Here is a 144179-nt window from a genome sequence, read left to right as displayed (position 1 = left end):
AAGGATTTGGGCCTCTAAAACAAAATGGTGCTAGTAAGGGCATCTGCTCGTGTGGCCATACATGTGGCACTTTCAGCTCTGTAAATACAGAAGGCTCCCAGCCGGTAGGGGTTACGCCCTACAACTGATCAAATAAATTTGATCAAACGGGTTTATGGGGAGACATACTATCGGTATGAACTAATCAGCACACATTATTCATAGTTTTCACCATGAATACATTTGATTATAGTGGTTCGGATGAGGTGGGTTTTCCTCGCTACCACTTGGGTCGTTCTCTTCTCACTAGTAGTCCTAATGACCACACGGGAAGACAGGCCCTCTAAAGATTAAACAAAAAGAGCCTATTGCTCAAGACACAAAAGACAATGATTCAATTTTAGTGCACCAATGGAAGTGTTTGCTAGTCTATGAAAACAAGGCACACAATAAAAATCCAAAAACCCTTGCCAAGGCCCTGCAACAAAAGGTTGTTAGTAGTTTGGGTTGTTTGAAATAATCACCCCTTCCTGCAAACACACAAGTTAGGTAAATTTTTAAAACCCAAAAGACTTTGTGAAATAGGGGCCTTCAACCAAATGATTTAGCTTCCGAGGCAAGCTGCACCACTTTTGTTGGCTAGATCTGAAAATGTTAGCTCAAAATAAACCAGATCCAAAACCCTAAATGCAAAATCTGAAAACTGAATCAATAAAATTTCAAAATTTTGAAACAGGCAATACACAGACGCGATTTCCCCCGACGCAGACGCGACTCTGCGACACAAACAAGGTTATGTGAGGCACAAACGCGAGTAAAAACCACAGACGCTCTTTCCAAACATAGACGCGGGTAAAAATGACACAGACGCGCCTCCCTGGAACTTGCAAAATGAAATATTGCCAAAAACACAGACGCGGATCCAGTTGTCTCAGACGCGCCTGAAAATAAAAAATGCGATCCGAAAGTGCGCAGACGCGAAAATACCAAAAATGCTACCGAAAATGTCTGATCTGCAACTTCAAAAACACAAGATCTGCAACAAGGAGGTTAAATGCAAAGGGACAAGAGTCCCACCGGCCGTGCCAAAATGTGTATGGTGAAAATGGATAACAATAACAACAATATTGAAAGGCTAAATAAATCCAACCACAAAACCCTAGCCTAACAATCAACAAAGATCCACCATAACATATGAAGATTACCTAAGACAATGCAAATCACATGAAATCACAAAGATTATACCATCACATGTCCAATAGGGTTTTGATCTCCATTCTTCCTATCTCCATTGATCTTGCTTGATATATTTGCTCTCAGATTTTATGTGCACAAGAGCTCAACAAAGAACGGAATGTGGTTGCAAGTAGGATCATAAGTGTAGTCGAGTCCTCCAAATTGTCGATTAGGGTTTGATAATGAAGAAGGCATCTCCTTAAATAGAAGACACAATAAGAAATGGAGGGATAAGATTGAGAGGTGTAAAAAGGAGGTCAGCTATGATTAGAGGGTAGGTAAAAGAAATAATAAAATAATGAGAGGGGTAGGTAGTGTATGAATTAAGAGATGAATGACATGTGTCATAGGTAGAAAAGGCTAATGAATTAATTAAATAAATAAAGATTCATTTAATTAATAGAAGAAATGAGATCAATTAAATAAATAAGATATTTATTTAATTTAGGAAAATGATAATTTAAATAAATAAATGTATTTATTTAAATGAGAAATAAGGCTAGAAGAGGATAAATGAATTAATTAAATAAATAAGGATTTATTTAATTAATAGAAGAATTAAGCTAAAGTAATTAAATAAATAATATTTATTTAATTAGACATGACAATTTTAGGTGTCTACAATTCCTAATATTCATTTGTGATTTTTTTTAATAGTAAGTGTAAGTATATTTTATTCTAAGGTTGTACTATTTTAACACCCTCCCTAATTTCAAATCTTCCAAGGGTGATGGACTCGTAGTCACCTATCTCTATTAGACCATCATACTAAAAAAATATGAACTCCGAGATGTTAAAAATTATATGAAATGTCCCCTATTAAAATCTCATCATTTAAACCAATTAGGATTAGGATTATAATTATACGATAGAGCTTTGGGTTAGGGTTAGTATTGAGGTTCAAATAAGATTAGGGTCAAGGTTAGGTTAAGGTTCAATTATGATAAGGGTTAGGGTTAGGATTTAATTAGTGTTAGGGTTAAAGTTAAATTAGGATTAGTGCTCACTTAGTGTTAGCATTTAATTTGGGTTATGATTAGGATTACAACTCTAGGATAACACTTGGCATTGGTTAGCACAATGATTCAAATAAGGTCAAGGTCAAGGTCAAGGTTAGGGTTAGGGTTCAATATGATTAGGATTAGGGTTTAATAGGGGTTAATTTTCACTTAGATTTATAGTAATTTTGAATTAGGATTATGGTTAGGGTCATACTTCTATGATAATCTTGGGGTTATGGTTAGTGTTGGGTTCAAATAGGGTTAGGGTCAAAGTTAGGGTTAGGGTTCAAGTAGAGTTAGGATTGTAGCATCCTGAATTGTACTCCCTTACAATTTACTCCACATTTTGGGCCCTCACCTTAGTGTTTGTCGCTCAATGCTTAATTAAGACCTGATTATGCTTACATCATGCAAATATGGTCTTGATTTTACTTCGTATACCACATGGCCCCATTGTCCCGACCCTAAAATGGGGTGGGACCAGGGCATGGTGCCTTCGTACTCCTTGGGACCTAGGCACCACACCTTGGTCCTCCCTATTTGGGCCCCCCTTTGAACCCTTTTGGGTATTTTCAAACTTGGGCAAGAAACCTAGCCCCATGTTGGCCTATGTCAAAAAATTATCATGTTTTTTGACAAGCAAGTATATAAGGAGGTTTTTCCCTCTCATTTGGATATAAATAGAGGGAGAAAAGGATAAAAAGGTGAAATTATAATCATCAATCATTCAAGTATTCAAGCATTGAAGTATTCTTCATCAAGCATCTCTAAAGGTCTTCAAGGTTGCATTCTTCATTCATCAATTGTGGAGCAACATTACATCATTCAAATGCAAGCATGTGTGTGTGATTAGGGTTTTGTCATGTTCATACCATTTCATACAACATATGTGATTACATTCAAGAAGAAAAGCATCATTATCAATCATTGCATATTTGAGGTATATCCTTCCATAATTTATTTTAATATTTGCAAAATTTCAATCAAGGTTAATTCCTAAATCGAGGTTTAACTTAAGAAAACCCCTATTCCCAACCTATTTCTCTTTCTTTCTGTGTGCAAGAAACAAGTAGGGAGTTGTGATCTTCAAAATCAAAATTATTTACAAAGATGAAATCAATCCCCTTTTGGTGTGTGAAAAGTTCAGAGAACCAGGGCGAATTTCGCTACGATCTTGACATTTTAGGAGCTCCATCAGGGATCAGATCTAAATCTTCTTATATTTCTCAGATCCAGGTGCATGCCTCAATCCAATGACTATAGCTTGTTGTTTCTGTCTTTTTACCTTCATTTTCACCACTTTAGCCTAATTTCAGCAATTCAACTCACAAAAGAGGGCAAACAAATTCACCCCTTGAATCCAATCAATATTTTCAGTCTTTATCTTTGTTGGTTTGTGACTAAATCTATTGGATTCAACCCTCTTTTGAATGTAATAGATCTCTAAGTAAAAATTAGAGGTTTTCATCCCTCTTGTGGTGGAAACCCTAATATTTTCACCATTACATTTTGGTGAACCCGATCCAATCTTACACATTTAATTCTAATCTATGTTCTCGGATCTAAGTATTTATGCAATTTAAAGTTCAAATTCACATTTACAAGTTTAATTTCCAATTGAATTTAAAAAAAATTAGACGTTAATTTCACAAAACCTTAATTTTTTAATTCTAAAATTAAGCTTGTGAATTGTCTAAATTGGATTAATTATTTCACATCTGATTTTGAGACATTTCATAATTCAGTTTCAAATTCATAGATCTCATTTTAATCAAATTATATAAATTTAGAGGTTTAATTCATAAAAACACTAATTTATTTTGGTTAATTTGGTTTACGGGTTGTATAATTTTTCACATCAATTTTCAGATCTGATTTTAAAACATTCATTATGTCACTTAATAGATCTGATTTATTTACTATTTCACATATGATTACCTTTCTTTTCACTTGTATTTATCAAAATCATATGTTCCATAATGGCTTCTTTCATTTCACATTACTTCTTTTCATTCATAGCACTTTGACATATTGTGTTTTTTAGAGTTTCAAAATTCCTTCATTTCAATCAATTTGATCTCAAAGCTTTCATTTATACTTCATGTTGCTTTATGGTGATGTTTTTAGGAAAGTGCATTTCATATATAGATCACCTCAAAGCTTTTGTAGATCACAATTCTAGAGATGCTAATGGAAAACCTAATACTCAAGTATCTCTCCTAGGTTATCTAATGTGAATGAAGAAAGAGATAATACTAATATCAATGATCTCTCTAATGGAGAGCACGCATTGAAGAGAAACATGGCACTATCTTCTTCTCATACATATACCCTAGCACAAGAGGGACAAAAACAAAATATTGATGTTTCCATGTCTCTAGATCCTCCTTATTCTCCAAGAGCCTATCTTAATCATCAAAACATTTGTAGAGAAGATGATGTTATGCATTTCGTTAATTATCTCTCTCCCCACATAACATTAAGCAAAAATGAGGCTTTAGATGATAAGGATCTTCCTTCCCAATCTACCAAAGAGGATATGCATGATGAAAGAAAGGAAAATTCCCCTCAACAATATATTCCTTCTTCATCTACTAATCCTTTCATTCATTCTAAACATCCTTACACTACAAACTTTAAATAAATTTATTATAATATTCATTTGCCTTATCAATTAAAGGATTCCTATAGGAGTGGATTTAACATAATATCAAAACAAGGTTTTAGAGGATGAGGACTTGGAAATTTTGAACAAGGAATTAAAGTCCCTATAAACCCTCCTACACAAATTATCACGAAAGGCCTAGGAAATGACAATAAATCTCCTATGGATGATCTCCTTAGGATTAAAGACTTCAAAGATCATCTTGCAAGACAACAAGCCATTTGTACTTCTTCAAAAACTCCTTTTTTTTCATTTCATCAAACTCATGATCATCATGCTAATGATTGTCCTAATTTTCAAAATGCAATGAAAGGACTTATTCATAGAGGTAAAGTTAAAATCATGGATGACAAACATTCTTTTTCTAACAATCCTAATCTTACATCACAAAATAATAAGCCTACACCTATTGATGATCATGAACAATTAGCAACTAGAATCTTTTGGAAATTGAAGTATGACAAGAATGTTGTTTTTCCTTTTGTGAAGTTTCCCACTAAGCACAAAGAAGGTAGTGGATATTGTCTTTTTCATCATGGTGGTTCTCATTATCTTGGAAAGTGTAAAGCATTAAATTAATTTGTTCAAGAATAATATGATATTGCTCGTATATGTCTTTCAACTAATCTTGATCTCTTTCTTGGTGAAAAGGTAGTGCCTTAGCACTCCTTTCACCCTCATGTTGCCCCTCACCCTATTACACAAGTAGTTAACTTAATTGGGGGATTTTTTTCAATAGAGGTGGTTTTTTTTCAATTTCAAACATCTTGGGGTAGCAACATGATTCTCTTTTCCCTCTATCTTATCTCTTATATTTAAATTTTCACTATTTCCTTTAAGGAGTTCATTCTTCATAACTTGATGTCCTTTCTTGCATAGAGTTATCCATCATGTGAATGCATGTGTGTTCCTTAGTTAGGACTTATTATTTGTTTGAAATGGCACATCTCTTATGAATAATCTCTCCCTAGGGAATGTGTGATCCTTCATTCTAATTTTTCCTTGTCCTCTTGCTTGGGGGGAAAGGATGGCATTTTCCTTCTCTCTGTTTCTATCTCAAAGTATCACTATTACCTTTAGGGATTGCATTTTTCATGTGTTGATATCCTTTCTTGCATGGAATGGTATGTCTCTTATGACTAATCCCTCCTTAGAGGAATCTGTGATATTTCTTTCCCTTTATCTTTTTGAAGATTACCTCTTCTTTAGAGTTCCATTTTACATATACTAATGTCTTTTCTTGCATTGGATATTTATCCATGTGAGTACATTGTGTATTTTCTTATGTTTAAATCTCTCCTTGGAAGTTGTGTAATTATTCCCATTGTCCTTACACTTGGGGGGCAATGATTTCTCTTTCTCTCTCTTTTATCCTTTCTAGGGATCTACTTTTCCTTTTATGAGAGGTGTTTTCTTATGATTGGATGTCATTCCTTGTAAGAAGTTTTTGTTTTCTCAAGGATTCTCTCATATCCAAGAGGTGTAATTCTTTAGCTACAACCTCTTCTTCACTTGGCTATATATATCTATTATAAACTTACCCCTCACATTGGGTCAAAAGTGTGTCATCCTTCATCAAGAATCTCTTTCACCTACCAATAGGGGGAAGGTATGAATTATTGTTCCCCTTCCTTTCTTTTGGTAGAAGGTGTTATATTTGTTCAAGAATATCCTCTTGGAGGTAGATGTCCTTTGAGCAAATATCTCTTCTCCTCCAAGGATCTCCTTTACACTTGTTGCAATATATCTCTTTTTCAATTATCTTATCCTTGCTTATAAGAGTATTCCCTCTTTAGCTTGGATTTATGACATTGTTGCCTAAAGGATATCTCCTTGGTGTTGCAGAAAGGTATCCTTATTTCTAGTTTCCTTAAGACATCAACATAGGGCTATGTTGACATCTTAAAGCAGGGGAACCCATATTGCTCCCTATGTACCATATTGTACCATATCTTTGCATGTCTTAAACGTGGTGTTCATCCTCAAAACCAGAGTAAACAAACTCTTAGAGCGAGATGCTTCACACCTGAAACTAGATGCAACATTGATATATCTTAAGAGGGGTTATACATCACCAAAACTAGAATAAATAAACTCTTACACAAGATGTCCATGAAACCAGGCATGTATCTGTTCCATTCGGGGTTACACATTCTTGGAACTAGAGGAAACTATTAGAGTGAGATGTTCTCGAAGCCACACATTCACCACTTGGCATTTATATTTAAATTACATGTCTAAAACAAGTTGATGTGCAGTCAAACCAAAGGAAACAAAACTCTTATATGAGGTGCTATAAACTTGAAAGTAGACATCACTTTCACACACACACGAGGATGATTGGAACTAGATGAAAATAGATAGACTATTCCTATTCTCCTCCCCAACATGGATCACCTAGAAAAACACATATAGGGGTAAGGTATCCATGTCCTTTCTCATCATTCTTCTCATGGATCACCTAGAAAAACACATCTAGCATGTATTCATGTTCTCTCTTTCCTTCTTCTCATGAGCTCATAGATTTTCTATTGATGGTTCATGGATAATGCGTGCTTTTATCTTTTATGTGATCGCTCATGTTCTTAAGATGGCATTTTTCAAGAATGATATTAGTGGTTGAGACATTTTTTATATCGAGGTCTCTTCGGCTCGTTGACTTGAGGTCTTGTTTTTGGTCTTTATCTTTTGTTGTGTCTTTTTGTGTCTTTTGCCTTTATTTTTTCTTTGTTTAACTTTTTGTTTTGTGTGCTCTTGCATACATTTGAGTTAAGATCCTAAGATTGGGGGCTTCGTTCCTCAAAATTAGTGATGTCTTATGCTCCTTGTGATTTTTCTCCTCATTGCTTCTCTTCTTCGTCTCTCTTTCATCTACTTTACTGTGAGTATTTGCGTAAGCTCATACTCCCACTAAAGTGGGGGCTAAATGTAGTGTTCTAAATTGTACTTCCTTACAATTTAGTCCACATTTTGGGCCCTCACCGTAGTATCTGTTTCCCAATGCTTAATTAAGACCTTATTATGCTTATATCATGCAAATATGGCCTTGCTTTTACTTTATATACCACATGTCCCCTTTGTCCCAGCCCTAAAATGAGGTGGGACTAGGGCGTGGTGCCTTGGTCCTCCCTATTTGGGCCCCCCTTTAAACATTTTTGGGAATTTTCAAATTTGGGCGAGAAACCTAGCTCCGTGTCGGCCTATGTTGTAAAATTAACATGCTTTTTGATGGGCAAGTATATAAGGAGGATTTTTCCTCTCATTTGGATACACATAGAGGGAGATGAGGATAAAAAGGCAAAATTATAATCAAGCATTGAAGTATTCTTCATCAAGCATCTTTAGAGGTCTTCAAGGCTACATTCTCCATTCATCAATTTTGGAGCAACATTACATCATTCGTATTCAAGCATCTGTGTGTGATTAGGGTTTTGTCATGTTCATGCCATTTCATACAACATATGTGATTACATTCAAGAAGAAAAGCATCATTATCAGTCATTGCAGATCTAAGGTATATCCTTTAATTAATTATTTCAGTATTTGCAATATTTCAATCAAGGTTAATTCCTAAACTGGGGTTTGACATAGGCAAACCCCTATTCCCACCGTATTTCCCTTTCTTTTTGTGTGCAAGAAACAGGTAGGGAGCTACCATTTTTAGAATCGACATTATTTACATAGACCAATCGATCCCCTTTTGGTGTGCAAAAAGTTCGAAGGACTAGGGCAAATTTCACCAATGTTCCAACATTTTAGGACTTCCTTCAGGGATTAAATCTGAATCTTCTTATATTTCTCAAATCTAGGTGCATGCCTCAATCCAACGACTATAGCTTGTTATTTATGTGTTTTTACAGGTTCATTTTCAGCACTTTACCCTAATTTCAACTATTCAACTCACAAAAGAGGGCAAACAAATTCACCCCTTGAATCCAATCAGTATTTAAAGTCCTTATCTTTGTTGGTTTGTGACTAAATCTATTGGATTCAACTCTCTTTTGAATGTAATAGGTCCTTAAGTAAAAATTAGTGATTTTCATCCCACTAGTGGTGAAAACCCTAATATTTTCACCATTAAAGGGATTAAAGTTAAATTATGGTTAGGGTTCAAGTATAGTTAGGATTATGGTTAAATTAAGGTTAGGGTTAGGGTTAGGATTTAATTATAGTAAGGATTAGTGGTGGTTAGGATTAGGATTCACTTATGATTAGGATTTAAGTGGGGTTCAACAATAGAGTTAGAATTTAATTAGTCATATAGTTCAGTTAGGATAGGGTTAGAGTTTAATTAGGACTAGGTTTAGAATTTAATTAAGGTTAGGATTAGGGCTTGGGTTAAATTAGTGCTAGGGTTTAATAAGGGTTAGAGATAAAGTTTAATTAGATTTTGTGTACACTTAGTGTTATGATTCAATTAGCTAGGGTTGGGGTTAGGCTTCTAGGATAAAGATTGGGGTTATCTTTAGCATTGGGGTTCAAATAGGATTAGGATTCCATTGGGGATAGGATTAGGGTTAGGGCTAGTAAGGCTTTAGATTTAGGATTAGAGTTCAATTAGGGTTAAGGCTTAGTCATAGTTTAACAAAAATTAGAGTAAGGTTAGGGTTCAATTAAGATTAGGGTTATGATTAGGGGTAGAGTCCAATTAAGGTTAGGATTATAATTCAATTATCTTTAGGGTTCAATTAAGGTGAGTATTATGGTTAAATTAGGGTTAGGATTCAATTAGGGTTAGGGTTCAATTATGGTAAAAGTTTGTGTTAGTGTTAGTGTTCTAGGATTAGGGTGATGAACTTATAAGGCACCAAGAGGGGGGCAGAATCAGTGCAAGCAAAAACAAAATAAATTTGATCACCAATTCACAATAAAAAAAATTCCACATAACACAAGAGATTATACGTGGAAAACCCAAAAGGGAAAAACCATGGTGGGAGTTGGTACCCACAAGATTCACTATCTATAGAATAGAAATCTTGACCGGTTAAGGTCTTACAACTATGCCTTATTAGGAGCAGACCCAGTTAAGAGTCACCAAGTTAAGGGATTTGAGTGATAAGCCCTGTTAGGAGAAATGACCTGTTAGGATCAACCTCGCAAGAGGATTTGAGACTCTGATTCAGAGCTACCCTATTAGGGGATTTATAAATTAAGGCCAGTTAGGACTTACCCCGTTAGGGGATTTTGCTGCTACAAACTGTTAGGAAAACAACAATGATAATATCTTCAAGTAACACCTTATGTGTATGATAAGATCCACTTCTGATCCTTAAAATATCAACAACACTCATTACAGAACTTCCCTAAACACCGCACGATCACATTCATAATATTCACTCATTAATTCTCTCTTTACACACATACCAACTTTATACCTCATCACACTTTTTATAAACATTTTACATTAAGTTGGCTACAACCTTGGAACAATTTCCTATGTTCAATGAATCTAGACAAACTTACATTGCACGCTTTAAATATGTCAACCACCGACTAACAAATTAAAACTTGTGTCGTGTTACAGATTTAAGTGTCTATATCACTACCGGTTAAGTGTGCTACCAGTTTGTTTGTTCTGTAAATCAAATCTCGCTCATCCAGTTGAATTTGCCAATGCATTTATGAACATAGCTCCAAATACTTGTCACCATCATCATTGTAAAACTGCATCATCCAACTCTTCATGAATCGCCTGTACTGGTTGTCGGAATGCAACTTTGTCTCAGTTTACCGATTGAGATCCTAATTACTGGTTCTCTGTAAAACTGCCTTTTGTACCGGTTGGCTTATAAGACTTAGATGACTACAAAAACATTGTTGCCATCAATGAAAACACAAAACTTAGTCATCAAACATGAATCTCAATCTCTTCATCATATTTACTAACTAATCATATACTGGTTGCATATAAACAACAAACTTTACCAATTTAGTCAAATGCCAACAATATCCCCCTTTGGCATTGATGGCAACACTTAGGAAAAATTTTGTCAACTAAGTGTGAAAAACAAAAATTGACTACATGACATATACTCCCCCTTAGCAATTGCATGTTATAACAAAAATAAATACAATCTCATACAAAATTTTGACTCAACTCTTACTCCCCCTTTGACAACAATGCCAAATGAAATAAAAATACATGTGATATCAAAATTTGCATCAGAGCATATATATAGATATAAGAGTCATAAAGTCTTTACACAGGAATTTTGGAAAAAACATCACTAAAATGAGACTTCAAATTTTTTAAGTCGTTATGCCATGTCTCTAAAATTATGTCTATGATCTCCACATGAATCTTGATTTGTCCAGCTAGTTCCTCCATAGCATCAACAGTTCTCATTTCTGGTGTAGCAAGAATGGCTTCACATTCTTTGTATGCTCTTTGTAATACTTCGACCTTCAGTAAAAGTTGTGTTTGAAGTTCCTGCAGGGATCTGACTCTCCTTACATGTTCCTTCTCATATACTTTCAGCTTGTGCTGAAGTTCTACAAATGATCTTCCAAAATGAATAGAAGAGTCATTAAGGGGCTTAAATGACTCACTTACAACCTCAAGTTCATGCTCAGCTTCTTCTCTTTTCTTCTTCAAATCAGCACAAAATAAGGAAAAAGTTGAAACAGTAGAGAGCATTTTACCTCCGGTTTCCACTGCTTCCTTCAAATAATCCTTATTAATAGTAAGAGCCACTTTACCTTTATCAGTTTCAGACATCAAGTGCTCTACCCTCTTCTTCTTTTAGTTTTTCTCCATATTGACATCAGTTGCATCCTCTACTGACTTCATCTGCTCTCCAGCGTCAGAAACAAGTTGTCCAAGCTTGTCAATAGGTGTGGCAAAATTTCTTGTATCAGTCTCTGGTAGGAGACTAGACAAAATATCTACAGCATTCCTTATGGTCTCTGCCTCCTTTTGTTGTTCTTTCATCCTCTTCTTTTTAGCTCGGGATTGCATGGTAGTTGCAATCTCCATCAACTCAGTAGAACTCAGCTTATCCATGCCAAGGGGTCCTTGGATGCTTAATGCATCATCATCATCTTCTTCATCAACACCTTTCTTTTTGGAATCAAGTGACAAAGGTGTCACTATAGGTTCAGTCTTTTCTGCCTTATTCTCCTTTGTCCCCTCTTTGTTCTCAGTTTTCTCTTCTTCCTTTTCCTTTTCAGTTTCTTCATTCTTCTCTTCTTTCTTATCTTCATTAATGTCCATCACTGGTGGCAGTTGAGTATGTATAGTCTGATTATCTACTGGTAGTTCCTTATCCTTCTTTTCTTCTTCATCTTTCTTACCTTCCTGTTCCTGATTCTGCTCATGTTGTTCATACATCTGAACATCTACATTATATATGTATCTATATTATCAGCAGTATTATCAACATTATCACCAGTATCATCATCAAGAATAAACAATGGGTTTGTTTGGATGTTCACCGATTGGTCATCTAACACAATGTCATCGGACTTAAAATCAGTAGGTTTAATACCTTCTAGAAAATCTTCACCCTTAAGCTTTACAGGTTCAGCATCCTTATCATATTCCTCTTCGGTAGGAATTAGACCCAAAGACTTCTTTAACAAAATTTCACTCCCTTTCTGGACTGACTGAGTCTCGTCGATTAACATCCTTGTCAGTCTTTTCTTAGATCTGAAGGAAGATTTTGCATTCAACAAAATAGCATCTAATTCTTCCTTTGTGGCTTCTAGTTTAAGACTTTTGAGTGTATACTCAAAAAATTCTTTGTCCTGTTTCATTGCAGCCTACCACCTTGCATCAATTTTGTTGTATAATGAATTTTAAATTTTCCCTTGTAGCTCAATAAGGGCTTTACTATATTTATTCATCATATACACTACTTCATCTTCTATTAACCTTTGTTCATTCTCACCAAGATTATTATACAGTTTATTCAGTCCCTTAAGAACACCATATTCCATAATGTTTTTTAACAATTTATCAAAAGCAATAGGTTTATTTACTAGTTTCTCCATGGATTTGACAGTGGAGGTTCCAACAACCTTAGATTTCTTGCGACTAGTCCTTAGGACTTTCTTCTCTTTCTCAGACTCAGTGTCTTCATCATATGCATCTGCCAGTGCTAGTTTTTGAGCTTGTTGTTTCTTTCTTTTACAAGTTTTAACAGGTTCAGTTGGAGGATCAACAAACTTTCCTCTTTTCTGAAACTAAATCTTTGAAGATTTTACTGTCGGTTTCTCTTTCTTTATAGCTGTTGGTTTTTCTTTTTATGCAACTTTCCCTTTTCCAGCTCTAGTTTGCATACCGGTGGACGTGTCGGTTGGAGTACTAGATGTTCCAGCTTGTTGAGCAACATGCTTTGCTCTACCTTTATAAATGGTTTCCTTTGTGAATCCACTTTGCTCAGCAAAGGCTTCAACTTCCTTTCTCACTTTCTTAGCTATCATCGGTCGGTTAAGTTCTAAGTGTACTTATAGGGATTTCTCCTTGTAAGTACCAAACCTCTCTATTGTGGTATCAACCGGTTGTCCAAGTAGATGGTCAACATATACAATTAATAGATCTTTATCAGCTTCATACCCCATGGGCATAACCCAAGTAGTATGGGATTCTACAGCTTTCATCGTACAAGTATCTGTGTCCACCGTAAAACAAATTGTTTTCTCATATCGGTTAACTACCTTTGTCGGTATCCTTTCTCTTGCATGCATTTTCTTTTGAAAATCCTTGAAGTATCCCCATGCAATCCTATCAAAATCATTACCTAGTATCCTAATGCTATTCTTCATTTGCATTAAAGCAGGTGTTCCTCCAATCCATTGAATATCTCCAATACTAGGAAAAGAATTTTGAAAATAAAAGAATAGACCAAGAATGAGTTGACCAAATTTGAACCTCAATCTTTTTTCCTTCTTAATGGCCTCCAAGTTCAACATCAATTGACTTCTCAATGCTTCAGATAGATCATAATCAACATCTTCTATGATCATCCGGTAAGTAATATGAATAGCAGCTATCGATACACTGCTCATTCTGCTTGAGTAGTATACCATGTAACCAATCACCATTGAAGCATATTTCATTGTCGGATCATTGATATTGTTCACTATCATAGCTTTCTCATCCCATTTGGATCCTGTTAGCTTTTCTACATCATTCTTTGGAACGGATCTCAGTAAAGGTACCTCACCGGTTGCACAAAGTCCGATGACTATGTGAATAGCTTCCTTAGAGATTTTATGTGGTCAGTCAAGCCACATAAATTGATCATGTATCTTGCTAAGCATATATCTAACGTGTTCATCCACAAAATCATCAATGAAATTGAGTGCATGATGAAACCCTTTGTCAGTAACCTTCTTTTATTGTTTCTTCACGATACCATTTTCATCACACAGTGCTCTATATTGATCAAAAATAGCAACCATACCCAAATCTTCCACTTTGCAATGGTAAAATGATATAACATCTTCAATATGTAATACACCATAGGGTACTCTGGATAGGGCTCCGACGGGATCAATTTCTTCGGATTTAAATGGATGTCTTTTAAATTCAGGTCGTGGCCTATCAGTAACATCGACTAGATGTGGTGTATCCATTTTCAACAAATCACTCTTCACAAATAGATAGCAAGATCTCTGTAAAATACCTTTTCCTGCTTCTACACTAGGGTTTCAAACACCGACGAATTTCTTCAAACCAATTGTCGCCGATCACACCAAAATACTTCAACCTCTTTCAAACAAGTTAGATGTTGCAAACACAAATTATGTTGTTCTCTATTCACTCTCCAAGTGCTCATAAAAATGCAATGTGACAAATAAAATTTTAAAAGTTCCTTTTATTTGCCCATTATCTACTGCATTAAATGCCTTTACCGGTAAAACCCTAAAATGTCTTAAAACATAATACCAGTTCACATAACACATCAAACCTACCTGTTTGATCACAAAATCACTTCTTAACATCACAAAACATCAAAGTATGCAGATTTCACATACCTCATGGTCCTTCAGGGGGTTCGGAAATAGATCTAACATTAAATTCCCCCTAAGCTATATAAACAACTTAGTTTGTTGGTGAAGGGTTATCCACACTAGGTGAAGAAATAGGATCTCCAGATGATTTTACTTTAGTTACCTCATCATCCTTCTTTTTCTAGATTCTATTCATTTCTGCTCTATTCTCCTCCACATCAACTTTCATCTTCCCTATTCGGTCACCTGATTGATTCACCGGTTTGTTCACTTTAGCTTTGAAGAAATTTGCCATATGTCTCAGTTTATGATAATGATAACAAGCTATACCAAAAGCTCTCCAAGGTCTAGCATTACCTCTGTCAGTCCTTCTTTTGTAGTTCATGGCCACATGACCAAAGTTATTACAGATTGTGCATAACACATTCATTCTCTTCTCCATCTCATAGGTACTAGACCAATTAGCATAGGGTCTTTGCCAATTAGGACTTCTTCGGTCATTTAAATTCCTTCTCCAATCACCAACAGACCTCTGATTCATGTGAGGAGTTGGAGTATTTTCTCCATACCTGCATTCAATAGATCTATGCCCATACATGTTGCATGTGTAACAATAACCTTCAAATATTCTAAAAATATCTTTGATTAGTATTAGGTTTGTAACCAGTATTAACATCAGATCTGCTTCTACAAACATTAGCAGTATGTCCTGGCTTATGGAAATTGAAACAAACAGGTTTAAAGGATTTCTTACTGGTGGTTTTCAGGGTCTTAGGAGCAAGTTTACCTTCATGCATGTTGACCTTGGTACCAGAAGGTTCTCCTTTCTCAAATGTATTGTATCCTAATCCAGATGTATCACCATTCATCCTCTGAGATTAGATCTGTTCATCTGGCATGGTAAAATTCATGTTGAATTTTGCAAGTTTCTCATTAGCTTCTACAAGCTCCTTGGTAAGATCTTCATTCTACTTCATAATAGTCCCTCTAAGAGACATTGCCATATCAAGATCTACTTTGATTTCTTCTTTTTCTTCCTTCTCCTCATGCCAGTGTGCATATAGAGTGTCATTTTCCTGATTTGTCTTAAAGATCTCATGATCTTTCTCTTTGATCTTGTCTTCAACTGCCCTCCTTGCTTCAAGTTCTTGACTCATCCGGATTGTAAGGGCTTCAAGTTCTCTCCTCAAGTTATTTTTCTCACCATTTAGTTTCTCCACTTCCTCAACCAATGCATCTATGTTTTCTTCATCAAAAGAGTTGTTGTCAGAGACTTCCAACAGTTGTTCAGTAAGCTCTTTCCTTTTAGCAAGTGAAGTTTTATACTTGCCTCTCAAAGTTTCTAGGGCATCCTCAGTTTCCACAAGTTTAAGAGACATCTCTCTATAACTCATGTCCCCCATGTCTGCCTTGGGAATCCTTCTCAAGTGGTTAGACCTCAAAGAAGGTTGGCTCTAGTACTAATTGATGAACTTATAAGGTACTGAGAGGGGGGGTGAATCAGTGCAAGCAAAAACAATTTATAAATCTGATCACCAACTTTAACAACTTAAAACTCATCAAGCATATGAGAAATATCACCACATAAGAAAATTCCCAAAAAAAAAAATTCCACATAGCATAAGAGATTATACATGGAAAACCCAAAAGGGAAAAACCACTGCGGGAGTTGGTACCCACAAGATTCACTATCTGCGGAATAGAAATCTTGACCGGTTAAGGTCTTACAACTATGCCCTGTTAGGAGCAGACCCGGTTAAGAGTCACCTGGTTAAGGGATTTGAATGATAAGCCTTGTTAGGAGCAATGACCTATTAGGATCAACCTCACAAGAGGATTTGAGACTCTGATTCAAAGCTACCCTATTAGGGGATTTACAGATTAAGGCCTATTAGGACCTACCCAGTTAGGGGATTTTGTTGCTGCAAATTGTTAGTAAAACAATAGTGATAAGATCTTCAAGTAACACCTTCTATGTCTGATAAGATCCACTTTTGATCCTTAAAATATCAACAACACTTCATTACAGAACTTCCCTAAACACCGCACGATCACATTCACAATATTCGCTCATGAATTCTCTCTTTACACATATACCGACTTTATACCTCATCACACTTTTTATAAACATTTTACATTAGGTCAACTACAACCTTGGAATAATTTCCTAGGTTCAATGAACTTACATCGCACGCTTTATATATGTCGGTCAGTGACATAACAAATTAAAACTTGTGCCATGTTACTAATTTAAGCGACTATATCACTACCGGTTGAGTGTGCTACCAATTTGTCTGTTCTATAAATCAAATCTCGCTCATCCAGTTGAATCTGCTAATGCGGTTGTGAACATAGCTCCAAATACCTATCACCATCATCGTTGTAAAACTGCATCATCCAACTCTTCATGAATCGCCTCTACTAGTTGTCGAAATGCAACTTTGTCTCAGTTTACCAGTTGAGATCCTAATTACCGGTTCTCTGTAAAATTGTCTTTTGTATCAATTAACCCTTACCGGTTGGCTTCTAAGACTTAGATGACTACAAAAACATTGTTGCCATCAATGACAACACAAAACTTAGTCATCAAAAATGAATCTCAATCTTTTCATCACATTTACTAACTAATCATATATCGGTTGCATAACAACAACAATCTTTACCGGTTCAGTCAAATACCAACGTAGGGTCCAATTGGGGTTAGGATTTAATTAGGGTTTAGAGTAAGAGTTAGAATTAAATTAGGGTTAGGGTTCAATCAAGATTCAATTTTCATTAGGGTTAATGTTAGGATTCAACTAGGGTTAGTTTTAAATTAGGTTTCAAGTTAAAATTCCATTTATTAGTATTTAATTATGGTTAGGGTTTAATAAGTGTTAGGATTAGAGTTCAATCAACATTAGTGCTCACTATTATTAGCATCTAATTTATGTTATGGTTAGGGTTTTAGGACAAAGTACAAGGTAGCCATTAGCATTGGGGTTAACATAGGGTTAGGGTTCAATAAGGGTTATTGTTTGATTAGAGTAAGTTTTAGGATTACAGTTAGGGTTATGATTTAATTAGGGTTAAAACTAACAGTTACAGTTCAATTAAGGCTAGGGTTAATCAAGGTTTAATAATAGCTAAGGTAAGGGTTAGGGTTTAATTAAGGTTAAGATTAGGTTTAGCGGTAAATTAAGGATTAAGGTTAGGATTATGGTTCAGGTAAGGATTAAGGTTAGGGTTAGGGTTCAATTAGGTTTAGGATTTAAGTATGGTTTAAAATAATAATTAAAATTTAATTAGGGTTAGCCTGGTTCAATCAAGGTTCAATTAGGATTAAACTTAGGGTTCAATTAGGGTTAGTGTTTAATAAGGTTTAGGGTTAAAACTCAATTTGGATTAGAATTCAAATATGGATAGGGTTCAATTAGGACATGATGGTTAGGGTTCATTTATGGTTAGGTATATGGTTCAATTAAGGTTATTTTTAAGGTTAGGGTTAGGGTACAACTAGGGTTAGGATAAAGGTTCAATTAGGTGTAAGGTTAAAGTTATAATTATGACACAATTAGGGTTAGGATTTAATTAGGGTTAGGTTTTAATTATGGTTAGTTTTCACTTAGGGTTATGATTAGGGTTCAATTAGTGATAGTGTTACAATTAGAGTTCTATGGTAAAGCTTTGGTTTAAGGTTAGTGTTGGGGTTCAAATAAGGTTAGGGTTATAATTCATTTATGATAAGGGTTAGTTTTATGGTTATGAATATGGTTCAATCAAGATTAGAGTTTAATAAAAATTAGGGTTAGGTTTAATGTGTAATCAAGGCTACAGTTAAAAATTAGGTTTAGGTTAGGGTTACAATTATGGTTCAATTATGGTTCAAAGTTAGGCGTAGAGTTCAATTAGGGTTAGTGTTTACTTAGTGTTAGGATTTAATTTTGGTTAGGGGTACGGATAGGGTTCTAGGATAAATATTAGAGTAAGGGTTAGCATTGGCATTCAAATAAGGTTAGTTTCAAGGTTAGGGTTAGGGTTCAATTAGGGTTCAGGTTTAATTAAGGATTAGTGTTAACTTTAGGGTTCAATTAGGGTTCAGGTTTAATTAAGGATTAGTGTTAACTTTAGGGTTCAATAAGGTTTACAATTTAATCAAGATTCATAGTTAGAATTAGTGTTCACATAGTCTTGGGGTTTAATTTTCGATAGGGTTTTAGGATAAAGCTTGGGGTTAGGGTTATCATTGGGTTTCAAATAGAGTTAGGTTCAAGATTAGGGTAAGGGTTTAATTAGGGTTATAGTTTTATTAGGATAACGATTAGTATAAGAATTATGATTCGATTCTATCTAAACCTGGTACTAAATCTAGTCCTAACCATAACCCTAGCCTTATCCCCAACCCTAAATCAAGTTCTAAACCTAATTCTATCTCTAACCCTAACCCTAAAACTAAACCTAAGCCTTAACCCTAACAATAACCCTAAACCTAACCCTAATGATAACCCTAAACGTAAACCTAATTATATCTTGAACTATGACCCTAACCTTAATCCTAACCCAAACCATATCCATAACAATAACACTAACCCTAATTCTATCTCTAACCCTAACTCTAAAATTAATCATAAACATAACCCTAACCTTATCCCTAACCCTAACTCTAATTGCAATCCTAATCATGACCCTAACACTAAAGCTACCTCTAATCCTAACCTTAATCTTAACCCTAACCCTAACCCAAACCCAAACCCAAACCCAAACTCTAACTTGAACACTAACGCTAATTCATATCTCTTATCCTAATCCTAATGTAATCCTAATCCCAACCCTACCCCAACCCAAATCCTAATCCTAACCCTAACACAAACCCTAAACCTAACCCTAATTCTAACATAACCCTAACCCTAATCCTTACACAAACTCTGACTTTAAGCCTAATTATATATCTAACCCTAACCCTAACCATATCCCCAACCCTAACTCTAATTCTAACCCTACCCCTAACCCAAACCAACATTTTATCTTTAACTTTAACCCTAACACTAATGCTAACCCTAACCTTAACCCTAAACCTGACCACGCTTTTACCTCTAACTTTAACCCTAATCCTAAACTTAACCCTAAACCTTATCCTAACCTTAACCTTAACCTTAGCCTTGACCCTAAATCTATCCCCAACCCTTACTATAATTCTAAATTTAATTGTAACCCTAACCCTAATTCTAACTCTAACCCTCATCTTAACCCTAAACCTAACCGTACCCTAACCTTAATTCTATCTCTAACCCTTATTCTAATCCCAAATCTCACCCTAATTCTAATGCTAACCTTAACTCTACCCTTAACTCTAATTCTATCTCTAACCCTAACCTTAACCCTAATACTAACCCTAACCCTAATGCTATATTTATCACTAACTGTAACTCTAATTGTAACCCTGACCCTAACCTTAACCTCAACCCCATACCAAACCCTCACTCTGATTATAACCCTAACTAAAATTCTCTCTAACCATAACCATAACCTTAATCCTAAACCTAACCAAAACCCTAACCTTAACTCTTATCTTAACCCTAACTCTAACCCTACCCATAACTCTATTTATTTGTAACCCTAATCCTAACTCTAATTGTACTTGTCACCATAATTATAACCCTAACCCTATCCCCAAACCTCTCTCTAATTATAATTATAACTATAATTTTATCTCTAATCATAACTATAACCATAATCCTAAACTTAATCATAACCACAATCTTAACCCTATTCCTGACCCTAAACCTAAGCCTAACACTAACCCTGATCCTAAACCTAATCATAGCCCTAAAACTAATTCTATACATAACCCTAATCTTAATTTTATGTCTAAGTATGATACTATCCCTAATCCTAAACCTTAGCCTAACATTGCCCCTAATCTTAATTCTATCTCTAACCCTAATCTTAATTCTAACCCTACCCCTATCTCTAATCCTAACCTTAACAATAATCCTAACCCTAATCCTAATTCTATCTCTAACCCCAACCCTAATCATTAAAGGTGTCACCAAGTGCAAGGTGCAATCAAAGTTAGATTAGAGCACCTTGAAAATTGTACCAACAGTAAAATCCAATCAAACACAAAAAAGAACTTAGATTAAGATTAGCTTCCCAAGATCTATTTGAAATAAAAACCTTCCCTAACTTTCTCGAACCTCCCAAACACAATAGTGCAACTCAAAAATTACACAATGTGTGGAAAAATAACTCATCCAAAACCTGAAAAACTAAGATTTTTCAAAACTTAAAAACACAATAAACTATCTTAGACACCAAAGAAAAAAATGAGGAACTAAGACCTAATCTAAAAATTATCACATAAATTCCATTCAACAAATAATCTAATTATGTTGTTAACAGTTGATTGTTTCAGCTATGTAGTGAACAGCTTATATTTCATTTAATGCAGTATCATAATTGAAGTGTTTATCTTTTTCATTATACTATATTTCATTTGACTTCTTCAATACAAAAATAATAATAATAAAGAAAAAAAAATTATGTTTTAAAAATGATACAACATGCAAATATACATGAGAGCTCAAAGCAAGAATGCATAATCAAAAGCTCACAATACACAAAAACTCACTATACATAATACATATGTAAGATGATTGAGCACTTATAAGTTAAGATAGAAGGAAAACACAACTAATAGGAATAACTTCGACTTCCAAAAATAGGTGAAGAGTTACTCACATGGAAAATGCAATCTACCTTTATAATGAGCTACATGGAAAATGCAATCTACCTTTATAATGAACCATATGGAAAATGCAATCTACCTTTATAATGAACCACTTTAGACAACCTAAATATGAAAAGTCTCATAAACAACTGATATACATAAAAGTTTATAACTTTGTCAGCCAAGCATAAAATGCCTCAACCAAAGTTAGAAACTCATTATCAACTCATTATCTCCAATTAAGATAAATAATAATATGACAAAAGTATAGTCAATCTTGTGTATGTCTATCTTGTGTCTATCTTGCACTACTGTTAATTTCTATCTTGTGTCCATATTCTAGTTGCTTATGTTGCTGGTCAGTCTATTCTTGCAATTTTTTAACTGCAAACTCTTATGAAATGTGCATTCTTTTTCAACAAAAATAAATAAATATCTAATAGCCTTGCACATAGAACACAAAGGCTTCATTATATGAAACAATTTTTACCCCATTCTCAATTGATACTCCGGCAACTAAATTAGATTTGTATACTCGCATGAACATATATACAAACTTACTTGTTCCGCAGTTTTTTCAAATAACTCCATCATTGAAAGAATATGGCAGTGCAAGACGAAAACCATAGGGAAGTATATTTCTGCAAGAGCTATTTTGGTCATAGTATAGTTAATATGAATTAAGCTCATAATTCTAAAACGGCCATGGACAGCTAAATATTTTAGCAATCAAAACTATTATGGATGAAACTTATTTGCTTATATCTCGCATCCAATATTTATATTTTACTCTGTACATAGTAAAAGAAATGAAGAGAACTAAAACAATAATGTGAAAACTGGAGATTGAAATATACATGATAAACGCATAGATAATAAAATAGCAATTAGATGATCATTAATTATAATATATTAGAAAAAAAAATTAAGTACAAAATTTGCAGAACACTAGATTCTGCTTACTATGGAATGATAAAAAATAAAAAAATAGAAGCCATTTGTCACTACTACAGAATCTGCCAACTTGCAGAATAAATCATAGATACTGTGAAATAACAGCAGCACCCAGCACTCTCCTCTTTGGAGCTACCAAAAGATGCTCAAAGATTTCATTTTTCGTTCATGTGAGAATGAATCATTGAGTTCTAGATAGATATGCGAGAAATTAATTTTCTTTGTTTTCAAAAAAAAATTTAAGTCAATAGTATGATTCTTAATATTCATTTGTGATTTTTTAAAATAGTAAGTATATTTTTATTTTAAGATTGTATACTAATTTAAGACCCTCCCTAATTTCAACTCTTACAAGGGATGGACTCGTAGTCACCTATCTCTATTAGACCATATATTAAAAAAATGTGAACTATAAGATATTAAAAATTGAGTGATATGTCTTTTATTAAAACTTCATCATTTAAATCAATTAGGGTTAGGGTTATAATTATACGATAGAGCTTTGGGTTAGGGTTAGTATTGAAGTTCAAATAAGATTAGGGTCAAGGTTAGGTTAAGGTTCAATTATGATAAGGGTTAGGGTTAGGATTTAATTAGTGTTAGGGTTAAAGTTCAATTAGAATTAGTGCTCACTTAGTGTTAGCATTTAATTTGGGTTATAATTAGGATTACGGCTCTAGGATAAAGCTTGGGATTGGTTAGCACAATGATTCAAATAAAATCAAGTCAAGGTCAAGGTTAGGGTTAAGGTTCAATATGATTAGGATTAGGATTAGGGTTTAATTAGGGTTAATTTTCACTTAGGTTTATAGTAATGTTTAATTAGGATTATGGTTAGGGTTAGACTTCTATGATAATCTTGGTTCACATAGGGTTAGGGTCAAAGTTAGGGTTAGGGTTAGGATTTAATTATAGTAAGGATTAGTGGTAGGTTAGGGTTACAGTTCACTTATGGTTAGGATTTAACAACAATAGAGTCAGAATTTAATTAGTCATATAGTTCAATTAAGATAGGGTTAGTGTTTAATTAAGATTAGGTTTAGAATTTAATTAGGGTTACGATTAGGGCTAGGGTTCAATTAGTGCTAGGGTTTAATAAGGGTTAGGGTTAAAGTTAATTAGATTTTGTGTTCACTTACTGTTATGATTCAATTAGCAATTAGCATTGGGGTTCAAATAGGGTTAGGGTTCAATAAGGGTTATTGTTTGATTAGGGTAAGTTTTAGGATTAGAGTTAGGGTTCAATTAGGGTTATGATTTAATTAGGGTTCAAAGTAACAGTTAGAGTTCAATTAAGGTTAGGGTTAATCAAGGTTTAATAATAGTTAAGGTAAGGGTTTAATTAAGGTTAGGATTAGGTTTACCATCAAGGTAAGGATTAAGGTTAGGATTAGGGTTCAGGTAAGGATTAAGGTTAGGATTGGAGTTCAATTAGGTTTAGGATTTAATTAGGGTTCAAAGTAAGGGTTAGAATTCAATTAGGGTTAGGGTTCAATCAAGGTTCAATTAGGATTAGGGTTTGGGTTCAATTAGGGTTAGTGTTTAATAAGGTTTAGGGTTAAAACTCAATTAGGATAAGAACTCAATTAAGGTAGGGTTCAATTAGGATGATGGTTAGGATTCATTTAGGGTTAGGTATAGGGTTCAATTAAGGTTACTTTTAAGGTTAGGGTTAGGGTACAACTAGGGTTAGGATAAGGGTTCAATTAGGTGCAAGGTTAAAGTTATAATTATAACACAATTAGGGTTAGGGTTTAATTAGGGTTAGGGTTTAATTAGGGTTAGGGTTCACTTAGGGTTATGATTAGGGTTCAATTAGTGATAGTTTTACGGTTAGAGTTCTATGATAAAGCTTTAGTTTAAGGTTAGTGTTAGGGTTCAAATAAGGTTAGGGTTATAGTTCATTTATGATAAGGGTTAGTTTTATGGTTGACTATGGTTCAATCAGGGTTAGGGTTCAATAAAAATTAGGGTTAGCTTTAGTGTTTATTCAAGGCTAATCCTAAAATTAGGTTTAGGTTAGGGTTACAATTATGGTTCAATTAAGGTTATGATTACAGTTAAAAGTTGGGGGTAGAGTTCAATTAGGGTTATTGTTTACTTAGTGTTAGGGTTTAGTTTGGATTAGGGGTAAGGATAGGGTTCTAGAATAAATATTAGGGTTAGGGTTAGCATTGGCATTCAAATAAGTTTAGTGCCAAGGTTAGGGTTAGGGTTCAATTAGGGTTGAGGTTTAATTAAGGGTTTGTGTTAACTTTAGGGTTCAATAAAGGTTAGAATTTAATTAGGGTTCATACTTAGAATTAGTGTTCACATAGTCTTGGTGTTCAATTTTAGTTAGGATTCTAGGATAAAGCTTGGGGTTAGGGTTAGCACTAGGGTTCAAATAGGGTTAGGGTCAAGATTAGGGTAAGGTTTTAATTAGGGTTAGGATTACGATTACATTTTTATTAGGATAATGGTTAGTATAAGAATTATGGTTCAATTCTATCTAAACTTGATACTAAATCTAGTCCTAGCCTTAACCCTAAGCTTATCCCCAACCCAAAATTTAGTTCTAACCTAAATTCGTTCTCTAAGCCTAAACCTTAACCCTAAACCTAACCCTAATGATAACCCTAAATGTAAACCTAATTATGTCCAATTATAACCCAAACCTTAATCCTAACCCAAACCATATGCATAACCATAACACTAACCCTAATTCTATCTCTAACCCTAACCCTAAAATTAATCCTATAACCATAACCCTAACCTTATCCCCAACCCTAACTCTAATTGCATTCCTAATCCTTACCCTAACACTAAAGCTACCTCTAACCCTAACCTTAATGTTAACCCTAACCCTAACCCAAACTCTAACATTAACACTAAATGCTAATTCATATATGTTATCCTAATCCTAATGTAATCCTAACCCCAACCCAAATCTTAATCGTAATCCAACACAAACCTTGAACCTAACCCTAATTCTAACCTTAACGCTAACTATTACCCTAACTCTAATCCATACACAAACTCTAATTTTAAGCCTAATTACATATCTAACCCTAACCCTAACCATATCCCCAACCCTAACTCTGATTCTAACCCTACCCCTAACCCAAACCACAATTTTATCTCTAACTTTATCCCTAACACTAATACTAACCCTAACCTTAACCCTAACCCTAACCATGATTTTACCTCTAACTTTAACCCTAATCCTAACATTAACCCTAAACCTTATCCTAACCCTAACTCTATCCCCAACCCTAACTATAATTCTAAATTTAATTGTAACCCTAACCCTAATTCTAACTCTAGCCCTAATCTTAACCCTAAATCTACCCCTACCCTAACCCTAATTCTATCTCTAACTCTTATTCTAATCCTCACTCTCACCCTAATCCTAATACTAACCTTAATCCTACCCTTAACTCTAATTCTATCTCTTACCCTAACCTTAACCCTAATCCTAACCCTAATGTTATATTTATCACTAACCCTAACTCTAATTGTAACCCTGGCCCTAACCTTAACCTTAACCCCATACCCAACCCTCACTCTCATTCTAACCCTAGCTAATTCTCTCTAAGCATTACCCTAACCCTAATCCTAAACCTAACCATAACCCTAACCTTAACTCTTATCTTAACCCTAGCCTTAATTGTAATTGTCACCCTAATTATAGTGCTAACCCTATCCCCAAAACACCTCTCTAATTATAATTATAACTATATTTTTATCTATAATCGTAACTATAACCATAATCCTAAACTTAACCATAACCCTAACCTTAACCCTAGTCCTAACCCTAAACCTAGTCCTAACCCTAAACCTAAGACTAACACTAACCCTAATTCTAAACCTAATCATAACCCTAAACCTAATTCTATCCCTAACCCTAATCTTAATTTTACATCTAAGTATGATATGAACCCTAATCCTAAACCTTACCCTAACATTGCCCCTAGCCCTATTTCTATCTCTAACCCTAGTCTTAATCCTAACCGTACCCCTATCTCTAATCCTATCCTTAACAATAATCCTAACCCTAATCCTAATTCTATCTCTAACCCTAATCTTAATCCTAACCATACCCCTATCTCTAATCCTAACCTTAACAATAATCCTAACCCTAATCCTAATTCTATTTATAACCCTAACCCTAATCATTAAAGGTGTCACCAAGTGCAAGGTGCAATCAAAGTTAGAATAGAGCACCTTGAAAACTGTATCAACTGTAAAATTCAATCAAACACAAAAAAGAACTTAGATGAAGATTAGCTTCCCAAGATCTATTTAAAACAAAAGCCTTCCCTAACTTTCTCAAACCTCCCAAACACAATAGTGCAACTCAAAAATTACACGATGTGTCGAAACATAACTCATCCAAAACCTAAAAACTAAGATTTTTCAAATATTAAAAACATAATAAGTTGTCTTAGACACCAAAGAAGAAAATGAGGAACTGTAAAGACCTAATGTAAAAATAATCACACAACTTCCATTCAACAAATAATTATGACCAAAAAGTGAAAAAACAAATGTTTTAAAAATTATAGAACATGCAAATATACATGAGAGCTCAAAAGCAAGAATGCACAATTAAAAGCTCACAATACAAAAACAAAAAAAAAAAACTCACAATAGATGATACACATGTAAGATGACTGAGCACTTATAAGTTAAGAGAGAAGAAAAACACAACTAATAGGAATAACTTCAACTTCCAGAAGTAGGCGAAGAGTTCCATGGAAAATGCAATCTATCTTTACAATGAACCACTTTTGACAATCTACACATAAAAAGTCTCATAAATAGCTGATATACATAAAAATTTATAGCTTTGTCGGCCAAGCATAAAATGCCTCAACCAAAAACTAGTAACATCAACTACAAATGCTATTAAATTGCCAATAAACATAAATATTTTTATTTTTATTGGCCAAGCACCGTACAAAATGTCTTTCCTAAAAACTAGTAAGGATAAATAGTTATAGCCCAATTAGCCAAGCACAAATTGAAATGCCTCTATCAAAATCTAGTAACACTACCTAAAGTCATTTATTAAATCGCTAGCTAAGTACTGCACAAAATTCCTCTACCCAAAAACATAGATTCAGTTACTTCCTGAGAACAATAAATATTTGTCTATCGATCATTCAATAACATTTTTAAAAAAATCGTTAGAAACTTATTATCTCCAATTAAGATAAATAATAATATGACAAAAGTATAGTCAATCTTGTGTATGTCTATCTTGTGTCTATCTTGCACTGCTGTTAATTTCATTTTTTTTTAAATCGTTAGAAACTTATTATCTCCAATTAAGATAAATAATAATATGACAAAAGTATAGTCAATCTTGTGTATGTCTATCTTGTGTCTATCTTGCACTGCTGTTAATTTCTATCTTGTGTCCATATTCTAGTTGCTTATGTTGCTGGTCAGTCTATTCTTGCAATTTTTTAACTGCAAACTCTTATGAAATGTGCATTCTTTTTCAATAAAAATAAATAAGTATCTAATAGCGCTGCACATAGAGCACTAAGGCTTCATTATATGAATCAATTTTTCCCCCATTCTCAATTGAGACTCCGGCAACTAAATTAGATTTGTATACTCGCATGAACATATATACAAACTTACTTGTTCCGTAGTTTTTTCAGATAACTCCATCATTGAAAGAATATGGCAGTGCAAGACGAAAACCATAGGGAAGTATATTTCTGCATGAGCTATTTTGGTCATAGTATAGTTAAATATGAATTAAGTCCATAATTCAGAAACAGCCATCGACAGCTAAATATTTTAGCAATCAAAACTAATATGGTTGAAACTTATTTGCTTATATCTCGCGTCCAATATTTATATTTTATTCTGTACATATTAAAAGAAATTTAAGAGAACTAAAACAATAATGTGAAAACTGGAGATTGAAATATAAATGATAAACGCATAGAAAATTAACAATTAGATGATACGTTTATAATATATTAGAAAAAAAATTAAGTACAAAATTTGCAGAACACTAGATTCTGCTTATTATGGAATGATAAAAAATTAAAAAATAGATGCCATGAGTCACTACTACAGAATCTGCCAACTTGCAGAATAAAGCATAGATACTGTGAAATTAACCATATCCATAAATTACTTTGCACCTTGAGATGTCATCTAGTTCATTATCCGTATAGCCTTGGAAATGCCAGGCTATACAAAATTGAAACCATGATTATTGATGATATAAAGTTGAACCACCCTCTTACTCCAGACTCTAAGATTCTCCAGTCCAGACTTATTGGGTATAAACATCTTTCAAAGAAGAACTCTGCCTAGTTTCTGGCTACATATGATATGGTCTATTTGCCATACAGAGGTGATTTTTGTTCCTGGCAAGTATCTTTACATTTGAGGCCTTGTCTGCACCACATAGAGTTCACCGTTCTTAATTACACCTTCCACATCTTGGGGAGATTTATAGAGTTGTTCAATTTCAAATCCAGCTAGTGCAATCTTTGAGAGTACGGATTGTCTGAAGTTGTGATCAGTTATTAATAAGTCTGAAGAATAGTCAATCGCTCTTTTCTCCTCTTCATCCATAGGCACACTGCCATAGCAAAGAGCACTTCAACATCAAAATATAATACCAGTTATTTCAAATTTTGTGTATACAATCTCCAGTTTGACATTTATTACTTGCCAAAAAGGACCTGGTAAAAGAGTACCATTGTCTTCATATCCAAAAATAAAAATTTCTAGGAAAGAGGGATCAGTATCTACATTTCAGAACACATAACCCCATATGGCATTCATACTGATTGTTTTTCCAACCATTAACCAAAAATATATGATCTACGAGTATGATGCATTAAAAACTGTATGTATTCTTCCCTGCAATCTCAGAAATATGTTATTATGATAGTCTAAACGTGATTTAAGTATTCTTCTCTGCAATGCTAGATTTTACAATTTTGATCAGATTATGTAATACAGACCACTCATATACTCCAACTAATACCAGAATGTATAGCCTGAAAAATACATTCTATGAGCAAAATCAGAATAAATAATGTTGAAACACGAGAAGAGAATGCCATATAATTATACACTAGGAATGAATAATGTATACATCCATACCTGTCATAAAGACCAGCACCAGCATAACCTTCCAGATCTTCACCATTTGAATCAGATCTGAAGATTATTGACCGTTTGATGAAGAGACCTATTGGTTTGCTAGGGTATCCCAATATCTGAAAAGGAATTCAAAGAGAAAAAGGGTATATGTAAATAGAACTTAAACAAAACTGAAGATTAAGGACTATCTGTACTCGTATGTTCAGAGTTTCACCTTTGGAGAACTCAAGTCTGACTTTTTTGTAACAAAACTCATAGCTCTACCAGGGTATGCACCAACAAGTGTTTCTCCCAGACCTTTTACAACCTGAAAGATAATATCCATTGTAAGAAGAATGAAAATCTTGAAACTCGTATAAAACAATTTAGACAGGACTCTTTCAAATGAGAGAATGTACCTCAGCATAAATCTCTGACGAATCTTCTGTCGATGGGTTCACCGTATGAATGACAAATGCATAGTCTGCGTTGACTACTTCTTGAACCAAAACAGCCATGCACAAGTCATTATGATCTATTTTTGCCTTTCGAGTACTAAAATAGGCTCTTTCATTCCACTTTGAAGCCCAGACCTGAAGTAACAAAACAGAGAATATACCATTCAAAAACAAGGCTAGCACAATTCCTCTTGCCTATGTTTAAAGGATGTCATTGGCAGATTATATGTTTTCAATTTAAAAAGGATAATGTGGATTAAGGAGATAAATATTTAAGTTGGTACTTATAAACAATAAACATACTTTCCAAGCAATGACCATTCATCCAAACCTAGAATTTTTTATACGAATGGCCACTGAGATCACCAGCCTTTTGATCGACTGCGTCATAATGTTATCAGTTAAAGGAAACGGGATAGTGCACAAGAAATGACTAGGCATAATACTAAGAATATTGCTTGTGAATTCAAACGACAGATCATAATTTCCATTATTAAACATGGTATCTTAGAGGATACCATGTGGAATGTCAACCAACCTTCCAAAATAAGCTAGCAGATGTCAAATACAATTTAGTCATTAGGCTACCAGATCTTTGCATAATTATAAATATACTAACATAAGTTTCTGAATATTTTACAGAAGACAATGATTTTCAACAGTATGGATTATCATATCAGTCAGATAAGAACACTTAATGGATAGCAACAAAGATTCAAACTCCGACAAAGAAAGGTATAACATTTTCCTGTAATATTTTTTTTAAAAAGGAAGATCAGCTTATGTCACTTCCTTTTCTCTCCCTGTGAAGTGTAATAGGTTTCTCCGTACTCCTCTCCCTGTTTCAATTCACAATTGCCATCACGAAGCCATTAATCACTTCTCTTCTTCAAACTGCTATATGCCATTACGTGTTCATAATGACTTGTGCATGGCAGTAATAGTAAGGGTGAAATTAACTGTTACAAGTTCAACGTAATGATTTGTATCCGCTGATTCAAAAGGTATATGCTGTAAATAAGCAGAGATAATTGAATATCTTCTTTTCCTTTGTCTGTTTTCATCATGCTCTGTTTTTCACTACAAACCAGTTACTGTGATTTTTTACCATTTGTATTATACAAAGCCACTCATCATATTGGTCAACTATTGATCAGAGAGTAAGAGTTCAAGAAAAGATCCTAGAGAATAATCAGGTTCAAAGCTGCTAAAGAAACTGTATCAATTTGGTATTTGAGCATCTAGAGGACTCACCCATTGGGAAGCAGCTCAAAGAGGAGTTACTGTAAATTGGAGCAGGAGAGATGGGAGGAATTGTAAAGAGTGTAGAACTCTTAGTGAAGATTTGATGAGAAGATTGTGAACCATAACGATCAGATTGCAACATAAAGAATCTAAGAATGAACCAGACAAGCAAGGGCACCAGTACTAGCAGTACATATGTAAGAGCAGTCAATTAAAGTAGAGTCCAAGTAAGGATCAAGGGGAAAAGCAGATATATCACCTCATGCAAGGGTGTTCAACCCCAAATCATTTATAGATTAGATTTAAGAGTTATATAAATACTTTGTGATGGAGGAGGGTGTTGAAGAATTTGAGCCCGGTAGGGTGATAGTTGCAATTTTGCAATTGCCTAAATTGAAGTTTCATGGACTTCTATGGTTGGATACTTTCAAACCAAAATAAGGCAAGATAAAGAGAAAATCAGGTTTTGGTCTAAGATATTGAAATATCAAAAAACCAGGTATCTGCCATCTGGTTATCAACAAAATTTATAGCATTCCAGAATCTGAAACCAAAGGAGCACTTGATACAAGCCTACCGGAGTGTTCTAGGAGGTTGCAAATTATAACTTGTACACAAGAAAAGGAGCAATCAGCATCAAATATGTCAATGGCTTCCACTACTAGACCCAAGATGAATTCAAAATGGTCAAGTTGCACTCAATAAATGAGGCCTTTCAATGTGCCTTAAAGGTGGGGGAAAGATTAAATGGAAAAGGTAAAATGGTGAGCACAAAGAGAGTGGTTCTTTGAATCAAGGAAAGGGAAGTTCGTCTAAACCTACAAAAGGAAAGTAGCTAGAGGAAGGCCAAGATATGAGTCCTAACTTTAGAGTAAAGTGGGGAACAACCAATCATTTGATTCCATAAGACTTTGAGATGCTTTATAAGGTTAGTATCCCTGTGACCATCCTACTCTTCACATGACGATTGTTAAGCAATGCTTCTTTAAGTATCCCAACACCTTCATAGTTTGTAGTGTTGCGATCCCTGCTAATACATACACACAGATTTTGAGGCTCAAATCATCAATTAGAACATTTATCAAATTATTTTTCAATGGGACCTCCTTCTGAGGTGCCCAACATGCCAAATGTAGAAGGTGCCTCAACATCTAATATATAAAGTTTACATTTCATGCATTTATGACCTGGTGCATATTTTTCATCACAATTGTAGAACCACCTTTTTGCTCTACAAGCTGCCATCTCCTTATGAGTTAGGTGCTTGATTGGTGGTGATCAGGTGCTTTGATTTGGTGTTTGTTGGAATAGTTGTGGAGTTCTGACTTGTAGTGGTTTATATGCGCAGCTTAGTGTGGTGTCATGTCCTCTACTAATTTAGCCAATCCAATAGCTTCCATCAAAGGTGATGGATTTCAACATTTTGACTTCAAAACAAATGTCTAAGACGTTGAAATATCAGGATCAAAGCAGATGTATCACATTATGCAAAGGGTGTTCAACCCCAAATCATTTATAGATTAAATTCAAGAGTTATATAAATAATTTGTGATGGAGGATGTTGAAGAATTTGAACCTAGTAAGGTGGTAGTTGCAATTTCGCAATTGCCTAAATTGAAGTTTCATGGACTTCTATGGTTGGATACTTAAAAACCCAAACGAGGCAAGATAAAGAGAAAATTAGGTTTTGGTCTATAAGATGTTGAAATATCAATAAGCAAGGTCTCTTCCATCTGGTTATCAACAAAATTTATAGCAAGCCTACTAGAGTGTTCTAGGAGGTTGCAAATTAAAACAACCACACAAGGAAAGAAGCAAGCAGCATCAAATATGTGAACGGATTCCACTAGTAGAGCCAAGATGAATTCACAATGATCAAGTTGCACTCAGTAAATGAGGCTTTTCAATGTGCCTTCAAGGTGGGGAAAAGATTAAATGGAAAAGGTAAAATGGTGAGCACAAAGAGAGTGGTTCTTTGAAACAAGGAACGGGAAGTTATCTAAACCTACAAAAGGAAAGGAGCTAGAGGAAGGCCAAGACATGAGTCCTAACTTTTTTAGAATAAAGTGGGGAACAACCAATCATTTGGTTACCATAAGACTTTAAAATGCTTTATAAGGTTAGTATCCCTATGACTATCCTATTCTTCACAGCCTCAACATTGCAAATAGATTAATGGTTAAGTGATGAGGATGGTTAAGCAATGCTTCTTTCAGTATCCCAACACCTTCATAATTTGGAGTATTGTGATCCCTGCTAATGCATGCACAGAAATTTTGAGCCTCAAATCATAAATTAGAGCACTCTATTAAATTATTTTTCAATGGACTTTCTTCTGAGGTGCCCCACTTGTCATCAACATCAAATTTAGAGGAGTCTAGTTGAGGTGTACATTGTGTCCCTCCATGACGTGATCTACTGAAAGAGTGTCATCTTGTGTTAGACCTTTGTCCCATAGATGATTCTCCACTCTATGGAATTGTTGGCTCATGGTATTATATTTGGCATTAAGTCTAGTTTGCCCAACTTGGACAATTGTTAGAGAATAGCTAAGTTACCGGTTCGGGTTCGGGCACCGGTTCGGGTTCGAAGAACCCAGTACGCCGGTACGGCAAAATTTTGAAAAGGGGTTTTCGTTTGGGTTCGTTAGTACAAAAACATGTAAATTATATATATATGCAGCCTATAAGCATGAATTAAGATTAGCATGTCACATAGCATCATATAAACAACAAAACCAACATAAACTTGTAATCATAGCATCATGATCATACCATAACAGCATCATATACATCAAGTTTAATATCAAAATGATAAAATATTCAAGTATCATTGTTTCAACTTTCAAGAATTTAAAGTTTGATCATCAAATGGATTCTCTAATGGGGGTTTGGGGCAACGCCCCCAACAGGGCCAAGGGGCAGCGCCCCTTGTGGGGGTCTGGGGGCAGCGCCCCCAGCGGGGTCAAGGGGCAGAGCCCCTTGCGGGGTCGAGGAGTAGCGCCCCTCGCAAGGTCCTGGGGCAGCGCCCAGGGCGCGCTCCCTGTCGCGGTACAAGGCGGGGTCGAGGGGCAACACCCCCGCCACCAACATCAAATTACAACCTTCAAACCCACACGGAACTCCATGGCGTGCATCAATTTTCTGCTTTTTTAAGACGTCAGGAACAAGGCCAAAGAAGTCAAAATTCTGTTCAAGGTGCATTCTCCCGTACGGGAATTGTGTTTTCTGACTTGTTCTTTCGTACAGACTTGTGCTTCTCTCTTGGTTGTACGATGCATAGGTGTGTGGAGTAATTTTAATTTTTTATGTGGTGGAATTCAAAAAAAAACAAAAATTTGCAAAAAAAAATCCATTTTTGGGCTGTTAGACCCCTGGGTTCAACTTGGGTCCTCTTGGGTTCGCCCTGGTTCAAACCAGGCCTGTGAACCACGAACCTTGTCCGAACCACAAGCGAACCGGACCGGACCTGAACCCCGAACCAGGACCATACCGGACCAATACCAGGGGTCTAGGGGGCTAAACCCGGTAACTCAGGAGAATAGAAAACTATATTGACTATTTTGTTGACTTCCTCATCCAACTTTTCCAAGCAAAGGTTTATAGAGTCATCTGGATTTTTTATTTCTATGGGCGCCACCCATACTGATCCCTTAAGGGGTCTATCAAAGGGATTAGTAGGTAGATAAACCAAAATGATCACAATGACAAAAGAATCAAATTGGGTCAGGTGGCAAATAGGTAGGAAAATCAGCTGAAACTTAGTACAATATAGACCTAACAGGATCTACTTTATGATAAGATTCATAACAACCAAGTTTTTCACAATTTGTGAGATATTTGTTGTTAAGTTTTAGACTTTAGATTGTATAGGAGTAGAACGCCTATGGCTCAACTGTCATAGTACTTCAATTTTGAATATTGTGATTCACTAACCCACTGTCTCATTATACTAATATACTCATTACTGCACCAATGTGCTCAAACCTATGTGAAGTTGTTCAAATCAGCAACTATTGACCACATATACCTAGATCTATTCACAGCTAGAGTTTATGCAAAGAATTTCTAGGCTAGAGCATCTCTAGTCTATAGACTCTTTGATATAGTTATCTTGTTTGTTAGTGGTGAACTAACCCAATATTTCAAATCTCTAACTACAAAGCTTTCCATCATATCTTGTTTGTATAGAGAATGTAGTCATCAGTGACCATTTTCAATGGATTGAGTTGGAAGAATAGACAAACAACAAACAATAATATCTAAATGTGCATCGGACTTCGAAAATGTTTCAACAAGCTGATCACTGAACCTAGACGATGCTTTAGGCACTTTTGAATCATTCACATTAGAATATATCTTGTTCCATTCTCCCAGATGCAAGGGATATGCCTTCTCCCAACTCACCGAACTATTAGTCCATAGTATTATCAATTCCATGGTTTGAGAAAGAGCCATTGCGAAAGGCTGTAAAGATGTAATGAAAGATGCAAAGTGCTTCAGCAATAGAATGTGAAGTACCAAACTAGACAATAACAACAAGGGATTTATCAAAGTGAACACTACTGGAACAAATGCTAGAGGGCCATACAATAGAAAAGGAGTAGAAATGATGAGACCATACGTCTATAGTAGATTGAAAAGATAGGCTGAAGGTTAAAGGGTTGTATGGAAAAGTGGAGAAGAGTCTACCACAAAGAAGTTTCTAAAGAATCCATACACCATAAGCTGCTACCAATGGTTGTATGGTCCAAGATTAAATTTTTGTAGCTATCATACGATGAAGCGAATATGTTTTGTGTGTTATACAATTATTCCAACCAAGGCTGAGTGTATGGTGGAAGAGGAAGGTCATTTAGTGCAGTCCACATCAACCGGTCGTACAAAGGGGAGAAATATGGAAAATATTATTATCATGCACTCAAACTTGTCTTTTCCTTGATTGTTGAATGATCAACTTATGAAGTCTAGTGAGTAAATTACATCATCACAATAATTTTTATATGCTTCTCCCTTGAATGTCATATAGTGGTCTTTTTCAACCTATCATATGGTGAGAAAAATGGTTAACTTTATTAAAATTTTAATTTTTCTCTTATCACTCATTTTAAAGAGGTTTTTATTTCTATTGTTTTCTTTTGTTTTTCTTTTGTGGGGCCCACCTATTATTTTCTTCTTAAATCAAGTTACTTTTCTTTCTGACCTATAGTACAATATCTTTCCCTTTTTCATCATTTGCCTATGAAGTTTGCTCCAATTGTCTTTGTACTTTGATGTCATGCCAAATATACAACACTAGGGTCCTTTGTAAGATTCATCAACACAAGTACTCATAGGCTCTGGATCGAATATTTTTTTAATATTATAACTCTAAAATGTATCTTCATTAATATCAGGAACTTTAGTTGAATCTAGAGAAGCTAATAAAACATCAAAGTCAAACATATTTAAAGCTTCCAACCTTCAAGAATAAATTGTTAACTACGAACCATGTACTTTGTTGACACACAAGAATTGTTCAACTTTTCAGAATTACTCTCCTAGGTTTCCTCAACATTACATGGTTGCTTTGTATCATCGCATAATCCTTGTTTATCTTCACCAATCTCTATAGTTTCAATAAAATTGCACTTCAACAAAAATACTTCATAATCCTCAATTTACCAATGGAAAAAGCCTTGACAGGAATTTGTTTCAATTTTTCAACACAATTGAATCATATGCTTTTCTTCTATAATGAGATGACAAAAAAGTTCACTAAAATGCTTCAATCCTGATATTTACCTTTTTCTCCATGAGGATTCCAAGAACTTGAATTCCTTGTTGATCCACTCTACCAAATGGAAAGATGTTAACCAATAGTTGATTTACCCAAACTTCACCAAGCACCAAGCACCTTTTCAAATTATAGGGACCAATTGCCACTTGGCAAATATCACAAAATAGCTTTTTAGGACATTTAGATTTGGCATGGCCTATTTTATAATCAGTACATCAAAGTTCCTTACCTTCTTGTGTCCTTTATTTCTTTCATCATTCTTTGCACAACTCTTTGAAGAGCTTGTAGCAATCCAATTCATTGTAACTTGAATCGAAATCCTCCTTTCTTTTCTTCAAATGGCTAGATGTCTTACTTTCACTCTTGATGTACATGGTCCTATTGTATGCCTCACATGATGAGCGAGGAACTATCTTCATTTTCTTCCAAAGTGAAGGCATCAACCCTAAATAACCATCATTTCTTTAGCCCATTAGTTTGTTCCCTTTCCAATCAGCTAATTAACACTTTCAGCCTTGTGTTAAAGGTTCAAATGTTCTTATGCTTTGTCATGTCCCCTTCTCAAGTGTAAGTCTAATGAAGACCCCTAGCCTATCATTTCATTTTCACATAGGCTTTTTGTAATGTTCCCTTCTTTATTTTTGAAATATATGGATTCTTTTTGTATTTTTTGAATGTTTACAAATTGAAATAACAAGAAATACAAAAAGCTACAGTAACAATAACGATTTAGCCCTCCTCGATCGAACTATTCAAATTTATTAATCTGAATTGCTACCAAAAGCTAGAAACAAACTGGAAATTGAATAATTAATGCAATATTCATATAATAGTATTTAATTGGACTGCACAATATTAAGATCTTTATTCTTATTCAACAATTCTAAGAGTACAATGGCATGCCTCCACAATTAACCAAAGATCAACTTGTAGGCTATGATGACAGTTGTTATAGGGTGTGGCTCACAAAATGAATTAGGGTTAATACACTTAAAATCTCTACAGAAACTGGGGTAGCAAATTTGTATGAGATCCTAGATTTAGTGATGCCTTCTACTATCTTTTACAGTCATAAATAAGTGTTGTGCACCACTAGCAGCAACTGGTGCACTTTGATTTCTCCTCCAAAATGTGCTCAAGTCTGCAGCGACCCTCCTCCAAAGCTAAGCAGTGAATTCTAAGATGGCAACTAGAGTGTAATATCCCTTATATTTTGAGTATTTACATTCTTTTTGAAGAGGATCTAAACTATATATTTATTTGTTCATGTATATTACTATTAACCAATATTCACAATAATTATTAAATAAATATTGATTTGCATTTATAATCACAATCAATAACTATTATTAACTGATATTTCCAATAATTATTAATAGCCACAATAAATATTAACTTACATTAATAATTTCAATAATAATTACTGTTAAGTAATATTTACAATAACTATTAAATGTACCGATCACTATTGCTAACCGGTGCTTGTCTTGATCACCAATTTAATTAGTGCAAAGGTTGTGATCCATGAAGACTCTATCTAAACATCTCTTGGGGAAAAGCATACCCGCTGAGACCCTTTAAATGCAGTCGGTCTCCCCCCAACCAAGGTAAGGTAGGAAGACACATTAACATAGTAATACTATTAATGTAATATAACTTGAAGGTGTCAAAATAACATAATGATGTTAGTAAAATCTGAAGCTAATGCGTTTAATAAAATCTGATACAGTATTGCTAATATAGAATGATATTGTCAATGTAATACTATACTTATAATGTAATGTAATATAATGTAGGTAACATAAAATAATACTGTTAATATAATACAATATAATGGTATTAGTAACACTGTTAATATCAACCGGATAAATGGGTTCAGCAATAACCAACTACTGTCATAATGAAAATATGCGTTGACTCTTCATTACTTATAAGGTATAATAAATATATATACAATGGTGAAGGAGGGTGTGAGAGCATTGCAAGAGGGGTACAGCGTATGAGCATTCTTCTAGATGTGCCACCTCAAAGTGGGACACAGTGAACACATAGAGGCCAAAAGAGTACAATGGGTACGGTCTTTGGGTATAGGAGATATGGTTTCTGGTGCACTCTCTGCAATCTTTTCCCTCTCCTCCACCACTACTCATTAATGCAAGAGGATCAATCATAAAGGAACTAGGATGATGACAAGATGAGGGGGAACGGTTATAGGACACCTCACTAGGTACACCACCTCACTAGGTACACCTCATATGGATGGCATGGGCCACATGAGGCCAAGAGGGATGGTATATCCGCTCTTGGGCCTAGGGTAGAGGATCTCTAGGGCACCCTATCAAGTCACCTTATTCTAGCTTCCCTATGATTGAATTTTCCCAATAAATTAGAGATATCTTATGATTAAGTTTCTGTTCCTATCCCTAGTAGGAAAGTTACTTGGACTTGTAATTTTAGGGCAAAAACTAGGGCATTTACAAAATGGGACATTACATAGAGCTAGTGCGGCTAAAAGATCAATTCCAAGGTCTCGCCTCTAACCATTGTACTCACTAGCATAAACAAGTCCACAAAACCTTCTTCTGCATTTTGCTAATTTCCTACTACTACAGCTTCATTCTGTAAAAATGTAGGCATTAGAGGCCTAGATGATGCTCCACTAGCTGCCCTGGAATTGTTATGGCTGGTATGTTCATGTTACTAGCTTCCCATTATTCATTGTGCTACCTTCATTCGGATTCCCTTCTATCACCCATGTTTCTTGGAGCTCCGTCACCAAATAAATCTGCAATAGGAACTTCTTCCTCAATCTTAGCTTGCTCTAGAGGATCATTTGTCCTTCTTCTAAAATAGTATCTGTGTGAACCCTCTAGCTGCATAAGAAATTTCTATTTGCAAAAAGATCCCACTGGCTGGCAAGGTACACTACCATGATACCCATGTACTAACCCTTAACCAAATAGTTTTTATCAAACTTGAAATTTTCACACTTTTAACACAGGCATTTTGTCAAACAATCGGCGTGTGTGCATATTTTAATAGGGCTTTGGTAAAACATTAAAATTTCTTAGATTTCTTGAATAATTTATACATCAAATATCATTTTAAATACATATATGAAATGGTGATATAAGATGTTATGCCCAGAATTACAATATTAAATTGATAGCACAAACTGAATAATAGTTGACCTCAGATTAAGAGTTGCTGATAGACCAATCAGCAATGACATTACTTCCTTATACCTCCTATGGCTTGTACGACACCCCTTAAGGCTTGTACAGTTCCCTTAACACTGGTACATCAGCTTGGAAAATTGTACATCACCTTTTTAAATTTGTACAACAGCTATATCAAGGCTATGACTTTCCTTTTGAGACTGTGGCAGACTTAAGGAAGCCTCTAGGAGGCTGGGCTAGAAATTATTAAGGCTTAAATGCTAAGTTGCCAATTCTGGTTTGAGCTTGGGTTCGGATTCAAGGGTTTGATTCACAAGTTCGGGCAAAAAAATTTTGGGCGGTTGGGTTCATCCATACATAAACATATAAAAATCAGAAATATATACTATTTGCAGCAGTAATTAAGTTTGAAATACACCACCATATTAATAGTCAAATATTAGTCAAACTCAATTGTCATTATATATATTAAACTTTAAAGCTAAAAAATAATAATGTCAAGCGTAAACAATCAGCCATCATTGATCAAATATCATATGGGTCATCAAAAATATCATCACCATCCATATTAGATGTCTATCTTCCTCTAGGTCATTTGACTTTGGTTTACTTGACATGACAATCATTTGTGATTATAAGCTCTATAGACTGTAGTCTCAATAGACTATGAATGACATTTCATAGATAACAACTTGATGACCATCATATCCATGGCTCTTCTTAGAACACTATGATACATAGGATACTCTTCATAGAACACTATGATCTCTCTTTTAATACCAATATCATTTGAAGTTTACTATGACTCTCACGATGGCTTATCTGTACACTGTCTTGTTTGGTGCTGTATCACAAGGTCTTTACGCATATTAAGACTGCTTCTCTTTGAGTTTATAGGAGCTTGAAGTGTGTCAAGAATTAGGATAAGGCTTAAGGTATCCTTAAAGTAATGAACTGGCCCTAAGATTTTAACATGGTTCTAACCCTTGCTCGCTATTATAAACAGATCACTGCCCCCTACACACTTGATAGAATGCTAAATTTGATACTTTTGCAGACACAATTCACTGTCTTTGACAATGATAAACATGTTTCACACATAGTTATAAATTTGATAACATTAGAGATTGAGAATTGAATATGCAAGGGTTTAAGATTTATATTAGACGTTCCATTTTGTTTCTAGCATAGAAACCTGGTGATTATTCCTTGATGCCATGGTTTTGACAATATTTTTACCACTGCAGTAGATGGATATCCTTACAATAAAAAGTCAAAAAAAAGTGAAAAAAAAAGATTAAAAAACATCCAAATTCGCTGGCAAAACACATCTGGAGGTGCAATTTGGCTCGGGTTCGCCTAGGTTGGTCTGGGCCGTTCCCACAGGCTGTGGGCAGGACCTTGGCCGAACCCACAGAGGACCAGACCAGGACCAGAACCCAATTCAAATCGGACCAGGACTCAGGGGGTGCAAGGGAAGGACCCGGTAACATAGCTTAAATGCCTTCTTGTATACATGAGCCCTTTTTCTATGTGCTTTAGGAAGTATACAGTACCCTTTTTGGAATTGCAAAAATTGTACAACTGGATGTATCTCAGTCTAAATTGAAACTATTTGATTTTTTATTCATCTTTTTCTCTGCACACACAGCACCATAATTTTTGTTCTTTTCCCTGCACACATAACATTGAGATTTTTTATCTCTCCCACTTGCACACACAAATTTGTAATTTGCATGCAAATCTTCTACAAATTTGTTGCATGCACATCTTTGTGATTTTGTATAGATAATCGATATGCTCCAAACTTTTATTCTACAAACATTCAGCCCAAACATGAACTCCATCTAAATCCACCTTTGCAATCGGCTAGGGAAGATTTTTCACTTCCAAACCCAATCTTCACCTTAGACTTTTTGTCCTGGGGTAGTAGACATCTACTCAAGTCCAAAACTGGGGTTTCAATTAAATATCAAATGTCAAGAATGAATCAAATGAGTCTCCTCAACCTCCTTTTATAACCTTATGTGGAACTTTCCAAAGATTATAATTTAAAATCACTTTTTAAAATAACAATCCTTTTTGCTTCATATAAGTGACTTGTACTCCAATTAAATAATTAACATAAGCTGTCTTTGAGTTTTGCTTTTAAGACAAATTAACCTTTAATTATTTAATTATTTTCTGTATATCCAACCAAAGTTACGAAAAAATATTAGAATGGATTGAAAATGAAGTCCGATCATGCTAGAATATTCTTAAACACTCAATAAATTGAACCTTATAAAATTTGGTGCTTTCCAAAAATAGAAAACCTCTCCAAGAAGCGTGGAGAGCTCCCTGAGTATTGAAACCACATCCAGAAAGTACCATGAAACTCGCTTTGATTTCCAAAATTCACTGCCACTGTTGGAATTCTAATCCAAAAAAACTAGCACTCCCCGAGAAAGTTGGAGTCTCCAAAGAAACTAGAAAGGACATAAAAAGGGACATTACGATGGGTATGGCAATATAGATTTGGTTTGGTGTATGACTACGGAGAGGTTGAATATCTGCAATCGTATCAGGATTTTAAATTAAGTAACTGTTAATAATATGGTTAATTATGGTAGCTTTACTCCTCAGATGTAAAGTCTTAGAAATAGATTTAGTTTTACAAGTAACCCTGGGATTAGGTATTGTTTCTGTTTTCTGCAGAACAGTGCTGGTTACATATGTCATTGGTGTTATTGCCTTACAGGGAGTCTTTAGACCATGTGGATGTACATGATTAGAAGATTTCACATGGAGAAACTGATTTTGAAACCCTTCAGACCAGGGAGCGAAACTAGTTTGATAATACTGTAAATTTGGTTCCTTTATTTAGTTTTGTGTCCCTTATTATTATAAAAAGAATGAGATGTTATGAATTAATACTCACATGTGGATGTGGGTGTGTACTCCACATTATTATTTTGTTAATTAGTGTGTGTATAGAAATGATATATGGAGAGAATAATACAATATATTTAAGTGATAATCACATTAGAATAGATTTGTAGAAATGAGTAGGTTGCAAGTTAGTGAGTGGTTATAGATGTCCTATATATATGAAGCTCATATTATTGCCATTAGTGTTGAAAATGATTGGTTGACTAATGTGTTTGAGCCTTTGGCTCCATTTCAAGATGGCGAAATTCCCACATTAGGTATCAAAACAGGTTCCTTGCGAGACCTGACTGTTTTTCCTCTATTCAGCTGTCCTTGTTTCGAAGCTGTTCGCACATATGCAGTGCAGACCACATGCAACAGCCATTGTTTACCTGTTCATTATTCTTGCATTTTGTCAATATTTGTGCAATGCAGACCAGTTGCAAATCTGTGACATTTATCATCCATTTCCACTTCTCTTCTCTTTCCATCTCGTTCACTCTATTGCTGTTTTCACTCCATTTTGTTCACATTTTTCATACCCAAAATTTAAAAAATTAAAAATATACATTCAGATTTTCATTTCAGTTGCAGAAATATTAGGTGTTGCAGAAAATGTTTAGAGGAGTACAGGGTTTGAGTTTCTGTTGGTTTGCGCTCAATCATTCTCTAGGATATTCACAAAGGATTGCAGAGTTTGTTTTGTTGCATTGTTTAAAACATTGGCATCTATTAATTGCAGACTTTTATTGTCCTGTATGCATTGGGTTTGTTTTCCAGTCATCTAATATGTATTGGCATTGATAGACTCCAAAACCTTTGGTGAGAGGTCTAGAAGGATGAAATTTGTTGAGCCTAGAAGATAATTTTGCCACCAATTTCTATATATCTAACCAACAAAGAGCAAGTTGGATTCTTATTCATTGAAGTTCGTACTGACTATGTGAAAATTCAAATTGAAGGTATAGCTATATACAGCATGAAGTAATTGCATTTGATACAACATGAAGTTCATGCTAACTATGTCCTGTACAGCAATTACATTTCTATGGCATTCAAGCAATTGAAATAATTGAAAAGTGTAACATGATGGTTGAATGTGTATGAATTATTTCAAGTTTATGCGTTTTTTATAATATTCAAAGTTTGTGAAGGCCACAGGCTTTAGAATTTCAAAGAATCTCCAATATTCAACATAGATATCGGGTAAGGCGCTGGGAGAAATTATGAATTAATAGGTGAGCAGAAAAGGTATGTGATTACCAGTATGTTGAGTATGCAGTAAACCAATCACAATTATTTTGAAATTTGGTGTCTATTCACTGCCAATTGGACACAACATAATCCCTTTTTTCTGCATTTTTCTATATGCTCAAAATGTCTTCAGCCAATCTAATTATGTAAGGTGTTAGCACTCCAGCTGTCCTTGGAGGTAGTTAATTGAAGGCTTCGAAGCCAATCAGTGGAAACTGACATACATGAAGATTTATCAATGACTGAGGGGGGGACAAATATGAAACAGATGAACCTCAGCAGCAATCCAAAACATGGAGAAAACGAACAACCAAGGCCAACCATAGATGCAGCTCCAGAATAAAGTTCCTCACCCCATGTAGGTGTTAGCATGTACTCCATATTAATATTTTTTAATTAGCATGTGTATGTAAATAATGTGGAGAGAATAATACCAAATTACAAATAGTCTAAGTGATTATTCCGTGAGTAGTAATCACATTAGAATAGGTTTGTAGAGATTAGTGGGTGGGTTGTAATATTATTTTTGAACAAAAAATTAATGAATTTGATAGATTCTCACCTTTTTAATTGCCATCCAAGCTTGTTGCCACCTCCTTTCACCTTCATCACCAGGCCATGGCATATCTGCAGTCTTCATTTTGTTTTTCAGCTCATCAACCTGCAAATGTAGAAACAATGTTCTGTTTTTGTAAAGAAGATAATGTACTTGTCCAAATCCCTAATAAAAGAGAATGGAAGCTTAAGAAATGAATAATTCAATCATGTGTCAAGATCATTATGCAAATAACTACAAAACCGTATTGCTGCAATGCTGACATAACACTTATACAAAAGTCTATCTCTATCTGTTCTATGATATCAAAATTGAAGCAACAAATAACTATAGAAAAATATTGTTGCAATGCTGAAACATTACTTGGCCTTGCTCTATGTTCTGTAACATAATCGACATACATCACGACTGTTCAAGGCTCTTGATGAAACCTTATTTGGTCAAGTGTACCATATTGATATTATAAATAGAATTTACAATTTATCTTTTGAGTACAGAAACATTCTAGAAATCATGTCCAGAAATAGGAAAACACTTTAAAACAAACCCACTTATTGTTTTCTAAAGGTGTAACACATACTAGTTGATGAGGTGCTTTCAACTGCAGAACAGTTTCTCGAATGTCATGGAGTTTCTGAAAGTCCCCTTGAGCTACAATTAAGTTGAGAGCTGCTATCTTCTCAGCAACATCCTGCACAGTAATTTCGTAATCCAATAATTTATATAAAAATAGTGGATCAATTACCTCAACTTCTCAAAAAATCGAATAAAAACCTCTCTTAGTAGTATTACTATTTAAGCACACTTTATGCTACACAATATAGAATTTAGGATACCATATAATACACACATACAGACACACATACACATATATTAGTATATCTGTGCATAATATATATTATGTAAATTTCACTTCAAAAAAAAAATTCAAGCTAGCTTTTCAAGTCTCTTCACAAATTGAAAATAGAAGACTTGTCCACAACAAATAGAAACTAACCAAGAATTTATCAGTGAGCTGGTAGAGAAATGCTAGAAATGAAGAGTGGAGTACCTTGTTCATTTCCTCTGATAGAACCTTCTCAAAAACACCAAAAGGAAGTGCAATCGACTCAGGAACTCGTATCCATGATGTTCCGAAAGTGCTCTTCAAATACGCAATATTACGTGATTTAGCCCCCACCTGAAGAAAGAAACACAAAAGTGTGACAATGTGAAATAGGACATTTACACAAGGATAGGATAAAGCAATTGTAGAATATTTGGAATCAGCCTCAAAAAACACCATCAGTAATTAGACAATATTTTTGCTCAGCCTATTCACTGAAAACTGTTCATCCAAGTTATTTTATCACAACTGAATTAGACCAATATAAACTTTTGCATTTGCTAAGAGAAAAATCAGTTTTTATTTCCACTTCAAAGAAATACATACAAGTTCATTGGAAAATTCATCAGCTGAGATTGCGTATGTTCCATTAAAATGTTTTTTTTTTAGTGATATTCCTGGAAACACCTCATCCACGGGTGAATTTCCAGAAGCCACCGACACACTATCATCCTCGATTTCACTGCAGACAAAGCAAATGCAGAGATGACCTCAAAGTCTCAAACCTAAAAACAAAAAAGACAAAAGCTAACATAGATACTCTTGATCACAAGAATTACCAACCAACCATGCCATGGCCTTAAAATGAAAACATATAAGTGATAAGCGTACGTGTAAACTAAGTCAGATGAAGTAGGCTGTATGGACAATGCCTTTCCTTCCTTTGATCGAAGGTCATCAAGAATATTTGGTTCAAAGCATGTTGCGAAGCACACCTGAATGAAATTGAAATTGTAAGATGATGAATACATTTCTACTTAAAAAGAAACTTCAGATGAACATCCATTTCCAAATCTATTATCATGAAAACAGAAAACCTTCTGACCATTTTTTTACAGGGGCTATAATTGTACCCAAAAGGATAATGGTTGTGAAAGATCTATAAACCACCTTGCTATTTCTTGCTCGCACAGAAACATGTGATAAAACATCTGGCATGTCAGGAGTCAAAAGAGCAACTACACCATCTGGAATTTCTTCCTCTCCCTTCACTCTTCTTGCCACTAAGATTGTTTTTTGTTCATAAACCTTATTTTGAACAGTAGCCAATTCATCAACAGTGACAACAAATCCACGCACCTCAACTGGACTGATCACCTGCCAACTGTCCAGACATTTGAAAGTATGTTAAGAATAATTATCTTATTGTGTGCTTTCAATTGCTAGTTTTTAAGCTAGAAAAATATGCAATATACTGATGACCCAGTTAATAACAAACACTGTGCTATTAGGATTTCTTTCTAAAGTAATGTGGTTATTCAGTTTGATAACAATGAAAATATAGCACTCAGTAGTTCTTAAAATATTGTAACTAGATGACACTACCTGCCAAGATGTGCAATATTTCGAAGAATAGGATCAAGACGGTTAAGAAGCAAGGAAAGAGAGGCAGCTGAGCCAGCCCGTATCATTTCCTCAGTGAAGATGTTTATCTGCAAGCACAAGGTAGCTACTTTTTAAACTGAACTTATATGTAATACAAGTACTGTACAATCAAAGCCCGTTTCAAAGAATGTGAAAGACATCACATGTGAAATTGTGTCCTCGCCATGATGTTCAAGAATGAGTCCAAAATGAGCAACAACTAAGCATCTTTAGAACAAAAATTACAACAGAATTTTAGCAGGTATAAATTACATACCGCCCACTGCTCTACTCCAAGCAAGCCTCCGAGATACTCAGCACTTGGTTGCAAGATCTTCTGGTAGTGTTCAGCTTTCTCTGTAAGTGCAAGTCTTGTCCGATCAAGCACAGCCTTTGCATAAAGTGCCCACTGATCTGCTTTAGACTTGCACAAATGGAGTGTATGGTACCAGTCCTTGAAAAATTGTATTTAAATTCTATTAGCTATTGAACAAATAGCTCAGTTTTTCAGATATATCTGAACATGGATTGTTTGCATATAGTATAAAACATTGTGAGATATTTTTGAATATGCATGATAGGCACTATTTATGGAACTAGAGTCAGAATTGCAGGTGATCTATAAAGTTTCATAACTTTACAAGAATATAGACTGATGCATTAAATAGTGACTACTAATCAAAGCAAAGCAAACATGTCTGTAAGGTTTTTAAGGTAATATTTAATGCACTAATTTCTAAATTTAGAAATGGTTTCCTTCTTAAATGATGCATGTACAAGTGCACGTGTGGGCATGCTATTTATGTGCATAACTACATATACACAGATAAATGTACAAATATTTAGACAAAATTAAAGCATCATTGACCGGTGGTTGAAATTCAATCTTCCAAAAAATGCCAAATGTTTATCAGGCAAGAAAGTTAATAAAACAGACCTTTATGCAGTAGATGAGCTCTTCATTGTTATCTGATGATAAACATAAGTTTTCAAGAACAATGGAAATAATATATATTATATCCTGCATCAAGAAGATGAAAATAGTTCATCAGAAATCATAATATATTTGGAATATTGTAATTTGAAAAAGCAAGTTAGCCTCTATTACATATGGACCACAGAAGATACACTAAATATTTCATTCAAAATAAAGATATAAACAGAAACAAGTCATTATCTTAAAAATCATATGTTTGCCATCCTCAATAATAAAAGATACAGATAAGGACAGATACCGATGGTTGGGCATTATTCAGCTCCTCAAATCCCCTTTCAACAGCAGTTCTAACAGTTGAGTCGAGAGCAAGATCTAAAAATATAATATCCTTAAGTCGATCGTGTTTTTTAAGAAGGCTAGGCCGGAGCTCAAACCGTGCTTCCAATAATCCCTAGTACATGCAAGGAAGAGATCACTTTTTTTGAAGATACTTGAATGAACAAACCTTTACCAAGATGGCATATTAAGAATGTGAATTTAAAACACCAAACTATGCAAAGTAGGCAACTCACCTCCAGAAGTGGGCCAACCTTCTTATCTTCCACATGCTCTAGAACATATCTTAGAAGTCCCTATTTGTATATTTCAGTGTTAGAAAATACATCCAAAATTATAAGATTAAGGAACACAGTCTATCAAGTAAACATTGGTCATCACAGACAATGAATTTTAGTATCGGATAGGATTTTTTCATTTTGGCATGTGAAATCAGGATATATTTTAATTAAGGCAATGAAATAAGGATTTAGTTCACCACAACCCTAAGAATTAATTGCACAATATATAAAACCGAATATGTGCCATGAACAAGATTTTCATCATTACTGGAAGTTCTGGTGATAATCCACTAATGGGGCGTATCTGAACTCCACCCATAAAACCTTTACCCTGTAGAACAGTATAAGACCAATTACATATTCAATTATTACAAACTCAGAGAAATTATGGATTACAAGAATAAATTCTAAATGTTCATGTCCATTCTGCAGGCAAAATAAGCTACCTCTGCAGAATAACCCATACAAGTTGCAATGGCAGATTCAAGGTCTGCACCCGAGTGAACTGCCTGCAAAATTTTATATAAAACAATATCATATATGCATGCTTCCACAAAAGCTTCAAGAAATATAAGAGCAGAAATCCCTGAAATTTTCACAAAACTATGCTAAGTGGCTTTTCTGACAGCAGAGTCGGTATTCAGCAAGACCATAAAAAGACTATTTTATCTGAGAAGGCTCAAAAAATTAAAATTCAACAGAGGCTTTTGTTTTCTAACCAAATCTGTTACAGAATTTAGGCCTTGCATTTTGGACCAAGGCTCGTAGAATTGACCTCACAAAAGAAATAAACAGTGCTTCTGCCATTCAACACTATATTTTTCTTCAAAAACTTATATAGATTAAGCATCATAAACTATCTCAATTTACAGTTGAAGATTTCAAATTGAGCTGGAGAGTGAATAAATAACAAAAGACTCTCGTCTATTGACCAAACTGAAATATACAAGGTGAAACCTGAGAAGGCAACTTCAAAAGCATTATGATAAGAAAAATCAGCTCACAAATGAGAAATGTTCAAAAATCATTCAACCTTCCCAATAGAATCTAACACATTTAAGTGTATGACATTGATATTAAAATGATAAAACCCAAAGCATAAGATCTTTTAATGTCATTAATAAACTTCTGGAAATCAAAAATTTGATCAGACGCTGTAAACACATAGTAGTAGACCATGTTGAGAAAACATAGAAGCGGTAGCCTATTTGATACTATGACAGAGGCTGACCACAAAACAGGTCATCTTTCAAATAGATAATATATTTAAAAACTTCTGTCAAACCTTCAATGTTCTCATGTATGCCGTTAAATCACGAATAAGACCTTCCTTCTGATCTCTCCTGAAATGTGGCTCTGAACAAATCTGGCGATCATAACTTGCAAGGCGCTCCTTTGTCACACCATTAGAGTTCAATGTATTCCAATAAAATTTAATATCAAAGTCATTCTTGATATAATCGAGAAGGGCCTGCAAATGGCCAGCATCCAAGTTATCTCAACACAATCCCCTCCTTGCAAATGTATAAGTCCAAAACATAAGTTTCCTTATGCCAACCCACCTGGCAGATGACTACATCATCTGGACTTGTGTTATTGTGTAACTTCTGGTGCCACTCTTCCATCATTCCCCCCTTGCAGTCATTGTTTCGCTGCAAAGTCCAGAAAAACTAGACTCAGTAAATTTTGATTTGTAGGTGACATATTTCTACATATGTACCTTCAAAGAGCAAACTTACCTGTATCACCAAGATTTCATCTCGGATACGTTGTCCAACATCACCTTGACCCCCACGACCAACAGTTGACATAATAAGGCGCACAATTTCCCGATTGTGAGGCTGATCTTCAAAAACTTGTTCCAGTAAATCTGTCAGACGGTCTTGAGCACTACTAATTTCACTGCAACAAAAAGTATAAAGAGTTATCCTAAATGTAATTGAATGGATAAGTTTATTGATAGCATTCAAAAAACAAACCGGTTATCTCCCACAACCTCCTTACTGCTGATTATCCAGATGAGGTCAGATGTTTTTTATTAAACTATAAAATACCCAACTTTCCTAGAACATACCACTTACAACTAAATCCAGAAGCATATTGTAAGAAAGAGACAATAATTTTGTAGATGGGAATGCAAACATGTGCTTTTGAGGTAGGTATTCAATTTTTTTTGTTTGTTTTTCAAACCTTTGCCCTTTCGAGTGGAACATACTCTTGGCATTAGTCACCTTCTTTTGAATTCTAGGCATACAAATAAGATCTTTGTTTTTGGATCTTCATTTATTGAAAATTCCTCGTGTAACATACTAGAAAATGATATGACTCTTGATGGCAGTGTTTCCTACTCAAGTATATTGAAAGTAAAGTAGAAAGGGGGACTATAATATAACCATAAACTAAATGACTTTTCATCAAAGGTCAGTCTAATGTATCTATGACATATCACACCATACACTTTATACCCATCACATAAAAATTGGTACTTTTATAAGGAGAAACGCAGCCAAAGGTTCCAAACATTAAAGGAAGAAGCTTGTGGATCAACCAGTAAACAGTGGTTTTCATTAAGGAAATTAAAAACACTCGCATCCCCAATTTCATTCCTAGTAGCTCCACTATCCCTCAACAGGAGTGAATTTCAGCACCTCCTTTAGCTAGTTCCACTCTCATGGTCTGCTGCCCTATATTTAGAATTACCCACAACCACTACAGCAAAAGTGCAAAAGACCTATCAAGAGACCACTCAACTTCTAAAAGGGAATTTGATGAGTCTAAGGCATGCATTTGGGGTTAACATCCTTTCAGTCCTCTTGATTCTTCCACAGCCTCCAAAGAAACAGATTTTATAAATATTCCAGAATTTCTTATAAATAATGCAGAAAATACATCTGGTCCAAGAAATTTATCTTTGTTAAGGAGAAGACTATTTCTTTTAATTCTTCGTCCTCAATTTTCCCCATGAACTTTTCTTTATCCATATTCGTAACAGTCTTACAGAGATCTTTTAAAAGTAGTTGTTGAGATCAAACTGTTCCTATTAGAGGCTTCTCCTCACTCCGAAGATAACTTTAACATTCCATGTCATGATTAGTAATTTCAAAAGTTTTGGTTACAAGTATACATTTCCAACCTAAATGTATTACAGAGATCTTATATGTTTCCTAATAAGGATCTATTAATGAAATAAGGCAGTGTTGGCATCTCCTACAACATCCATGCCTCTCTGGACCTCTTATCACGAATAATGCAACTCTTTATTGCATTACTGTCAGTTCATTAGTTAACTGTTTCTCTTCATCAACTGTTATATAAATAAACTCTTGTTCTCTGACTTGTTTTTGAAGTTGAACTAAACTTGTTTTTGCTTTGGACTACTTTATGTTCCATTCCTTCATTTCAAGTTTTAAGAGTTCAAGTTTTTCTGCAAATTCATACATGGCATATTCTATGATATTTGGGGTTTCAGACAACATTGGACTACCCTGATGGAGAAATTACTATGAGTGAGCTACATATGATAGAACCTAAAAGGTAATTTACAATCCATCTATACTTCTGATCATAGTTTAAAAGTCAATGACTTGGCAAAACTTGGCAGAGCCAAATTTGACTCCTACTCAGCAACTTGGCAAATTTTCTGAAAATAAGAAAAACACATATATTTGCAACATAATCTTAAAAAACATGCATAATAAATCATAAAACTGATTGTACAGAACTCATAAGATAGCTGATAAGTACTAACTTGCTAAGTAGCTTTACATTTATTCATAATTTTGTAGATCAAAAAAAGGTTCAATACACAATTACACCATTTATCATTTCACTTCTGCAAAAGCCTTACACAGGTTCGCAATCCCGAAAATTTGCAGTCCACATCCTCTCAATCAAACCTATTGAAATAGTTTAATTTATAAATATAAAATTAAAGAGTAGTGTACAAAATAATCTAATTAAAAAATACAAAATTAATATGAAGTTTTTATAATTAAATAAAAATTAATTTAAGAATAAAATGCATGAAGTGGATTATTTCTCATTCATAATTTCATCATGCTTTATAATACCATATTTCAAATTCATAAGTTCACAGTTATTACTTATACGGACTTTTATGTATGTTGCTTCTCCCATTTTGCAGTTTCCTTTGGTTTCTTTAATGACCAAAAAGTTGAATCCAGAATTGCTTGTATGCCCTCCATCTTGTCAGTCTCTTCTATAAGTGCTGCAAAGGGATTTATCGGCACCATTCAATTTGTCATTGCTTTTTTTACCTTTGCTTCCCCTTCATAGGGTTTATTATATCTGTCGTCTTCACAGCTCTTGCTATCTTGTTGCTACAGCTTAGGGGTACGTTGTGATGTTTCTGATGATAAGGTTGAGAGTACTTGCTGTCCCCTTCATGATACTGAACCTACTTTTGGATTCATTGTTTGCAACTCTCTTGTGACAAACAGATCCTGGACATGTGGCCATGCTCATAGCAGATTCAATACCAAACTGGAATATTTCATAATCCAAGGGTGGAACTCACTCTATTACTCCCATTTCTAGAATTAGTCTTTCTAGTTTCTGATAAGGGCCTATATAAGTTCAGATTGACACAGATCCTCATATGGTATGGGACACTAGGATTTCTTGAATTTAGAAGCCATAATGTACTCTCTAATAGTACCTCTAGTCTTTGAAAGAGGACTACCACTACTTTTTACTGGGAATAATCGCAATCTAATAAATACAGGGGCGGAAGTGGGCACTTACTATGTTAAAATCCAGAGACCAGTGTTTCATAAATACAATGAACCATGCCATCCTTGGAACACCTCATATGTTGGAAGATAAGGTTTACATTTTGTAATAAAGTCAACATAGTGACTGAATGTTAGTGTTGAAATGTTTAGTTAGTTTTATGTTAGTTGTTGGGAGTTTGTTTCTCATAAGATAGTTTAGGCAAAGCTGTACAGGAATACAATGCTTTATAAACATTTGCACAAAACATTGTAAGATCTCCAAACGAACATCAATATAATATCTATTTTGGTGTTAGCAATATGGTTTAGTTTTTACACAATTTATCACTGCAAATTTCAACATGGTATCAAAGTAATAAATGAGATTTTATTCCTGTGGTGAGGAAATGTGACTTTGGTAATAATGAATGCCAAACTTTGAAGTCACGTCTGAAGCAAGGTGCAGGCTACAACGCAAACCTGTAAGAAGAGGCGGCAGTCAGAAAAGGAAACATTATTTCTTGACAGAAATTATAAGTAGTGCCAACATACAAAAGATATATCAATATTCCAGAATGCTGGCAGACAAAGGTTTGAATTTGAACATTGCGGAGGAGATTGTACACAAGCCATGGAAATATTCGAACGCCACTCAACACAACTCCATTGGTGATTTGCTGTTGTAGAAGATAGAGCCTGGAAGGGAGCTTTTTACACTTATTTACAGTTTTTGTTGAGAGACCTGTTGTGACATTTTCACACATCGCCCCATTGCAAATGGGGACCCCCTCTTTTCGCTAAATAAACCAAGTCTTTTGCAGTCTGTGTCGTCTCCCGACCCTAAGGAATGAGTTGTAAGGTCTTGTTGGTCTGGATTTTGATCTCTGAAAGTAATGAAATGACTAAGTAGGGAATGGATTCTTAAGGAATATACAGCCTAGACTAGATACAGTCTTAATATTGTCATCAAGTCGAGAATTACAGTTTTGATGTATTGAGAAATGATTGTGCTTATTGCTTTGCCCTTCGAACTTTGCATTTTGCTAACTGTGAACTTGATTGATACTTGTACTTCACAACATTTCCTTGTCGTTTTCAGGTACATTGCAGGGAACAAGACTTTGGATGCTGAGAAGAGGACATCGTTGAGTGGATAATATCATCATCCAAGGAAGAGATTGCAGTGATAGAACAAAAAATTCACGTAGAGGAATGGAATGATGGATATTTGGCTAAGTGTCAAGATAACCCTGAGAACTAATATGTAGAAATGAAAGAGAAACAGCCAAAATTTGATGTAGAAATGAAAGACAAACAGCCAAAATTTGATGTAGAAATTTAAGACAAAAAGCCAAAATTTGGCTAAGTCTGAAAACATTCCTCCCTAGGGGTGAAAATGCGCTCCAGATCAAGGAATTCAGTGTTTGGATGAATGAAGATGATTTATGCCAAGTCTGGAAGCAAGCATTGTCTATTTTTAAGGTTTCTATCCTGCAGACTTAGAAAAGAAGTCAGTAACCTTGAGCATAGTGAAATTTTGGCTAAGTGTTGAAAAGAGAAACCTTCAAAGGACCTACAAGTGAAATTTGGGTTTTTTCTGAGAACTTACTATTTTTAGTAAGTTTCATTGTGGCCCCGATTGGCCTAACTGAGTTTGAACAAACTTACTATTTTTTGTAAGTTTCACTGTGTCTTGATTTGCCTTGATTTTGTGTTTGGAAGAACTTACTATTTTTAGTAAGTCTATTTTTGGAAGGTCTATCCTTGGCAACAAGCAAAGCACTGACTACAGAAAGACCCTGAGCATCCAGTTCTAAATCCAGAAATGTAGAAGAGCAGGTAGGTGATCAAATTCTAACTAAGTCTGGAGATCCTCCTTGAAAGGATTGAACATGAAGATATCTATTCTATTCCCAAGAAGAGGAGGAATTATCCTCCATTCCAAAATTCCTTCTCCAGGCTCCAAATGCACCCAGACAGCCTCCTTGAGCACTAATCTCATGAAGTGGAGGAAATTTCCAAAATTCCAAAAGTTCTTCTCTCCCAGTCAAATGCACCCAGACTCCCTCCTTGGGCGCAAATCCCAAGGCAAGGAGGATTATTCCTTGTGTGAGGAATTCCTCCTCCAAGCCCAAAATGTGCCCATGCATGCATATGGACTTGGAAACTTTGAAAATGGCTAAGTATGGAAGAAATTCCTCCTTCACCTCTGGAATGCACTCAATCTATAAAGGGAGGAAATGATAAAATTGGTTAAGTGTTTGAAGAATTCCTCCATCTCCAATATGCACCCAGCATCATGATGGTAAAAATAGATGAAATTTCACTAAGTTAGGAAAATTCCTTTCCTACGCTCCAAATGTGCCCATCTCCAGGAAGGAAAGAAGTGATAAAATTTTGCTAAATGTTGGCAAAATCCTCCTCCAGGATTGATATGTGCTCAAGGATTTCTCAAAAATGGAAACTCAAAAATTTTACTAAAGCAAGAAAATCCTTCAGGATATCTCATATGCACCCAAGCATTCTCAAAGCATGGAAACTCAGAAATGTGGCTAAGTGTTGGAGAAATTCCTTCTCCAAGCTTCAAGTGCGCCTAGCTTCATGCAGTCATGGAATCAACGAAATTTGGCTGAGTATGAAAAATTTCCTCCTATCCTTCTAGGATGCACTCAAGTACTCAAGACATGGAAAATTGGCTAAGGCTTGAAAATTCCTTCCACCTGTCTCATATGCGCCCAAGGTGGAGAAATGACATGAGGCATGGAATTTAATACTTAAGGTAATGTCTTTGATATGGCATTTGGCAAGTCAAAGGACAAAAAGGGCACATCAAAGATTCATCTCTCTAGTTCTAAGGCATCATTCCAAGGAAGTTCAAAAAGCATAAAGGAATTCCAATTCCAAAGAATGCCAGTTCAAAGACCTCAAGATTCAAGCAAGTACAAATGAGGAGAATTTACAACTATCTCGAATTTCCTTCGGAAATCCAGGATCCCAATCAAGAAAGAACAAGGAGAAAGAATTCCAGTTCCAAAAGTCGAGGAGGGCATTCAAACTCCCAACATCCAATTCAGGCATTCAAGGTTCAAGGCTTCAAAGATCAAAGTTCAACTGCAAATGTAGAAGGAAGGATTTCCTCCGAAAATCCAAAATCAAAAGTCAGAAGGAAAAGACTCAAGGAATGACAATCGTCGACAAGGAAAGATATTCCATGAAGGTGAATTCCCAAACCCAAGTACGTGGAAAGGAGAAAATGATCAAAGAAGGATAATTTCAGAAGAATTGATCAAAGTTAGAACCTTGGTCCAGATGATGCAATTTGGGAATATAATCCATCACAATTAGTCAAAATGGAATATTCCTCGTGATGAGTCACGGCGTCCACATGGCGCCCAGCATGTTGAGGTGGCGCCCCGTCACCTTCTCCGGCTAATCAAATGTCTCCAAACCGTCATGACCCGATTCATTGTATTTGCCGCCAAAGATAGGGATAATGGTCGTCCTATTTTGGGCTAAAATCTATTAAATGCTTGATGGAGTGATGGCTCATTTAATGCATGATGGATGCCTTACTTGGATGATGGGCTATTTAATACAAAGTGGGTATGATGCCTAATTACCATGCCCACTACTTGGCGCCACCTAGGATATTTTGGGCTAAACTCTAATTAGGGTTTTGCATTGTGTAATCTTGGCCCTTGATTTCAAATCAATCTTGGTCGTTCATTTGTGGGAGGATATCTATAAAAGGCCCTGCCTTCTCATTTGTAATTCATTAGATAGTTAACTCATAAGTTCAAGTAGAGAGCTCTTGCTCCTTAGAGTAGAAATAGAGTAGGAGAAGGAGAAGACATTGTTGTAAGACTTGGAGAAATAAAATTTGATTTCATTGAAGATATTGTGGATTCATGTTTATTTCAACTCGTTACATGGTGTTCTTCCAATTTCTCAATTGTTAGATAAAGTGCTTTGATTTCAATGGAGAATGTAATGGTGTTTGATGAATTTACATGGTTCATACTTTTTGCATCTTGTTGATTATAAGTTGTAGTCTAAAGTTAGCTTGAGCCACTAAATTTGTGCTAATTTCAATTGTGGATTGCGTCATTTTGGGTATTCAAATGCACTTTCTCGATGTGAAAATCCTTCAACATCCTTGGAAGATTGCACCAGTTCTTGTGGAGTTGTAGTTGATCTTGGCGAAGCAGAACTTAGTTAAGGTGGAATTCGTTATATCATTGTCCTTAGGAGTAGAATAGATTCTCTAACCCTTTCCCCTTTTTACTTTCAATATATTTCCGGTTTGTTCAAATAGATAGGCATCACAAAATTGCAATAACTGAAGTTCCAGCCACAACATTGAGAAGTGAAAGAACGATCCGAATGTAGTCCCTTTGTGTTACCAACATATTACATCAAGCCAAACGAGCTCATATCCAACATAAAGTCGCATGTTCGTAGTAGGAACCTTGGAGTCATCTGTATGATCTTTCGCAATCTTAGCATACACAAGTCTTTGCTCAAGAGAGGATAGAGTGTCCTTTGGAAACTTTATTCTGTGTTGGTGTGGTCACAAAACACCCATCAACAAGACCTAGGTGAACAAAAGTTCATAAAGGACAATCTCAATACATTGACGCAGTGTGAGAAGCCTTGTGTTTTTGCTTCATGATAATTAGATAATGGTGAGTGCAGCATCTCAAAGACATTGAAGAAGAGTGCATTGCATCCTCCTTTACTGCAGTCCACAGTCCAAAACCTTAACGTGCTGTGTTTGTTCTTCAACTTGCTGTTGCTGATTTGTGCTATACATTCGCTTAAATTCTTGCATGTTTGGTACATTTGTGGTGATTTAGATCAGTTTATCATATTGTGCAAGCTCTATACTCTATGGCATTTATTCTGAAACAAGATAATCATGGTAAGATCTGATTAGTGATTAATGTTAAAATCCACTAAAATTCTAATTACTTATTTTGTTTTGGGCATTAAACAATGTGACAGATAAGTGAGTCAACATGGTGTAGAGAACAATTAGTTGAATTGATGATATCAGTTATAACGTCACTTATTCCAGATTGGAACTGTTGTATGATAAGTTAGAGAAGTGTGTCTTAAGGTGCATTTATTTTTTACGTGAAAAGTTTATAAGAGCAGAGATATTTAATTTTAAGTTAAAATTATTGTAAGGGTGTATTATCGGTAGAATACTAGAAAATATTGCTCAAATTTTCACTCTTGCATATGGCCAAACTTTACATGATTACTTTACATAATGTTTGTATTCTTGATGCCATCTATATTACATGAGAATCACACAGAAAACACTAAGAGAGGGGGGTGAATCAGTGTTTTAAACTTTTCTAAACTTCAGCACACTCAAGAAACCTATTAACATACGGTGATGAAAATGCAAACAAATATAAGACAAGAACTCAGATTTTTCTCGTGGAAAACCCTTTCGGGTTAAAAACCACGGCAAAAAATTTCTTCAATATCTAAGAATGGCCACCAACCCAGATTACAACGAACACAGCTACCAAGAGAGCACCAACTCTCCACTCAGCACCAACGAAGATCAGTAAAGGCTCCAACCCCTAGATAAACATCACCAACTTGTTAGGGTTTCAAGCAGATCTGAAGCAAATATGAACTAACAATTATATGCAGATTTAAATACAAAAGATAAAGAAATAAAACAGGACACAGATAACACAGAGATTTAACGTGATTTACCCAGGATGGGTTACGTCCACCATACACAGCCGTCCAATCTTTCTTATTATCCAACAAAAACAGTACATCAACCTTACAATGCCTTAAGCATCCCAGCCACTTATAACATGCGTTTTTAGGGCAACAAACAAAGTCGGCCTTTTTAGGGTTTTATTACAATGTCGGTTTTCATCAACGAAAAACGGCAAAAAAAAAAGTTTCTCAGGGGCTACCGCCCCCGAACCCCTGCCCGACCCCAGCGAGGATACATGCTGAGTGTACAGTACTTTGCTGATCAGTCGCCACATTTCAACAATCTCCCACTTGGAAACTGATACTACACGACACCACTGGATAAAACACTAGGACTTGACTGGTATAAATTCCACAATTATCAATCAAGAAGACCAACGGAAACTGATGAAGAAATCAGCTTCTCCTATGGAACTGCCTTTGTGAACATATCGGCAGGATTCTCACTTGTGTGAATCTTCTCAAGCCGTAACTGACCCTCCTCCAAAACAGTCCGGATGAAGTGGTACCTGAGCTGAATGTGCTTTGTCCTTGAATGAAAAGCAAAGTTCTTTGCAAGATGAATGGCACTCTGGCTATCAGTATACAATGGGCTATCCTCTTGTGTCTGACCCAATTCCTTCAGAAAACATTGCAACCAAATCATCTCCTTGCTGGCTTCTGTAGCAGCAACATACTCAGCTTCAGTGGTTGAAAGTGCAACAACCTTTTGCAGCCTAGAAATCCAACTGACTGCAGTTCCCCCTATAGTAAAAACATACCCTGTAGTACTCCTCCGTGAATCAATATCACCCGCCAGATCAGAGTCAACAAATCCACTCAGAGCAGCATTAGATCCTTTGAAACATAATGTCTTCGTAGTAGTTCCTTTCAAATACCGAAGAATCTATTTCACAGCATTCCAATGTTCCATACCCAGATTACTCATAAACCTGCTCACAACTCCCACTGCATGTGCAATATCTGGCCTTGTGCATACCATTGCATACATCAGACTGCCAACAGCTGATGAATACGGGATGTTAGACATTTTATTAACCTCTTCCTGTGCCTTTGGGCACATCTCCTTAGTCAATTTGAAATGACTAGCCAAAGGTGTACTAACTGCTTTTGCATCCTGCATGTTAAATCTTTTCAACACCTTCTTTATATACTCACTTTGGGACAAATTCAAGGTTCTATTTTTCCTGTCCCGTGTAATCTTCATACCGAGAATTTGCTTAGCTACACCCAAATCCTTCATAGCAAATGACGTAGCTAATTTCTGTTTAAGATCATTTATATGTTGCATGTTAGACCCAGCAACAAGCATGTCATCAACATAAAGCAACAGGATAATATAACTGCCATTATCAAATCTCTTAAAATATACACAATGATCAGAATGACATCTATGATAACCGTGTTCAGCCATGAAACTATCAAATTTTAAATACCATTGTCGGGGTGTTTGCTTTAGGCCATACAGACTTTTCTTCAACCTACACACCAAGTTCTCCTTACCTTTGACCTCATATCCCTGTGGTTGCAACATGTAAATTTCCTCCTCCAAATCTCCATGGAGAAAAGTTGTTTTGACATCTAATTGTTCAAGATGTAAATCATCTGCAGCTACAAGACTAAGTACAGTTCTAATTGAAGTCATTTTTACAACTGGAGAAAATATTTCATCATAATCTATACCCTTTTTCTGTGCAAAACCTTTTACCACAAGTCTGGCCTTATATCTTTTCTGATCTCCTTCCTCCTCCTTCAGCCGATAAACCCATTTGTCAGGCAAGGCTCTTTTTTCTGTAGGTAAAGGGACTAAGTCCCAAGTCTTATTTTTCATCAAGGAGTCCATCTCCTCTTTCATGCCTAGCTCCCACTGTTGTTTGGCATCTACCTGCATTGCTTCTTCATATTCTTCTGGTTCACCAGAATCCGTTAATAAAATAGAATACAAAGAAGGAGAAAATCTTTCAGGGGGTCTACTTGTCCTCGTAGAACGTCTAACACTTGCAGGAGTTTGTGGGACAATCTGTTGTTGCTGAGCATCAGGTACCTGTGGCATTTCATTTTCAGGAATCTCATCCAACACCACATATTCTTGTTTGTCCTATTCATGCTTCTTTTCCTGCATCTGTTCTTTATACATAACCTTCTCATTGAATATAACATTTCTACTTCTAATTATTTTCTTATTTTCAAAATCCCATAACCGATAGCCATATTCATCTATCCCATATCCAATGAAGGTAAATTTCTGAGATTTAGCATCAAGCTTGGTTCTATTTTCTTTATCAACATGGACAAAAGCTTCGCAACCAAAAGTTTTTAGAAAAGAATAATTTACCTTTTTACCAGTCCATGCCTCCTCTGGAATACCACCATCCAAAGGGGTTGAAAGTCCTCTATTTATCAAATAGACAGCAGTATGTACAGCATCTGCCCAAAAATGTAAGGGCAATCCAGCATGCAATCTCATGCTCCTCGCACGTTCCATGATAGTCCTATTCATTCTCTCTAACACACCATTTTCCTGTGGAGTTCCTAGAACTGTCTTCTGCTTTCAAATCCCATTTAAAAAACAGTAATCTTCAAATGTTTTGCTGCAATACCCACCTCCATTATCCGATCTGAGACACTTCAACTTTTTTCCTGTCTCATTCTCAACCAAAGCTTTCCATTTCTTAAAAGTTTCAAAAACATCTGATTTTTGTTTTAGGAAATATACCCATGTTTTTATGGTTGAGTCATCAATAAAAATAACATAATAACAAGAGCCACCAAGAGATGATACCTGAGCCGGTCCCCATACATCTGAATGTACAAGCTCTAACTTCTCACTCTTCTTCTCTTTCCCAACCTTGAGAAATCTGACTCTTTTCTGTTTACCATAAACACAGTTTTCACAGAACTCTAAATCAATCTTCTTTAGTCCTGGCAATAGATTTTTGGAGTGAAGGATTTTCATCCCTTTCTCACTCATGTGCCCAAGCCTATGGTGCCACATTATTGAATCTGTTCTTACAACATTTATTGTTGTTGTCCCTGCAGTAACTTTATCTGTAGCAGCTAAGGTAGAGTAAGTGTTACCAGTACACAAATATAATGTGCCTACCTTCGCACCTTTAGCTACTACTAATGATCCTTTAGTGACCTTCCACATACTGTCTGAGAAGGTAACTATCCAACCTTCACTACCTAGTTGCCCTGCAAAAATTAAATTTTTTCTTAAATTAAGAACATGTCTTACCTCCTGCAGAAACCAGTCATTACCATTCTGCAACTTGATCTTTATCTTTCCTTTTCCAACAATTTGACAGGGCTCATCATCACCCAAATATACCTGTCCAAAATCACCTTGAACATAATCTAGAAAATATTTTCTATGGGGTGTAGCATGAAATGAAGCCTCTGAATCTATTACCCAAGAATCATTAACATTATCCAAACATAAGATTAAAGCATCTTGTAAAGTATTACTTGCAATATTAGCTTCCTTACTATCATTTTCATTTTTGTCTCCTTCTTTGTTTTTCCGAGACCAACAGTCTTTCTTTAGATGACCAGGCTTTCCGCAGTACCAGCAATCTTTCTTTCCTCTAGATTGAGAGCGTCCTTTCTTTGACTTCCCTCGTGACTTCTCATTCCCAGGGCCTTTTCCTCTTTCCTTTGATCTTCCTCTATTCTCCACATTCAAAACACTACCCGATGATGTTGAAGTCTCACCTGTGCTTTTCCTTCGCATTTCCTCGCTTAGGATAACACCAACAATATCATCAAATACCAAAGTATTTTTACCAGAGACAGAGTTACTTACAGCCATAACCAAGCTATTCCATCTTTCTGGCAAAGAACATAAAATCAAGAGAGCCCTAACCTCTTCTGCAAAGGTAATTTTTACCGAAGACAATTGACTGGTAATGGTATTAAATTTATTTAAGTGCTCCGCTACAGATCCTCCCTCACTCATTTTCAAATTAAACAAACGCTTCATAAGAAATACCTTATTCGAAGCCGAGGGTTTCTCATACAACTTAGCCAATGTTGCCATCAAATCTACAGTCGTTTTTGCTTCTGTTATATTGAATGCTACAGACGACGCAAGGCACAATCAAATGGATCCCAGTGCCTTTCTATCTAAAATGTCCCACTCTTCATCTGATATTGTGGTTAGTTTCTTTGCCTTTCCTTCCAATGGCCGCCACAAATCCTTTTGATACAAGTAATCCTCCATCTGCATTTTCCATAACTGATAATTCTGGCCGTTAAACTTTTCGACCTTGAATTTGGAATCCTCCATTGCTCCCACTCAAATATGAAAGTCCTGCCAATTTACAAAAAACCTCACTCTGATACCAATTGTTAGGGTTTCAAGCAAATCTGAAGCAAATATGAACTAACAATTATATGCAGATTTAAATACAAAAGATAAAGAAATAAAACAGGACACAGATAACACAGAGATTTAACGTGGTTCACCCAGAATGGGTTACGTCCACCATACACAACCGTCCAATCTTTCTTATTATCCAGCAAAAACAGTACATCAACCTTACAATGCCTTAAGCATCCCAGCCGCTTATAACATGCGTTTTTAGGGCAACAAACAAAGTCGACCTTTTTAGGGTTTTATTACAATGTCGGTTTTCATCAACGAAAAACGGCAAAAAAAAAAATTTCTCGGGGGCTGCCACCCCCGAACCCCCACTTTTCTCGGGGGCTGCCGCCCCCGAACCCCTACCCGACCTCAGCGAGGATACATGCTGAGTGTACAGTACTTTGCTGATCAGTCGCCACATTTCAACACAACTCCCTTCTAAACACAAAAGGGAATTCAAAAATACAAAACCAAAACTCTCAAACTCCTCCAAAATGCTGCAAAGAATTAAGATATGGAGATCATCAGCTTCACAAACTTGTTACTATTGCACAGAGCTTTATCACAACATTTCAGCATGAACACTATAATCATAGACTTCAAAAAAAAAGCATAGTCAAGCACAATAGCTCCCTTCTTTTCCGAATATGCTTCACAGATTTCACAATAGCCACCACAAATATTTAGACCCAATCACCACCCTTATGTGCACAGTCTCTTGAGAAGCTCTTACACCAAAACAAGAGAAGAAACGCAAATTATCTCCATTCACCAAACCGTGCTAACCATAAAAATTTCAGAACATGTTTCCAGAAATTCAAAACCTATTATTCCCAGCAAAGTCATAGGTCCAAGAAAACTCCCGTCTTTTAAATCGGCAGCAATACCAAAAGAGAATTTTATTTTTTTTAAACATTAATGGCAGCTACACTTTACAACTTGTATCATGCATGGCATATCCCACATCTGAAGACTTATCTCCCATTTTATGAATACGGCTCGACATACATCTATTAAAAAATATATCATAAACTCCACACATTTCTTCCATTGTCTACAGTTCGAAAAATTTTATCAGGTATATAATTGCCGCAAAATAGAGCCACTAAAACTCAGGTATACCTGCTCAGCTCAGAAGGATTTTTTACGCCCAGAATGAATTGAACTACACTCACAAGCAAATACGGCTTCTCCATTAACCGGCAACCAAAAAAAAAACTGACGTGGAAATAAATTCCACCATCGCCACAATCTCCAAAACGTAGGATAAGACGTGCTCAAAAAAAAACACATCACATTGCCAAAAGGTTCCAGTTAGAATTTGAAAAAAAAAACATAAAAGCTTCCAACACCATTCAACCATTTAGTCGTCGACCTACTAGAAGAAATTTATTGGACTTTAAAATGATCATTGTCCACCTCTCCATTCTCAGTCGTTACAAAAAAAAATTCAACCTCTCCATAGAAACATATAAGCAAATATAAATCGTCCAAAATTAAAAACGATTCTTCAGACAGCGATAAAGTTTCAAGGGAAATATTGTAGTAATGAGTGAGCTGACCATACACACAAATTTCAGATCGTGTTCCCACTACGGCATCTCATAAAGATCAACTACAAATATCAACCACGATATTGAAGAGAATTCAAAATAAACAGATGCCATCCAAAAGAAAATCGAAATACCCAACATAAGTTCGATATCATACACTTAGGATATGCGTTGTGATTAAAAGATTCCTTTTGACAAGTCAAGGCAGATGTGGCAAGTTTGCTGACTCGGCATGAGATTTTTTGATTCAGCTACTGACAAAAAGGGCAAGCAAGCACACACCCTACTCAAACAAACACACAAGCAAGTCAAGCTAGCAGACAACTAGCTCACCCAGGCAAGGAACCACCTCAAGTAGCTTAAGTTGACACCCAGGCACCTCAAGTTGGTCAAACTCCTACAAAGACATCAATGACAAAAAAATGTCCAACAATCTCTCCCTCTTTATCATTGATGGCAACACCATCTTCATTTGGAACCAAAGGAATAAGACTTCTCCATATCTCCCCCTGAAGTCCCAGTCCCCCTTTGACATCAATGACTGATCAAAACTATCACCAACCAAAACTTGATACAAATTCACAACAAATCTGCAAACACTAAACAGGGGCATAAAATAAGACAATGAATACTCCCCCTAAGTAATACAATCCTTCAATGATGGAGTGAAATCACTCCTAGTTGTTGTCTTAACCTTTCAAACGATTCTCTGGGCAAGGGCTTGGTAAAAACATCTACAAACTGATCCTTAGTAGAAATATATTCAATCTTTACCTGTTGATCACCGACTTGTTCACGCAAGAAATGATACTTGATCGGAATGTGCTTAGTTCTAGAGTGCAAGACAGGATTTTTAGATATATTAATAGCAGAAATAGGATGACTAAAATCTACCTTGAAGTCTTTCAGAATTTGCTTCATCCAAAGAACCTATGTGCAGCAGGACACTGCTGCTATATATTCTGCTTCAGCAGTTGAAAGTGAAATTGAAGCTTGCTTTTTACTATGCCATGAAACCAAACACTTTCCAAGGAAGAAGGCACCTCCACTTATGCTCTTCCTATCATCAACAGAGCCACCCCAATCTGCCTCTATGTATGTTGTACGTAACAAATCATTTCCACTTGGATACCTGTTGTGACCTTTTCACACATCGCCCCGTTGCTAACGGGGACCCCCTCATTTCCGGATTTCTGCGTTGTTAGGTTAGGGTTTTGGCTGCTTAGTGGGCAATTTTGCGTTTCCCGTGCCAGAGTCTCGGAGTTTTGATCATGCCTAGTGTCGTCTAGGGTTTTTTGAAAGTTATAAGATCAAGTTGCAAACGTTGATATTTTAATGATCCCAAGTTTTGTCCGAGTGTTGACCATTTGAGTGTTAACGTGTATTTAAACACACGCATCAGTGATTTAAAAGTGCCAAGGTATTCACAGACCTTTTGGAGTTGTTTTCTCGCTCCTAAGGTATTATTTAAATTGATTTCGCACTTTATTCCAATATTTTCCTAGCATTTTGCTCATATTTTTGGAAAATTTGCCTAAGTCCAATTTAATTTAATGTTTCGAAGCGATTTTGAGTGGTTAAAATGATAAAATCCTAAGGGAAATCCATATTCCAAGGGTTAGAGGGTCAAATTCCATGCTAGAGGTGCTTTTCCCCTCACATTCTAAACTACCCAACCCATTCCCCCACTCAAAATCCACACTACACATGGGTTTCCCCTGAAATCCATACTGGCTACTATTTTCCCCCACTGTTTATCCATACCAGGGTCGATTTTCTCCTGGAAGTGCTAAAATTTGGCTAAGTGTCAAGATTTATCCAAACTGCCATCGATTTTCCACCAGGAGTGCGGACTGGAGTGCGGACTATAATGCAGACAACGTTGAGGATGATTCCATGCCTGGGTCGATTTTCCACCAGGATGTTTTGTGACAACTAAGTGAGGATTTTTATCCGGATTTTTATCCAGACAGAGATCAATTTTCCACTGAGAGAATTTTGAAAAGTTTTGAGTCCGGATTTTCATCCAGACAAAGGTCGATTTTCCACCAGGGAGTATTTTTTGCAAGTAAGTGAGTTTGGAGTGTGGATTTTTCAATCTAAACTGCATCGATTTTCCCCTGGGGAGTTTGGTGTGCATTTTTTATGAAGTTATGCATGGATTTTTATCCAAGCTAAGGTCAATTTTCCCTTATGGGGCAATTTTTGACACTTTAATGATTTTTAAAGGGATTTTTCAATCCCAACCCAAGTCAATTTTCCCTTGGAGGCTTAATTTGGACTTAAATGGCAATATTTTAATAGATAAGCCCCATTTTAATTGCTTTTAGATAATGATTAACGATTATTTAAAATTTTAAAAGCAAAATTAAATAACTTGCAATAAACATTTAATATTTTAACCTTCTAGAAGCAAGTTAGGTTTTCACCAAGCAAGTATTTAAGCAAGTGTTTTATCCCACATTGCTTGTGTGGTGAAAATGAGAGGTGAAGGCAAGTATAAGAGAGGAGCCTTAGCATTATTTTATTATTAAATCTATCAGGTGTCTCCATGAAAGACGATTTTTCTCCAAGTTGGGCGAATTTTAGCAAGTGATTGAAGTGAAGTGTTCGATTGAGGATTCTTTCCTCCTCTATTTTTTCCAGCTTGCTGATCTATTCCCCTTTGCTGCCATTAAAGACCAATTCCAGATTTTTGATTTTTGCTAAGTTTGGCGATTTTTCCAAATTTGGCGATTTTGTGTTTGGAGACTTGGGCGATATTTTCTTCCATTTTTTGCTTGTTGTTCCAGACCTCCGTTGTTGCAAATCCGGGCTGCCATTGATGACATTTTCAGAATTTTAGTATGGCGCCATAGTTGGGAAAATTTTGATTTTGCTTGGAGAGGTGTTTTGTGCCACATTTTGGTGGATTTTTATTCATGCTTGGTGGCTGCCATCATTTCCAGCCTGCTGATTCGCTTAAGATCTAAGGTTTGCTTCAGATTTGACCTCCATTAATGGCTGCCATTAATTTTCAGACTTAAGTTTTTATTGCCCAGCCAATTCCAACTTAGGCGATTTGCATTTGGAGGTATTTTGTGAAGTTTTTTGTGCATTTTCAGAACCATTTTATCGCTGTTGCAAGTCTGAAAACTCCATTGTTAGGCTGTTGTCTTCAGAAATTTTCATTTCCAGCCACCTAACCATTTTGGCGATTTTGCTTGGAACTGATTCCTTATAGCCATTTTCCATCATTTTCAGGGATTTTTAACTACTTTGCAAGGTGCTGGTAAGTCCGAAGTAATCAATTTTCAGACTTGTCCTCAAAAATTACATTTTTACCAGCCACACTTACATTCCTGAATATAATTGTTTTCATCATTAAAACTGATTTTTATCGAGTTTATGCACATTTTGAAGATTACAACATGTTTTAAAAGTCTGATTTTCAGGTTGTCTTCAGAATTGTTGACCTCCATTGTTGACTACGGAAGGTGTCTTCAACATTCATTGTGTGAAAACACAACCTTTCACACCTTTCCTTAGTCATCATTAATCCGGTATACTCCTTTGCATTTCAGCTTATATATTTTCTAAGCATAAGGAGGTATCCATGAATTTTATGAAAGGTTTCCATGCCCTAGTGTTGTCACACTTTGAATCTAATTGTCAAAATTTACCAAGTGTATGGATTATTTTCCTGACTCCGTGCTCTAAATTAGCTAAATCTTTAGAAACTCAGAAATTTTATTAAGAGCATTATTTATTTTCCTAAGTCTAACTTCGAGCTTCGTACAGGTGCGATGTCAAAGTCTGGATATAAGGAAAGGAAAGAACTATTCAAGATGCTAGAGACTGGATTTTATCCAGAGCTCAAGATTTCATCGAGATGGAAGGAGATCATTGATACAAACATGCATTTCTTAGACTTCGACCACATGCAGCATCGGATGTTCGGAGTCGGAGATCAAGTTCCTTCCCCAACATATGTGAATATTATGAAGAGTGGCATTTTCCATGCCGCTGGATTTCCACAGTCCATACAGTGCAGTGAGTTGATCCTAGAGTGTGCACAATGTTATGATCCGCTCACAAGAATGATCAAGACTCCTAAGGGCGTTGTCATCGCCTACCTTGCTGAGAATGCTATTGCAGAGGTGTTCGGAATTCCACGCAGAACAGACATGAAGGATGTGACCAAGGATGAATATGCAGATAGATACATGAAGAAGATGGGTGTATGCAAGAATTTAATTAACAAAGAGTGGATGATTGAGCCTAGGTCTCATCATTCCAAGGCTACCAAGACACTCATGTGCATAGATTTCAAGGAGGAGTATAGTGATTTGATATTCCTACTCAACAATGTGATGGGAATGCCGTAGGGAGCAATATTCGATGGATGGATGTTCTACTTCATCCAGGATTGTCTTAAAGGAGCACTAGTAAATTGGTCGAAGATTATAAGTGAGAACCTGGATTTTCAGCTGAGGAATGTAGAGCAGTCCAAGTCATTCGCCATGACTTCCTACCTGGTGTACCTGCATGCACGATTTGTTTCATACAGAGGATTAATATGCAAAGGTGAAATTGGGAATGGGCAAGGACAATTCAGGAGTCATGAATGCTACCCCCAACTAAGCATGTATAGAATTGAAGACTATAAAAGAGTGAATGATGCATTCACTATGTACATCACACGGATGTTGCAAGGCGGAATCCACAAAAGATTGTCCAAGGAGGCAACAGAGTTAATAGACAAATATGGATCGTGGTATACACAGTTTCCCACTTTCACATACCTCGAGATTCATGGGTTTCAATATGAACCCTACAGACTTCCTAGGTATCCAACCGACAGAATGATATTGTTGGAAGTGGTGAGGCAGCTTCTAGAGTTCGATGTTATTCAGAGAGAGAAGCACAGGACAGGCACGACATTCCCTATTTCAGTTGGGAAGACATCAGAGGTTTGCTAGTCCGCCATAGCCGCTAGCACTGCGAGTGAGGAGCTTGCATTCTATCGATTTGCTACATATAAGAAAAGAGAAAGATTCGATTCAGACAAGAAGGTTGGAAGGATCAGGGGAGAAAAGTTCATTCACAAAGTTGACATAGAAGATTATTGGGCTAACCCGACGAACGAGCAAGCAGTGAAGAGAAGAATGTGGTCCAGAATGCCAGTGGATTTTATGAGGAAGTGTAGACTTTTCCTCATTCTTGATCAGGTATTAGATGATAGAGATCATACACATCCACAGTATGAGAATGAAATGAAGAAGGCAATCCTATTGCCAAATTGGTCAGAGTCAAAAGAGGTCGACCTGAATATATTGATGAGAGAGGTCTTGAATTTCTCCCATGCATGGGTGGATATACAGATGAACAAATTAGTTGAAATGGGTGTTCCCTTCACTTATGAAAGGATGAAGCCAGAAGAGTCTACTTCCGAGGATGATCAAAGGACTATCAGTGATGTCAGGATCCATGCAGATGAAGAGAGTCAAGCTCCCAAGAGAAGGAAGAACACGCCAGGAGAAGTCAAGACTAGAGGGAAGAAGATTGAGGAGGTGAAGAAGAAACAGAAGACTATCATTCCTCCACTTATCATTCCTTCACCCCCTCCCAGTGTCTCATCAATCGAAGTGATTGAAGTAACAGAACAGAACAAGGAGGCTCAGCAGTGTTCCAACACAGTAATACTACCAGAGAATATCCAGGAGTTTCATGCCACAGCAACATCGGCACCTCCAAACGATAATAATGATCAGCCGGAATCCCCTACTGTCCTTTTGGAAGTTAGTTTGGGAAATGAGGTATATGATTGGACCAAGAATAGTCTTGATGATAATGATGATGTTATCTCGGCATTGAGAGGACTTGATCGAGAAATATGTCTCGATGATGGTATGGAGATGGCCGCTATTCCTGAATGGCTGATGAGAAGTATGGAGAAAAGTAAACAAATGATAGAGGTACAGCCTATTGACGACATTGATGACTACCTAGCTAAGAGTGCTAAGGAGAAGGAGCCCAAGAGAGCAAAGATTTTGTCGCATATAGCTAGAGATGAGACAGGAATGCAGATTGCGCAGATTGTTGTTCCTATTGCAGGCGTGATAGAGGACATGGCTACCCCTATGGATTTCCAGATCACTTCAGTTGCCCTTGGTCGTACATCCAGAAAGCAGGAATTCCAGGAGATTGGTGAAAACCTTCAGGCAATCGATACAAGGTTAGGCAGAGAGGTTGCGGAGTAAGAAAGGTACAGAGAAGAGAATATTAGACTCAGAGAGTATATTGCAGGGACAAGGCGTGGAAATCCCACCCTTATTTCCCCTATTGCAATTGACCATGGAATGCATTCACACTGTGAGGCAGCGAGAGGTACACTCTCAGAGGTGGAAAAGTGGATTGAGAGCACAAGAAAGCAGGCGGATGATTTCCTTACTCAGTTTGTCCATGCATATGATAGGACAACAGGGCTCGTATTCAAAATCCAGTATTTGGAGGGAGTTTGGGAAGAATTCCGGCCTATCCAAGACAAGACTATTCTACGCCTCCAGGCTTTGAAGAAGATTCCTAATTCCACCTTGGTCAGCGAGCACATTGTGCATAGTGGAGACAGATATGATTTCCATGGCTGGTATTGTTCACTAGCCATGAAGAAATCAACTTATGAGAATGCCCAGTCGAGTTGTATGGAGATGGAAGGATTAATTCAAGACATTCAGATGAAAATCCTTGCCTCGATTGAGGAATTATTGGGCGTTGATGTTAGTGATGCTAGTGGTTTACACTTAGCCGAATTAAGAGACAAGATGAAATTCATGTATTTTTGTCAGTTGGACTCTTTGAAGAAGAGTCAGATAGATGACTCGGTCTCTTTGTTGATTCATGTTCATAGTTCGCAAAAGCTCATGCCAGAATGGGAGAACACTTTGAATGCTTGCTCGGATTCACTGAACGTGATTGATTTACAACAGGATACCTTGCCTAGCATTTCCATGGAAGAGTTAGATTCAGTATTGGCTAGATTCTTGGAGTATGCTAGGAGAGAGAGAGAGATGCAGGGAGGAATCTTCTAGAAGATTCCCTATATGATGACCTAGAAGATTCCCTATATGATGACTAGGTATCTTTTCATTAGGCCATATGTTGGTGGCACCATTTTTTATGTAACCCTAATTAGGGCAATTCTAGGGTTTTGTTGGCATGATCTTGGTCGTTGATCTTAGATCAATCTCGGTCGTTGTATTTGCATTCATGGTTCTCAATTCCTCCAAGTTAGATTAGATTTTAGATTAGAATTTATTTTCATGTATGTTAGATTGAGTGGAAGATTTGTTGAATTCATTTGTATGGAATCCTTAATCCATACCACTAGCCTCTTGTCGTTGGTAAGTGCGCCTTGTGTGGTCAACTAGAATTTTAAGTAAGCTTAACTTCAACTATTACTCGTCCCTTGACAAGCATCAACTTGTATGGTGTCAACGTTTGATGGTGATAGCCTAAAAATCTTTAAGTATACCTTAGACGATTGCACTAAGCTTGTGTCAATACCTGATTGTGAGACCTTGCCTGGTTTGATTCCATTAAATCCATTCATCATTTCCTACACTCCTAGGCTTAGAATAGATTTCCTGAACCCTATTCCTTTTGTCCATTTTTTAGTTAGAAGTAAATCCAGAGCCATATTGATAAATCTTAAGTTGTCAGCACACCTATTCCGCATCATTCATGATAATCCAAACATTTGCGTAAGTCCCCAAATGAACACAACAATTCACATTGACCATTGAGTTACCCACTCGTCAAGACCTGACATGTAGAAACCTTGGAATCATTTTAGTTAATCCCATTCTTAGCATCTGAGTGATTTTGTTCAAGAGAGGGTAAATTATCTTGGTAATTTATTTTGTAATGTTATGTGCCTAAAACACACATCAACAATACCAAAGGCCATACTACATTGTACCTTTGAGGTATTTAAAAATTCTTTTGACTGCATGAACATGTGTTTCTTTAGGGGCAGCCTGAAATCTTGCAACATATCCTACAGCCTGCATAATATCAGGTCTAATAGTTGTAACATACAACAAACTACCAATCATAGACCTGTAAAGAGTTTGGTTAGCATCTGAGGATTCATCATCCTTACTGAGTTTACAACCAGTCACCATAGAAGTGCTAACAGGAGTACAATCTTCCATTTTGAATTTCTTCAACATTTCTCTTATATATTCAGTCTGAGAAATAAAGATACCTTCCTTTGATTGATGAATTTGCAGCCCAAGGAAGAATGACATCTCTCCCAACATTGACATTTCAAACTCCTTCATATTATTAGCAAAAACTTCACACATCTGCACACAATCAGTTCCAAATATTAAATCATCAACATATACAACCACAATCAGCATATGTTCACCTTCCTCTTTGATATACAGGTTGTTGTCCGCAATGACTCTTTTGAATCCCTGTTGAAGCAAATAACTATTCAATCTGTCATACCAAGCACGAGGTGCTTGTTTGAGGCCATAAAGTGTCTTTTTCAACTTGCATACATAATCATGATTCTCTTAAAAAATAAAACCATCAGGCAGTTCTACATAAACTTCTTCATTTAAATCAGCATTCAAAAAGGCAGATTTAACATCCATTTGAAAAACTTTAAAACCTTTAAAAAAGGCAAAAGCTAAGAACATTCTAATAGCCTCTAATCTAGCCACTGGTGCAAAGGTTTCATTGAAATCTATACCTTCAACCTGAGCATAACCCTTACATACCAACCTTGCCTTATTTCTCACCACTTGGCCATCCTCATTCAATTTGTTCCTAAAGACCCACCTTGTGCCAATCACGTTCTTGTCCTTAGGCCTTGGGGCAAGTTCCCACGTCTCACTCTTATTGATTTGATTTAACTCTTCTTTCATAGTTGAAATCCAAGATTTATCTTCTGCTGCCTCTTCAAAAGTCTTTGGTTCAATCATGGATAGCAATGAAACATCCTCATCCTCATAGTAATTTACTTTTCTTCTTGATGCTCTAGGTCTATCCTTTTGCATAATTTGATTAATAGGATGATTGTTCTCAACAAATCTTGATGTGAACTTGAGAGAAGTTATGATTGTAGTTGTATTTCTGTCATGTGAAGTTGTCGGACCAGCTGATGCATCTCCTGTACTAGACTGAATTTCTATTGTTCCATCCTGAAAATGTATATCAGCACCTTCATTTTGATTGTTATTAGAAGTATTTCCAGTAATGTTGCTTGCTGTCCCAACATATGGATTGGTAAGAATTGGCTGGCCAACATTTTCAGCTTCATCACCCTGCAAGCTATCATCACAACTTTGCAATCTCTTAGAAGAATTAACAATGTCCTGAATTTTCACATTAGTGCTTTCAACTATCTTATGCAATCTCTTATTAAAACATTTATATGCTTTACTTTTTGATGAATATCCTAGAAAATACCCTCATCTGCTCTATAGGATCAAATTTGCCTAAACTATCCTCATCTCTTTTAATAAAACAAGGGTTGCCAAAGATTTTAAAATACTTAACAGTTGCTGCCCTACCATTCCATAATTCATATGATGACTTGTCATGCTTTGCCCTTACCAAACTTTTGTTATGAATATAAACAGCTGTATAAATAGCTTCTTTTCAAAAACAGTCACTTACCTTAGATTCATTCATCATGCTTCCAGCCATCTCCTGAACTGATTTGTTTTTTCTCTCAACCACCCCATTTTGTTGAGGTGTCCTAGCAGCTGAAAATTGTCTCTTAATGCCATACTTCTCACAAAAACTCACGAACTCATTAGAGGTAAACTCACCTCCATTGTCTGATTGTAGGCATTTGATTTTCAATCCCTTCTCATTTTCAACCAAAACTTTGAAAGATTTGAACTTCTCCAAGGCTTCTGATTTTCCTTCAAAAAGGCCACCCAAGTCATACGTGAGTAGTCATCAATTAATAACATAAAGTATCTCTCACCTTGCATGCTTGCAATTCTTGTTGGTCTGCACAAATCAGTATTAACCAGCTCTAGAGGCATTGTGCTTGAGTACACTTTTACTTTAAAACTCCTACGAGTTTGTTTGCCCAATTGACAATCTTTACACACAGTGTCAGATGGTTTAGTGAGTTTTGGCAAGTCTCTCACTACTTCCTTCTTGCTGATCTAAACAAGGTTGTCAAAGTTTATATGACCAAGTCTCATGTGCCACAACCAAGATTCTTCAAGTACACTCAGGCAACAAGTTTCACTTTTAGCATCATCAAGAATATACAAGTTATTCGCTACCCTAGTTGCTTCAGCAATATGAGTACCATCTTTACTAATTTTACAGCAGTCAAAACTAAAAGTTAAACTATGACCTTGATCACACAACTAACTGACACTGAGTAGATAATGTTTCAAGCCTTCAACAAACAATACATTCTCAACTTTAGTCTTACCATCACTCAACATGAGTGTACCTTTTACCAGCAACTCTAGTAGATGAGTTTCCACCAAATCTAACATTACCACCACTAGATTTCTTGAGAGTTAGGAACTTACTCTCATCTTCAGTCATGTGCCTGGAGCAGCCACTATCCACATACCAAATATCTCTCTCATTATGTGCAAGAAGAGCTGTTTGCACAATTAGAGACTGTAAAAATTTGTTTAAAAATGAAAATTTTACTCTAAGGAACGCTTCCCGAGGTAAAATTTTGCCTCCTCAGTCCATCCTCGATCCACGTTTCAAATTTCATCGCATTTTGAGTTCGTTTGCTATGTTTTTCCTTCAATTTCGGGTTTTTCCTTCCTGACTGCAGGTGGGAAATTTTCCTTGGATTGCAAGTTTTATTCTTCTCTTGTTTTAAGTGTTGTAGGGAAATTTTAAGTCAATAACAAGTGCACTTTATTTAATTTTTAAACTTGTAACTTACTTTTTATTTCCCCCTTGTTGCTTTATGTCTTTTAAGTCATTGTAGGAACTTTTTGGACATATTACAAGTTAATTTAAAATTATAAGTTAAAAAGAACTTGTAATTCCTTTTAGAAGTTCCTACTTAAGTGATTTTAACATGTAATAGGGATTTTATTTCTTTATTACAAGTTTTAAAGCTAGTTTTTAGATGTAATAGGGATTTTATTTCCCTATTACATGTTTTATTGTTTTTCTAGTCACTTGTAAAGGGAATTTTATTTCCCTATGACAAGTTCTTTTTTGAGTTAAGTCATTAAAACTTGTAAAGGGGATTTTTATTTCCCTCTTACAAGTTATTTTGACATGTTCTTTTCTCTGACAAACCCGATTTGCCTAAGAAATGAAAAGTGAAACAAATTAAAACTTGTAAAAGAGTTTCTAAAACCCGATTACATGTCTTTGCAAGGCATTCTAAACTTGTTGCTTCCTACCAAGAACCCGACTTGCTTTCCTCTCCTTAGAGTTTGATTTTGCCACAATTTCTAACTGATTTTGGTGGAGGAATCCATGGGATGAGGAGGCGTTTTTTATTCAAGGCGGATTTTATGCTTTTGGAAACAAGTTGCAGCTTTTTTGGTTGCCATTTCATTGATCTTTGACTGCGTTTTTTCCTCCACGAGCCGTTTTTGAATGTCACGATTTGGAGATTGGAATGCCACGTTTTTCAGTTGGAACTTAGGCGTTTTGGTTTATACTTCTCCTACGTGGGTTTTCCATGAGGATTTGACCTATTCTTTCTCCTTTTTGAATGTCGTTTTTAGTGCATTCGGTTGAAATCCGAGTTTGGATTGGACGTGGCAAGGGTTTCGGTTTTGTGGTTTCATTTTCTGTTTAAGGAATCAGTTCTTTCTTTCAAGGATTGTTTCATCTCTTGAAGAGGCATCTTGATTAAGCAAGGTAAAGGTTTATTTTCAGTTTTGCTTTCTTTTTTGTTTTCATTCCTTGTTTGATCATTCTAGATGTATGTTTTGTTTTGTTTTAGTTCGGTTTGAGAGAGATCTTCCCCTTTCTATCCAAGTCTTGAATAGAATTGCATTGTCTTTCCCCTTTCTTTTTTTTTTGCTTGCATTTCGGGTTTTAAAAAATTCGATTGCAAGTAGATGAAAAAGTGAGTTTTTCCCCTTTGGTTGGAAAAACTTAATCATCTTTTGCCAAAAGTTCAAGTTTCAAAATTGTTAAAAAGATTGTCCTTCCAATTTCGGGTTTTAAAAACCTAATTACAAGTAAAGGTTTTTCCCATTTTCTTGAAGATGATCTTCCAAAATTCTTTCATTTTCCATCCGCATTCATCACTCTTGTACACACATTCCATTCCCATTATCTTTTCCATGTCAAAATTCAATTTTTCACACATTCTTCCATTTTTCTTATTACAAGTATGCTTGCATTCGGGTTTTACAAACCCGATTGTGAATATGTCCTACCCCACTTACATACTTGTAACATATCTCCCAAGATCCGAAATTGACCAAAAGCCAATTTCCAAGTGTTGCTATTTATTCACCATTTTCCTCTCAAAGAGGGATAGAGTTTTCCCCATTGAAAAGAAGAAATATGTTTCATTCGGCTGATCTTGATGTTGCTTTGATACTTCTAGATCTTCATCGCAGCGTGCCAAGCTCTTGTTCAATGTCTGATTTACCGTCTTCTTCTACTCCAAAGAAGATGAAATACAAATATGACAAGTACGAGAATGAGATCTCCCCTTCTCAAGTTTCCTCTTCCATGGAGCATATCAAGGATACGGAAATAGGGCATGTTGACATGTCAGAGTTTGTTAAAAGGGTGGAGGACCAGAGGATAGTAACATGCAGCGCTTGTTGGACAGCCACATTCACCATGCTTCTTCCTTTCCGGTGGCTGCCCTAGAGCCTGAGTTTGTTCTTGCTTGTGTTCACCATTTTGATAAAGAGACAAGAACTATTGGAAATGATGATGGGGAGGCGACAATCCGTCTTGATGCGGACACTATTGAGAAAGTTTTCAGAATACCACCAGCACCTGTGAATATGGAGATTTCCAAAGATAGTGCAGCTGGATATTATGTTTCAAGAGAAAAGGATTGCAAATGCCACATTAACAGGTGGATCCATGAGCCACGAGCCGCTTTCACAAGGTGGGCTAAGTTATACCGTTGCGGCTTCAAATGGGAAATTGGAGACATCATTACTCTCCTCAGCAGGATGCCCGTATGGGATTACTATGATCAGCTGCCTTTGAGACCCAACAGATTGCATTACAAGAGGGTTCAGGATGCATTCTTTGGTTATTTTATGTGTCAGTTTGACAAGACACTAAAGAATAGAAGAGTGTCAGATGAGGCATGGGAAAGAGTGAATGAATATGGCTGCTTATTCCTTCAATTCCCGACTTTCACTTACATGAGAGTTGGATGTTACAGCGGGCAGCCGTACATGCTTCCTAGTTTCCCAACTGATAAGATTATTCTTATGGAGTTGGGAAGACAGATCATGGTTGTTCATGCACATCAATTTGTCAGGCATAAGGTTGGGATGGGGATTTCTACAACTAAACCATTAAAGATTGGTCGGTACTCCCTCATTACATCCACCAAAGCCAAACCCATGGAGACCGAAATGCAGGAGATAAAACTCAAAAGGTTCAAGTCAAGAGCAAATTTCGACTACTGAGGTATGAAGGAGAGGATCAAAAAGTCCTTCATACATGTGCATCGCATAGAGGATATTTGGGTGGATCTCCGAACAGAGAAAGAAGTCCATAAGATGGATTATTGCAGGCTCGCCCTTGAGCAAATTGTTGATTTGAAACTAGTGGACATTCCGCAAGGAATGATTGATGATGGAAATGTACTTGATTCAGAGTATGTTGAAAAGAGAGTTGATGAAGCACCACTTCCATCGATTCATTGGTCACATAAGGAGGGTACTTCCATTCTTGACAGATTTCAGCCTATCTTAGCTAACACTAACACTTGGCTCAAAAATAACGGTGTTAGACTCATTAAGATCAAGGTTGGAAAAGAAGATGATTCTACGGGACCTCTCAGACGAAAGTCTGAAATCCAAATAGATAACAAGGTGCGTGCATCATCTTTGGGCACAAGAATCAAGTTGCGGGTTAGTCGGGCGATGGTTCTTCCTCCTCAGGAAGTGACAATTCGAGGAAAGGAAAAATCCCAACTCCATGTTCATGTGATAGATGTTGAAGATCCAGAGGAGGAACTACAATCAGACAATGCTCCTGAATCACCCATTTCAGAGTCACCTCATGAAGTTCACCCTCAGATTCTTCTAGAATTACCTATGTCTTCTCTTGATGCGAATATGGATGCTTTTTCCACTATTCATATCATTCCTATTTCAGCGGGTGAATCTCCTCAAAGGGTCATTCCAATTTCAGCAGCTGAGCCATCTCTTCATCATCCTCAAGAGAATTTGATGAATATCTTTGAGGATAATCCTGCATATGCCCCTTTGTCTGAGATTGATACTTCCACTTCCGGTTTTGAAGAGTTCATAATGCAATCATCACGCCCTTTGATTAATGAGCTGACTATAGTTGCCATCCAAACAGTAACTTCTCCCAGGATGACGGCTGTTGTTCAAACAGAAACTGCTTCTCCCTCGCTTTCAACCATTGCTCAAGGAGAGTTGATGACTTTACCTCCATGGCTTGGTTCTTTTATACCTAAAAGAAAGAAGCAAGAAATCTCTCATGACATCTTTGATTTCCAACATATCAAGCAATCAAAACCCAAGGTTGTCAAAAGGGCTAAGATGATCTCGAGGGTAACAGTTGATAGTAACAGGATGAAAGTGGCTGAAATTGTTGAGCCAATAGTAGACAAGCGACATGAAGAGATGCAAGCTGCTGATTACAGGATCACAAGGGTGGAGTTGGGCAAACAAACGCATCAGGTGGTCAAACATGATGCTCAACAGACAGTAGTCTCATTGGTGCAGCGGTGTGATGAACTTCTAGCAAAGAAAGATAAGCTAGAAGAGGAAAATGTGCAACTTATGGCAGCAATCCAAAAGATTACCAAGTCTTCAAGTGAAGAGTACAATCCTTCAACTTTCAAAAGTGCACAAGAACTTGTCCGAGTTGAAAGAGCTGCTCAGAAGGTACAAGCGTTGGACTCTTGGGTGGATCAGCTTCATGATTTGTGTGCGCAAGTCCTGAAAGACATTCCAAATGATGGTTAAGTTGGAGACTATTATCACAAAAGCTTGCACCCTTGCTGAGCTATCAACTCTGCAACCTTGTGAAACATGGAAACAACCCCGAAGTGTGGGACCTTGCGCAAGGGGGTTGAATCTCCGGAGAAGGTTGGCTTCCTTCTCAATCCAGGTGCAGGCGTTGAACCAACTCAACATTTCAAAACTTACTCCTAAGCCTATTCTAACAACTTGCAAAGATAAAGGAAAGAGAGAAATGCTTAAAACAAAAGGAGGCGATGCACCAAGAAGAGATTGTTCCTCTCCCTACTCGAAATGACACTAAGAATCAACTGAAACACCCAGGAGATGCACAAACTTCTGTTGTATGAGTGACCCCAATGCATGTATGGAGGTTAGAATTCACTGAATGTTAAGAGGGGAGAAGGTTTCCCAAAAGTCACTCAAAAATAAGTTAACACAGCATATAAGAGAGGAGCCACAAAAGTTTGAAGGAAGGCAAGAATGGTGATTTTCAATTCATTATAAGGCCAATGGCCAAACTTACAATTATATAAATGAAAGATAAATACAAGAGAAGTGAAAGAGCATGGAATAGCTCAAGCCAACAGGGAGAGAACCCTTTACAATGAGGCTTAACAGCCTTTATATAGAAAATTGGTTACAAGAGTGATCATGACCCCTGTGTGTGCAGGGAAATGTCAATCTGGGAGTGCAGGGAAGTGCATGCAGACATGACATAAGTCACCACAACAAGCATGGCCATGTACCTCTCTTGATGGAAATCCTGCCAAAAACATTAAACGCACCCTTGTGGCTCCACAAAAGAAGGTGCACAAGTCACAAAAGTCGTCGGAGCATTTAAAGCTTTGAGTGTCAATCACGCTATCTGGAAGTGTTGCCAGCCGGAAAGAAGTCTGAGGACTTTGGAAACTCGGGTTCCCGAAGTGGAGAAGACAAGGAAAGAACCTCGGAACCTCAGGATTCAAGGGTTCCGAGAAGGAGAAAGGAGAGCAGCAGGTAACTTCGGAACCTCGAGGTTCCAGAGTTCCGGGGAACTGAAAAAAGTTTCAAGGAAGGAACTTCGGAACCTCGGGGTTCCGGAGTCCCGAGAAAGAAGAAGGGAAGCAAAGGAAGAGAACTTCGGAACCTCGTGGTTCTGGAGTTCCGGAGAAAGAAAGGAAGAAAGGCTAGGAGGGAACTTCGGAACCTCGAGGTCCTGAAGTTCCGGAGAAGGCAAGGGAAAGGAACTTCGGAACCTCAGGGTTTCGAAGTTCCGAGGAACTAAGAAGGAGGCAAGGAAAAGGCGGGACTTAGCAAAGGAACTTTGGAACCTAGGGGTTCCGGAGTTCCAAGGAAGGGAAAAAGAAGAGAAAGGAACTTTGGAACCTCAAGGTTCCGGGGAACGGAAGAGAAGGGGAAGGAAAGAGAGGAACTTCGGAAACTCGGGGTTCCAGAGTTCCGGGAAAAGAAAGGAGAGGCAGCAAAGGGAAAGAACTTTGGAACTTCGGGGTTCCGGAGTTCCAGGGAAGGGAAGAAAACGAAGAGGGAGGGTTCTGAAGTTCCGAAGAAGGAAAACAAGAGAAGGCAAAGAGAAAGAACTTCAGAACTTCGGGGTTCCGGAGTTTCGGGGAAGGAAGAAAAGGCCAAGGGAGGAACTTCCTCCGGGCAAGGCAGCACCTCACACTTCATAATTCTTCTACTTTTCTCCTTGATCAACTGGGGCAGCGCTGGTCCATGGATCGTATCTCTAATCAGTTCTTACTGATGGACCAAGGGTGTCATAAAATGACAACATTTTTGGCGATTTCTGCGGGATGCTTGCCTGCTCAGCACGAAATCCAGAAGCCTTGAGCATCCATTGGGCATTGAGTCATTGAAAAGACCCAAAACATGTGTGTGCCGTCACTTGGAGGAAAACTGGAAACTAGAACGCACACCCTCTTAAGGAGAATGCGGTAGGTGCACAAGCACTTATGAAAACAAAACAACTTCTAGTCTAATATTTACATAGTCATCAACACCCTCTTCAGAAGTAGGGCTTGAGATGAATCCCATTCACTAGGATTGGAAGAACTTTGCCATCAAGCCTGGAGAGATGAAATGCATTGGCCTCCTTGCAACTAGTGATGACATATGGACCACTCCAAATAGCATCAAATTTGGAGTGTCGCCCAGCTTTGGCTCTATCTGCATCCCACTTTAGAACTAGATCTCCCTCTTTGAAGACCCTATTAGTCTCCTTTTTGTCAAAAACTTTCTTGACCTACTCTTGATGAGTCTCAAGTGTACGCATAGCCTGACTTCTAACCTCCTCCAACTCCATCAGCTCAGCCATCCTTACTGTCATGGTATCATTCTTTGTTAATTCTAGCTGATGTGCTAGTTCAAGAGAGGGTAACTCATGGGAAGTTGGGAGTCTTGCTTCCTTCCCATATACTAGCATGAAAGGGGAGTTACCGATCGCCCTCTTGGGTGTGATCCTGTTAGCCCATAAGGCTGTCCTCAACTTAGTATGCCATGCCCTCTGATTGTCTTCAATCGTCCTTTTAATTATCCTGATGAGGTTCTTTTTGGAAGATTCAGCTAATCCATTACCCTGAGGGTAATAGTTGGATGAGGTCTTCAAGTATACACCATGCCTAACTGCCCAAGAACTAATTTGGGTTCCAACAAATGCCTTGGCATTGTCTGATATGATGATGGAGGGGACACCAAATCTTGTCACAATTCCATCAAGGAATTCCAACACTGAGGCCTCAATTGCATCCCTCAATGCAACTGCCTTTGTCCACCTAGTAAAGTAATCTATTGCGGCCAAGATCCACTTGTGGCCAGCACTAGAAGGCTGATTTATCATGCCAATGAAGTCTAAACCTCATTGTGCGAATGATTGATCTGCTTGGATGGGATGAAGAGGTAGGGCAGCTAGTCTTTACTTCCTAGAGAAGAGAGCACATTTCTTGCAATTCTACACCCATCTATGTGAGTCACTGAATAAGGATGGCCAGTAATAACCAGCCCTCATTATTTTGATAGCCGTAGTCCTTGCAGAGAAGTGGCCCCCTGAAGAGCCATCATGAAATTCCTCTAACAATCTGCTGACTTGGTTTTGCTCGATACATCTTAGTAAGACTCCATTAGTCTCTTCGAAAAAGAGTGCCATTCACTAAGACATAGGGAATGGACTGCAACCTGAAATGCCTTCTTTTGGTCTTGTCCAAACCTTGGGGGTATCTACCTTCCATTAAGAAGGTGATCATGTTGCTTACGCAACTAAAATGAGTGTTGTTGCCAATTGGTTGATCCTCTTGTAACACAAGTGCAACCTCTGAAGTAGTCTCAGAAGATGAGACAAATTGTTCACATAGGCCCCTGCCTCTTACAAACTTGGTGATCTTGATGTTGATGTCATATTCCATGACCTTGGTTATCCACCCAGCCCTCTTCTCACTGATATCCTTGTTTAGAAGGAAATCCTTGATACTTGCATGTGGAACTAAGAGCTGGATCTTCTTGTTGGACAACATGTGTCTGAACTTTTTTAATACCCTTACATCAGTGAGGACTTGCTTCTCTACATAGCTATACTTAACCTCGTAGTCCTTTAGCCCCTCACTAAAGAAAGCAATAGGTTGCTCCAAATTATCATCGTTTAGCTGTGTTAGGACAGCTGAGATGTTGGATTCTCCTCCGAAGGTATAGAGGATAAAATCCCTTTCATAGTTAGGATTGATGAGGGTAGGGGCTTGAGCAATTGCACTCCTGTGGCTCCACAAAAGAAGGTGCACAAGTCACAAAAGTCGTCGGAGCATTTAAAGCTTTGAGTGTCAATCACGCCATCCGGAAGTGTTGCCAGCCGGAAAGAAGTCCGAGGACTTTGGAAACCCGGGTTCCCGAAGTGGCGAAGACAAGGAAAGAACCTCGGAACCTCGGGGTTCGGGGGTTCCGGGAAGGAGAAAGGAGAGCAGCAGGGAACTTCAGAACCTTGGGGTTCCGGAGTTCCAGGGAACTGAAAAAAGGGCTAAGGAAAGAACTTCGGAACCTCGAGGTTTCGGAGTTCCAAGAAAGAAGGGAAACAAAGGAAGAGAACTTCGGAACCTTGGGGTTCCGGAGTTCCGGAGAAAGAAAGGAAGAAACGCTAGGTTCCGAAGTTCCGGAGAAGGCAAGGGAAAGGAACTTTGGAACCTCGGGGTTCCGGAGTTCCGGAGAAGGAAAACAAGAGAAGGCAAAGAGAAGGAACTTCAGAACCTCGGGGTTCCGGAGTTCCGAGAAAGGAAGAAAAGGCCAAGGGAGGAACTTCCTTCGGGCAAGGCAACACCTCACACTTCATAATTCTTCTGCTTTTATCCTTGATCAACTGGGGCAGCGCTGGTCCATGGATCGTATCTTTGATCGGTTCTTACTGATGGACCAAGGGTGTCATAAAATGACAACAGAGACAATTGAAGAAAAATTGAATCATACCTCTGAGACTTTCAAACAGAACTTGGAAAGGGTTGAAGGTAGCTTGACGGTTTGGCGCAAGATGCCTCAACAACAGTTGAGTGTTCTTCACGAGCATGACATTATTCCTTCCAAGGTCATGAATCTAGAATTTGAAGAGCTCCTAGAGAACAAAGCCCTCGTTCTCAAATCCCTCATTGAAGATATTGATGACGCAATGAGATTGCGAGTTAAAGTATTCCAAGGTGTTGTTTCTCGTTGTGAGAAGGCCTCTTGCAATATCATGGGTCAGAATGGGGAGTTGCTACCAGAACAAGTTCTCGAAAATCTACCAATGAAGATTCATAATGAGTGGAGGAGTGAGCAATTTTCAGCTGCCTCAATTCAAGTTTTGATGAAACATCAAATCTTCTTGTAGGAAATTCAGTCCACTTTGGAGAAGAACAACTCTATGCTTCTTCAGTGCCATGATACCATTGTGAAGACCATGATTGTTTCCAAAAACACCCACAAGCCGAATCCTGTTGAGCTAGGAACGCTTATCCAGAAGTTCAAAGGATTCATATCTAAACATGTTGCAACTTAAGTGTTTTTCAACACTTGGTTGTATTTTCAAAATTATAATTTCATAGTTGTAATTTCTTTTTTGACATGTTTACTTGTAAAAGCATTTTTGTGAAAAGCAAGTCATCACTTGCACTTTAGTAATTACAAGTAAACTGATTACAAGTCAATTTAGAATAGGACTTGTAACCTTGAATAAGTCTTAGTTAGTTGTTGAATAAGTCATGGTGGTTGAGAGAATTTCTCAAGTTAGTTGGGATCCTCCCCCACCTTTTCCTCAAGACTCCTCTCCTATAAATACTTGAGAAAGTCTATTGTAATTTTTATCTTTTTGAAAGCAAACAAAAGCTCTGCCAAATTTGCAACAAAGAAGTCTTTGAGCTTTTATGTGTAAATTGAAGAATTGAAAGGAATAGAAGAAGATTGCTCAAGTGTTGAGACTTTGTGCTACATTCTTGAGTTTGTGTTCAATATTGTCTTTCTTGCAAGTGTTTTTTAAAGAGCTTAATCAAATTTGATTTGCAGACTTTGTGCTGCAAATATTGGAGATTAATTTTAGTAAGAATAGAAGTTCTATTCAGAGAAGTTGTAAGACTTTGTGCTTACACCTGTTCTTGAGAGAGATTAGAAGTAGATTTTGTGATAGGAAATAGCTGTGAGACTTTGAGCTCACACTAGTTCTTGTTGTTTTGTGTAGAAAGGAATAAGTTATTTCAGACTTTGTGCTGTTATATTTTGTTCTTGTTATTATTAGTATAGAAAAGGGTAGATAGGACTTCACATATTCAAGACTTTGAGCTTGATATTGATGTCCCGTCCCGAAGGAAGTGACGGAAGTCTTTGAGCTTTCAAGAAACTTCATTTCCTTTCTCTCATTTTATTTCAAAAGTTGTTACTGTTGTTTAAAGTTAAATTGCTATCACTTTTCTGTGAAGAGAAAAGGATATTGGCTTTCTTGAAAAAAGAAGAAAGACTGTTGTTCCATCCTATTTTAGTTTTAGTATTAGATAGATAGGGGGAGCCTTCCCTTAATTAGTAGAGTTTATACTCGCACACTGTAGTTGAAGCCACAATTTTGTATATTTCCCCAAGTGTACAAAATTTTCAACCAACAGAGACTTAGTTTCAGCCTCTTTCTCTTTCTTCCTCCAAACTTTGGTTTCCTTTGCATTGTTCTTAAGATCCTTCTTTTGAAAAACTACCCTATCATTATTACAAAATCTAGCACTGTGCCCAATGTTATTACACTTATAGCAAACATACTTATAATATCTCAAAGGAGCAAAAAAGTTCTTGTTTGCAAAACTGAAATTATTTCTAAAAGACATCCTACAATTTGCTGCCTTGTGTCCAAAGTAGTTACAAGCAAAACAGTAACCATGAAAGAATGAATAATTAAACCTGGCTAAGTGTGCTTGTCTAGCACTGAAAGACTGCTTGAAAGCATTATTTCTATTTTTTTACGATGAAAACCTTGAGCTTTCTCCATTAGAAGTTTGTTGTTCTACCTTCGAACTTTGACCTTCTTCAAGGCCAACTCCACCCTTGTCTGAGGATTGTATTTGAGAAGCAAACAGATTGTCCAACGAAAGTGAACCTTTCTGATTTATCTCTTCTTGGTTTAGCAGTGTAGATGATTTCTCTATCTTCCTAAGAGAGGCTATCTCAGGTTCAATTTTTCAAAACTTTCAGCATTAACTTTGATCTGATTTTTCAATTCCTCTTCAAGTTTCTTAGCCTCAACAATCTGAATTTTCAGATCATTAATTTGTTTTTCTACATCTTCAAGAGCTTGTGATTTTAAATATTTTTCTTCACTTTCTTCTTTGAGTTGCACCTTCAAACCCAGATTTTTCTTTTTAAGAATTTTGATCTCATGAAGAGCGCTTATCAATTCTTGCTCCAAGTCGACTTCTCCAAGATCACTTTCACCATCCTGTTTTTCTGTATGAATTTCTTCCATGGCCATGAACAAGATCTCATCACTAAGGGATTCTCCATCATTTTCTTCAAACGAATCACCTTCCTTCTTTGAATATGGACTCTTCTTAGATTTCCAAGTCTTCTTGTCTTTTCCTCTATACTTCTTTTTATTAAACTTTGGCTTCTTTTCATTGCTTCTATCATGATTGTCTTCGTATGGACATTTGGCTGCAAAATGTCCAGATTTGCCACAGTTAAAACACCTAAGAGAGGTCTTCATGTTTTTGCTAAATTCCTTCATTGATCTTCTAGTGAACATAGCTTCTTCTGAATCAGCTTCATCCTCTGAACTATCACTTCAGCTTGCTCCACTTGTTTGCCTCTCTTCGAAGCTTTGAAGGCAATCTCTCTTTTTGAAGGTTCAAGATTTGTTCTCATCTCATATGCGGTTAGTATACCATGAAGCTTGTCAATGGTCATTTGATCAAGATCAACCATCTCCTCAACTGCAGAAATCTTTGCATGAAACCTTAAAGGTAGAGACCTTAAAAAAATTTGTATAACAACTTTATCATCAACTGATTCTCCTAAACCTTTGAAAAAATTAACCACTTCATCAACCCTTAGAAAGTATGCTGCAACATTCTCATCTTCTTTCATTTTCAGACTTTCAAACTGCATTCTTCACTTTTTCATCTCCTTCATAAGCATTTTTAAGCTTATCCCACAAAGCTTGAGCACTATCATGGTGCATACTTTCACAAACTCATATTCTGACAAACCATGCAAGATAGCATTCATAGCCTTTGCATTGCTTTCAAAGGCCCTCTTTTCATCAATAATGGAAAGAGGATTATGAGGTGTGTAGCCTGACACAACACTGTTCCACACATCAAATCCAAGAGACATCAGATACGCTCTCACCCTGACACACAAGAAAGCATAATTTGATCCATCAAATAGGGGAGCTCTGTTTGTGGCGAGACTATCCAGAGCATTCATCTTCAAACACCAACAGGATCAACCCTCAAGTTTTTAAGCCTTAATAGAAGGTACCTGCTCTGATACTGATTGAGAATCACACAGAAAACATTGAGAGGGGGGGAGGGCGATGAATTAGTGTTTTAAACTTTTCTAAACTTCAGCACACTCAAGAAACCTATTAACATACGGTGATGAAAATGCAAACAAATATAAGACAACAACTCAGATTTTTCTCGTGGAAAACCCTTTAGGGTAAAAAACCACGGCACAACGTTTCTTCAATATCTAAGAATGGCTACCAACCCAGATTACAAAGAACACAGCAACCAGGAGAGCACCAACTCTCCACTTAGCACCAATTGAGATCAGTAAAGGTTCCAACCCCCAAATAAAAGAGCACCAACTCCCTTCTAAACACAAAAGGGAATTCAAAAATACAAAACCAAAACTCTCAAACTCCTACAGAACGCTACATACAATTAAGATATGGAGATCATCAGCTTTGCAAACTTGTTACTTGTTGTGACCACATCACACATCGCCCCATCAAGATGGGGAACCCCCTTTTTTGTTTCTTAGGCTTTGCCTTCTCTAGGAGTAGTCTCTCTTTGCTCTCTTCTAGTGAATGGAGTGGAGTAGGTCATCAAGTGTTGCAAGAATGATTCGAAGATGAAGGACTTGAGGATTGAACAAACCAAGTAAAGTCAGGTGAAAGAGCTAAGTGAAGAGTCATTCATGAAGTTACGTACCTTGTCCTAACTTGAGAGCAAAATTTTCATCAAGACCGTGTACCTTGCTCCCTCATTGGAGCGAATTTGCCTAAGTCCCTTGACCTTGTACCTTGTTGAGGTCCTAGAGCGAAATTCTTTCAACAAGTCATGTCCTTGCCAATGTCCTAGAGCGAAAATTTCACCAAGGGCATGTACCTTCCAAAGGTCACAGAGCGAATTTCCTCCATAGGGCTCTTAACGGTCAAATTGATAATGCTTTCATATGGACAGATTGGAAAACTCAGGTCAAAATCAACCAAGTGAAAGAGCGATTTTCAAGTCATGTCCTTGGAAAGGTCATAGAGCGAATTTAATTTTTGAGTCGTGTCCTTCCAAAGAATCCAGAGCGAAATTTTCATGTCCTTGCTAAGGGTCCAAAGCGAATTTGAAGATGTGTACCTTGGAGAAGTCTTAGAGCGAGTTTTGTCCAAAAACATGTGTGTACCTTCCGAAGGACACAGAGCGAACTTTGACTTATCGGTGTACCTTCCTAAGGGTCCAGAGCGAAATTTTGCTAAGTTGAGTACCTTGCTGAAGATCAAGGACGAATTTATCCAAGTAAAGATTGAAGTGAATTTTGAAGTCTTAAGAGAGGGTTTTGAGCAAAATTGTTGAAGTCATGTACCTTGTTAAGATTTGAGTTTAAACTTCCCTAATGAGTCACGTACCTTAGAAAGATCTTAGAGCGATTTTTTTTTTTACCAAGGTCGTGTACCTTCCAAGGGTCATGGAGTGAAATTTTGATTAAGGTCATGTACCTTCTGAAGGACAAAGAGCAAATCATGTGTGTATCCTACCAAGGTCCTAGAGCGAAAAAAAAAATTTAACAAGATTATGTCCTTGCTAAGGTCCAAGAGCGATTTTCAAGTGATGTCCTTGGAAAGGTCCAAGAGCGAATTTCATTTTTGGGTCTTGTCCTTGCTAAGGACATAGACGAAATTTTTTATCCAGTCATGTCCTTGGAGAGGTCCTAGAGCGAATTTCACCTCCAAGTCTTGTCCTTGCCAAGGTCCTAGAGCGAAGTTCACCTCCAAGTCTTGTCCTTGCCAAGGTCCAAGAGCGATTTTTTTATCAAGTCTTGTCCTTGCTAAGGACATAGAGCGAAATTTTTTGATCAAGTCATGTCCTTGGAGAGGTCTTGGAGCGAATTTCAATACAAGGTCATGTACCTTAGAAAGGACATAGAGCGAATTTTGATCAAGGTGGCGTACCTTGCAAAGGTACAAGAGCGGATTTTCTTATCATTGCATGTACCTTGCCAAGGTACCAAAGCGAAATTCTCAAAGGCAAGCATTTTGGCACCAAAATTCCATTTGAAATTCGAATTGCTAAAAGGGAGAACTCTAATGTGTTAAGTCGGCCACCATGAGGAAGATAATTTGTTGTTTTCTTTTGCTAAATTAAGTCGGCCTTGCACTCCAAAAGACACCTCTTTTACCCTAAGCGCCTATAAAAGAAGGATCAAGATATTCATTTTAACCATCAATTCAAGCATTTTCTTCTTTTCAAGTGCGAATTTGAGGGCAGGCTGAACGAACTTCTTCAGCAAGGAAGCGAATTTTATCTATTCATGAGCGAATTTCACTAAAATATAAGTGAATTGCTCTAGCACAAAGGCAAGGTTGGACATTAAACGTGCAGACCTGAGGATCAAGACAAACAAATTTAAGCATTAAAGATACAGATCTGATGTTTTAGAAAATCAAAATCACCTTAAAGCACCTGAATTAATCAAAGAGGGAGTGAATTGTACTCAGCTGGAGACATATCAATCAATAATTCAAACAGTGAATTCATTAATTAGTGTCAGTCCTTTGATTGAAAGGAAATCATCAAAATCAAGGGTAAGGACAGCATTTAGGATCAAAAATAAGGTCCTGATTAGAGGCAGAAAATCACAATTCATTCAAGTTAAAATGCATATATAGAGTTAAATCAGTCTTCTTTAGCAATTGATTTCATATTTTAGATGCAAGGTTCAGTTCATGCTCAAGTAGATAGGCTTCAATGCATTGATAATTCACCAAGATCCTAACTTGAACATTTCTCATAGGTGAATGATGGCAGCGCCCAAGGCAAGTGGATCTACCTCCTGACAGGCTCTCATCAAAGAGGATCAAAGGAGTGATGACTTGGAGACTAAAATCACATCCCGGTGGAGCAACATTGGAGATACAAACCTTGGAACTTCAATGTGAAGAAGTTTCGTGAGGCACCATATATTGGCAAACCATCACCTATAGCCAAGAGGATAATAGAAAGCGGCATCATCAAGGCAGTCGGCTTCCCTCCTGCAGTTAGATGTCATGAACTAATGATTGAGTGTGCCAAACACTATGATTCACACTCAAGGACAATTGTGGCCGAGGATGGAACCATTGTTGCTTACCTATCAGAAACAGCCATAAGTGAAGCTTTCCACTTACCAGAACAAAGGGACGTGATCTATAGAAGCTTGGAAGGAGCTAAGTCAATTTATGAAGATGATCCTAGTGCATGCCAAGCAGTCATCAATAGGGATTGGTTGCAAAAGAGTAGACCTCGCCTGAATAAGATACCTAATGGGCCACACTGAATTGACTTCCAAGAGGAATTCAGGAATTTGATCACCATGCTTAGCCGAGTTATAGGTGCTCCTCAAGCTTTTTGTTTTGACAAATGGATGTTCTTCTTCATACAAATAATCATCCAAGGGAAAGGAATGATCAATTGGGCAAGAATCATTAGTAATAGCCTAGATGTACAACTGAGAAGATTAATTCCCACCAAGTCATTCCACATGAGCTCATATGTCATATATTCTCTAGCAAGGAATTATGAATATGTGGGACTACCACATAGAGGCAAAGTTGGAAGGAGGCCCAGAGAGATAAGGGATTGTGATTCCTATGAAATATTGCATCACCCACCTAAGCAGCACTATAGAGCAGTCAATGATACTTTCACAATGCACATCACTAGGATCCTACAAGGTGGAATCGATCAGAGATTGTCTCCGGAGGCACAAGCACTTGTCAAACAATATGGTGCATGGTTCATTCAATTTCCCAAATTCACATACATAACGATACAAGGGTGTCCTCCTCCTTATATGTTGTCGTGTTATCCAACAGACAGGGTAGTACTACTTGAAGTGGCAAGACAATTGTTATCATGTACCAAGTCATTAAGGTACAAACATGGAGGCATCATCACTAATTCCATTTCACTTGGAAATTCAATAGAAGTCTGTCCTTCCCTTCAAGTAGCTGAAAGTGCCGAGCAAGAGTTATCTCTCTATTCATTTACACCATTTGCTTCTAGAGATAACTTTGATCCCTATGGTAATATGGAAGAAAGCATAAACATGTGTTTCAAGTAGAAGACTTTTGGATGAATGCTCAAGATGACTTGGAGATAAAGAAGAAGATGCACTCCCGGCTGCCTCTTAATCTTATCAGGAAATGCAAAGTCTATAGAGTGGCCGACCAAGCACAAGATAGTGGTAGATATATCCAATCTACCTATGAGATGGAAGAAAAAGGAATAAAGATTAATTGGGATGAAAAGGAAGTCACGGATTTGAGGGAATTGATGAATCAAGTCTTAACTTGCACACGCAGATGGGTAGATATTCAACATCAGAAATTGAAGGAGAAAGATGTGACAATGACATTCAATTTGGAGACAAGGACAGAAGAAGAAGAAAGGGCAAGCGTAAGTGAGAGCACTTCTCATTCTAAAGGATCGAAGAGGAAGAATGAACAAGGAAAGAAAGAGACATCCAAGAATAAGCAAAAGACAAATTTTGATCAGCCTCCTAATGCTTCTTCTAGGCATGAGAGAGAAACTAGGTTGCCGGTTCGGGTTCGAGTTCAAAGAACCGGTACGCCGGTACGGCAAAATTTTGAAAAGGGGTTTGGGTTCGTTTGGGTTCGTTAGTACAAAAACATGTAAATTATATATATATGCAGCCTATAAGCATGAATTAAGATTAGCATGTCACATAGCATCATATAAACAACAAAACCAACATAAACTTGTAATCATAGCATCATGATCATACCATAACAGCATCATATACATCAAGTTTAATATCAAAATGATAAAATATTCAAGTGTCATTGTTTCAACTTTCAACAATTTAAAGTTTGATCATCAAATGGATTCTCTAATTCGTCATCCTCATTCTCCTCCTCCTCATCATTGACGTTGACATTAGATGAATCAATGCCAATGCCAATGACACTTGCACTTGCACTTTAAGTTTGCTCGCTATCTGAGTCATCAAATGCAACAAGCTGAGAAGTGAATTTATCCAAATCAGTATGTTTTGGCTCCATATCCCACATCTTCGTTTCCCCTTTCTTGTAGTCATGTTGCTTGTGTGAAATGAGCCAAGTTAATGTTTTAAAACTCACTTTTAGGGTCATTTTAATTTTTTATGTGGTGGAACTCAAAAAAAATTAAATTTTGCAAAAAAAACATCCATTTTTGGGTTGTCACACCCCTAGGTTTGACTTGGGTCCTCTTAAATTCGACCTGGGTCCTCTTGGGTTCGACCCTGGGTCCTCTTGGGTTCGTCCTGGTTCGAACCAGGCCTGTGAACCATGAACCCTGTCCGAACCACAGGCGAACCAGACCCGAACCCCGAACCAGGACCATACCGAACCAGTACCAGGGGTCTAGGGGGCCGAACCCGATAACTCAGGAGAGAAATAAATCAAGGCAAGGGTCAAAGAATAGATGAAGACATGGTCCATGAAGTAGATGAATCAATGGAGTCAACAATACAAAATGACAGGAATGATAGACAAGATAAAGGAAAGAGACCACAAGAATCATCAAATCCAGCCCTTCATATCCAGATTTTTGATGATGAGGAACAAGGAGATAATAATGAAGTAACTTCCCCTCCCAGAAATGAGCCATTGCCCGAAGAAGAGCAAGTAAAAGAAGGACGAACTTCTATCCCCGACTCGCTCAAAGAAAGACTTGCCAAGGAGGTGATAGCAGAAGAAGAAGAACAAGCATTTGATTTAGAGAGTCTTCTAAATGGACCTCAAGAAGTCATTGAAAAGAAGAAAGCTTCAAAGATGTCTAAAGTAATAAGAGATGATACAGGCTTCAGGAAGATACAGATTGCCACTCCGGCAGTAGATAAGTATGAGGATGAGATTATGGCAGATAAATATGATTTGGAGACATTTGACTTAGGTCCACTTACTTCTAAGCAAGCCATGGATGAAGCACGATTCAGTGAAGGCGGTCAATGAGAAGCTAAAGGCTGAAATAGAGAAGAACAAAAGGTTAGAAAAGGAGGTAAATGCATGGAGGAGCTATTTCCATCAATTCAAGGAACTACTAAGGCAACATGACCCAACAAACACACCTCCACAAATGCTTCCTCACGAATCGGTAAATCATATGGAGAAGATAGCAAACTCAGCACAACTTCTAGATGCATGGGTAAATAAATCTTTCACAATGGCTAATGAGTTTGTGAGAAATATGATGAAAATACTTGGTAGAGCCATTTCTGTCCTTGAGATATTTCATAACCTCATGGTGACAGTTGATGCATTCACTCGTACTAAAGATGTCACCATCCCGGTATTGCAAGCAATAAGGAAGGCACCTAGACAGATACTGGCACAAGAAGGGGTAATTAGAAAAGAATCAACTCCTAATCTGTTACAGTGGTCGGCTTTACTTCAAATGAAGAAACTCCTTTTTGAAGACATTAGTAACAGATGTAATCAAGTCGAAGATACTGTCCATCCTATTCATGATAAGACAATTGAGGTGATGTGTGTCATTCTTGACAAAAGGGCAGAAATTGAAACAGATGTGGACATTCAAGAATTGGAGGACAAAATAAAAGTCATCTTTTAGGGAGAAGGTGGACTAATCCCAGAAAAACAGTTGGATCGCATGTATACCACTATGTTCCTCATTGATAAGACAAAAGAACTTGAGCATGGATGGGAGATTACACTTCTTGCAGCCTTTGATGAAGTAATCCACCTAGAAGAACGAATGAAGAATCTACCTGAGATTCCAATTTCTGAAGTTGAAAGTATAACGTCCAGATTCATTGAATATGCTAGAAAGGAAAAGGAGAAAGGGAACAAAGTTCTAGAAGATAGTTTGTTATGATCCCACTTGGCATTCCATTTTCCTATTGGAGGATACTTCCTCGGTTTTCGTGTCAGCACATGTTATCTTCTTATTGGTTGATTCATGAGAATGATTATCTAGATAGGGTTTTCAATTGTATCAAACCCTAATTAGGGTTTAGGTGGCAAAATCTTGGCCCTTGATCTTCATTCGATCTCGGCCCTTCATTGTATTTGGGAGTCTTATATAAACTCCACTCATTTCATTTGTAACGGTTAATAATGATAGCAATAGCAATAGAACAGAAGAGAATAGAAGAGAGAGTAATAGTGGTAGAATAGTGGCAAGGGAAAGACTTGAAGAATTGTTGTTGTTTGGCAATTAGATCAATAAAACATTGAAGTTATGGTGTTTTGCTCAATCCTTGAAGCCTATTGCATGGTTCTTTTATCTTCTCAAGTCAATCCTTTGATGTTAGTTTAAACATTAGATTTAACAATGGAATGTTGCACTTGATATATTGTGAAGCTCGTTATCATTTAGTAGTTTTAGGAATGTTGCATATCAAGTGCAATATGCCATTTTTTTTATAATCATTTAGTAGTTTTAGGAAAGAACTTCATTGGATATCATCTACAATCACTTTATGAAATCTTTTCGAACCATAAATGCCCCTAGATGAAACAGCAATCACAACGACCAACAAAGCTTATCCACACGTAGTGATCCTACATACATGAACCTTGGAGTCTTCTCGAATGATCCTTAAGCTAATCTTCAGCATCTGAGAGATTTTGTTCAAGAGAGGATAAGATACTTATGGTATTTTATTATGTGTTCGCATGTGCCTAAAAAACACATCAACATTACTGTTTCATAGAACTTTATCACAACATTTTAGCATGAACACAATAATCATACTTTAAAAAAAAAGCACAATCAAGCACAATAGCTCCCTTCTTTTCTGAATATGCTTCACAGATTTCACAATAGCCACCACAGATATTTAGACCCAATCACCACCCTTATGTGCACAGTCTCTTGAGAAGCTCTTACACCAAAACAGGAGAAGAAACGCAGATTATCTCCATTCACCAAATCGTGCTAACCATAAAAATTTCAGAACACGTTTCTAGAAATTCAAAACGTATTATTCCCAGCAAAGTCACAGGTCCAAGAAAACTCCCCTGTTTTTTAAATCGGCAGCAGTACCAGAAGAGATTTTTTTTTTATCTTTGAACATTAACGGCACCTACTCTTTACAGCTTGTATCCTGTATGGCATATCCCACATCCGATGACTTATCTCCCATTTTATGAATACGGCTCGACATACACTAATATCTCCTCACACATCCATTAAAAAATATATCATAAACTCCACACATTTCTTCCATTATCTACAGTTCGAAAAATTTTATCAGGTATATAATTGCCGCAAAATATAGCCACTAAAACCAAGTATACCCGCTCAACTCAAAAGGATTTTTTAGCCCCAGAATAAATCGAACTACACTCACAAGCAAATACAGCTTCTCCATTAACCAGCAACCAAAAAAAAAATTGACGTGGAAATAAATTCCACCATCACCATGATCTCTAGAACGCACGATAAGATGCGCTCAAAAAAAATAAAACGCATCACATACATAGATTTTTTTTTTTTTAAACGTAAAAGCTTCCAATGCCATTCAACCATTCAGTCGTCGACCTGCTGGAAGAAATTTATTGTACTTTAAAATGATCATAGTCCACCTCTCCATTCTCAGCCGTTACGAAAAAATTTCAACCTCTTTGTAGAAACGTATAAGCAAATATAAATTGTCCAGAATTAAAAATGATTCTTCAGACAGCGATAAAGTTTCAAGGGAAATATCGTAGTAATTAATGAGCTGACCATACACACAAATTTTCAAATCGTGTTCCACTACGTCATCTCATAAAGATCAACTAAAAATATCAACTATGATATTGAAGAGAATTTAAAATAAACGGCTGCCATCCAAAAGAAAATCGAAATACCCAACATAAGTTCAATATCATGCACTTAGGATATGCGTTGTGATTAAAAGATTCCTTTTGACAAGTCAAGGCAGATGTGGCAAGTTTGCTGACTCGGCATGAGAATTTCTAATTCAGCTGCTGACAAAAAGGACAAGCAAGCACACACCCTGCTCAAACAAACACACAAGCAAGTCAACCTAGCGGACAACTAGCTCAACCAAGCAGGCAACCACCTCAAGCAGCTCAAGCTGACACCCAGGCACCTCAAGCTGGTCAAACTCCTACAAAGACATCAATGACAAAAAAATGTCCAACATTACAGTTCAAAGAGAATTCAAGCTCACGTGCTTCTGCTATCAAAGAGTCTAATGCAACATAAAATGGAATAAAGTGTAATGGGGTCATAGAGGAGGGTAGTGAACACTAGAGGCTAGAGGAATCTCATCTCAAGCTATCTTCTCACTTAGAGATGGTACTTTGCATGCGAAGCATATGTTTTTTTTTTTCTCTCTCTTTTTTTCAAGATGCTAATAGTGTTGAAAAATTCACATATTAAGAGACCTATGTTTGGAGACGGGAAGGAATTTAATGTAGATAAAATTCAACATGGATTATTACCCAAATAGTTTGGGAATCTCTGGATCTTGGTAATTATACCCTTACAAGGGTCATGAGAATGGGAGCACTGTGGATGCAGCTCGCTATATTGTCGTCCAATAATTTAGGAGATTTGTGATTCGGGAGTTTGGGGAGGTGATAATCTGAGAACTCGAGAATTCAACATGAGACCTACACCTTTATGATGTTCACAAGGTAGCTTGATGGAGTTCTACTTTGGTTCGAAAACTAATTCAAAGAGAACCTTTTGAAGAATAAGCAGTTATGATTGGTTAGCATGGTTTGTTTTTTTTCATGTGCGTTTTGAGGAACTTTGGAGCCAGCTAGGACATTTGCCTAGACACAAGTAGTTTGGGGTATTCAAGATGAAAATTTGGTGGTTAGTTGAGGCATCTGCCTACACTAGTTTATGGTGTTCTAAATAAGCGAGGAAATTTCGTGAAGGTGCTTCCATAGATTTCCACATAGGTTACTGCAGTCAGTCGTGTAGTTTCTCTGTTCTTTTTTTGTTGTGGTTTTTTGTAATGCAAATCTTAAGAGGGGGTGATGGAAAATAAGGTTTACATTTTGTAATAAAGTCACTTTACTGATTTAGTGTTAGTATTAAAATGTTTAGTTAGTTTTGTGTTAGCTGTTGGAAGTTAGTTTCCCATAAGGTAGTTCGCAGGAAGCTGTATGGGAATACATTGCTCTATAAACATTTGCACAATACATTGTAAGATCCCTAAAAGAACACTTATATATTTATATATTTTGGTGTTATCAATATGGTTTAGTTTTTACAATATTTGTCCCTACAAATTTCATCATAATATTTTTCTTATTTCTTGTGAAAAATCTACCACAAATTATTCCTTGGGTAACTCCACAAATCCTGTGGTTTCCAATTTTATTCGGCCCAAATCCTTGGAGTCTTTAGTACAAGGGCTTCCATGAATCGACAGATCAAGGAACTTTCATTTAGCAACCAGATACTTCATTTCATTTGAACCGTGGAGAATGAGATCTTGAGTGAGTTTTCTAATCTGAGATCGCACCCACTTTCCTTTATAGTTGGAAAGTTGGACATAGTGACTTTTCTTCAGGCATGATAATGCATGAGTCCTTGCAAAGTTGTGGTATTTCTTATAAACAGATCTGAAGTTATGGCTTGAATTTTGAGGGATAATTAAGATTGAAGGAGACCATGGCCTGCATTCAAAGACATATACTAGTTCTACTCAATTGTTGGTCATTTGGACAAGAAGTTTACTGGATTTGACAGCTGCAAATTGAAATAGATGATTGGGTGGATGGAATGCATTAGAACTGCTCACTGAGCAGAATGTTATTATGAAGCCTTAACTTATCTTAACATGGCAGTCTTCCACTTGTTTACATTCATTATTTATGTATATTGATTGTACATATCAATCTGCATGTTTGATCCTGAATCTGCAAAGATTTCCCTATAGCAATGGAATTTGAATGCAGTGTATGTTTGCTATAATGTAGATCTAGTACTCCTTTTGCTTTGTAGAATTAATCAAGCTGATACAGTTTCATGGAACTTGATAAGTTATGAGTCCAAGTGTTCCCTGAAGTAACATGAATGGTGCCCCTCTTCAGCGAGGCACAAAAGCAAGTCCAAACCAAAAAAAGAATATAGAAGAGGCCACTATAGGAATGGATATTCCACAAGAAATAATATCACAATGATTCTCCAACCAACTTCTATTGTGCAAAAAGGGAAGATAAAAGTGGACAAGCAAAATAACGAAGGCAAAAAGCAATGGATGGTAAACATGAAGTCATGGATAGCTTGAAGTAAATGATGGTTCAACCTCAAGTCTTAGATACTCCTCTAGTAAAGATGATAATGACCATTCCTATCTTAGTCTTTCAGAATACAGACAGTCTATTCAATGGATTTTGTAGAGTTAATAATTTTACTTCCCTTTCTTTTTGCAGTTATCTACTACCAACGTACTATGCATAACATTATATTGCACGGGATTGTAGATTTTCCGTTATGGTCATTTGGAAGAAAGAACCTGTTTCAAATGCACGGTGTTTGGATGGCTACTAATGCATCAAGGTTAAGCTGTCAAAGCATGGTCAAGTAACATCTATTGTGGATGCTTTTGTGTTTTTTTGTGTGGGAGGTGACAGTTGATAATAAATTCTGGAAGTGTACAACAGTTAGAGCGTTTTGGGGGTTTGTTATAAGCTGAGCTCAACTCCCTTTTGACTGCTTGGATGCTGAGAGGCATGCAAAATTCTATGGCACACAATTTGGTTGGCACCAATCCGTTCCATCTGGAGGATGCAAAGCTGTTTTTCAAGAAATTTCCTCCCTGCTCCTTTTGGCAAGTTGTGATTTTCTAGATAAGAATTTCCTTGATTGTGCAAGCTAAGGTTTGATGCTTGTGGAAGGATGCGAATTATTTGCTCAGTGGAGTGTAATTCCAAGCACTTTCTTTCCTTGGCTATGTAGGGAGAAATTCTTCTTGTAATCATGATGCTCAGCTGATGTGAATCATTTGTTGTTTAAAATAATTTGAAAATGCATTTGTTTAACAACATATATTCTCTATAACGGAATCACTTTACCAATATAAAATTACAAATGAGTCCACTGGAGTCAACCTCTTGAGACTGAGATTGACAATGACAGCCCCAGAAAATTTGTTGTGCTAAAAATTAAAGGTATTCATATTGACTGATTTTTTTAAACACCTACAGTATCACATATCTTAAGACTCTTTGGGCCTCTATAAGAAATAATTCTCCAGTTGCATCTGTCATATGGATTTATAAAGTTTTATATTTCAAATTCTGTATTCTTTCCAGGTATACAACACATCTCTCATCCTAAAGCTCAGAAACCTCAAATTCCATGTTCTAGCCCACAAGTGCTTTTTCACTTCTTGCAACTTAATGGCAGCATAACTGTAGAAGATAACATGTCTTGAAGCAACATGTTTCAAGCAGTACCAACTATAACTTTATAAAGAGAAGCATCATGTGATAGGAGAATGCACCACAAAGAAAAGCAAATTAATGAACAATATACCGAGGTTTCACATTGTAGTTTTTGTTCCATGTAAGCTGCCTGCTTGCCATGAATCTCATCCAAACAAGGATCCCAGCCAGTCCAAGCTCACCTTCATCTTTCGCTTGTTTCAACAACTCTGTTGCAATATTGAACCTGTTAATCATGTACAACAAAGGGCATGTTTCTTAGTGTACTGACAAGCACAAAACAAACTGCAATTGCTTTGATATTCTCAAAATGTCAACTCAAGTAGAACAACATTGTATATCACAATACATATAGAAGATGAAAATCCCAAATACAAAACCCTGACATCTTTTAGAAAATCAATTTAAGTTTAGCAAATTGAATAATATACTTTTGTAATACTGATTACTTTAATCTTCCTATGATGAAAACTTATGACTCAAATGGTACTAGAATTGACCAGAAAGATATAAAAGAGAATTTAATTGATTAATTCCTGAAAATTACAAAAGCTTTGAAAAATCTGAAGTGGATGCATTGTCACTAACATCCAATTGTTGGCACTTAAGTACAAGTTCTAATGGAGTCTCCCCATTTTGATATTCTTGGTATTGGGCGTCCACTTCTTCGAACTGGCAGCACAGGAGTAGCATTGAGTAAGTAGACTGCCAGTCTAGAGATAGTTAGGGTCAATTTATCAAGAAATAAGGCAGGTGAGTCAGTTAAGGTCAGTTAAGGTCAGATAAATAAGGAAATACAAAAGATTAGTCAGGTACCTATTTGGGATTGCAATCAATTCCTCAATCAATTGCAATCAATAGACGAATGGACTTGTCACTCAAACTACCATCAATTGAGTACCAGATTGCCCTCGACTAAGGAAAGCAGGAAAAAGGGAAAGCATCAAATATAGGAGGCATTGGAGGCCCAAGAAAAAGCAGTTCAGAAATGCAAAAAATAAAATCAACTTCATTATCAGGCTTGTGATGTTGTCACACAGCCAGTGGTGTTTGGAGTAAAAACCCCTCAGGCGTGGCAAACCAACCATCTTGGGGATGAAAACCCTCAAGGAACAGATCTAGATTCAGAGTGACACTAAAACATCCAGTGTTTAGATTTGCATATGAATCAGAGGAGAGTATTCAGATTTGTAAGTTGTATCAAACTGGTAGATTTCAAGTTGTATGTGTGCATGTTTGAATAAAATATAAAAACTATTTATTGTTGTAGTATTTTAGGCAAAGTTGCATGGACATGGATACAGATACAAATATGGATATGGCCATTTTTTAAGACCCCCAATATGGATACGGCTGGATACGTCATTCATAAAAAAACACACACATATGTTTGACACAATTTTTTTAAATTATTCGAGGAGGATTTCATTACTTCAAAAGCAATATAGACACATTATTGCTAAATATATAATGATAAGTTGATTTAACATTTTACAATATGTAAAAATAGTAGAGTTGCATTGGAAGATAACCCAAAAAATGGATCACTCAAATAGAAAAACATTTCATTCGTCTTTCTCATTGGGTGTAGGTTTTGTTTATAGCTAATTTTTTTAAAAATGCATAAATGAAGTTTTTTTAAATTAAATTTAAGAAGATTTCGGTCAAATTTTAAAAAAATCAAATCACATAGTATCTAGCATGGTTGGAAATCAAGGTTTTTTGGGCACATGTGGGTACAGTATTCAATGTGTATCCGGGCTGTATCAGATACGTATTTGTTTCGGATACGGGAATGGATACGAGGATACGCGTGCCCAGGGAGGAACAAAGGAGTTTCCGGCTACTCTGATTTTTGGGTATTTTGGGGTTTATATTATGTATGTACCTGGCCAGCTGAGGAAGGTATTAAAAAAATAGTTACATGTCAGTAAATGACAGAGAAAACATATATCAACTTAGGGAACAAAGAAAGCAGAAATTATCACATGAAGGTAAAGAGCAGGAATTTTTCAATGTGATGAGATCCTTGATGGATGGGTAGCAATAGCTCATCAATCTTTTCATCCAGAGAGTGCAAGGTAAGGGAACCAATCCATGCTAGTATGCCTCTAGGTAATGGTGCATAAAGGGAATCTTCATCTTCAGCAACAAAGCAAAACACTCTGGTGAAATCATAGATAATTTGACACTGACCTGCCAAGAGTCACATTCTTGCAAAAAGAATCCATGTCACAAGAAGAGGGTATGGACAACCAGCAAGAAGAGGACTTGGAAGCTCTCATGCTTAAGACAAGGCAAAAAGCGCTGAATTTTGAGCAAACATCTCCTTCATGAATTTATGTACAATTAATTCAAAATATAATACCAATAATATAAGTAAACCCACCACAAACAGATCTCACAAAGATTTGCAAACCACATTGGGAAAGCTCACCATTCCTTCATTTGATGGATCCAATGAAGCCTATGCCCAGGGTTGGATCCAAAGTTGAACACTTACTTCTCACTAAGCCCTATATACCAAGCAAAAGCATTTAAATTTGTGATCTTGCACCTATAAGGAGTTGCACATGAGTGGTGGTATCACCAACTTCTCACTCAAAGGCACAACCTTATCACCACCTACAAGGAGTTTTGCAAGAGGCTGATTGACAGATTTGAAAGGCGAGACCTAGAGGATCACTTTAGCGAATTGGCATAGTTACGGCACCAAGGTTCAACAGATGCATATGTTGATTTCTAGAGAGTTGTCGTGATGGTACTTGATATATCAAAGAGGCATCTGACTTTCCTCTTCATGGAGGAGTTGAAAGACCCCTCAAGAGCCTAGTTAAGGCCATTAAACCAGATTCATTACAAGCAGCCATTAAAGGGCCTTGACATTGGAACCATCTAGCTACCTTATCTCCTTTCCCCTAGATTATTGACGCTAGAGACCACTACACCTAATAGATCCTTCCCAGGGTCCACCACTAGAGTTGTGAGTATAGAAGCACCACAACAATAGCAAAGGACTCAACACAAACCTTTTCACAAAGATTGGGATTTACACCCTCTCGACCCATGGGTCACCAAGGAATGGGACAAACCTGTAGGAGTCAGCAACTAAGTGACATGACCCACAATTAGATGAAAAGGATGTAGTTATTCTTCAACTACAAGGAGAAGACCCCTCAAGAGCCTAGTTAGGGCCATTAAACCAGATTCATTACAAGCAGCCATTAAAGGGCCTTGACATTGGAACCATCTAGCTACCTTAACTCCTTTCCCCTAGATTATTGACGTTAGAGACCACTACACCTAATAGATCCTTCCCAGGGTCCACCACTAGAGTTGTGAGTATAGAAGCACCACAACAATAGCAAAGGACTCAACACAAACCTTTTCACAAAGATTGTGATTTACACCCTCTCGACCCATGGGTCACCAAGGAATGGGACAAACCTGTAGGAGTCAGCAACTAAGTGACATGACCCACAATTAGATGAAAAGGATGTAGTTATTCTTCAACTACAAGGAGCCTTAGTACTGAACACATAAGTGCTTGGGAAAGGGATAAGTACATCTTATTGAAGTGTATTCCAATGATGAGGGAAAGCCTCAATTGTGCATGAAGGTACAAATTATGAAGGGTGATGAGATATCACCAATTGGCATGGCAACCAATGGTCTTCTGTCACAAGGAGGTGCCACATGGGAGTCGGCTGACATCTTGGATCAACTAACCTTGTCTCGCTTGAGGGTAAGCAAATTCTGGAAGGAAGGACATGTAATGTCCCATTCTTAATATTGATATGACAGGCCTGCTTCTTGGGACTGGAAGTGTAGGAGTAGCATTGACTGAATGGACTGGCAGTGTAGGAATAATTAGGGTCAGAATCATGAAAAAAGTGGATGAGTCAGTTAGGATCAATTAAATAAGGAAATAAGTTGATGTGTCAATTTGGATCACTTACTTGTTTAAGATTGGCATAAATTGAGGGATGGATTTATCCATTAATAATTTAATTGCCATCGAATGAGGAAGGGATTGTCGATTAAACTACCATCACTTGAGGACCGAACTGCTTATGATCAAGCAACACAGAAAAAAGGTAAAGCATGGAATATAGGAGGCATTGGAGGGACAAGAAAAAGCAGTTCAGAAATATGGAAAAAAAAAATCAACTTCATTCTCAAGCTTGTGATGCTGTCATAGCATCTGGTGGCATTTTGGGATGAAACCCTTCAAGCATGGCAGTCAAAACATATTAAGGACAGGAACCTTCAAGGAGTCTATATCAGACCATCATGGTGATGGAAACCCTCGAGGAGCAGGTCAAGATTCAAAGTAACTCTGAAACATCAGAAGTGTTCAAATTTGTAAGTTGTATCAGACTAGTAAATTTTATGGTGTATGTGTGTGTTTGAATGCAATATTAAAAATGGGTTTGTTATTATGTATGCATTGAGGTTTTTACATCTACTTTTGCAAGAGCTTCATAAAATTGATTACATCCTTTTTTCAAGTGCTCAACACAACATTGAAATTCTAATGCCGATCCACATTTTTGCAATTGCAATGTAGGAAAAATGGCAGTAATTCAAATAAGTCCTGCTCTTACCAAAGGGTCATTTGTTGAGGGACAAATAAAGTTGTTCAGTGAATTTATTGAAGTTGGATTTTCTGAAAATTTTCAAATTATAGAACTATTATTCATATGCATAAATATCATGCGTTGTGGGGCACAATTTCAGAACCCCCACTACATCCACCCTCCAGCTCCTCTTCAGGACCTGTCCCTAATGCAGGTCCATTGAGAAAAAACTCAAAAATGCATATGAAAGAAAATAATAACTAGCATACCTATCTTTAGAGAAATATAGATAAAGTATGCCGAAAGATATCATATTTGTTCATTATTCCACTTAAGAAATTATTATATTATTATATTGTAATTAATATTAAATTATTATTAAGATATGATTATATTATTATGTTTTTATACATTCTTATTTTTATATTTTTATATTTCCATTGAACTCTTTACAAGAGTAAAGGTGTTTTTAGTATCAAATTATTATTATTATTATTATATTATATAATTATACTTTTATATTTCTATTAAACAATATTAGATTGAGATAGTTACAAGTTAACTGATTGCATGAGCCAGATAGACAGAATTGATTGATCAGTTAAACTCATGTGGTGGTTGAAAGGTGGAAGTGAAGATATAATTAGCATTAAAAAATTAAAAATAATATAAAATTAAAAAATAATAATAAAATGTCTTTTTTTGTTTTTCATGCATTTAAGTGTCACAAACACATCAAAATTAATGCTTTTAGTTTTTATTAACAAATTTTTTTGCATCCATATGTGAGCATAATTATAATATATTGTAATTAATATTAAATTATAATTAAGATGTGATTATATTATTATGTTTTTAACATTCTTATTTTTATATTTTATATTTCCATTGAACTCTTTACAAGAGTAAAAAAGTTTTTAGAATCAAATTATTATTATTATATTATATAATTATATTTTTATATTTCTATTAAACAATATTAGATTGAGATAATTACAAGTTAACTATTTGCATGAGACAGATAGACAGAAATGATTGATCAGTTAAACTCAAGCAGGTAGTTGAGAGGTGGAAGTGAAGATATAATTAGCATTAAATAATTTTAAAAAATATAAAATTAAAAAATTATAATTATATTTATTTTTTGTTTTTCATGCATTTGAGTGTCACAAACACGTCAAATTTAATGCTTTTAGTTTTTATTAACAGACGTTTTTGCATCCATATGTGAGTGTAATACGCCTTCAGTGTAATAACCTAACACTTGCAGTCCTTAACCCTACAAACATTTTCAGTTTGTTATTTAAATGACAGTGACTGCATTTCAATTGTGCACTATAGCTTCATTTTAGCTTGTCTGTATGTGAATAATTGTGTTTCTCTGAACAAATATACCCCATTTTGAGTAACTTCTGTGTTTTTGCCTGTTTCTGTGGTGCAATTGTTTATATGTTTCTAAGGAAGTTGAAATTAATATGTTGAAATTCCCTGCTTCTGAGTTCAAGTCTTATGTTTCCTGGAGTTCACTTTTTCCCAGACCATTGATGAAAATTGTGAAACACTCACATTTGTGTTTCACAATTGACAATTGTGAGATCTTGACTTGAATGGAGCAATTCTAAATCCAAAGCACACTCTCTAACAGTGATTTCTTAGCTTTAGAAATCGATTCCCAGCTCCAAATGTTTCAGTCTTGGCTGTGATGTCTGGCATTTTAATTTGTATGTGTGTGTGTATTTGGTGCAGTCATTCCCTTTTGCCTACGATTTTAGTGGAATTCACAGGTGTCCCTTTTTTGTGTTTCACACACAAGTGGTCATGGTGATTATGTCATTATGAAATCATAACTATAACAATCATCATGATGAGGTCAAACCCATAATGTAAGTCATCATCAACCCTTCATGTTTGACCTGTGTTAAGTTTTATGCTTAACTTAGGATGTTCTCTAGTAGTTTTAACACATAATTGATTGCTCCCTCTTCTACTTGGAAGCCTCCTTAAGGTTATAACATTACTTTACACTGTGGTAAAGAGCTCTAAGGCACTAAGAATAATTCACGCTTGCCACCTTGGGTCTTATACCCACATGTCTACCACTTCAGGTCTTTGAGTGTCCCTATGGTAGCCACTCCTCATCAAGTTGCATGGATAATGAGCCTTAGCAAATGCCAAGCAAACTAGATAATGTTACTTGTTAATAGGTTCACTGTATGTTTTTCAATAAAACAATGGGTCTCACTTTTGTAGCTTTTGAAGTACCTAACAATCAGCATTAATATTCAAAATTAGTAATTAAAGACGGATCACACCCAAGAAGCAATACAGCATATCCCCACTTAATGCTGAATTGATTAAGAAGGGGCCATATAGTCTCAATACAATAAATTTGAAGTTGGCGAAAACCACAGAAAATTGGGAAAATATCATAAAACACCAAAAAATGACAATGTTGAAGCTTATATGGCAACTACACTAAATCGAGAAGCCATTATAAATTCTTCAAGCATTAATGGTGATTAAGGCTCCATGAAGGAAGCATAACACCAATTATATCCTTTCAAGATAACTTAAACTTGTCAAATCTATGACAACATGAATTCAAGAAGTGCCAATGAAAAGTAGAGTTGATGGTCAACAATTTTCCAAAAAGGGTGACCTCAACTTATTGCATGAGAGGAAGGGAACCACTACACAAATAAAGAATGGAGTTGTATAGTTAGAGAGAAAACACCTAGTAAAATCTCAAATATATGCACAAGTGGTATGAATCCAACTACACTTGGGCAAAATGTCCAAAAATGTAGGGAGAAATAAGAAACTCAAAGCCAATGCTAAAAAAACTAGAACAAATACCTCCTAAAGAATCACCACCTAGTCAACAATCATATCACTATCATGAGAATGCTCCAAGAAAGGAGAACAAATGCTGAAAGGAAATCTAGATAGAACAAAGATTTATACTCTAAAAATAAATCAAGTAGGATGGTCACCGATGAAGATGCAAAAAGAAGCTCAACATCATCAATGTCAAAACTAGAAGAACAATGTTTTTCTATCACCAACAAAGTTACCAATTGGACAAAGAAGGGGAAACGCCACAACCCATTCTAATCAAACAAAGCAACATATTATAAAAATTACTCAAGTATCCCATAAAGGGCAGCAAACCTCATTGAGGCAATTGTGGTCAACACTTGGTCCAACAACCAAACTACCAATGATGCTCCTTAAAGCATTAACTACCACAGCACAATGATCTAGAGAGCACTCATAAATTGCTACAAAAGAGCAGAACTGACCATGTTGTATTGGACAAGGGAAGCTTCAATGATGCCCAAAAAGAGCATAACCAAACTACCAATTGCTATCACCACTTTTCTACAAAACATCAAAAAATAATTGTCCAAAATTGCCCTGCCTAAACATAAGTGTGAGGTCTTCCTCCCTGAGTTTGACACCCCTAGCACTCAGGAGAAGCTTACCTTTAGGGATTTAGGGATTTCCAACTTTGTGCACCAAAATTCCTAATGATGGATCATAGAGTATGATCCAAAACATTGATAATAAAAATTATACACAGTTTTTAACGAGAAGCATTATAATTGAAGCATTATAATTGATCTGCGTAAACTGTGGAAACACCATCTCTTTAAGAGGTCAACATGCTCTTCATGTAATCCAGTCACCATTTTGCCCTTTACAAAAACCATCATTTATTAGAAATCTATATCATAAAAATAGTTTAAACAAGCCCATTACTGACATATTTCATTTGTTTCTGTTATTTTCCTGAAACCCTTGCATCAGATACAGAAAGTGTGATCTAAAGGAAACCATTGTGCCTGAATCAAGTTTAATGAAGAATTAGATGTTACTCATTCTCTTATGATATCATGTTTGTGTTATTGATGTCATAAGGAGTATCAGAGTTGCTCAGCTTTGTTTTGACTTTTATCTGTATGAATGGACTGGCTTATCCTTGAGAACAGAACTAGAAAACCCAAAAAAGAAAAGGTTGTATCTATACTTCAAAAATAAAATTGGTGGTAACAGAAATACAAGACAGAGGAATAATCATTTACATGGATATTTATGCATGTAATAAAGTTCCCCAGCATTTTAGAGAAAAAAACTAGCATTTTCCTCTTCTCTATTATTGATAGTTAGTATACTCACCTATGCATTAATGACCTTTCTGCATCACTCTCTTTTTCTGCAATTGCATCCAATACCTGTTTGGCAGTACCTTTTCCATCTCCTTGTGCCTGCTCAGGAATCAGAGAACAATTCATATAGACTCAAAAGTAAAAACTAATTGAAAGCTTAACCTCTTTGGAAATCTTGCAAAGAGAAGTGAATGGAAACTTTAAGTTTGCACAAGATATGCTGACTGTACTCAAAAAATTTAAGAATATGATATTGACTGCCAGGATTTAATAAGGAACAATATATGGCCAATTTTTAATGCATTCACCATCAAGAAAATCACCTTTACTGGTTTAATATCTTTTTTTCTCAGACTAAAATAGAAGTCTGAACCATTGTCCTTGATCCAATTACTGTCTGAACGAAGAACGAAAGGCATTCCAATAAAGCTACGCTCACCAATCTCAATCTCAACAGACTATCATTGCCAACAAAAATTTGAAAGGATTAGCATAGGTTATTAGAAATATTCAACTATTTAGAATTCAATGCCCTCAAAAAGTTGTTGCTATGAAAATCCATTTCATGTTCTATTAAAATGTAATAGCATAAGTACAAGTATTTATTCAAAAGCAGGATCAAACATAACATGAAGTAGTGGCATACCCGTAGAGATGGATCCAAAGCAAATCCTTCCCTAAACGTTGTCTCACAACATAGTTGCAGAATACTTGATCCTTCAGGTATAATATCCAATGGAGGTGCCTGCAAATGATCATGTTCTGAAAATTAGATTAAAAAGGATTGTAACCAGGATACTTCTCAATGAAGAATGTCCTACAAAATTCAAAACTTCCACTGGTCAGGAACTGCAGCACATACTTAATCATATTTTTACTTAATGTTCCTGCTTTCAGAGATAAAATATAATCTAAATATAACTATACGTACTGCCCATTCCCTGGCTGAATTTTTTGATAGTCCCCAGTGTAGAACAAGTGGTCCTTCCATATTTGTGGCCACCCTTACACGGACTCTGCCTTGTGGATTTGTTATAAGAACCTTCATGGCAAATAGAACAGTTCCTAAATCTCCAGTTTTTGGATAATGTTCAAGGTTCTAAAATTTTCATCATAATAAGCCCAATTTTTTGTTTAATTAGAAAACAGTCTTACCAGGAGTTCTTTGTTATCCAGCTTATATATTTTCTTTTGAAGAACAGATCCAGCATCCAGTTCTTCCATAACCTTTGAGCACAGCTCAAGTGCACTGAGTTCTCTTTCCACAGCAGATACTTTGACAGTTTCTGTTTTCTGTGGAAATTTATTGAGTATTTGAAGCACATCACGCTTTTTCCGTTGAATGCGTTGAGGGGTGGTAGACTTCCCTACTCTATCAACAACTTTCTTTTGTGTGTCTTTTGGTATCTTTTGACTTGAAGAATCCTTGCCCAAATTTGCACCTCTCTGAAGCTGTGCTCTAATCTCTTCAACAGAAACACCCTTGGCAACTTCATCTTGTAAATCCTTCCGAGCTGCCTCATATTCATCCTATGAAACATACAGAAGCCATTTAAGTTTAATGCCAAAAGTGACCAATATAAAACCATAATGAATTTTCACAAAGAATTAAGTAAAAAGACATTACATAAGAAAGCAGGTTCCACGAGCAACTGTCAAATCTAATTCTAATTAGGGTCCCATGACTACAGTCTTTTTTAATAGATATGCTCCATGTAAATCTTGTTGCGGTGATCCAAACATATAAAAAATATTCTCTGATATGCAATTATAGGCTAAAACCTCATTCAGAGGGAGAAATTCCAAGTTTATTTAATATTTTATTCCATAACAGATCAGCCATAGTTGACACAATGATTCTGTCTCTGGAGTCTCGGTGCTGCATAAAACAATAGGTGACTACCACCACGAGAAAGGGAATCCCGACTCTCCCTACTCTATAATGGTGAGGGGCCCTACCACTAGAAAGGGGTTTCCATGCAGAAGCAGACTTTCCTAGTTTTCAAAAAGTTCAGCAGTTGGCTATACTGTGGTCACTCGTCAGATCCAAACAAGATAAATTTGTTGTTTAAAGAACATCAGTTCTTATAGAAAAGCATTTAGACAAATCGTTGCAGTGAAAAAATGTAATGTCCCCTAGTTGGGGGATACCTCATTTTTGCCCAAAGTAACAATTCCTCAACAAAATTTGTTTACAAATAATATTCTATAATTAAAACATATGATAGCTATTGAAACTTAAAGTAAATAAGCAATTAAAAATTAAATAACATTTCATATGTAGATCTAATTTATAGTTTTATTTCCAATAACCAACCATAGTAGGGGTTGAAGAGGAGAACACGATAGGGTGCCTTGGAACATTCGCTGCAACTAAGCCCAAGGGCGTGATACAACACCCCTTTGCCCACAAGTGGTAGGAACACGTCCATCCAACATGGGGTGGTCTACTTAGAAGGGGAACTCATCTCTGCCCTCCCTACTCATGTCTCCTTATTAACCCATATATGATTGCTTCCATTCTTGAGTTCACTTCTACAACCAACCATTGTAGAGATTGGAGAGGAAAGCACAAAGGGTGCCCTGGAACATTTGCACTACTAATCCCAAGGGCATGATACAACACCCCTTGGCCCACAAGTGGCAGGAACGCGTCCATACAACATGGGGTGGTCTACTTGGAAGGGGAACCCGTCTCTGCCCTCCCTACTTGTATTTCCTTACTAACCTCTACATGATTGTTTGTAGGAGAACAAGTAAATTTAATAATTAAATAAAGAATCTAGATTGGTTAGTATTTCACATCATTAACTATACGAAATACATAAGATATTATAAGTTAGACAACATCTTCATCATGCATACCACAATAGTTGCTATAACACAAGATGACTGTATTATGAAATGCAGATTGCTTGTATCCAATAATGATCTGATCCAATTCATTGATGTCCTTCCTTCAAATTTAGTTCCTCCTTATATAGGCTTCAATTGGTAATGGAGAGTTATGTCCCTTCCTACGGTACCCACCTTCTTAAGAGTGGTGTCTCTTCAAAAATGTCCTTTGTCCTTAACTAACAAATTGCTGCTGTTAACAAATGAGATCGCTGCCTTAAATGGAATCGCTCCTTAACCATAATAAGTAACACACATATGTGTGCCTTCAATTATTTTAAAAGGATCGCTGGATATACACCGGCCTATGCATCAATGCTGGGTCAGGTTGCTACCATTCAATGGAATAATACCATTATCTTCTCTTTGCTGTTTGCCTTGGTCGGATCTGGATCTCAGAAAATTGTGAAGTCTTAGAAATAAGACAATTTTCTGTGCATGGGTGTTCCTTGATTTACTTAAGGACGGTGCGAGTATTGGTGTAATGGTAGGGGCATGACAAAAAACATGATCCTTGTAAAATAAATGGGTTAATCCAACTTAACATAAAAAATTGATCATATAACAAAAAGTTTTTGGAGTTTCTTTTCAAATAGACAGAAGCAACAATGGTGTACATGCGGAGCAAAGTTCTCCTATAGCTGTTCCATTTTTATACATTTTATTCAAGCTCTTCCAAAATTATAACATGCTTTTGGAGTTCACATATCAAACTTATTCATGTTAAGACACAATCTCAAATAAAGAGATGCAGCAAAATGACTCTTAGCGTAAAGGATTCAAAATTAAAAACCTATCTTGAGTTTACACAGCTGTTAAGGATTCTCTTCGCAACGTAATAGTATGAAATCCTATGGTCATATCTCCATAGCTTCTAATCTGGAAACAAAAATAAGTTGCTCATTATTCCTTGATTCTCATTTACAAGCAAAGAGAAGTAAGCAATTTTATAGCATCAGTAATAGAAGTGGCCTAAAGAATTTAAGCATGACATTAATTTAGGATGAAAGGTAATCAACCCCATACAGTTATAGGAGAACAAAAAGAAGGCACAATTAGGTGAGTTCCCACGTATAAGTAATCAATAGGACCTACACACAATGACAGCAACATGATACATGAAGTTTTGGAGAGATTCCACCCAAAAATGCATCAGGGTACAGAGGTAAACCTTTAGCCAATAAGCACGCCAGCATCAGATAAACCCAAAAACAAATAATAGTTAAGGTCACACTTGAGATTTTAGGACCACAATTTTCACCTTTAGAAACTCCCAAAAGCCAAACGCAATGTGTAGCATCTAATACTTGTATCAATGGAAGGGCAAAGGCAAGATGAGATAATATAGATTACTAAGATACAAGTTATTGAATGAAAATATAGGAGTTCCACTGATGTTTTCACAAGCATGTGTGATGTTAATTGTGTTAGGACTCAATTTGATAGTGCAAACTTTTGCTTGAGTCCTATCTCCTTTATGCACTTAGACCTCATTTTGCCCACAGATATAACCAATCTGAAAAATCTAACCTCAAAACCCCAACTCCCCAACACCCCTTTTCACCTTTGCTTCCAAATTCCCAACTCCACTCCCAGGACCCAATCTCTAATGGCTCCTTCCCATTCCCAATTCCCCAATCTAACCCCCACTCCATTCCAATTCCCAATCCACAATCCATCTTCACTCTTGACCCCAATTCCTTCCCTGATCTTGACACCCAAGAGAACTCACACTCTAAAACCTAGTTTCAAGGCCCTCATAGACCCAAAAACCCACTGAAATCCAATTTCGACCTAAAAACCCCAACATGATGCACCATTTCACCCACCTCATCGTAGTGGCAAGACCTTTCAACAACCAAAATGAATTTTTGTGGTCCCTAGAGGATTTTTCTCACCGTTTTGTGAGCTCAACATGTGCCTTAACATGCCATAATCAATTTGCCATTGATGATGAGGATGATTTGCAAATCAAAGAAGTATCTCCCTGCATTCCATACAAGTACAACCAAATGTCCTAGGCCTCAATTTCTAGCATGATTCAAGGAGAAACAATGCCTGAAGGATATGAGCATCTACTACATAGTACCAATTAGAGGATTTTCGAGTTTAATGCCCTCTTGCATTGGTCACAAATTTTTGAGAGTTCCCAATACTTTGGCACCTTGAGCCCATGAGCTACAACCTGCATGGAAACTATAAATACAAGTTGGTTCCACAGTCAAAGGGTTGGTCATTGGTATGTTCAGCAAAGCACCACACTACCAGAATGATTTAGGTTTCAACTCATGCCGATCCAATTTATTTTGGGAGTAGCATACTTGATTCAATCTCAAGGAGGTTAAATTTTGTAAGTGTATGTAAAGAAGTGTCTCTATGATAATTTGTATAATTTCAGATGAATCTCTTAGTCATAGCTAGGACTCCTTCTTTGCCACATTTGCCGGCACAAGTGTAATACTATAATGTCCCCATTTTGACATACGATTTAACAATAAATATTAATAATAAAATTAAAAGAAGAAAAATTAAAATAATTAAAACTTAGTTAAGTTTAATGAATGGTCAAATGGCATGAAATGAAAAGTTGTGACCTCCTCAAACATGAGGTATAAAAGGGAGAAAAGAAATTCATTTGAAACAACAATTTTAATCTACAATCAGAAATGCAGATCTGAATTAAATAAGACAACAATGAGGAGACATAACCCTTTTAAAGGGATATCTCTTTCCAAAGAGATGTGTCTCCTCAATGAGATATGAGGGTATAAAAAGAGTAAGCAATTAATATAGAGAGGGGGCTATGGAGAAAAGGAAGAAAGAATGGAGCATAGGGACTAAGGAAGGATTAATGGAAGAAGAAAGGAATGAGCAGAAAATAAGTAAGTGACTTTTAAGGACAGAAATGATGAAAGGTTGTGACATTTTGAAGGGGTGGTAATTGTGAGAGGTTGTGACCCTTGCAAAGGTAAGGCATGATGAAGGGGTATGACTGTCCCTCACATTGGAAGTTATAAGGGGTAGAAGGTTTCATTTGAGAAGGAGAGTGGAAGGGGATTCCATTTTAGAGCAGACAAAAAGGGCAGAAAGGAGGATATGGGATGCCATCCTAAAATGCAGAATTCTGAGTATAAGTAGCAGACCATAAATATGCTATCAGCAGATTTGGAAAGGGGAGTATATGTAACCATCGAATGAAATCAGATTGAATGTTAGTAACTAAATGTACAGTCAATATACTTATGGGTTTGGGGTATGAGTTCTTTATGCACAGCATGATGAATGGTATCTGCTCATTAATGATTAATAATATGCTGTTGGTTATGAGTGTTTATAATATACATGACTGTCTATAATATATATCTGACTGTTTATGACTTCTTATAATAGAAGGCTGTATGTTCATTGTTTATGACTGTATATATATCACAGTGAACATTGATTAATATCTTGCTGTTGTTTATGTAAAATGTGTGCAAAATACTGGAACTCTTCACGTGTTCTGAATGTAACCAGCCATGGTAGAAAAATTGAGGAATTACAAGTAGGGGAATAGTGATGGGGTCATCTTCTAGGTACGCCACCTCATGGTATAAGACCGGGGAGTTCCATTGGGCCAAAGGGGTATAAAGGGTACTGCCTTTGGGCTTAGAAAGTATGGACTTCCAGGGCATGCTATTGTGAATGCTCCTCATGCTCTCTATCGTGGTGGATGAATGCATAAAGAATGTTCAATCATGGGAAGTAGGATAGAAGTGGCAAGACTGAAGGGAACGGTTATAGGACACCTCACTAGGTATACCACCTCATATGTATGGCATAGGCCACATCAGGCCAAGAGGGATGGTATATCCGCTCTTGGGCCTAGGGTAGAGGATCTCTAGGGCACCCAATAGAGTCACCTTATCCTAGCTTCCCAAAGATTGAATTTCCCCAATAAATTAGAGAAATCTTATGATTAAGGTTATATTCGTAACCCTAGTAGGAAAGTTTCTTGGAATTGTTATTTTAGGGCAAAAACTAGGGCATTTACAAAAAGGGACATTACAAATACTGAATTTGATGAATATTATAGCATTCTAATTTCTAATGCATTTCAAACCTTATAATGATATCTTCCATAATATACATGGATTTAAGCAGCAGCTCTATGATGGATTACTAAGCATGCCTTGTTATTGATATCACATATTTAGTGTATGTAAATGCATAGCTCATTATTTCTTATGGTTCAGTTTGCTTTTCCTTTGATATTATGTGACTCTATTGCCCATTGAATAGGCACCGGTCCTGATAACTAATGATTCAATCACACACCTTCAAACAAAACAAAATATATAACCAGTAGTATAGGGATTAGTTTTCATATTGGTACAATTCATGATTCACTGATTTAAACAAGGAAATATCAATTGTGGGCTTTATCATTTAAATCATTTTTTGAATCGTGTCCTTGCACCCTCATCTTGCATTTTCTACAATGATGACCGCATCAGCTATATATGAGGTCCTTTTACACAGTTGGTTAGCCTTTAACATTAGAATAATATTGTTTATAATTAATTAATGGTCAATTATCTATTATATTGTAAATATTTAGATTCTTTCTATTTACAATTGTTTCTTATTTAGAAGCATCGTCTTTGTAACTCTATAAGATCTTTTCGATCTTTGTAAATAATTCATTAAGTTTTTTACCAATTACTTGTTCGTAATATTTAACACAGTGATATTCCTTGGGATTAAACTTACTTTGAAGACAACTGCAAACTTCACACCTTGCAACACATTTCAGCATTTTCAATCCTATTTAAGAAATCTCTAGGAGCACCCTCTTAGCCCTAGTTGAGCCCCAAATGTGGGAGAGTTTATCCACTCTCGTTTGTTGGGCTTGAACCCTCTGTAGTCTGTTGATGAACCATTGTTTTACCTCATGAATGACAACCCTGGCCCTGAACGTGAAACTGTGTTCTAGGATTGTATACCAACGGTTTTGGGAACTAACAAACTGCATACAAGTGCAATGTCAAAAGTTATAAATCTAATAGGAATATATCTGCAGTAATTAAATGAAATAAAAGCAAGTAACAACAAACATTTTTACAATATTTGCCTTCAAGTTCATTATGTGATCAATTGAGCAAAACAAGCTTTGATGGAATGCAGCACATCAAGTTGACAATTAGAGGCATACACAAAACAACAAGCATGTCTTGGGTAAGATTCTCATTGTGGCTGCTAAGTTGTCACCTGTGCTCTATCATGTATATATGTTCCTTTGTTCAGTAATATAAGATGCCTGTTTCAAAAAAGAAAAGTTTTATTTCCAATGCCCAAGTACCCAGAATGCTCTAAGATATTGTCAATTTTGGGATTAATTCTAGCTCGGAAGATGCTTCCAACAATACTTGATCATGGTTTTACTAATCCTTGTGCCTCTAATTTGTCACTCTCAAAATGATGTTTCTTTTATTATACTAGTATTTTATCGTATTTTAAATAGGATTATTATCTTTTCTTTATCTTCTCCAAAATAATTTCATAACTTATCTTATCTTCTATTGGATTTTTGTTAGAATTGTTCTTATTTTATCCTCTTATTACCTTGCCTAGTTTTTTGAAGGATGTGAATTTATTATACACACTTGTAACAAGGTTTTAAAACAGAGTTTTTTTGAGAATCTATTCTACAGAATAATTATCAGAGACTAGCGTGGCCAAATGCAGCACTCACACTGCCTCGGAGGCTTTAGGACTGAGTTAGCATCTATGCATACTCAGGAAACTAAACTTTATCTGATGTACTTTCTGAAACAATGATAGTTAGATGTCCATTTTTCAGATATCTAAACATAATATTCAATTTTCAAAATTTTCTTTCACAATAATTTTCCAATTTCAGTCCTTACTTCAGCTAGCAAATTTGTTTTAAGTCGTATAAGTATATTCAGACCTAAGTTACCGGATTCTTCTAGTTTAGCTCGGGCCCGGGTACTGGTACTGTTTGGGTACTGATACTCTTCGGGTACTGGTACTGTTTGGGTTCTTCCTAGGTACGGCTCGGGTTCTTCCTGGGTATCTGGGTTCTCTATGGGTCCTTTTGTGAAGAACCCAGGAACCCACAAAGAACCTAGGAATCCAGGAAGTACCAAGGGCCGTAACCAAGCATAGTTTCATAAACTAAAACCTCAGTTTCACTCCCACAACTTTATGACAGCATTTTTTATCAGAATATGCCAGCAAGCAAGCAAGCAATTAAATATCATTTCAGTTGCATTTGCAAGCTACACATGTGAACACAGAGTTAGTAAAATTTATATCAGCAATACTGAGATTGATTTCAATTGATTTGCATTATACATGCGTAGCAGCTGTTTGCTTATGTTTTGTGAAATCACTTTCCTTGTGTTGTTAATGATTTGGCATTTTGTCAAATGTTTGAAAAATGAAATTGAACCAGCTTTTGCACTTGACACATCTAGTGGTAGTGGCAATCCAATTGATTGTGGTTCAAATGAAATTGAACCAAATATTGATATTGACCTTGACTCTTCTGATGAAGAACATGAATATTAAAATCAATTAAAATTTGAATTTTCATTGTGTAATGACATTTTGAAACTTGAGTATTTTCATTTTTGCAAATTATGAATGAGGTATAAAATTTATTTTTTTAATGATATTTATTGGCAATTATGGATTTGTGAGTATCACTCTTCTTGTAGTTATACAATATATATATATATATATCCGTACCCGTACCCAAGGGAAAAAAATTGCCGCACCCGCGAATCCATACCTGTACTCGTACCTGAATCAGTAACTTAGATTCAGACAGTTTTGCCAGCTAAAATAGTTTGGAATCATAACTCTGAAACAGACCTTTAAGCACCATCCATTGTCATGGAAGATGCACAACACAAGTGTCAGATCTGGGGTCTTTATAATATTATGTTTGTATTATATGTAGTTTGATGTTATTTTACATGCAAACCCAACGTCTATACGTAATAAGGGAACTTTTTAGATTCTCTGGTGTTTGTTTTACACGCCAGACCTTTGTCTAAGATTATTTCTCTAACATGTGAGGTCTTATGATATGAAGTTGTAATACCTTTTCCTGCTCCGGGGTATACATTTGCTTGCCTTTTCGTTCCCATCGCAAATAAGCTTGGACTTGTACAAGGTCTTCAGGAATTGATATTTGAGATATTTCCCCCTCACTCCTAGGCAAGTCAATGTGGAAGTTCTGTCCTTCAAATTTGAACCTGAAAATTTAATCAATGGAATGGATATTATCAGTTAACAACTTAAGAGTGTCACAACAGACAATTATTTTGGGAAACTTCAAAAAAACTCAAACTGGAAAACCAAAAATTTAAGCAAAACACTTACCAATTGTTTCTGGATTCATCATACAAAAGAAATTCAACTGAGGCTATGTTTGAGTCACGTATCTCAATTGTCAACAAAGATTTATCCCCAGACTGCAAATCATGAGAACCAAGAATGCATAATCTAATTTAAGGTCAGACACTGTTATCAATCAAGCCACAATGCCTGGAATGTGAGTAAAGTCAAGTCCTTAATCTAAATCCACCATACATGTACGTATGTGGCACTTTAAATTTACAGCAGAAGAAAACTTACCTTTGTGAAAGGAGTTCTCAAAGCTCTTTTTTTATAATTTGTTGTTCCACTGGGACAATATGATGGAAGTATCCAATTTCTGCTGATTAGAATATATTCCGTCAGAGCCTTAAAATCTAAAGAAATGGATAAAAGAATGAAAGTGAGATTAAAAAACTCCATGGACAAGCTCCCAGACAGAAGAAAACTTACTTCTCGCCACTCCTCACTGCACCCCAATGAAGAACTAAGCATGGGCTGCTATTTGTAACCTGCAAATTAATCTTTGCTGGAGATTCACCTGTAGACTTAATGATGTTCACCTGCAACAGGAGGCATAAATCATGGTATAACTATGTCTATACTGGATTCAAGTGTTGATCAATGCAGCTATCAAATGCCATTTTGAATACCTGCAGCTGAGACTGGTCATCAAGGTCAAATGTCTCAATAAGCTGCTGCAAAACAACAAGAAAAATACATAGATTAACAGTTAGAATCCCATCCTAATAAGTATAGACTGATTAGATTGAATCCTGGATGGCTCCAATCAAAGCACGTTCATGGTCAGGAACACCTCTGGAATAAATGTCACTTCTTAATGTACAATCAAAGCATGTTCATAGTCAGGAACACCTCTGGAATAAATGTCACTTCTTGATGTGACATGGACTATCTGCAATTCTACATAACTAAAGAGTAAAGTTGTCTAACAGACTAAAAATATAGAATCTAAGAATTTTATCAAATAGTATGCAATAATGCACATATACTGTGGTTTCAAATCCTAACGTCAAGTAAAACCCTTCATTACCATTAGGTCCATTACAGTACATGCAGAGTTTTTCAACATTAAAAATTAAAAAGTAACCATAATGGACATGAATATTCTTCCATCCTGCAATTTAAACCAAAGGAACCCTTGCTAGCTTCCAGCTTCTACCCCTAAACAGAAAGCTATCTTAATGGGAACCAAAACTCATTACCAGATTCAAACCCCATATAGCATGCATTGGCACCTTTATTGATTAAACTTAGACATTTGTATATAATGTGATACTATGTGTGTACTCTCCTCAGGCCTTGTACCTAAGCTCACGGATTGAAATCTATAGCATATAACATGTACAAAATCAATTAGAAACTGAAAGGATGATGATACCGAGGAGCAGGCAGATCTGTTAGTAACTTAGTACGATTGCCATGACCCAATCCAATATCCATGCAGGGTTCACTTGAAAGAAACTTTATTTTGCAAGTGGAATATGTTTTCAAAGAAAAATTTATGTCAAAGGAGTACTTGCTACATTCCAGCTTCTAACACATAACAGAAAGTTACCTTAATGAAAACCGCGGAAAAGGAAACTCATGAATGGATTGAGGCCACTATATAGCATGTCTTGACACCTTTTGCAGTTGATTTTAAGAGCTAAAATGGCAACACAATTGTTGAGATCAAGCTATTTATACATGACACGATACTGTGAATGCACACCACTTAGGCATTCTACCTAGTCTCGTCAATTAAAATTTTTAACATCAGCTTTTAAAATCAATGGGAAACTGAAAGGATGATCATACCTCAGTAGAAGCTGGATCTGTTGCTAAGATTGCACGAGGCCCAGTCCAAGTTCCACGCAAGGTTCCTTTGAAAGAAATTTTGTTTGCTAAATGTAGACTGTTGTCAAACAATTTAATGCTAAGAAGAGGCTTTGAGGACCGATGAACTGATGGATTTGAAGAATCTTTAGAAATACCATTCATAACATGTCCTGTAGAAGAACCAAGATATGCAGATGGTAGCCTGCTTATTGCTGGCTGAAGCAAACCATTTCCAAGCATTTTGACTTTCTCCTTCTTCCTATGTCAGAACAAGCTCTTAATTGTTCAAGCCTCAAAGCCTTATTTTACACCAAAACTCTGAACAAGATCATGAACACAAAGCAAAGAAAAATTAAAACATGATCAGAAAAGGAAATATACAGACATATATCATAAAAGGAAAAAAGTCTCTCGATCAGTTAAACAATCAGAGAGAGAACTGAATAAAGTCTGTGCCATCGCAAAATGAAACCAAACCAGCTGATTAATATATCTTTCCTATTGCTGCTATAAAAGTCAGATTCAATCAAGCCTAAAACCACACCTGCATTTTGAATTACTAATCAGCCAGAAAAGAAAGGTGGATATAACTGAAGGAAAGGCCAACTTTAACAATTGCCATTGCAAAGCTTGATGGCTGTAAGTCATTACTTTTGAATCATTATAGTGGCCATCTATGCTGGTATTTGAAGACATCACTGGGCAGATTGAGTCAATTAAGGAGATTGCTTTTTATTATTTGTCAACCCAAGTTGGAGCTAGGGGTATTTTCTAGGAAAATAAGTTAAAAGCTGCTCCTGCCAGGTGTCAGATTGACCTGCTGGGTTCTTCGCAATTATATACATAATAGAAGAGGTGTTTTTCAAACAGAAATTTTTATTTCGAAACCATGAGATGCATAAATTCAAATCCTACTGAATAGAAATCAATTAAACAGAGTATGCCAAAAAACGGAATAAGTTCAAGGAACCACACAATTTTAGAAGTTCAGCTATCACGATGAATCTATTTCAATATTGACTTCTTACTTTGTTTGGTGATATTCGACATTTTTTTTCTTAATTTCCTTCAGATTGTATGTTATTTACAAAAAAGTGGCAATGGAATCTGAGTTGAATCTCTGTTTCGAATGGCAAGTATTTTTTTCGAAAAAAAATGTCAAAACTAGCAATTATTAGCCACTAAAATAATCCCTGCTTCAAACATAGCAAAACGTGAGCAAGATGAATCATTAGAATGGCATGCCTATAAAGATACATGACATAATTATAAATGAAGCAAATGGGACTTTCAGCAAATCTAGCATCCAAAAATCTCAACATGCTCAGAAAATTTATGGAAAAGGTTTTATACCTCAGTAACCAATTTCACTCATTTGGGGCCAAATGAACCAAAATAAAATTACAAGAAAATAGAAGACCAAATTCAATTTACCTCTCAGGACAAACTGAAAAGGCTGTAATATTCGGTAGCCAGAAATGAATGTCAGACCATTATGCTGACATTTGAAAGCCCAAACACTAGTATTTATCGATCCAGAAAGAGAGCAAGATTACAAAAAATGCTATTAAACTCGCAGAAGCTTGACATGGCAGGACTACTAATTGTGTTGCCTTGAATTCCTAGCACCAAAAGAATCTCAACGTGTTCAAAATTTAAAACGAAAATTGTATACCACGGATCTAACAACTCAAAATTGAACCACCCACACTCCTTTACAGTCAGATGATTCAAGAAGGATAAATTTATGTTTATACCCTTGCAAAGGGAAAGCTAGTAAGAGTTGGTAACCAGAGATGGTTTTCAAATCATATGCTGATACTTTGAGGCAAAAAGATTAAATTAACGTGAATTACAGTATTACCAAAAGCTCATAACACTATGCTCTTCGGGATAAATAATGCAAACTTACGTAAATTGGCCTCAAAACTGACAGAAGGTTACATGGCACACTGCAAAGTATGCAGCATTGGATGAAATTCCTCGACATAGCATATTTTCAATAAACCTACCACCAATTTTATCATCTATTAATGAATATATTACAAAATTTAAATTTGTAGAACATATTCAATCATTAATCAGTCATGTAGTGGCATTCACCATGCCAGCTTGAGGAGGAGACCATGATCATTGATCATCATCCGATGTACCCGCCAAATGACTCAGAAACAAGGAGATCGGCACATTATTTTAGCTTGATTAGAAACTGGCAAAAATGATTTCTTGATTTTTAAAAACAAATTTTAAAATGAAAAAAGTCATATTTGGTGAAGAACCAATAGAAAAATCGTTGAAAATTTTTACTTACTTATAAAATTGGAGGACTTATACAACTTAATAATAAATGCAATGAAAGAGTCTCAATTCAGCAAAGCATAGCACCCAAAAACGTGCACAGGATGAGAAACTGATAACAAATGATATACACGACAGGTATAAGGCTGCAAAAACAAATTCAGTATCGAAAGAACAGAACAAATAAAAATATAAGTAAATTATAAACAGATTTCAAGTTGACTAAATTGCCAAACAAAAAAAACAGTGAAATTTGAAAGCATAAACAATTTTCAAAGTACAAAGTTGCCCAAATCGCTTTGTAACTCACAAAAATTTGATGACTGACTACAAACCATATTAAGTTGGGCAAAAACCACTGAAAATTGGCTTATATTGAGTGAATACATCGACTTAAAAGCATATCATGAGGCATAGATCGGAAACTTTAAAGTTGCAGAACTTACCTCTTATATGTATGTATATATTCAATGTGTATACCACCACTTAACAAACCCTCCACGACAGACCTTGTTTCATTGCTTCGCATTCATTCATTCAAAGTTATACGCCTGCAAAATGTCACCGTGGAGACACTGAAAGAAGTATCTCCCCTTGCCCAATGTGGCTACGACACGTGGAAGTTTTCCACTGTTCAGTTCCGACCTCTGCGATGAAAAGTGGACGGAGATCGGATGGTGAGAATTGCAGCACATGTCCCTGTAAAATATCAAACAGTGTGCCCTATGTGAGGTGTAGCGCGGGGTCACGTGAATCGAGACTTTTGCACTTTCCACCTTCCTACATGTTATTTTTCTAACCTTTTTCTAATTAGAAAATGTTATAATTTATGGTTTTTGAAATAGAGAGATATTCAGATATTTTATTAATGAAGATAAGAGAATTAAAAAACAAATAATTTAGGAATTTGTGTCTACATCAAAAAGACCAAAAGGAGGGGACCTTACGTAAAGATTTTTTGGATTTTCATATAAGGTGGAGGAAAATTGTATGATATTTTATTTTTTTATTGAAAAAGGAGAGGTAAGTATTGTGAATTATAAAATAGAAGCCATTAAATTTAAAGTATTTTTTTAATGAGGGAATTTGGTAAGTTAGTCTAGTAAAGATCGGGCTTAAAGAGAATCGATCTCAGTTCTATATGAATGAACTCAAAGTCTTTAATCAATTATGTCACTCATTTAAGTTTAAAGTAAAGTATTATTGACATATCTATTTTTACAAGAATGTAGGTAAAGTACACATCATATTTGTTATTTATTTTACTTAAAAATTTAACTGATTGTATGATGGAAATAGACACAACTTAGAGTGAGTGGGAGTTGACAGGTGGAAGTGAAGATAAAATAATATAAAATAAAAAATAATAATAAATTTGTCAAATTAATTATTGACCACATTTTTGCATCCATGCATGATCAATCTAATTATAATTATAAATTTTTATGTATTTTATTTTTATTTAGTTTTGTGTTTTTATAAGAGTGTTATTATATATAGATATATCATTAGATGATTGAATTTTATGCAAAGTTAGGTCTTTTATGTGATGATATCTATTTAATGTTTCTATACATTTATTATTTATCTCCATCTATATATATTCATCCTACCAGCAAATTATTATACTTTTATATACATGGTATCCACTTTGGTTTGGCCATTTTTCAAGTTTCAACATAGTTTCTAGTTAGAGGATCTTATCACATATATGGACTCCTCATTCTTAAAATTCAAAAATTTAAATTCAAATTAAGTCCTACATATACTCTTCTCATTTAAGAGACTAAACAAGAATTTATGTGATGTCTTGTTGTATTATAAAATATTCAATACATTTATTCTATACAACTATTCATGAATCATCTCTCATCTCAAGTAGCAAAAAAGTTTGGATTTGGTGAATTAAAAGGAATCTAGATTTGTACAACTATATTAGAAGTATTTTGTGACGAGGAGTGTTGTTTAGAGTGTTGTTTACCAACATGCCTACACATTTTTTGTGGATTATCCCAAGAGAATATGCTCTCTAGTGACACAGCAATAGCCTTAGAAAAATATTTATAAATACCACCAATATCCAAAAATAGTCTTGAGATGCAATAGAGAAAATAAAAAATATAAATATATTAATTTGAGAGTAAATGTTCACAAGAATAAGATAGATCTATAGATGAATACTTATCCTAGATCTCCTAATTTATTCTTTATAGAATGAAAAAATAATTCTTATTTTGAAGTGAATACTAGACTCTCATTATAAATTTCAAATTATTCATTTAAATTATTCTATTTTTTATTATAAAATAAATATATTATTTATACTTATATTATTAAGTAAGCTAAATTAACTGTAATTAGAAACATGCATTTTTTGAACTGAAGTAAAAAATAAAAATAAAATAAAAAAATCCTTGAAACTTACATGCAAATACTCAAAGCATTAATTAGTTACTTGCATGCAAAGACTTAAAACATTATATAGTTAAACGTACTATTTATTTGTATTCTTACACTTAAAAGTCTTATATATTTCGAAAATATAAATCATCTCTTTTATAATTAAATGGACAAATAATTGTAATTCATTATATTAAAAATTTGCATGCAAATATTAGAGCATTGATTAGTTAATCAAGTGTAAACAACAAAGTGTATATATGATTTCACAATTAAAAAGACACATGAATACCTATTTACCACTAGTAAAACAAAGAAGTAATCAAAAGAAAATATAGTTTTATTTTATTTTATTGATGTGATTTGGTTTGTAACTTTTAATTTGTTTCATTCATAATTTAATTTTATATATATATATGCACTTGCCAAAAAATATGTTTTAGGGTTAAATTTTAAATTGTCTTCCAATTATTAAAGAATATTCATTATAAGTCATAGTTAATTTTTTTAATATTAGTTTTGATCATAAAAAGTAGTTATTTGTCTAATCTTGTTTTTCAAATAAAATATAATTAATCAGTTATGATCTTTTAAATATTAAGATGACTCCTGATTACATAAAAAAATATGATAGATTACAAATTAGTCCAAAAGAGAGGGATTATCACTCAACCAAAAAGAAGTATTGCGCAAGACCTAACAAACCAAGCTCAAGGATATAAACAAAACATAGAGAGAGAAATTCTCACATAGAATTTTGAATTATTGATTTTTAGAATTTAAAATGAAGATAACAAAGAGAAAAACTCACAAAAAAAAAATTGAAATATTAACTTTTTTAATTCAAAGTAAAGATAAGAAACGTTGAATTACTTTAAATTTATAGTCAAAAATAAAGAAATGTCCAGTCCACTAAATAAATCTAGAAATTTAAGACAAATTGATATTCTTTGAAAATTTAACACAATGACAAATAATAATCTTAATAAATGCTTTGAATTGCAAGGATTCTTAGACCACTTAGTTTTTTATAATAAAACAACAACTATACTGTACATCTTTTACCCTAAAAAAATATAATTAAAAATAAAAAATCAATGATATCCTAAGACCATATAAAATCACAAAAGCCACATACCGCCATTATTAATCATTTTCTATTTGCCTACTTTAATCAGCTGTCACACACTGCGATCTTCATTATAATTTATGTGGACATTTCGGGAGTTCAAATCAGATATGATATGGAAGATATTTTAATCCCTGACACCTATGCTCCATTCGTAACTGATAAGTTCTGAGAGCGATGCTTTTCTTGGATCTTGTATTAACTTTCACACTTCTTTTAACCACTATCCCACAAAAAGATAAAATAAGTTATTTTTAAAAAAAACAATTAGGTAGCCCACCAGAGTATCTTTCTTTGTGTCTCCAATTGCGTTCTTCAATGTCATTCAGGATTCCCCGGAAACAAAAAAGATTTTATTTTATTAACGTCGTTTTCCATGCAAGAAGAAAATCATCTGTCTTTTAGAAAAAAAATGGCGTTTGCGTTTGCGTTTGCACTAAGTAAAACTCAGAGGGGAATCGGTGCCTTTGCATAGATTTGAAGTAAATTTGCACGACTTTTGGTCGGGTGCCTTTGCATATATTTGAAGTAAATTTACACGACTTTTGGTCGGGTGCCTTTGCATATATATGAAGTAAATTTGCATGACTTTTGGTCCGGTGCCTTTTCGTATATGCACGATGGAGGAAATCTAAATCTTCTTTATAATAATCTGTATATTTTATTGTTGTCATTTATTGTAAAGGTATTTTTCATTTTTTTTTATAATGTTTATTTTTTAGTTTTTTATTTCAATTTATTTTTAATGGTTAGTTTTGATCTTTTGATCTATTTTCTTTTTTTAGTTAGATTTGTAGTTAGATAAATGACTAAGTCAAATGTATTATTGTCTAGATGACTTCTAAATTTAGTGTCAATCGTATTCTTTTCATTTGATCATCACTTGTCACTAGATACATAAAAATATTTCATTTATCATATTTGGAGTTGTATTTGAAAAGATAAACCTAGTTCATTTTGACATAACCTAGAACCTACAAAAGAATAATTTGATAAGAACATTCAAGATGCATGTATTGACATAGTCAAAGCATTTTTTAATTTTTTTTATTATTATTATTTTGATATCATGAACCCAACCACACTTTACCTCGGTCTTACTTTTTGCCGAATTTTGAGGTATAGAAGGAATGAGTTGAGCCGAGAATAGTCAAAGCATTTATTACAATATTACTAGCTTGCATCTACATCTAGGGCATCCACTATATGTTTGTTTGTTGTTTTAGATTTTTTTCAAAGTTGATTTAATAGATTTATAGGATTTAACATAAAAGAGATATTATTCCTATCGTGTGTAAACTTTCTATGAATAAGAATTCACAGGTTGTATGTATTGCGCCTCCGAGTTGTTTCCCTCTTCATTTTGTGCCCAGGTTTGGAATTGTGATCGCGCCTTGCTACTTGGCATTGTGGCGGGATTTTTCAGTAGGCTCGCGCATTTTTCGAATGAATCCTCGCCGTGTCTCCATGTGTAAAATTTTGGTTCCGTGAATAAAATTGTCCCAAAGTTTCGGTAGTGTGTATTCTATGTGGCTTCCCCACGGGACTTCTAAAGGTTTCAGAGAGCGGAGTATATCTTTTCCTCGTTGTGTCGCCACATATTCGAGGTCGATGGCATAGTTTTGTTTTCTATGGCTTATACCTAATACCTGGACTAGAGATCATGAGTGACACAAAATGATAAGAACAAATTAATGTTGTTGACAATTTTGCAAAGGGATAAGAGCATTAGGATCTCCTTGCGCGCTTATCAAAAGATATGAATCAAGATCAGATCGAAAGTAAGGTGGTTATAGCGACCATCTTAATGTCCATATACCACCTGACTAGCGGCAAGTTAGGGTTCCTTGATTTCTTTTACGGTTATGATCTCAAAGTATAAAGGGGGAATTTTCTTTAGACGAAGGAGTTCTATTTTCTACAAAAACTTAGAGAAATACTTATAGATTGTGCCATCTTGGCCTTTCTATGTTTTTATCTTTTGACTCGTTTTAAGTATTATGTCAAGGTTACTAATGAATGTTTGAGACTCTTATGGTTTTTGTTTATCAAATGCAATTAGCTAGATCATGTTCTTCTTAACTCTTTTGGTGGCTTGTAGATGGTATCCTATTATTGTATCATGTCAATAAGATCAAATTATTAGTTCAAGTCGTGAATGGAAGATATATGTTCCTTACGAATCTTAGTAAATAACTCTGCTAAAGGTTTTGAATATTTGGCTTTTATGTTTGTGAACTCTAAGCCTCTTGTTCTCCTTCAAATTATGAAAAGAAAAAATATATTTTGTACTCACTTTAAGGATATTACGTCTATGATTTAATTGAGAAGTACCTAGCACTATAGATTATGGCATATCGTCTTAGCATTAGTTGTATTTTTGTTCTTCTTTCCCTTTTTACCCCCTTATGTTTGCAAATATGATGAGTCAACTTCTAAAATCTCAGAGATTGTTTCACAAAATACACTAAGTCCTACCTCTGTGAAACTTCTCGACTACATCACTTTAGGTTTTTGAACCCGATTGAGGATCAACAGTATTTTCTGGCATGCCCAATGGGATAAATCACAAATTGCCTGATTAGAAGTCATAAAAACTTGTATGACCCAAGGACCAGTGACTAGGTCAAAAGCTGCACGAAACCCAAGCTTAATACTTCCACCCTTGGTGAATATTACTAAACCCAAACACTCTATATTCCAGGTTTCTCAGACTAGTACCTAACCTCAAATCCAAATGGTTGTCCTAGCACCACCCCGAAACTTTATCAACCCCCCACTCCCCTTGATCAGTGGGATCTTATTCCCACTTCAGCATTAAAAGCTCTACCTAAGTTCAGTAGAGAAGAAGGGAAAACACCAACTAAACACATGCAAGATGTCACATATGTAGAGTCCATTTTGTCACCCAACAGAACGTTGCTTTGAGATTACTTGCAACATCTTTTAAAGGGAAAGCTTTAGATTGGTATAGATCTCTACCCTCAAACTCTATAATAGACTAGGATGGCCTTGGGAATGTCTTCTTTACATAGTTCAGTGAGAAGGGAGATTGTTCTTCCTTGTTGCACCAATTGATAAATATCAAAAGGGCACCCCAAGAGTCTATTAATGATTTCAACATGAGGTTTTAGAAGACGTGGCAACAAATCCAAATCGTTGCCTAATCGCCAGTAGATATGGCCTTTGTTTTTTATATTAAACCTTTTAATTCAGATATTGTAATGATGATGCAATCACTCGGGGGGACCTCTTTACTAAAAGCTTATGAAGTGGCCATTCAAGCTGAAAATAGCTTGATTGATGCGAGAAAACTCCCTCCAAGGCCACCTATGCTCGTATTCCTAAAGTCTTTCCCCTCCACAACAAGTGATTCTCAACCAAGCACATCCCTACCTCTGCAATCCATGTACATGTATTCAAATGCATTAGCCCCTGTAGGATCTGCTTCTACTTTGGTCACAGAAATGAACGGCATGAAAAATCTCCTGCAAACCTTCTCTAATGAGATTATCAATATCAAGTGCTGGTAGGCCGCCCTAGCAAGGCCACCTTACCAAAATCATCAGATTGCAAAGCCCTTGTATTAATCGAATCAATACCAAGGGGCGGGGAGGGAGCCAAGGGAAACCTTTGAATCAGCTCGTGGTTGTGCCCACTCCCATACAGACTATTCCCCCAAACAACAACAAGGAGCTAGTGGCAGGGCAAAATAATTTCACGGATGACACAAACTCATGGTGCTTCCCTTGTAACGATGCACACGCGTCACGGAATTGTCCACAGGGAAATCTACAACAAAAGGTAGTTGAGCAATGGGCCCAAGGTATCTCGCCAGACCTTGGGAACTCCTCATATTCATCTCCAGGAGTGGATAATGCAATGTTAACTGCATAAATGCAAGGCATGTCTCTAGAACAAGAGTCTGAGATTGTGTCGAATCACACACTTTTCTCTTGGATGGAAGAGGAAGATGCAGTCTTTTCCAATGATACCTCCACATCCAAACCACATGTCCAATCAGGTTACAACACCCGATCAAAGAGAAGATTCATTGGGGAACTTGTTTCTCAAGCTTCTAATCCCAAAATGAATTTTGGAAAGGCCTCAGATAATGTTGCGACCACATCTATTTCTCAAAAGTCGTGAGAGAATTTTCAATATAAACTGAATGATTCCAAAACTCTGACACCCCTGGCAATAAACGTGGTGGAGCAACTAAAGAAAGCCCCTACCAATGTATCTCTATGGGACATCTTGGTTATTCCCGAACAAAAGTGGTTTCTAAAAGAGGCCCTAAAAGACTAAGAGAAGCAAGCTTGAGTTGAAGATCCTACGAGACAAAAGAGAAGGAAGCAGCTAGACCACCCAGGACAACACCTGCCACCTATTGCCTTCGTTAACACCAACGAAGATAAAAAAGAAAGGACAAATCGGTAAGCCAAAACATATGCCCTTATTTTTAACACTGTTAGTAGGGGATAAGTTGTTGCATAATTCTATGATAGACTCGGGAGCTAGTACCACTATTATACCCAAACAAATTGCCAAGGCCCTCCAAATCAAATATGAGTTGCTGGAAAGAGGAATAATGCAACTAGATGTAAGAAAGGTAGTCTTAGATCTACCCTTGACCCTATATTCCAGACCCAGTATCAATTTTCCCCGAGAGGTGGTTATAATTGACATTCCCCCGATCTTTGACCTCTTTCTATCTCAAGATTTCACAACCAAGATCGATGGATACATGTCCCTAGACTGGTCTCATCTGATTCTTAGAACTAAATATGATTAAAAATTGAAAGCGTTGTCAAAACCCCCTACATTCTAAACATAAAGCTCAAAGAACATTGTAATTAGTTTTGAGCGCACTCATACTATTATTACCAAAGAGGAGACGTATTGTGTCAAAATGTTAGAAGAAGGGATTACCGGCGAAAGAGATGAAAAGGAGGTCCTTCTAAGCCAATTCATAGAGAATGATCCTTTTTGTAACTACCACATTGTAGGTCTGGGAACATACGTCATCTTTGATGAAGATCAGCCTATTCCCAAGGTAATTCAAGATAAGGAAAGAACTGCCCCAAGGGTGAACGTTGCCTACCATTTTTTTATGGTGCAAGATGCAAGATCTGATCAGGGGTAGGGACGTGCATAGTATCTCGAGAGGGTAAGAAGACGTTGAAATTCTTCTGCTTCCAATTTCCTTGTACTAATAATGAAGTCGAATATGAAGGTTTGATTAAAGACCTCAGTGTCGTCAAGCGAATAGGAATCAAACAATTGAAAGTCTTCGGATATTTTGAACTAGTTGCTAAACGGACGCGTAGTTCTTCTACCGCAAAGAATGTTTGGATGAGATCATATCGACACTAAGTTTGGGATTTGATTGAGGGCTTTGAGGTGTTCGATATTTAAGCTATTCCTTGCTAACAAAATATGGCAGTCGATCGGTTGGCACTGATCAGATAATAGTTCTGCCCAGTGACATGTTTACCAAACAATGAGCATTTTGTGTAAGTGATAGTAAGACTGGCAATTCCAGATAATGAGCAAAATTGGCAATTTTTTGAAAGCAATGCCTACATGGCCCTGTTTCTAAGGAAATCTAAAGAATTCACAAGTATACTACAACCAAAAATTGACTAATATTATGGAGATCAAGCGATTCAACAAAAAGGAAACAAGCTATTCAATTGTGATGATGTAAGAAATGACAAGAGGAAATTCATTACAAACAAAGGTGACTATGTTGACTTAGAGATTGGAAGGGATAGAAAACTCAAGGTCGGCAAAGGTGTTTCATAGAAGGACAAGGAGTGCTTGACTTTCATGTGTAAATACATATGAAGGAGTTATAGCTTGGAGCTATGATGACCTGAAGGGCTATGATTTGGACATCATTCAGCATACAATTGAATAGTCAGATGAAGCCAAGGCCATCTAATAGAAGCAGAGGTTGGAAAATCCTAAGATTGATTCCCTCATGGCTTAGGAGATCAAGAAGCTAGTGGACTCCCAGATTGTTTATCCAATCAAGCACAACACTTGGGTGTAAAAACATGCACCTATTTGAAAAAAGAATGGTGATATTCGGTTGTGTGTGGATTTTCAAGATTTGAACAACGCATCTCTCGAAGATCATTACCCACTCCCTCCAATGGAACATATCCTACAGACAGTTGTTGGCTCCAAAATGTTTTCCCTACTAGATGGATTTTCGAGGTACAATTAGATACGTGTGAAAGAAAAAGAACAGCATAAGACAACATTCACTACCAAGTGGAGCACGTGTGCATATGCCAAAATGCCATTTGGGATATCACACGTCAGGGCCACCTCCCAACCGTTAATGGATATAACCTTTAGGAAAACTTATAAATGAGACTATTCTTATCTACCTACATGATCTCACTATATTTTCCAAAAGGAAAGATCATTTTGATCACTTGGAGAAATTTTTCTAGAGGTACACGGAATTGGGATATCCTTGAATCCTAAGAAATGTGTGTTCAGATTCCCTCAGGGCAAGCTTCTCAGACATGTGGTTTCTAAGGAAGGCATCTCAATTGATCTCGACCAGATCAAAGCAATCAAGGAATTACCCCTACTAGTGAATAGAAAGGGAGTCTAGTCCTTCCTAGGGAAGATCAATTTCATAAGCAAATTCATATTCGACTTTGCTGGTTTGGTGTGATTGATTAGCCTTATGCTACGGAAGGACCAGAGTTTCAAATGGACTCCAAATGGAAAATCAGCTTTTGAAAGAATAAAAGAAGTCATAGCCTCTGCCTCGGTGCTCGTAAATCCTGATTTTTCAAAGGACTTTATCATGTATGTGTATGGGAGTGAGCACAGTGTGGCAGTCATTCTGACTCAAGAAGATGAGAGAGTATTGGGAGGACATCCGATAACTTTCTATTCAAGGACATTGCAAGAGTACAAGGCTAAATATAACATCATGGAAATGTAAGCTTTCATGATAGTTAAGGGACTCAAGAAGTTCTAACACCTAATTACAACCAATAGGGTGTTGGTATACATCACTCATTCAAGTGTACATGAGTACATCATGGAGGGTGAGATCACAGAAAAAAGAGCAAATTGGATTACCAAAATCCTAGAATACGACATTGAATTTCACCCCACCAAGGTCATTTGTGGCCAAGGACTCTATGAATACTTGGCTACTGAGAGTGAACCCAAAGAATCAAAAGGTGAATATGTAGAATCAATGCTCATGAATCAGATGTCACGTCTGGACAATTGGCTCAGTGATCATGTTGATTTCATGAAATATGACAAATACCCCTCACAACTTCGTTTTCTAAGAGGAGAATCTTTAGGCTTAAAGGGACCAGATATGTCTTGATCAAGGGGGTCCTATTTAGAAGAACCCTTGGCAAAGTCCTTCTATGTGTCAATTCAGCCCAAGCAAGGAAGATCTTGACGGAAATCATAATGGTACTTCAGGAGGATATTTCTCTACCAAAACAATAGCTTTGAAGATCATGAAAACTGGTTATTTCTAGCCAACTATGTTTGTGGATTTCCATCAATGGGTCCAAAAGTACCAAAAATGCCAATTCTTTATGGGAAAGAGGAAAAACTCAGCCATGCCCCTAGCCAATAGTTACAGATGAGTCCTTTGGTCAATGGGTTTTGGATTTCATTGATATGATCGACCCCTTGTTAAGTGGTAGTCACGAATGGATTCTAACTACCATGGACTACTTCAACCGATGGTTCGAAGCTACTACCTTGAAGAATCCAACGAATTTTGAGATAGTTAACTTCCTAGAAGAGTTAGTAACTAGGTCTGGTCCACTAAAGACCATCATTTCAAATAATATAAGAGCCTTCTTAGGATCCAAGGCGTTTGAGTTCGCCTTGATGTATGAGATCTTCTTAAAGACGTCATCAAATTACTATGCCCAAGGAAATAGATTGGTAGAATCAACTAACAAGAACCTAATCAAACTAAAAAAAATTGATACATGCAAACCACCAGAGAGAGTGGCACAAACACTTAAGGATTGCCTTCTGGGCCAATCATATTACCCCCAAGAAAATATTAAATACTTCTCCTTACAAGTTAGTCTATGGCAAAGAGGTAGTACTGCCAATTTTGACAGAAATTCCCTCACTGCAATTGCTAAAGTCCCTAGATGTGGAAGAGAATGGGCCCCTAGATTCTAGGAAGGTTGAGCTATTAAGAGTCGAAGAAGAAAGATTAAAGGATTTTGATGCCTTAACTAGTCACCAAGAAGTAGTGAAGAGGTGGTTTGATAAGAAGACTTTGGACCTGAAGTTCAAGGAAGAAGACCTTATGTTAAAGTACAATAAATGAGCTGCCAAGCTTGGGCAACATGCCAAGTTTGATTCATTATCGGTGGGCCTGTTATGAATTATAAACTACAAAGAGAGTAACTCTTTTGAGTTAGAAGATAAAAATGGTAACCCCCTCGAGATTCTCATTAACGAAATCCACCTTAATCATTTTTATTAATTGCTTCTCCATGACATCTATACATAATTAAGGTAGTTTGCTTTGATTGTGTGTTTCTTTTAATAAGTACCCATGGTACAATGTATAGGTGTCAGTTGTGGGCTCATCGACCACCTCTTTTGTTGAGGCAATCATTTTGCAAAGCCTTCTCATACCAATCTTTAATTCCTCACAGTTGCCTCTACCACCGACATTTTAGTACCTTACCTTGCAAGTTAAAACATTTGGCGCCAGAGGGAATAAGAAATTCACATGCATGTTTTCCCAACAGAAGCGATTGAATGGGAAATATACAAAGACAAGAGGTTCATCCTTCATGGGCAATATTATCTTTTGTGCTCCTAGTCTTTAAAGAAGAAGGATTGTTGTAAGTTGTAGAGGAGGAATTCAAAAAATTCTTGAAGGTGAATTTGTGAAAGGTGACTGAAAGCAAGAAGAAGACCAACAACACCATGGTAGTACGAAGGCAAGGGACAAGTGTAAACACAACAACTCTACTTATTAAAAGATAAAGGTTTTTTAGGATTCATCATATGGCTTTGCTCGTAGCCTTCTAAGGCCCATCTTTGAAGAAACCTGAGCTATAGACCCTACCCGGTTTCCTACCAATGGAAATATAGCTTTGGTAACCAACTATGCAAACAACATTAAGGATTTGAAGCTTAGCTCTAACCCCAAAAAAATTTAGGAGGGCACACTACAAAGATGGCTAAGAAAGGAGACTAAGAATGTCCTAAACTCAATAGCCAACAAGATATGCTATTATGGACTTCCTCAATTCATGGTTCTTGCGCTACACCCTTGTCTAGAATTTGTAAGTCTTTGTGCCTCCCATTTCATCATGTATAATAAAACCATTCAGGGCACCAACCTCCAGATAATTATCACACCAAAAGCAATTGGAGAAATGTTGTGTACTCGTATTAGAATGGCCCAATACCACTAATATAAATTCATATACCACTTTGAAAGCCAACAAACAAAGATGAATTTTATTTAATGGGAATTTAAACCTGTAGGTGGCATAAATAGAGTTCCCAACTTTCCTATCTCCTAGAGATGATTTCTACAAGATTTATAAGACGTTTTCTTAGTGATGGCTTTTATATTTGGGGCAAATGACAAAGAGGTCAAGGAATTTCAGGTCACCTTCAGATACCAACTCCACCAAGGGAGCTCCTTCAATGTTGATTTTGCAGAGGTCATTCCTATAAATATGTCAAAGCAGTTGAAAAATTTCTCCACACAGTCAATTTTCAAGTATTCATCTTTTATAATGCATACGCTCTCGTAGAAAAATGATAATTTCTTCCAAGGCCAATGTGGTCTAGAATTGAGAGTTATGGATGTTGTTGGTGATAAAAACCTTGTCACTGTTTGGACCCATGTCATATCCTCTGCCAGTGACTATTATACCTTCTCGGATTTCATCGTAGCATCAACCCTTTAGGATTTCCATCAGGACCCCTCTAGACTTAGCCAAATCCAAATGGAGTGGTTGTAGCAAATTCAAGTCACTGCCCAAGTCAAATCCCATCTGTGTGATTGGTTCTTCGGGGCAAACTTTACCATGGTCTGGGTGCATGGGTTCAATGATGAACCTTTTCGATTGCTTGTCCTTTTTAGTGATAGAACTCTGGCCTTAGAGATGTACGTGTAGATCATCATTGTGAATACAAATATTGGGGCGAGAGGGAATAAGGCTATGCTCTATAAAACTCTAGTAGATTTCAGAGGTATTATAATTCAGAAGAGAAAGGTTGAGGCCTTATTACTTGTAAGATTAGTTCACTTGGGACTCCACATTGTAGCTGACTCTTGGCACTATGATCCAGATGTTTGCTTGCCTAATAGATCCCTCCCAGTTCATCACAAGCCAAGGCCTTACTAGGACCAGAAATGCAACCATGTGGTGCCTACAAGAGATGTTTATGTTCATCTCTCATATATATATGAATCAGAGAGACCCAAGTGGCATAGCTTCTATATTGTGTTGGATAGTGCAAACCCTGCGAAAAAAATACCTCTATCAATAAAAAATATTTTGACCCAGCAAGATTGGGATGAGTAAAAGACTGTTGATTTTTGGATCTATCGGTAGGAAATTAAAGATCTAACCTCCCAGGTGGATGATATTGACCTGGATGATGTTTTTGACAGAGCATGAGAGAAGGGACATTCTTCTCTCGAGGGTTTGGGAAATATCGGGGATAGTGAAGATGAGGGAGTTCTGATTGTCTAAACAATTTGAAGAAATAAAAGGCCAGAGGCAACAATTAGAGTATGATCCCCACCACCTCAGGTCGGTGTAAGATCAAGCAAACCTCGAATTGTTATTAAATACCCAAAGCTGCAATCAAGCAAGGGGCCAGAATATGAGGTCCCTCAAAAAAGGAAGGGGATTGAGCAATCAAGAAAGAAGAAAAGTATAGAGCATTAGACAAAACCTCGAGAGGAGGAAGTCGTTGAAGTTATTTCCCCGACCTCGGCTACAAAGTAAGTTTTTCTTCCCCTCTTCTTTCTTCATCTCATTCCTTAGTAGGATTTCCTGGTCATAGTGAGAGTTTAGAATTGAGGCTTAATGCTTCCCAGAAGGGGCCTTCCAAACCACCATTGTCTTCTTCTACCCCCCAGGAGTTAGTATCCCCCAGGTCATCACATCAATTCCAACCGCAATTGTTTCCACTACTTCCTAGCCACCTTTTCGTACTCTAGTTTCTCAACCCCCGAGTAGCTATAACAATGGCTATGCCAACTCAATTGCCTGCTTATGCTCCTATGTTTCCCTTAGGATTTTAAGTCTTTGTGCAAAGTTCTTTAGTCGCCAATTTCAACCATCGATCCATAAGGCATTCCCCCATTCTCCCCAAGAGAGTTAAGTTTTCCAAAATCTTCGAGAATGGAAATGATAGTTCCTACCATCCAGATACCTTTTGGTCTTCCCCAAGTTGTACCCTTCGTAGGACAATTCATTGACTCTCCAACAAAGAATAATAATTCAGTGTGTCAAGTGAGTACAAAGCTAGAAAGATCCAAAGAAGGAGGGAGAAGGATGCTGCCAGTTCAGCCACAACCCATAAGAACACGTTGTTCAACGAATAATAGAACAGCCTCACCATGGTGCACAAATTCCCCAAAGTTATTAAGATAAAGGGGAGGATGTTTTCCTATGATTATAATATCCATGTCATGGGAGTGGATCTTAGCTCGACCTAACCCCGAGATAAGGTAGAGTTGATGGAGGAGACTCAAAAGGTGGTCACAACCGATTTCTTAAGACTAAGTTGAAAACACTCCAAATTGGAAAAGAAGCTACAAAATATAGAGGTTACTCTGTAAAAGAGAGATGTAGAGCTCAAAGTAAATATTTTAGAGGTAAACAAGCTAAAGAACTTGGAACTAGAGACCTGACTTGCAGCTGCTCTTTAGGATGAGACCGTAGAAAAGGCTCATTCAAATGTTGAAATGGGGGGAAAGGAGGGATTGCTTCAACGACTACAAGAAAGAGAGCCAAAAATGTTGAGAAAGGCCTAGGAAGAACAAAATATTCTTTCTAAAGAGGTGGCTAAGTTGCAAAGAAAATGCTCAGAGGCAAGCAATGCCAAGGTTCAAATTGAGAAACAGTGGCAAGAAAAATAAGAAAAACTCCAGAAAGAGTTGTAGGAGGCACGATCATCCCTAGAGGCCGAGAAAAAAAATGAAGGTACAATTAGGTTTGCACTCCAAGCCAGAGAATAGGAGTTATCTGAATCTCGACGAGCACACAACACTTTGGTGCTACAATTGGACCAGCTAAGAGAAGAAGTTAAAGGGAAAGAATTGCAAATTTCACAGTTTTAGACCACGATCACATCCTCCACTCAGTAGACCAATTTACTCCCTATTTTCCAATAGTTATATATATCATATTGGGAGAAGATCAAGGGTGTCCTTGTCTCTCTAAAACTAACCTTTCAGTTCACTGCAAATGCCCATGAGTTAGAAAAAAAGTGTCAACGGTGGTCCTAGAGATGTTGAAAAACATTGCTCCTTAAGTAGCTCACTCCAAAGCTATTGTCAAAAAATTATGCACAATGGATAATGAGAGATCGGTAGTTGCAGGAATCAGTAACAAAAGATTAGTAGCCAAGAGAGCTAGTGAGTTTATTCAATGTAATGCATATGCTCTCAAGTGAGAGGACACTCAGGTGGGCCTCGTATTCTCAATGGCCCAAGTTACGAGGAAAATTGTTCAATTGGTTCAACTAGGACCCCCTTCCCCTATTTTACTAGATGGGATAGTACTAAATGATGAATAGGATCTACTGGACCAAAAAAAACAAGACCAATCCTTCCTGTAGGACCTTGAGTTAGTTGTTGGTACCCTTTAAGTTGAATAGATCTTGCATCCTCTCACTAGACTCTACTTCTAGCTTGAGGTAGAGCTCCCTTCCCTAGCCAACATCTCTTTTCGGGAAATGATTTTGTTGGACATCACTTTTAAAGAATTGCAATTTCATCCACCACCCTCAAATGTAGATTGGGTTTCTTTGCAATTCGCATTTTCAAGGATGTAATTTCCTCATGTTCCCCTTGGTGCGGAACCAGAAATTTTGGGTTCTCCTTTTCCTTGTCGATAAAGAGCCCCTAAAAGTCACCAAGTTGTAAATAAAAACTCACAAGTCATATATTTTGCACCTTTGAGTTGTTCCCCTCTTCATTTTGTGCCCAACTTCAAAATTTTGATTGTGTCTTGCTACTTGGCATTGTGGCAGGATTTTTTGGTAGACACACACCTTTTTCAGATGAATCCCCACCGCATCTCCACGTGTATAGTTTCGCTTCGTGAACATGTTGGTTGGAATTTTTTTTAACTTGTGAGGTTTACAAAATGGTGGTTTTAGCCATAGTGCGTGAGATTGAATCTCTTCTAATCATAAGGAAAGGCTTCCCCTTTACTTATCACTTTAAATAGTTTACTACAAAATTCTAACCATTTATTCTAATCTAAACTTAAGAGTTACATCCTCTCATTCTCTTCTTTCAAAATGGATGTTTATCCTTTTCTCTCTTTTCAAAAAGGATATTACAACTAGGAGCAATAATGATTCAAAATTATCACTAAGATATTGAAAGAACCTAGGAGCATATATATGAAATTTGCAAGTAAAGAAGCAAAGTTTTTATAAAATCACAAAGTGTTTTGTTGCTTCTTGGGACAAGAAAATAGTGATGAAGCTCAAAGTCTTCAACACACTACTATAGATTATCAACTTGTTTTTTTTACAAATAATCTTTGTAACCCAAAAGAATCTTTTCTAAGATAACAAAATAAAGGTCAAAGTCCTTATGATGCTATATTCACACAAATTCATGAGCTTTATTTATCATAACAAAATAAAGCTCAAATCCTTCAAATTTTTATTTATTAACTAATTCTACTTAGCGAATTCTAAGCTACAACACAAAGTTTACAAACCCAAAATTACTCATCGCTTGAATAGTGCTTCTACACACTTCTCTCATCCAAACAAATTAGATTCTATAACAAGAATGACATAAGAACATTCTCATTAAGAAACACAAAGTTTCAATGCCAAAAATGCTTTCCTTTTTTATTGAATTTACAAAATAACAATATGAACCCAAAGTTTCACTTTACTCTCCATTTTGGTGGAGTTTTGTTGCATAAAAATAAAGATCCTCATAACAAAGAACTCCCTCATATATATAGAGCAGAGGCTATGAGTTAATCTAGGAAAAGTTACGGCTAACTATGACTAAGTCAAAATTGAGTCCTACTTGATTAGAACTTGTGCAGATTCTAGATGTAAAAACATATAGAAAAAATGACACTTGAAGTGTCAAATGCTTACTACAAAAATGCACCTATAACTTCAAAAATATAAAACTACCGAGTGTCACCAAACACTCCATTATGATCTTGTTTCATGAATTCTTCAAACTTTTGTAGAGCAATCTTCATTTAGACTTCATCGGGGCCTTGAGTATGACTCGTGACAACCTCGACCCAAGTTATAGAATATCTCAAGCCAATATAACATCTCTTATGCTTCTTCGGAAGGGAAGCCAAGTTATCCAGATTAACCTAAATATCTATTAATTTATCAATTGAAGATATTGAGAAACCATCTTTATCAACCTCCCCTCCTACTAGAAATTTGAATTCTTTGACATTTGATGATGTCGTCATGAAGATTATTTTGGTTTTCATCAAGCAATGTACAAGGAATCTTTGATATATTTTCAATGGTTTCCTTTCCTTTGTCTATACAATCTTTTTGTGCCTTTCACGTGTCTTTTATGAGCATCTCCAAAGTGTTCATCCAATGTTGCAATGCTTCCCTTTGTTCAATATACATTTCTCTTGAAAAAAGTACTTCATTATCAATCAAAAAATCTAATTCAACATCTTCTAACTTCAACCAAGAGTCAAAGTCTTTCTCTTGTGTTTCTAGCTCCTGTGAAAGTAAATTCAATGTTTTGTCCACTTCAAACTTTAACACTTTCCAAATTATTGATCAATGTAACTACAAAACAAAAAAGATGTGTTCCCTGACTTAACATTTTGTCCATCCACTCACCCACCGACCTTCCACGTGAGGTGACCTTCTCAGCCTATTTTATGACTGTCTCATCAATTGACAAAGTCACTAGCTCAATTACCTCTGAAGACTTTGTTATCTTAATCAACACAGTGGTGAGTTGTTCCACTTGTTTCTTAAGCTTATCTTTCTTGACCTTTTCTTCATTATATCTCACCACAAGATTATCAAAAGATGTATGAGCATCTTTCACAGTTCCTTCATGGGTTTGCTTGCCTAATTCAATCCTATTAATAAAATTGTTTGTAGGTTGGATTTTGTCAATGAATGTGTCTGGAGGAGGCACCGCAAGTTCAACATACTTGGTCTTTGACTTATCGACCTTGATTCTTAGACAAAGTCTTAGCCTTTTTTGTAACCTTTGACTTGACAGGAACCAACTAGTTGAAGTCAAAGTCACCTAGCGAGATGGCTTGTTTCTTCCTCTTAGGAGTATTTGAGACTAACCAAGGTTGTAGAGATGTGTCATCTCCAACTCGTGTGGCCAATATTTGAGATGAAGGTTCTCGCTCCTATGCAATAGTGGTTACAATAGGAGGAGTGGAAGTTACAATTGCAGGTGGATTCTCTATGACTGACACTTTGGGTGCAATTTTAGTCTTTGGCATATTTTTTCAAAATAATCAATCATAGAAGAAGATACTTCAGATGAATTTGGGAGAAACACATTGTCAATGTTGTCTTGTGGAGTATCTAGGGCCAACTAACTAATTGTTATAGAGGGAATAGTATGGATCACCACACCGGGAACATTTGAAGTATAGGAAATAACATAACCAAAAGGAATAGGATTAGAAACATAAGCTTGCAAAGGAGTTGTATCTGGAGTATTATTAGATGTATGAGGTGTTAGCATACAAATTTGTCCCATTTACAAATTCTTTAAAACGACTCTTGAATGCCCAAATTGAAGAACAAAATATGAAACTAACAGTTGAGTCATTTGCAATGGATTTGTGCAAGTGCTCTCTAAATTTTGATGTGAAGGTACAACTCCCTTTGTTTGATTTAAAATAAATAAAATACTGGATATGTCTTTAACCAGAAGACACAAAGCCACACTAACATTCATCCATCAACATGGCATGAATGCGATTTCGAATTTAAGAACTGAGAGAAATAAACAAATGAAACCAAGACCATTTATTCAACTTCCCATTTCAGGGGAACAAAGGAAAATGAAATTTTACTACAAACATGTGGATGAATAAAACCCACAGGTTTTATAGACATGCACATAATTAAATTAAGTAGAACAACATTTAAAAATGGCTGAGATAATTCATGAGTTAATCTTAGTTAGAGAGAATATACTTGAACACAAAGATCTCCATATTTTTCTCTCTTTATTAAATACACAGAAAAATGGCTCAAAGGCCATAACACCCTGCACAAAATTAATGCCTGAAAATAAAATATCCCAGCCTTTTTCCCCTATTACATTCTTATAAA

General features: G+C 36.3%; 1 protein-coding gene across 6 annotated transcripts; it reads right to left on the bottom strand.

Moving 5' to 3' along the window:
• Positions 1 to 28447: 28447 nt before the first annotated feature.
• LOC131065519 (alpha-glucan water dikinase, chloroplastic) lies at positions 28448 to 124681 on the bottom strand. 6 transcript variants are annotated; one of them, XM_058000031.2, is made up of 33 exons: positions 124531 to 124681; positions 121766 to 122104; positions 120598 to 120642; positions 120398 to 120507; positions 120206 to 120287; positions 119951 to 120042; positions 119670 to 119823; positions 110816 to 111190; positions 110592 to 110702; positions 110307 to 110405; positions 109984 to 110118; positions 109671 to 109759; positions 101003 to 101137; positions 50749 to 50911; positions 50572 to 50661; positions 50295 to 50480; positions 49456 to 49518; positions 49278 to 49340; positions 48965 to 49024; positions 48691 to 48843; positions 48393 to 48476; positions 47733 to 47909; positions 47417 to 47523; positions 46982 to 47195; positions 46703 to 46806; positions 46418 to 46553; positions 46037 to 46165; positions 45566 to 45676; positions 44992 to 45090; positions 30025 to 30198; positions 29841 to 29933; positions 29627 to 29742; positions 28448 to 29096 (listed from the first exon to the last, which is right to left on the bottom strand). In XM_058000031.2, exons 2-33 carry the CDS (start codon positions 122024 to 122026, stop codon positions 28892 to 28894), a joined length of 4215 nt encoding a protein of 1404 aa, XP_057856014.1. In that variant the 5' UTR covers positions 122027 to 122104; positions 124531 to 124681; the 3' UTR covers positions 28448 to 28891. The 6 variants fall into 6 exon arrangements, with proteins under 6 accessions (XP_057856014.1, XP_057856016.1, XP_057856017.1 ...); XM_058000033.2 differs by having other exon boundaries at positions 120206 to 120284; XM_058000034.2 differs by having other exon boundaries at positions 120598 to 120639.
• Between the last annotated feature and the right edge of the window lie 19498 nt (positions 124682 to 144179).

The sequence above is a fragment of the Cryptomeria japonica genome, chromosome 4, assembly GCF_030272615.1.
Source record: "Cryptomeria japonica chromosome 4, Sugi_1.0, whole genome shotgun sequence".
Classification (NCBI taxonomy): Eukaryota; Viridiplantae; Streptophyta; class Pinopsida; order Cupressales; family Cupressaceae; genus Cryptomeria; species Cryptomeria japonica.
This window is presented reverse-complemented; position numbering and strand designations above follow the sequence as displayed.

Coding starts and splice junctions, on each gene's coding strand:
- LOC131065519 (XM_058000031.2), bottom strand. CDS start 122,026: ATGCTTGGAAATGGTTTGCTTCAGCCAGCAATAAGCAGGCTACCATCT. Junction 45,091..45,565: donor TGAAAGCACCTCATCAACTA/GTATGTGTTACA, acceptor CTACATTTGCAG/GTTGATGAGCTGAAAAACAA. Junction 29,097..29,626: donor GGTGCTGGTCTTTATGACAG/GTATGGATGTAT, acceptor TTGCTATGGCAG/TGTGCCTATGGATGAAGAGG.